The following is a 123,399-nucleotide window of genomic DNA, read 5'->3' on the forward strand; positions in this document are numbered from 1 at the left end:
AGGCTTTACTCGGCTTTATGAATAATTTGTGAACTTGAATTCTATATGCAAGTTATAAATATCACATGTCAATGAGAGAGAGGGAGCACCATGTGATCACCATATCTCTATTCTTAAACTGATAGGAGCAACACTGTCAATCCAGAAGAAAAAACATGGCTGCCATTATTCTCACACACTGAACTGATGATAGCCGGGGCCTACAGCGCTCTTATTTACGTGCCTTCTTTTCTGTGTGTTTCTTTTCCTTCAAAGTGTTTGTTATTCCTCTCCCACCTCCTGCTGCAGCACTTTGTTACTGTTGTCCACCACCACGCCTCCTCTCTCCACAATCCCCCTCCTCCTCCTCCTTCTTCTTCAGCAGTCTCGGGGTGTGTGGGTGAGACAAGCTGAGCATTGCAATGTAAGCTTGAGAAGAGGGGAGACAACTGGAACCCAGGGTGTACTGCACGGTGTGGCTCGGGTGACAGCGTTATAATGAAATAGTTAACAGTGTTGACGCTTTACTCTGATTTTGGAACATTTAAAGCTGGACAGAGATTATTCAGGATTTGAGCTAAAGGGGCTCAGGCTCAGACTCGGGGTGCTGGTAGTTTTCCACTGGAGGTTGCTGACTGAATACAGAGAAAGAAGGTGTTTGTGTCACCACCTCCTCCATCGTTTTTACCCCATTTACGAACACACTATCAAACCCAATCTCGGTTACATCCCCACATTTGTTGTTCGACTTTCGGCCCATTTCTGCAGCATTTTGTTCCCCACTCTGTCATCTCCCTCCCTCTCTCTTTCTTCTTCTCAATTCCTGAATAGCACAGCCAGAAATAATCGCAGACAAGCCAACAGCCCCCCACCCCCAAGTAACTGTGTCTACCAACCCGCCCCATCATGTGCACTTCATGCCAATGGTACCATGTCGACTGCTTAGGCTCTGCAAAAGCTCATACCCAACACACGCCAATCTCTCCCTCTGTGCCAGCATAAAGCAGCCTTTACATATTTATACTGTGAATTTAAAGAGTCTTCTTATTCTTTCTACAGAAAAATGTTTAGAGATATGTATGCATATGTTATAATGGCTAAAAATGGGTTCTTTTTTTATCATTTATTCAGGCTTACAACAGGATTGACAGTGACCTAGTTGCACACTTCCCACAAGCCCCCTCCTCTCGAGTCTTCCAGAGTCTGCAGCCAGCAGCATGAAGCACTGGGTGGAAGGTGGGGGTCTGTCTGTGCTGCAGGATCAAAGTGGGAGCTTGTGGGTTAGTATGCTTTCCTAGCATGTTAGAAATGGTCTCTAATATCCGTGTAGAAAAGCAGCTATTTGGTGCTGAAAAGTCAAAATATGGGGTTCCCTTAATTGTTGAAGGTTCTAAATTATTATTAATAATATTGTGCATTGAGAGAGCAATGTGTGTTTTATTCACAGATGCACACACATTTGTGGCACAGGGATAAAACCAGACTGAAGATAGCAAAAAGGCGACACATTTTATGATGAGTGAATTTTACAAGAGCTAAAACTAATGTTACTAATGTACTAACGATTGTCCCCATTATTTATTATAATAAATCCTTTGATCTATAAGATGTCCACAACATTTCCCAAGAAGAAAGAGTCTTATGATGATATAAAACAGAAATAAAGAGCAAATTTGCACAGTGGAGAAGCTGAAACCTTGATTTGAAGGATATTTTTGATAGCTAACATGGCTGAAAGGATCCTTCACGGTTAATTTTCTGCTGATCGAAATGTCAATTAATCGACTAATTGTTTTAGCTCTATATTGCATCATAAAGCATCAGAAATAACCAAAATGTGCACCAGAGAGGAGCCACATCATTGAGCAGCCACCATATCCAGCATCAGAGCTAAAAACAAGCACATTACACGAGGCCTCAAGGGGTGCAGAAAGGCGTTAAATGGCCACAATGTGATGCGACATAAAGCTTCATGTAGTCTCATATGATTTAACATCCTAGAGACTGTACACAGACACACACACCCACCCAACCCGAGCTCCTATCCTCACTGTCCCATCACTCTGCCCAGCTGGCTGGCAGCTGTAAATCCACAGCTTTATTCCTCTATCACTTCCTCCAAAGCCATGGAGCATTTCACTGTACAGTAACTGTGCCAAAGGTCACTGCCTGCTGCTGCTGCTGTTGCCGCCGCTGCTTTCTCTCCCCCCTCAGTTTGCAATTTGGCTGACCTGGATCGAGCAGAGATTGCCCATAATCCAGCAGATCTGTGCAGACCACAGGGCTTTCTCTCTCTCCATGGGTCCTCTCACTATTTACACAGTAAGCAGACAGATCTGGAGGCATGCACACAAACATGCAGACACACACAGTACAGATACACACAGGTACATGTACAGGCACATTTAAGCCCAAAAGCATTCAAAAGAACTTGTTTCTGTGATGGTGGGAAAAACTTTTCTGGTGTACATGTGGACTCTGACTCTGCGTTCTCAGAAAAGCAAAACTGCAACTGTCCCCACTGTCTGTCAAGGTTAACAAGTCACGTTTGTTTATATAGCCTCACCACAAACATGTCACCTCTGACGGCCAAACGAGGGTTTCTCACCAGAAGAGCACCGCACAGCCTTACGACAGAGCGCATGTGCACCGTCCACGAATAAATCAATGGTGAAAAAGCACCGTGATCAATATCTGATGTCACCTCCAAGGTCCTGCAGACACTCCCAATCTTTCCATGCTGAGACAGAAATGTGTTCTGGGTCATTCTAGGCGGAGGCCAGATACACAAAGCCTTTCCACTTAATTAATCACACATAAGTGTTTATTACAGGGGCTGCTGAGTCATCCTAAATGTCCATAATTAGCTAAATAAGTACGTGTAAAAGACGAGGAGCAGCGTTAGCATGAAACATCCACAGCCTCTGCCTTCCAAAGAGAGAAAACAGGTAGTCAATATGAGGAGGTTCAATTTACGCCAACAATTACTGGTTTGTAAAAGCTCTGAAAATTTTAAGCAGTGAAAACTGTAATAATGGGTCAAATACATTTTACCTCATTTCCTACTCCCAAACAAGAAAGTTGGTCTTTTTGTAGAATTACAAGAATGGATGAATACATTTAAATGCAGTATGTTCTATAAAACATGTGAAATAACATTAAGCTATTAAACTACAACTGATTATAGAAGTAGCACATGTTGGTTCACATCATACAAATTAAACAATCAGTTACCGCCTTTGTATTAGGGCCTGTGTCCATCCATCCATCATCTATATCGTTTATCCTGATCAGGGTCACGGGGGAGCCGGAGCCTATCCCAGCTGTCACTGGGCGAGAGGCGGGGTACACCCTGGACTGATCGCCAGTCAATCACAGGGCACATAGAGACAGACAACCTTTCACACTCACACCTACAGCAATTTAGAGTCACCAATTAATCTAACAGGCATGTATTTGGGACTGTGGGAGGAAGCCCGAGTACCCGGAGGGAACCCATGCATGCACGGTGAGAACATGCAAACTCCACACAGAAAGGCCCACTTCGTCCGAACCGGGGTTCGAACTAGGAACCTCCTAACTGTGAGGCAACAGCTAGAAGGTTCCTAGGTTAAAAATATCCTTTACTGTGGCGCAAAGTAAATGTCTTTATCCGTATGGACAAAGGATCCTTTTAGGATTCTGGAAATACTGCAGTAAATGTTATGTTAAAAAAGGTAAACAGGGATTTATCTTATAGAAAAACAGGTTTGTTTCTCAAATGTTATAATACATGAAAAGCCCAAACTGAGGCTATGTGCTTCAGTACATTGTGGGATTGTTCTTGAGGACATTAGAAAAAGAAAGGCTTGTTGATGGAACAAGCTGCAATGCTAACAAGGTAATTAAATTCAACACTTTTCTAATGAAACTTGAGTGTTAGTGAGATAAATATAAGAGCTGAAGGGTCTGGTCTGCGTTGCCGGTGGACGGTATGCACTCAGAACTGGACTGCACCAAATTCAAAGAGACACTAAGTCCATTTGGTATTTACTGTACCTACTTTACTTCATCTTTTCATCCCCGCAGGCCGTAGATGTGGACTAAGTCTCTGGAATCTGAGCAGCCTGCATCACAAGAACAGGTTGATCTTTTGAGAGGTCCTGATTCAAGTATGGGGCTAACACAATGGAGCAATTACATAACACAAAGAAACCCCTCTCTGTCTCTGTCCAGCCGCCCAAGACTGGACTCCTTTCATCCAACCAGGGAACATGGTGAGCGGAGAGAGAGAGACAGAGCGGGACGATGGAGTCTGCCCACCCCTTTCATAGACTCACAACAAACACTCACTATTGTCTCTCTTCATTTGTGTGCATATGTGTGTTTGTGTGCACATTTGTCTTACTGTGTGTTCCGATATGCGTTAGATCAATAAAGCCCAGGATTGACCCTCTGACAGGTTGACCCTCTGTTAAGGTCTGTGCATGTTGACAATACCCACAGCATTGCACTCTTAACTGATTTTGACCCTCATATGTTCACCCCAGCTGACCCTCACACAAGGACGGCTTAAGGGAACCTGACCCCTCCCCGCAAACACAGAACCCTATTTTCAGCCTGACCCCGTAACCTTTGACCCCTGGGACTCAGCAATATTGGGGGGGGAAACAACACGGCAAACATTCAAGCCCAGTTCTTTAACTGTGATCCCAGCTTGTCCTGCATATTCACAGGGTGTCTCGAAAAACAAGCATCGACTCAGATGGATAAAATGGCAAATGAGGCAGCTGTTGTGAACAAAAAAAGGGTGTGCGGCCTTTAGATGAGAGATGTTTCTGAATATCTGTTTTTATAATTTGTGAGTCGGAACTGATACAGGGTCTACAAAACGGGGGTGGGCATGGGTGCAGCAGGAAATACTGAAGTCCAGGCACTTGCCAAAACATATCAGACAGTTGTCTTAATGTAAAAGTTTGACATTTAAAGAGATTATTTGCTTTCTGGTTGATAATTAAATGAGCAGCCTGTTAGCTTAGCTTAGCACAAAGACTAGAAACAGGGAAAAAAAACACAGTAGCCTTGCTTAATCTGAATGAAACAAAAGTCAGATGTGAGGTGAATTTCCTGATGTCTTATTGTCAGTGTTTCCATGCACTTTAGGAAGTGACTGTTTCCGGGCAGGAAAGAGTCACACTCCTTAATGACCCTCTCCAGTGTTTAACCTTGTAAACATCTCTATGTGGTGTTTTTCATGTGCTCCAAGACATATCAGGGACAACATAAGCAGTCATCTCCATGGCTGGGCCTGTCTGCTTTCAAACTGCAGTGTACCCAGGACAGGCTGAACAACACGTTTTCAGATTGGCAGGTTTGAGACGTCACAAACCTAAGGAGCCAATCCCGTTAATGGACGGGGTGACGCTATGCATATCATTATGTGTAACCTATGGCAACCACTTCAGCGATGCGCGAGCCAGCTGTAACTGTCATCGTAATTTTTGCAAACTCACTACTGACTACTAACGTTAACGTTACGACTAATAGTGCCTAAATTTCAAGCTAGCTAGGTTTCAACAAGTTGCCACTAAACGATGGCAGAGATGTGTTTTGTTTTCAGCTGTAGTTTTACTAAAGGAGAAACGTAGCACATAGTGGGCGATGACTATGCAGATTGGGGAATTTCTTAATGACTTAGAAGGAGGAGATGCCTTGGGAGGATTTTTACAAGGTAATTAAACGTATTTTGCAGAAAAAATTGTATGTCTTAAAACAAGACTGGAGCTGCTCTTTAACCCCACCTAAAACCAGAATATGTGTTTCTTTTTCACTTTGTTTTTATGCAAATTAAATATTCATATATACTCATATATACATTCAGAGAAACCAGGCTAGCTCTCTTCAGTCTAGATGCTAAGCTAACTGGCTGCTGGCTGTATATGAGAGTGTTGTTGATCTTTTCATACTCTAACCACAAAAGGGCATAAGTGTAAGTTCCAAATTTGTCCAACTGCTTCCACAACAGCAGGCTGATACTAGCACATATTAATTAATACCTTTTTTTTTTAACGACTACATGAGCGCCCAGAATAAGATTTCTTTATGCCACAGCCTACCCACAGACGAGAGCATGCTCCTTCCTTTTTAGAAATGTACTTTGACAGATAAAATGACCAGAGTATACTGTTGATAGGCACACTGGGGCAACAAAGCAGCTGTAAATCGTTACAGGCTGAATGTTTACAAGCCGTGAGTGTATTAGGGGACATTATTCTCACAGAGCAGGAGGCGCTCCTCTTCTCGAGGAGAGGGGGTCGCCATGACGAGAGGACTGTCTGTGCTTTCAAAGATTTTGTCTTTAATCAGCGGATCTGCTGGAATTAGAGGACTGTCTGAGCCCGAGATCCCCTCCCTTACCCCCCCCCCCCCCTTTCCATCCCTGACAACACGAGAAAGGTGTGTAAGTGTGTGTTTCTGTGTGTGTGTTGGTCAGAGGATTCTCAGCCAGAGGACCAGAGCGACATGAGCTGCCACATCGGGCTCATAAATGCACCCTTTGGCGAGCCCTCGGCGAATGCAGCTTAGCATAATTCAAAAATACCAGACGGTGTGTGCTGTGGTGCACTGTTAAATCCACAAAGCAGCTTTCTCTCCCTCTCTCATCTCTCTCTCTCTCTGTGCCCCTCTCCTTCATCCTCCAAAAACACACTTCCACACAGACAGGAATTAAAGCCACTGCCAAACTAAATATTGCCTCAGGATAACAACATGTCAGACCATCAAAAGTTGCCGAGCTCAGTTTTGTTTATTATTAGAGGACTCATTAAGAGGAACAGACCACAAGTAACACCGCGCTAAAGATGGGAAATAGCCAATATTTTGTTCTCTGCGAGAAGATGGTGACAAATCTAACTGTAATAAATCCAAAATGCTGTAGCACCAACATTAACTAATACATTCATTTAAGTCCTGTATACTTCTTAAGGATATTACCAGTGCTAGGGATGAGAGAATAAGGCTGGTTCAAAGAGAACTGACATGCTGATTGTGTAAAATAAGCCACACTGGTATTTTTGGCTGCGATGATGGCGGGCTTTACTGAGTATTTTCAGTAAACATGCCTTGGCTCTCTGAGGATACCCACATAGGTGCAGTGTGGATAGATGGTTTTATTGGTATGACTCACTGAGTGGTTTTGAACACAATCCCTCGTGCAAAAAAAACAAAAATATATATAATAAAGTCATGATGTGCACTTCAGAGGCAAAGAAATCTTCAGTTTTTCGCAATTTGCGATGACTGTTCCAAATGTTCCTAATGTAACTATAATTATATGTTTGTGTATTGTATGAATACAGGTAGAGAATCACTTATGTTCGCTCCGGAATATAAGACGCAGCCTGTTTTTGTAGCTAGCGGTAGCTGGCAGCCTATGGTAGCGTTGATTGTTGTGAGGGTGGCAGCTGCAATGGCGATCATGGCAGTGCATGTCCGTGACAAAGCGCAAATGTATGAAAAGTGCGTCTTATACACCAAATTTTACGGTAAGTAATTTAGACATCTGTTAAAAATTTAAAAGTGGACATTAAAAGTGTTCAAATGTGAAATTTTATCATGTGACATTTTAGTGACCTTAGGTTTAATTAGCTTATATTTGATAATTAATCAAGTAACTACTCTGGAGGTTTATACTTAAATCATAATGGACTGTATATTCATAAGCTTGCAGGTTATTTCAGCCTAAATTGGCATAATAACACATTGGTAGCTGTTGTTTTTCTGACTGATTACTTTTTTCATTCACCTTTATTATTCCAAACTAGAAATAAAATCTGTGTGTTGTTGCATTTGTACAAATTAAATATGTATGATTCTGTATACCTGTAAAATTGTTTGCTATTGCCTTTCTCCATGTATGTCTGTATGCATGCATGAGGCTGAAGGGCTGCATTGGTAAATCCTTAGATCTTGTAGCGTTTAAGTGTTAATGGGTTCATGGTGTCTCATCGTGCCACTGAATGTAATCCACTTGACAAATCATGCATTGGGTCTCTGACGATTTTCCGACTCACCCACATTGTTTGCAATGCTTATGAGGAGGTGAAGAGAGGAGCAGATGGCAGCAGAACAATACCATAAGCACCAGTATTGGACGTCATGTAAAAACTGGTGCAGCTAAATGCAACAAAGGCTCTGGGATCTCATTAAAAGCTGCATGAATCTCCTACCTGGACGGCCTGAAGAAGCCGAATGCACCGCTCCCCGACGTCTTCAAAGGGACACCGTTTGGTGAGCATGAGAAGGTGAGCCAGGATGTCGTTCAGGTCGCTGTCGGGGGGGCTTCCTGATGCAGAGGGTGACAGCGCCGGTGATGGTATGGGCTTGATGGCCTCCACTTTCCTCATGACCTCCTGGCAGATGTTCTCCATGGCTTCATTCCTGGAGGTGGCATCCCGGCTGCCCAGCCCGTCCCATCTCCCCAGAGACTCCTGGTCCTGCACGTCCATCTTCTGATGTGGGGCGTATGTTTGTGTTGTCCTACAACAGGCTAACACATGAAATCAGACATTTTAAATTTTATTGAAAATCACATGTGAATGTGTTTATGGATAAAATAAGCAGACGGGAATGTCTGTTTCTTAATTATCTAGCAAATTAAATACAACATATCGAGATGTGCAATTACAATGCAGAAAGAATCATGTTAAAAACAAAAATACGTTGTTTTAATAGATTTGCAAGATTGCCCAGTATGGCCATACACACTAATTCAATCCAATGAGTTATCATAGGTGTAGCTACCACTGACAAAATGGTATGGAAAAATCTCTAACAGTGGACAGATTTATATCATTAGGCTACATGGTGTATTTCATCACGTGACCCTACTAGTGTTTTCTATTCTTTAAACCCCAAATTAAGGCATTTGTATCAAATATAATGCGTCTATGAAACACATTTAATTAAGTATTGTCCAATATATGCATCTGTTACTGTCAAATATAGACAGACATTGGCCTTAAAAAGCCAGCATCAGTGAGGCTCAGGCACTAATACAAGGATTTAAAACTAGATTCCGGGTTGCTGACAATAATATATACATTTACAAGTAATTTAACAATTGGAACATACTGATATCTGGTGTGTAACTGATATTTCAATACATCATAATCTATTTTTAGTCCGCAGTAATGACATATTGTGATTAAAAATGTCCAAATACGCAACTTCTCAGTCAACGTCAGTGGGGTCCATTCAATCTGTGGCTGTCTTTCTTTCGAGTAAGGCTTTCAAGCTGTCCGTTAACAAAGACGTCAGTTAAGACAAACACAGCCGCGGCGAAAACAACATTTCTACACACTAACCTTTAACTGTGCACCAAAAGCAAAGAGTGTCATTATCAAATACTCACTTTATCCACATTCTTTGGTGCAGGTCTTCTGCTACGGGATGTCTTGCCACAGCACTGACCAGTAACGCTAGTCCCTGGGTACAAGCAATAGGAGGTAACAACTTCAGGGTAAACATTTGATTGGCATAAAGAGCCGGCCAATAAGAGGAGGCTATGGACATTCTAGGGCGGTGCCTTATAGATTCTGGCACATGATTTGTCGGATGCCAGTTATCAAGCTCGCGGGGGAAGGTTTTATGGGAGTTGAGTTCTTCTCGTTAGGTGTGTGATTTGGATGGTAGGCCTTCAGAAATACATTTCCCATCATTCCTTTCGAGGGCAGACCCCCTCCTCTCTGTTGTTTATCAGAAATAACAGGCACAGGAGGGAGAAAGAGGTGTCTGTTGTACATTTCCATTTGATTTGTTTTCTGTTAAACCTTATATGAAGTAATATTTATATTTATTAAACTGTCCAAATAAACATTCAAACCGTTTAACAATTTTAGCACACAAATATCACTCCAAACATTGTCTGACAGGTTTAAATTATGTGCCGTGTAATGCAAGTCATGTGTTAGGGACAAAGGTGTATGAGAACACAAATATGTACATTTTCAAAAGATTCATAAATCTACAGAGGAAAAAACACAAATACAAAGAAAAGTTTTGTAGAATAAAATGTATTCTACGGAAGCACACCTGCCCACATTCAAACAAAGACATTTGTGTTTTGCTACAGCAGGTTATTTATATACGGCTGTGCAAATGTTTACAGGGTGCTTGATTGATTTACTGGCTGAAGACCAAGCAAAAACATTCCAGGTGATCAAAAGATGGGTTCAAAAAATGAGCTTCATTTAAGATAAAACTGGGTAATTAACCACATAATTTGATGCACTCCAACATCCCATATCACAGACCATGAGATGCTCTTTATTATATATTATACAAATAAATAATGATCACAAAGGTCATTGACCTTATGCTCTCTGAGTTTTGCACTGTATGTATGCAGTTAAAGGAAAATATTAATTTTTGACATGTTTCAGTGAAAGTTACCACAAAATTAACAATATGTGTCATCCTTGACATTGTTTAAAAAGGCTGTTTTCTTTACTTATATGTTTATTTAAAATAGGTCAATTTTTAAGCAACATTTCTGGAAATTATTAAACTACAATAAATGTTAACATTATACGTAGTCATTATACAAACCAAATCTGGCAAAAACAGCCAACAGCTTTGCAAGGTTCTAAATGTCAAAAACATATTACAGTGAGCATTCACAGTCCTTAATCTCAAACATATCCCTTTTGCAAAGCTCCTATCCTATTAAGATGTAGTAAGCTTGCCAACACAATACAAGTTTGTATTGAATGCCTTTGAACATATTATCCGCATATAATTAATGTTTAATCATGTTTACTTTTCTCTTGTGGGTTGGGTTGTTGTATATTATATTTTTGTGGGACGCAGAAAGTCAGATGCTAAAATCAGACTATTATTATGATGTAACTTTTTCCTTTTATCTAAAAAGTGTTTTAGATAAAGGACTCTGCGATATATATATTAATCTTCAATGAGAAATGAGGAACACAGCTGATTGGGGAGTCGGTGGAGGAAACAGTGCGCAGGCGGAACTACAGTGATGAGGCGGCAAAGAGGAGGGAAATTTAAAAAGTCCGGACTGCCTGTTCGTGACAGGATGAACTTAGTCGCTCGACGAAATAAGTTAGATTCATAGAAGTAATTTAAAACTGAAATTAAGAGTCTGAGAGTTTCACATAGACATATATGACTAGTTTCAAAACGAGTCTGGTCCTCTCAGTCACAGGATGGACACTCAATACGATCAGGTAACGTTCACTAATCAGCCGTTAGCTGCGAATGTGGCTAACACGTTAGCTCTGGCATTGTTTACTCTCTCCAAGTTGTCGTTGCTGCTAGGTTATTTAAATTAGGCTTTCTTTTATATTAGTTACTATAAGAGCCAAAATGTATAATCTTAAAATAATGTGAAGAAGTTGTTTATATATTTTGACAGATATGGGAATTGCAGTTTTGTTGCTTGTTTGGGTTGCTTACAGCTTATTTCTCAAACAACTAATTATCTTAACGTTATATGTAAAATGCATTTGTTTGCTTTTGCTTGAGTAGCGTTAGCAATTCTAAAAAAGCTTGTTGGGAAAACAGCACTGTGGCAAAGCTGGTGCACTGGGCATAATACTTTATATTTTATTTTAATCAGTTAGCAGTAATGTTGATCAGGCTGTCAAGTGTTTTTTAAAGGAAAAATACGTACTTCTCTTGTTGTCTTGTTGCAAATAAAGCCAGTTACAATGATAATGTTTCTTTGTTTTATAATCATAATCAGAAATACTTAATTAATCCCCGGGGGGAATATCATAATGGAATAATTTTAGTAGGCCTTTTTGGTATTGTGCTCTTCGTCAAACCAATATATTGTTTTATTTCTATTTCTAAATAATTAATTGTAAATGAAAATTATAATCAGTTTCCGATTACTTCTACACCTCTGTCCTGTAGTATTTAGACTCACCCTCCAAAAACAGCTACATTGGGAGCTATTACCAGCCTCCAGACAGGATACTACCAATACCAAGACGGCTTGAGCTCACTGCACAGTCATCCATCAGCATGGACCCACAGACCAGCCCTCGGATGTCTCAGGCCAAACCCAATGTTGACAGCAAAGGTATGGCACATTGATTATGTTAAGCTTCTTGTCTCATACAATGGTTTTGTGTGGCCTCCTTCAGTTACAATCACACATGTACACTTTTCTCTCAGCTGTTGTTGAAGCACTGAAAACTCTCCAGGAGAAAATCAGGCGACTGGAGCAGGAGAGGAAGCAAGCGGAGAGGAGCTACAGAGAGTTCTCCCACGATGCTGAGAAACATCAGCAGGCCATGTCATCTTACTCGGTGCTGAGCCAACCAGCAGCCAGCCGGCCTGACACAGATAACTCTGGAAAGAAAGGTACGTGATGGAGGATGCAAAGGAAAACAGAACTTCTCTTTTCTTCATTATTATGTCTTTTCCGTAGATGTTTTTTTAATAAATGTGTCCGTATATCTGATGACAGAGGTTGATGCAAAACTGCAGTCTGCAGAGGCTCGGTGTAAGGTTCTTGAGAAGCAGCTGGACTACATGAGGAAGATGGTTGCAAACGCTAAGAAGGAGAGGAATGTTCTCATGGAGAATCAGGTAATGCAAAAGGCCAAAAAATAACTATACTTACCCTTCATTTTGGATGTACTTTTAAGTGACACAAATGCATATTACTAAGCCACTGTAAATCTTCTTTTACATCCCCACTAGGCTACACTGCAGAACCAGCAGCCAAGCAGCTCAAACAGCCAATCTCAGCAGGAGAAGCTGGAAAAGCTCGAATCAGAGTATCTCAAATTCAGTAGGACCCAAACCCTAGCTGAGGTAATGCACACTTTTCCAGTGGATTGTTCTAAACACTGATAATCACAAGATGAACAATGAGACTGTTATTAATTGTAACATTGCTTTCAGACGAAGCTTGCAATTCTCGAGCAAAAACTGCTGAAAGAAGAGCATGCGCGTAAGCTTGTGCAGGAGAAAGCCGATGAGGTCTGTGCACACAAACTTACGCACCAGTCACAGTGAAACAAAAATATAATCTAAGAAGGAATAGACACAAAAAAGCCTTTTCAGAATGTAACCATGCTATTATTTCCATGACGACAGCTGCAGAGGGAGTTAGACATCAACCTTCGATTGTCTTTGCAAACTTCTGAAGAGATAAAGCCAAGGAAGAAAACAAAAAAGTCCATCAAGGTAATTTCTCACTGACAATGCCTTGTTTTTTGTTGATGAGAAAGACATTTGTTTGCACATGGGAGTGATAACAGCTGTTTTCTACCTCAGAAAACCCCCAGACAGAACGAGCTGGCATCACCAAGTGGCCCAAGGCACAAGAAAATGCCTTTTGTTGCAGGAACTGTAAGTCCGCTCTACACTTGTCTTGTACACAATAACTTTAATTCCTTTTGATTGATTCTGATTTCCTCTTCCTCACAGTCAACAAGCCCGAGCCATTCAGTCCACGCCAACGTGCAAAGCATACTTCACATGATGAAGCACCATCAGCCCCAGTTGTGTGAACGAGTGAGCTCTCTGCACAAGTCTGGTGCCGGAGTTAAGAAAAGCCTTCAAAAGCACTTTGCTCCATCTGCCACCACTTTTGACAAGCCGGACAGGGAGCCCCGACAAGCTGAGCAGCCACTGGGCTCTCTGTCTGACCTGCTGCTGGCTCTGCAGGATGAGCTGGGACAAATGAGCTTGTGAGAGAGCATTTTTTTCTTAATGTTTTGTTTAACTTTTACAAATTTAGTTAAAGTTAAAGGGCCAGCTCGCGAATTTTCAACCTCAGTCCTATCATGCTAATACGGGAAGCTAAGGCCATTACGCATCGCTCTGTGCCTTTGGAGGACGCTATCCGCTTCTCCAATGGGCCCTGGAAAACCTCTGCCAGACTACGTAAAATGCGTCATCTGGCGGAGGCCAGGGAGCTTGCTAAGCTACACTTCCTCAGTCTAGGACGCCCGCCTCTGATGTCATGTCTTGTGCAAAATCGTCAGTTTGAAATGTAGACTGCAGACCTGATATTCTCGTCATATTTCAGATTCTGTACCACTCTGAGCCATTGCCTGCAGGGAAACGGTAGTATTTCACTCCAGCGTCACTCGCTGGGCCGATCCTTTCAGAGGGAGGGGCACAATGCACGCTGGGTGTTGTAGGAGTGTAGAATGAGCGAAACTACGAGCTGTTTGTACAACTTTCTCCACAGCTATGGCGCCAATTTCAAATATTATTGCTTCTATCGATTACAGAGAACACCAGCTTTGACTGACAGTAGCTTTTTCCAGGGGTGAACTGCTCCTTTAAGTATTTTGTAATCTGTGTTTTTTTGTCAGTGAGCATCAGGAGTTGGTGGGTCAGATAGATGCTGCCCAACATCGCGAGCAGAGGCAAGATCTGCAGGGAGAACTGGAGAGGTTGGTGGCCAGGATGGAGGAGAAGGGAGCTCAGATCACTAAACTCCGCAAACATCAGCAGACGGTATGTGAACCATAACACTGTACAATTCAGGGGCATCTTTTAGAATATTGTCAACTGCCTTGTCAAACTTCTGAGCTAATGAAGCAACTTCTTAAATTTGTATGAAACATAAAATAAAATAAAAAGTGACAGTATCTGTTTGTCTTTATGTTTTTCTGTCTCCTGCACAGGTTAAAAAACTGAACCAGAGCCAGCAGTGCCCTGAAGAACACACAGCAAGGAAGTCTAGTGGAATCAAGCCACCCGCTCCGTCTCCCGTTAAGGCCAAGCAGAAAGGAAAAAAAGGCGGGACCACTCACAACAACCTGCAGCTCCTCAGAGAGACCCAGAAGTTCAGAAACAGCCTCAAACAAGACGACCTCTCCTGGGAAACATGAGGTTCTTCTCAGAACGAACTCTCTGCGTGCCGGCTTTGATACCACAGCTGGTTGAACAAAGACTCCCCTTGGTTTCTTGCAGCCTGCTTTCCTCTTTTATCACAATGGCCTCTGGGACGTTTTAGGTATGAAATGAAAAGAGGGAATAAAGTGTTGCTGTGTTTTACGGAGGACTTGATTATGTGTTGTATCATCCTTCTAATCAATGGGTGATATTAAATTAAATATTGCATATCCTAGATAGAGGGTGTGAAGTGTATGAACCATGATGTTATATTTCATCTCAAATGAAGCTGGAGTAATCTATTTTTAATTATTTAAATTTTAATAAAGCTTCTCTGTTCACATTTTACCTTTGCAAACACATTATTCCTCTTTTTCTGCTCCACTGTTTGAACTTCGAACTTAAAACCACTAGGTGGCAGTGCTCAGCCTTGTGAATGCTTCTACCCCTGGCACAGTTTCATGTATAATAACAATAATGGTAATAAGACATACGTTTGTAATGTTGCATGCAGAATTAAGGTCCTACTGTCTTGAACTGTTTATAATAGAGCTGTACCAAGTGCTATGTGAACTCTGCTCCAGCAGCTGGCCGGACAGCTGAGAAAATGTAGCCGTGACCACAGGACAAACGGATGTGGTTTGTAACGCTGTTTGCAAGAGGGAGGAACTGCTTTTTTCACACCGGATTTTCCCATTTCACACAGCCAAAAACAGCTCAATTCTCTGAAATTCAACTATGATAGCTGTTATCCATCTTCATTGTTGGCTGCTTGGATGACAGGACACATTTTTGTGGCATGGCTCAGGCTTTTATATTTGCTCTGTTAATTTGAGTCAGCCACCTTTTTATGAGATGAATAACCACATGTGCAGCTAACTCATAACATTCCTCCATTATCTCCTCATTATCAGGCCTGGGTCAACGTTTTTGTTATCTCATCGGGTCACATTTTTGATAACCAAAAAAGTATTTTTGACCTTTTCAGTCACTCCCTTTACCAACATAATTATAAACTGCTTAAACAAACTAGAATTATAGAAAACAGTGCCACATATCCAACTGCCCCGTCCGGGGTTCTCGGTCATGGGAACAGAAAACAGCTGATTGTTATTGTTACTTTCTGCGTGCAGCCCTGGCTTGCTAACATTGCTTGCTCCTGGTATTCTTGGCATGACTCTGAGTTTGCTGCGTGGCTAAATGGACTGAGCCTGTGTCATAAGAGAGAGACTAACCCTAATGCATTGTTTCTCTGTGCTCCCATATTAGATTACAGAGCATGACTGGACATGGCAATCTGGTTAGCAGAGATTTCTAACCCTTCCATGCCCACATGCAACATCTCCGTTGCCTCCTGTCCACTCTCCTGACCCTGCAGCTCTGTAACCCTTGTGACTGCACACCTCTCTTTTTGTCTGCTGTTGAATAGCAGTGGTGTGTGCAGAAGGCAGTGCACGTAGGAGGACTGGGTAGATGCGAGACATTTTGTTGTGGGGTTTTAAAAGGATTTCCTATAAAGAGCTAGCAGACCATCTTGTGGGTATAAAGAGATTTCTGTAAGATTTTCCCTTTCTTATTGACAGGCTCATAACAAATTTTCTTGATAGAGTAACACACTTTTCTATCTCTGTCCAGTCACAGCACACACTAAGTGCAGGGTTGCAGATTGTTTAAAACAGACACACAAGACTGTGGTGCAGTTGTCTGAAACACATTCTCTCCTGCAACTCTTCTTTGGTTCCTGGAAACCGTGCCAGCTGGGGACTCTGAGCCACTGAAAGAATAACAGTCTGTTCAGCACAAACACACAGCGTGCGCACACACCTCGTACAAGAATGTATTCAACTGTACAAACTGTTGTTCTTGAGTGTGCTCACTAACATTTCCTTTAGAGCGAACAGTTTTTGCTACATAAGCAGAAACTTGCTGTGACCTTAGAAGCGGATCATGTGTCCTGGCAGGAACACAACACAGTGGAAAACCAACGCTTGTTTGGACTTGAGTTGTGGTTTCTTTGGTTTTTGGCTGTCATTGATACTGATGGATATATCTGTGTTACATGACAGCAGATAGGGTGTTTTCTGACCTGCTTTGAACCTCTTATTTTGAGAAAACACGTTGATTACTACCATGTGCAGAAAGTCATCAAGAGAATGCTAAAGTGAGGTGCTCAATACTTATCATCACTAAGCTAGCTGAGTTCAATTGGTCAAGGAAAATGTATGTAGTACTAAGGAAAAGCTGTGCCCATACAGTGGGTTACTGTAGGGCTAGTAGTGTTTGTATGACCAAATGGGGGCACTAGTGTCGACCCCAAAAATAAACTATTATCTGATCAGAGTTTAGCAATCATTTCAGACTTCTCACCGCTTACGGGAAGTATACATCATTATTTGAAACACACACGCATTTTTACTGTCATATCCGTTCAATTACCTCGTGACTCCTCGGCTTCATCTTTCGATCGCTATGGAGGATCCCGGTCCCTTGGTTGGCACGCATTTGTCTATACAAATCTCATTATGCCTTTAAATGCTTTCCCCCGGTGGTATATTGGCTAATTCAGATAGACTAGCTGGTAAAATGACAGTTGGGTAAACCAAACTCTGTCAGCCAGATACTGTTAGTTTTCAATTTATCATTTATGGTTTCGCATTTTAGGTATGAGATATGACGCTAACGTACGTACCGGTAACATAACGGCAAATGTCAAGCTACGCAACAGGCCGGCTAGCTTAACCTAGCATCAAGTCTGTCTCTCCAAAGGTAACAAAATACCCGGATATGGCGATTTATTAGGGTAAGGGAGTAACTAAATGTCTAGATAACTTAAATATAATTCGAGTAAATGGTTTGTTCAGCACTGTTTAGCTGTTGTTTTCTTGTTTGCTTAGCTACTAGCTACAATTAAAGGGAAAGACGAGGCAAAGCTTTAAGGCAGTGAATCATTGTCCCACTTGTGATTTGTCATGTAAATGACCAGTTCAAAGACACTGATTTGTTTAACAATATTCAAACTTTATTGGTTTTACATTGTGAAACTAAAGGCAACACTAGAAAACAAGGCACAAAATAAAAGGGGTTGAGAGAAGAAAAACAAAACAGAAGGGCACAAAATAAGCAGAGAACATTTCAGGAGGCATTGTGGCACCTGCGAGTGTCTACATGGCTGTGTGTGAATAGTTGTCTGAGTCAAAGTGGTGTGGAAGCATTAGCAAAGCCAAAATTACTAAATCGTACCTGCAAAAAAAGATGGCCTCCAACACAAAAAAGGAAATTATATGGCACTGCAGTGTATGCTGTAGCAATAAAAGGCCGAAAGAAGGGAATGAAAAAGCTTCTTACTCTTGAAATGAAACACTGCAAGCCTGAAAACTGACAGGAGAGCCCTCCATGACCAAGCAAATTTGGATTTTTGAAATTAAAAAATCCTACTGGACAGAAAACAAGTCATTCAATGCAACAATTGAAAATTACAACCAATGTGGACCAAAGTGACTGTTTACAATATGGAGGAAATGTTGCATTTAAGAACACTAGAGGTCTGCGGCTGTGGTTACAACATTACAGGAAAGTTATTTTAATACAATGTGCTGGTGAGAAGTTTCCCAGGATACAACCAGGCTTCCTCCAGTTTAAACTATGCCATTCAGTGGCTGGTTACAGCCATTTCAGCAGCATTTAAACACCTTATATGTAATTGTGTGATTGGTCAAAATGTGGGCGCTTTAATGCTACTGAAATGGCAGCCATTAGCGCAAGAAACAAACTTCCCAAACAAACAAAAGCAGCCTGGTAATTGCCTAGACATCTTGTCGCCTAGCAAATGCTCGGTGAGTGTGAGAAGTTAAGGCTGAGCGTGACAAAACATGACGGACATTTCAGCAGAATACAACACAGATAACCACATCACAGGGGTCTGAAAGTGCTGAGTCCCATTGATATTTAATAGGTGTGGCATATCATTTAACAAACTGTATCTATATATATAGATATATATATCTATATATATGTATATTAACTGAATAAGGCACTTTTCCTTATTAATAGGTGCACGGACAGGGCTAGTAACTTGTAGGAGAAGCTGCAGAGAGGCAACACAATGGACATCTATAGGTAATCATGGATACCAGAGGTGTTTTTGACACACTGCGATGTCAACATGTGATGCTGCGTTCTTAAGGAATGCAGCTACCATGTCGAAAGCAAATCGTACGCTGTGACTGTATTAAGTGGTAACACAGCATACCAGCTGTGAAATAAACTCAGATATTTCTCTAAATTTGGGGTGAAGGCTCTCCAAATGCAACGAATGGTAATATGGGTGCAGCTAAGGCAAAAACTCTGTAGCCTTCTTGCCATATTTGGGTCTTTGGGCTGTAGCCTAATGCCACCAGGTGATAGGTTAAAAGGCGTGTTAATGGTGAGCAGCAGAAAACACGTACTCCTAAATGATGGAAGCCAAAACTAAAAGAACAAACACCTGCATTCATGTATTTCGTAACGTTTGTGGCCACACAAACAAGGTGATTTATCATCCATAATGTACTTTATATTCAAGACTGAGTATTAATACAAGCATCAGATCTTTTTTGGCAGAACCATGAAAACATTTACAAAGACGAAGTTACAAAACAAAGCTTGTCAGTGCAATGCTCAATTTCCATGCCAGAACTCAGGACTTTGGCTTGATGCACACTGTTTCAAGGCATTCTTTCAACTAGCATATGGGCTGATCACAAAATATCAAGTGGTTTTTCAGTGTGTCTAAATCCTAAAGAGCATTTGCAATGGGAGAAAAAAAAATCACAACTCCAAGCATCCAGCATGCAGAACAGAAAGAGAAGGCATTTAACAAAACATTCTTGAAACTGACAAGCCGCTACGAGCAAAAATGTATTAATAAAACACTCCTTCATTTAGCCTTTCCTCAAGTTGAAACCGAGAAGATAAACAAAAACAGGACATGGCTATGTACAGGAGGGGACACAATGGGGAGATCACACAGTTAGCAGCAAGCTAAGTAAGAGAGCTGAGCTGAGCAGAAATGAGCTCGAGCACGGCCTCCTTGTTGTTACGGTTCAATCACAATCCTCTCATTTACACGGCAAAGTTAGAAATCAAATACGCAATGCTCATTTAACCAAACCTGAAATCCAACATTTTTACCTCAATGCACTCCCTCCAATCTAATCAAATATTTGTGTTTCTCTTTAAAAGAAAAACATACACTCTGATTCTAGCACCTGACAGTGGTACAAAATCTCCCCCCAGCTCATTGTTCATGCCTTTCTAAATTACAACCCGACTTCTGAAACATAAATAATGAATAGGGAGGAGATTTGGGAGCAGTACTAGGCGCTACACAAGGGAGAACACCTTTAAAATTCTCCATTTATACAAGGTCACAAGAGAGAGAAGGCCATCATGCGCTGAATATAGTCCTCTCTTCGTAGCAAAAACTTCAATCTGACTGATCAAGGCCTTCAAGTGACTTCTATCTACTGTATTCTTCAACAATAAAAGGCTCTTCAGTCCAGCTGGGATACTACAGTTCTCACCAATATCAGCACCGCGATACCGTTTCTGTCTCAGAAACATAAACTAATGATAACACTCAGGCCTCAACCAGGGAAAAAAAAGAAGACTCATCCTCTGCTATTTCTCTCTTTAAGTCAGACCGGACATTAAAGGCACTTCACTGCTATCACTGTCCACATCCAGAAGGTGCATGCCACTTTATTTATATCCCCATTCTCTATATTATACATTATTAAAACAAATTAATTATTCATATTTCTGAGATATTCTACAATCTTTTGGCCCTTTTTTGACTTCTCCACACAAATGGGGTCAGCTCAACGCTCGCAACCCGAGTGGGTATGTTTAGATGTTAAAGATCGGGACAGTTGGGGAGGTTAAAGGATGGGAGATGAACTTGTTACATGATTTATTGCATTAAGCTGCTCTTTAGGCAGCTGTATGTTTTCAAATATTTTTTTAACAACTAGAATTGGGTGAAAGATTTCTCCAAAGAAAGAACATCCGTCCAAAATGCCACCCAAAATTAAACCAGAGGGATTGCTTGTTTTTTTTTTTTTTCCATTCTGACATCAGATGATTGGGTGTTGCTTTTATTCCCTCCTAAGTCACCCTGCTCTTTTACATCCCCTATGAACACATATACATGATACAACTGCATGGGGGAGAGGGAAGCTGCCCACGATTCAACAGGCTAAAAGCAATACTGAATCATCACAGTCGTCGCATTTAAGAATAGCTGTGAACTCAAACAGTGTTTCCAAATAACAAAAATATGCTAAAATAGTACCAGTTTGCAGCTGCACTACTCCCCAGCATCGACAGGAAAGCTACTTTGAATACATGACTAATGATTTTAACTCTCAAGTGTTGAATTTAATGGAATAATCATGAAGAGAGGGGCTGTAAATTATACAAACCCCTTCAATTCGCTGGAAAATGCTCTTTGCAGAATGACTAACGGTGTGATGGAGGTGGGAGTAGCTGTCAGATGATGTAATCCATATGCTCGGGGCTTAAATGCCAAATCACCGGAGATCTATTTAGCTGTACAAGTTAGTGCGACGTGATTTATCATACAGGCTTTATACAGACTACAACTGCAGCACAGTGGCACAAACATCAAAGATCTAGAAAACCTGCTTGAAAACACTGTTTGAGTCCGTCGTGCTGAGTGGGGACGTTTCTCTGGAGGGTTCTAGTTGTTGGTGATAGATGGAGACGATGTGGATCCGATCGTGTGGCTGCTTCAAAGGGTGTGGTAGTTGCGGTCCTTGGACTTGCAGAACTTGTAGAGGAAGAAGATGACGGCCTGCAGGCCCAGGACCAGCACTATTCCACCGATGAAGCTTGCAGCGTCGAAGGTGTTCTTGTGAGGCGCAGGAGAGGGGGCGACTGGTGTTGTAGTTGTCTTTCCAGCTGCTGTAAAAGATAATCAAAAGGAAATGGAAATATTGGAGTTATTCTTGTTTATGCACATTAAAACAGTTTTACAAACTTTATATCTATGACAGTTAGGGGTGCAACAATTAGTCGACTTTCAAAATTAGTTGCTAACGAATTTAATTGTCGATAATAGTTGGTCATGTCATCATGTGTATTTTTAATGCTCCGCACGGACAGAACATCGTTTTCCAGAGCTGAGTTTGCTGAGGGGTGAGCCATCTCACATCCTTACTATCTCTGAGAGTTGCACATGCAGAACAGCGACCAGGAAGCGACAGGTGAACAAAACATAGCGGCGGCCGATTCAACGCCATCGCATCCTAAAACTTCTAAAGTCTGGGAGCTCGTCACCCTCAACGCTGCAAAGAAAAGGATCGCCTGCTACATTTGCAAAGCTTATCACAGGAGCACGTCGGTAATGCGCCAGCATTTGAAGAGAAAGCACGTTTGACTTGTGGATGACGCAGACTCGCACAGATAAGATAATTAGCATCTCAGCTAGCTAACGTTAGCTATCTATAGACGGAGTTGTATTAGTTTTTAACATTAATATATCACTGTAGTGCTCTGGAAAGAATCTGTGTCATTTTACTTAACAGTCCAAACTTTCAGCCATGCTGTGTTACTGTTCTCTCATATACAATTTCAGTCTCTCACCTTAAAACCGTCATCTTTTTCTATTTCTCATCTCTTTTTCTTCCTCCTTTTATTTATGATTTTAAATCAGCCACAAAGTTTATTAAAATTCACATTTTGGAATGAAGAACTCATATTAATTGTCTTTATTGTTAGTTAGCACGTGCTTAAAAGAACCTCCAACTGAATTTTAAGTATAATAAGAGCCATTAAGTAATTGTGCAATTAATTATCCGACTAGTCGACTAATTGTATCAATAATCGATGACTAGTCGACGATCAAAATAGTCGTTAGTTGCAGCCCTAGTGACAGTGTCAGCCACTTACTTGTAGCGGGAGCAGCCGTGGGAATGGAGATGTTACTGCTGGGAGTGGGGGCAACAGTGGTAACAACGGTTCCATTTCCTGTATTACAGTAACAGTAAGAACACGTTTATTAGCCTTTACATTAGCACACAATATGACTTGTCTAAAGTTTTAATCATTGAGATTTCAGTCCTGGTTGATTTTCAAAGGCCTGTGATTATTTGTGGTATCACTAGGTGCAGTTTAATTCCAAAGAAATCTCTCCTTATGCAGCTTAATTGTTGGAAATACAACAAGTGTAGCTGTTTAAAGTACAGCCAAAAGAGTCTGTTACTATCACTGAAAACTACCATATAGAAAAGCAATAACAGCTGTTAATACACTAGGAAAGAAAATGTTTAATTGATTCCTTAAATTCTGAAGGATTATAATTTAAAAACAATTAACTGGTCCTCTTATGCCTTATAAACACAGTAAAGCAGGGCGTAGCAGAGAGTTGAAGGGACTGGTTACCTGTGGTGACGCTGCTGTTAGAGGAGGAGGAGGTGGTAGGGGAGGCTGTAGAGGGAGGGAGAGTAGGTGCAGGGGCAGCTGTAGTCGGGGCTATGGTAGATTGAGAAGCTGGACAGGGAACCAACACCAAGACAGGGTGAAAAGGGGAAAGCAAGAGATGTCACCCAAACAACAAGGTTACACAACAACAAAGCTCCCTCTTTATTTCTCTTTGCTGGCCAATTAGTCTTTTTGGACAGAAACAAAGAAGACAGACAAAAGACTCAAACTGCTGAGATTGATCTTTAACCAACACCTTAGTTAAAGGACATTTAGACCTGAAGAGAATCTGCAGAGAGTTTATACCCCTAGCTTGGGGAAGTTTGCCGATTCTCTCAAGGCCTAAAACATGTTAATATGAAACATATTTATAACCACTTTGCAGCTGGACTTACCTGCGCAGGTAGCATTGGTGCAGTTGTCGTTTGCCACAAGGGTCATGTTTTGACAGCCAACAACAAGTGCTGAAAGAGACAAAAGAAAAAAGGGACAAACATGAATTTGTGTGCCCAACGCATGAAAAAGTTCTTCATAATTTATGCTTAACTTAAACGTTCTCACTGCTGAATCTGTCTCATTTGTTCTGTGCAAACAAATAGTTAAACAACCTGATCTGCAGGGGGTCAACTCTCTTTTGTTATCTCCTCCACGGGAAGGTTGGAGCTGTTGTTCAAACAGGCCCACATCCTGTTGGGAGGACGCCGTTCCTTCCATCTTGCTGCCCTCATCAAAACGCTCGATTATTTGATGTCTAACATGTCTGAAACCTGTTGTGTCGGCTTTTTCTCCCCTACCACGTCAGCAATTTATGTGGCGATATAACATCATGCCTCCATGAACCATTTATTCAAAGCCCCTGTGACGAGTTTTTCTCTGGTTATGAAACAGACTGAAACTAATTCTGATTACTCTATATGACCTACAAAAGCAAACCAGACCATCGGGGACAAGATTTTATATTTCTATATAGTTATGTTTAATGTCTGAATCCGCTGGTGGGGGGGTAGGTGTCAGACGAAGCGATTAGCTGCACGCTGCCTTTGTTTACATTTAGGGCAAACATTTAAAGTGAGTGATACATATGACTGTTAAAGAAAGCAGGATGAGATTTTTTGTTAAAAACCACCACTTAAGCATGTACAGGACAAAATCAGCAAAGAGATAAGAGGTACGGCTTTGTCCACAGGGGGCGCCAAAATCAACACAAACCAAAAGTTCCTCACAGCAGCTTTAAAGCAAAAACACTTGATTTCAAGTAAAACATTATTAGCTAATGTCAGCCCCTGACAGTCATATTATTGCATTGTATTACTAGCAATTACTAATTTAAATGTAGCTAGTCAAGGTAAAGTTGTCACAATGCTAATAATATATTGTCAAAAAACACAATATTACAGGGGACATATTTTAGCTATGCAGTCAATGTTCTATTATTCTAATGTGTTTTTGAATCACGATGGTAAAGTTTGTTTCGTTTTAAAAATTGTACACACATTTTAATGTAATTATTTTTTGGAGCCTCTCCTTCCTCCTGACACAAACAGGCCGTTTTGCCATTTAAAGGTCAGACCTTAGCCACGATTGGATGACAGTATTTGGAGTGTCACTCCAAAGGTGTAGAAAACACTGCTGCTCAAGGATCGGTTATTCGCCCTTTAATGTACGAGCCGGAATCAGCAGGAGGTATCGGAATGGTAAGCTGAAATCTTTACGACTTGACTACAAGCTCGTGCGAGAAGGCAGCCTGAGGTGAACGACGGTGAATGACGATTGGTCGATTTCAGCAAAAGCAAGGTTCTATGTAGAAACCTGCAGCTGTGCTGAACGGCCTGTTTCAGAGGCGACCTTTTAAAACACGTGATTCTGGAAAAACACAAAATTATGCAGTTTTCAGTTTTTCACTGTGAACAATAAACACCCAAAAATGTGACACCCATGTAAAATATGAGAATATCCATTCAAAAGATTTGGACCCTTTCACTATGTCCAACGTTTATCTGAAAATAAATCTGAAGAAAAAATGACATTACTTCCCTCCAATATAATGGAGTAGAAGTTCTAGTTTGTTTAGCCTGTTCTGTCTGCTGACTCATAGTTTGATCATTTAGGTGTCTCTTTTATTGTGACCTCAGATTACTAATTAACCCACGACAGAAAGGGACTTTGCCCCGCCGTGACGTCTTGTCTGTCCCAAATATTTAACAAGAAGTCCAGAATCAGACATTCATTGACTAATTTACAAGATTAAAACCATAAGCTAAACAACCAACCGAGGTTTCTACTACCGTGTTCATTTCTTCAATGGAACAGCTCAGCCTGTGTCCGATGTGAGAAACCATGAGTCATGACTGAGCACCTTGTGACTACAGATTCTTTTCACACCAAGTTACACGCCGTTCAATTCACTGTTTGCGCTACACTGTCAACAGATTTTGCATGAGGCTTTAGCATCATGACAACATCTGATATTGTCCAGATAATGTATGTAAAAGAAATGTTTTGATAGCGTAAGATAATGTGTAAAGTTTTTATAATAAATCTAATAGAGCTGAAATGATTGGTGGATTTATAGATGCACAGAAGGTGACCTTACATCCAATTTGTTAAAAGTTTATAGCCATATTTCCTTAAAAGCTTTTGATTCCTGCTTCCTGAATGTGAGATATTTATGCTCCCCTCTTTATGATAGTAAATTTAATATGACTAATATTAAGTATATTCAGAAATCGCTTCTTTATCTAGCAGAGTCATCTTCAGGTGTAAAAAAGTATAGCCTGCCTTTTTCTTTTTTCCTACTCTAACACACATTATTAACTAAAAACACATTCAAAATCCATAATGTATAAGATTAATCTAATTTCATCTTCTTGGTAGACACTGACACACTAATGATAATTCTCGTAACTGTATACGAATATGCTGAATGGCCGCACTTTGCCTTGACATGTCTCAGGCCTCTCTGGAATGCTGCTTTACAGGACCTGAAAGTAAACTCCTCCAGTGATACGGAAGTGAAACATAGTTTTTCCCATAAAGCTTCGATGAGGGTTCAATATAAGGACAGGATGGGCCGTTAAAGCCCTTTGACCTCTTTGTGGTGATGAAACTTGTTTCTATGAGCATATAGGGTAGTTATCGTCCTGATGTACAGGAACATCATAAAGGGAACGACTCGAAGCACCTGGTGCTGTAAAGTGACATCCTTGCTTGTTTTGCTATAATCCACAGCTATCAAACCCGATGACTTCCAGCAGATGGCCGCCCGTAAATTACAGAAACACCAACTTTAACAACAAGGCTGCAGCCATTGTTGAAAGAGTCTTTTGGCTTTCTCCTAATAGGGTCAAAAATAGCTCTACGGCCTATGTTACACTTTCCACAGCTCACAGGGCTGTACTTACTTTGTAGTCGGCCCTTGTAGCAGATTATAAATCATTGTGCACTGGCCTTAGATACGTGGAACAAGCTGTATTAAGAAAATAATTATTAGTTGTGGAGCCAATGGTTAAACTTGGCTTCTGTTTAATTATGTGGTTGGTATCCATCATCTTTGTACCTGTTCTCTCAGGTGTTTATCGAGTACACTGGGCATGAACTTGCCAGTCACCATTTGAAGGCTGTTTATCGTGTTACATTACAAGGTTGACAAGGGAGGATAAAGGCACAAAAAATAAGCTGCCTAATATATTTTTAACCCAAGAAGTAAAACTTTTTAAAGCTAGAAACTTAATGACTCACTGCCTTCCAAACTGTAATTTAGTAACATCAAAGATCAACTCATTTCCAAAGTGTTGGCGGCATTATTTTTCACACTCTTTGTGTGATCTGACACTGCGATCTCTGCAAGTCGAACCACGTGGGAGGAGGAGGGGGTTTTTTTTCACTCTCCAGTAGGTCAGGGGGATGTTATCTCACAGGCAGCTGTGAAAGGTAGGACTGGCTCTCACCCTGCTTCGAGATGGTGACGTCATCACCACCACGAGGTGCTGGTGGAGCAACGGCCGATCTCACCACAGGAAAACAGCCTCCGACCGGGCTTTGTCACAGGCCTGTAGTTAAAGGCGCTGCAGAGCGTTTGTGTACACGTGTAAAGTTTTTGCAACACTGGGCTGCAGGGAAATGTCGCTCATGACGCCAAAAGCTTGTTTACACTAACCCCCTAAACCAAAGATAAATCTGGTAATGACAGCGTTGTAGGCGTTAGCTTGCTGCAGCAGTGTGGTTATGATCCAGTTAGCTTAACTGGATCTGCAACCAGCCAGAGCTGACCTTTCTGGTTTCTGAGTTCATATCAAATAGGTGATCCATTTTAGAGTTTAAGGAAGGATTTAAGCTCTTGGCTTACTTGGTGTGTTTGTGTGTGGTAAGCCTGTGGTAAGCACTTTTTTTCCCCCACCCTTTTTTTGTATCCACTTGTATCCTGTTTTGTAGGCTGGTGTGGGATACATGTTCCGGTGTGTAACAGCTCTGAGGTGAGACTTTGAGAAGATAGTTTCAAATGAGAATAAGACAAAAACAGGCAAAAATCTCCTTAACTTGTTTACTATAAACATCACGTAATCACGGGGGGATTAAAACTGCAAATTAAACCCTCAAGGGCTCCAAATAACTTTTATTTTCGCTCATGATGATGATTTATCTGTTGTTTGTTTTTATCGACTAGAAATTTAGTCTATAAAATGCTGTAAAGTCATGATCAGTGTTTCCCAAAGCCCAAGATGACATCCTCAAATGTCTTGTGATAACTATAACCCGAGGATGTTCAGTTTACTGTCAAAGAGGAGGAAAGAAAATGTTCACATTTTAAAAGCTGGAATATGAGAAATGTTTTACCTCCTTTCCTTGAGAAATTACTAATAGCTAACAACAGCTAATAGTAGCTGACAACAAATAGGTTAACAGATCAATCATAGCAGCTGCGCAGATTAAAACAAATATAAATTACTGGAAAGGTAATAATAGAAAAAACCTTCATGTATGTTTGTTTTTAGTGTGTCTGTGTGGGTGGTGGTTTATTTCCTCATGTGCTTTCAATGTAACCGTAAACCTGTGCCGGTTTCTCCCTCAGGACACTTCCTGTCTCCCTTTGGGTCCAAGGAGAGGCACTCAATTGTCATCTCACCTGTCCTGTTCAACCGCTCAACAGCTCATTAAGTAGTGCATCATTATGCAGCTGTTTAACATGCAGACAGAAAGGAGGGTGTGGGGGGTCACCGAATCTCATACCCAGGAGAGAATCAAAGCTTTTCAATGGTGAAGTTGTCAAACAGGTCAGCTCCCATGAGAGGTAAACTATCTGTGCCTGTCCTTCCAAAGTACACACTTATTTACCGCAGTTAAGATTACACACAAGTTCACGTATCTTCTCTTGCGCTGAACTTCACCCGAGGCACAAATCACAAGAACAACAACATGAATATTCTCCTGTCTGCACACCCGTTCCTCTCGCTCGTGCCGTTATCCTCTCCTTCCTTCTGTCCCCCTGCGTGAGGATATTGCAGGCTTCCTGCCACACATTCCCTCGCTTCCTCTCCTGTTCATCTTATTCACAAGCTCTAGAGAGTATACACAGTGAATGAACTCGGCCAACATCGGAGGAAGGCCCTCTAGGGCGATACGGTCGATAATCACAAAACTCGCGAGGACTACAATGTTCAAGTTTTGGCAAATTCAAGCCTCTGCCTCTCCAAACACCAATAATCACAAGCATTTATCGCACATATTTATTCATATTTTCTCACTCAAATTGTGCAAAAAAAACGTGCAATTTTAAAGATGCAATATTTGACTGATCTCTGAGTTACCCATTTAGCTTGTCAACTTATTTCCAGACACTGATAACAACATGAAAACAACCAACTCCTCTCCTGACCTGCTGAAATCACAAACCATAAGGGGAAGCTACCCGTAAAAGGAAAGCCGTTGGCCAACCAGGAAGCAATTAGTCATGCAGTTTCTGTTATGGCAACTTCTTTTTACTGAATGAGGCACATTTCTTAATCACAAATAGCAAGACATCCAAACTACCACCGCAGCAAATTTCTCCACTTCCCCTCTGTGCTGCAGAAGTCAGAGAGATTTCTCACGTTTAGACGCAGATTTCCATTAACATAATGAAAAATGCAATACACAGATGAAGGCTACAATCAGAGCTAAACATCTAGGTTTTTAGAGCATTGCCTCTTCAGCACAATCAATGCTCTACTATGGATTTACTGTGGTAACAGTAATCCAGTTCATATAATGAGGTAGAATTAAGCCCAATCGGCCCATGTGCTAGTAATTTACCTCCATATCAGTCTGTCCAGATCAACAGCGCTACCTAGGATGCCTGGACCTGTTACGATACAGCTCGTGGTTTAAAGGAAATTGCGATGACATCACCTAAAAGTCAGTCATCCACTGCCATACATTCTCTCCGTGCCCAGGAATCATGTGTCCAATCAGTCCAGCTGTCTGGACAATTTAGGACAGACAAAGACTGACCTGTGCCTCTCTCGCTCCTCAACCTGCCACAGACAAACACACGCACACATTTAGGACAGATACTCACATGTTGTGCAGTTAACCCACTGGCAGTCAATGGTGCCTCCACATGAATCACACGACAGAGTAGCACATCCATCTGCAAAGAAGTAACACATACGAGTTAGTTATATGTTATATTAATGCAACTTCCTACATAGGGCTGGGCAATATGACAATATTTATTGTTAAAATGTGTTGTATGTGCTTTCTATATTTTCTCTATCATGTTCAATTTTTAAGTCATTTTGACGCTTTACGTTGTAATCCTTGCACGTCGGAGTAAACCTCGAGCGAACCATAGAGGGAGGCGCAGTTTATTAAAAGGATAACAAAAACTTTTGGAATCGGTCCAGTAGATGGCCTCCACCGGCAACCGGTTCACCCTCCTCTGCCCCTCTCTCTCTCCTCGTTCTCGGTTCAATTTCTATGAGCTCTTCATCCATATACTTTGGCTCAAATAAATATCATCTTCATCGTCAGCTCAGGTAAATATTCAGCCATGGCTTTTGAAATATATTCTTGCTGGCAGTGCTCTACGTTTCCACCGTCCTGTTACGGTAGCACCTCACCAGCCGCGAGATTTCAGAGCGAGACTTCTCCTTGAGCGAGACTTCTGTTTCTGGTTACACAAAAAGGATCTTACTCTTTAAACAAAAAAAGGACAATCTTTATAGGGATCATTTCTATAATGTAGCCGGACACCTGGAGTAACAATCTCGGGCGCAATTGCCCCATGGGATTATGTTGGCCGTGTCCCTTGGCCATAGCGCGGCTGCCAGCGGAGGTCATCTACTGGACCGATTCCAAAAGTTTTTGTTCATTTCAACCCCCAAATCTGTAAAAATAGGGCCCAGGTTTAAAAATACTGAACTTCTCATTTACACAGGATTATCAAGAAAAAAGCTTTACCATGTGGTTATTTCATATAGACTAATTAATTGATAAATGACCAGAAAACCAGGAAATGCTACATCATGATATCGCTATCGAGATATGAAAAATCCTATATTTGTGATATCGCCCAGCCCTATTCCGACATGATATAATGAAACTGAAGCTCTACAGATGTTGATGATCTAACATAATATTAAAAATAAAGCACATCAGAACATAACAAAATAATACATTTTAATGTGACTCAACAAAGAATAATGTAATGTAAGGCTGTTACATAACAGGCTGATCTGATCCCTGTTGGTACCTGATTAACTGGATCTGACAACCAGGGTTACACCAGTCTTGTTCCTGTTGTGCCCTCTCATTGCCACATTATAAGAACATTACTGCAGTTATACAGTGTAAATGTTAGCATATGTTGCTAGCAGGCTAAAGCTAAAGTTAGCAGGGTCCTGACAACTTGAGTCCCACTGGCCAACGTGGACAAAAAGCTGACAAGTTGCCAAAAGATATGATTATTTTGTGTAAACCAAAACAGAGAAGAGTGACAGCTGTCAAAGTAAGAGGTTGAGGAAGTTATGAGTCGAAGCGGTGACAAAAAAAATGGAGGAATACATGGAGATTAAATAAAGCTAACTGGGGATGTCTTAACCGAGCGAAGGAGGCGGTCGTTAGCCGCTAGCAATGAGAGGTCGCAAACTTACCTGCGTCCGTCGCGGCTGATGCCCCGATAAGAGCCACAAGTAAGGTGAAAAACACCACCTTCAAGTACATGACTGCGGCCGACTTAGTGCTCTGTCTGCTCCAAAGGGAAATAGTTATCTTCTTAGAGACGTCGAGAGTAAGAATGAGGAGGTTTCACGGCTTTCTCTCGTCTTACGTTTCTGGTCGCTGCTGCTTCTCGCTAGCTCACCACTTCCTATTTGACAGGTCATGTGGCACTTTTTACTGGGAGGGGTGAGAAGAGAAGCAGAGTGTACGTGAGCTGCTGGCACGTTAAACACACAGAGAGGGGTTTCTTATTTGTCAGAAACTAGAACGGATGGGTTTCATTTCTGCTTTGCTGAGACACCCGAGACTCAAAAACACCTGACAAGAAACGCACTCGGGTATTTAATACTCTATAAATAACCTTTCGGATCCACGGCCTGAATTGCGAGCTGGAGGGCCCAGGGGTGCAAACACAGTATGGCCCCCCCTGCCCACCCCATTTGAGAAGCAGAATAATATTTGATTGTTAAAGCTTCACTATTTTAAAGGATACAATTTTTACTTCATGAAAAATAAATGGAAAGAAAGCTACAAGTTTATGAGTTGTGATTGGGGTCAGGTGCGCTGGAAGTCAGTCATAGCTGGGGGTGCTGGGAGAAAGTCAGTCTGTATGATGACATAATACGTATGCTGTGCAATTATTATTATTTTTTGCATCAATTAAAGTATTAAAGATTATTTATATCTTATACAAATCAACAGCATAATATACCGAGTTTTCAAACGTTTTTTACTCATCAAAGCACTCGCACAAAAAACAATAAAAAACAGAAGAAGGAATTCTGCACAGAGAAGATCAGGGAGTGATACAAAGTGTTCACACAGATGTGGCCTGTTCCTCATTCAGTAACATATAATAGTAGGCTACAGTGCAGTGAAGTGAGGATAATGTCATTTCATACAGGAGACGAGTGATACGTAGATGCAAATTCAGACCACCTTGGAGCCGTTCTTATGAGACTGTGTCCTTCTGTCACTGGAAGACAGAAGTCTTCAGTGAAGTTACACACGTCCCTGATAAAGTGACTAATATTAAGGCAAGATGAATTCCACTCCTGTGCATAATCGCATGCTCCCTCTCTTTAGCTCCTTATGACACCTCTCTCTCCATCACTCTGCAGAGTCAATTGTTTTAAGATATTAAATGAATTACCAAACGTCAACATATAAAGTAACATTTTGTAACTCTCCTTTACTGTGTAATTCACAGCCATAACCACATCACACAGTGTCCCTGTAAAGCTGCAGTAAGTGAACTCACTGCAGCTCTGAGGTCTTTTCTTATTTTCATTTAACATGCAGTAATTTTGGGTTGTATGGAGTGTTTCTTCATATTTAAAAATAAGTACTTAAGGGAAAGATTATAACCCAACAGCCTCATCTTTCTTCCTCTGTATTTCTTTGTATAACGGCCTCCAAGCAGCGGTGTTCTCAAAATGCCAAGCATACAACATGTACACTTAATTGACTTCCCATGTGGAAACAAGGAAACAGGTTAAACTGGATGGCAACAGATTTAAGACCTGTAGGTCTTCTCTAATATGTTCATTTTAAAATAAAGAGAAAAAATTGCAGTCTAATAAACAGGCTATCTCTATGTGACTTAAAAAACAGACACAGGTGCTCTTCCACATGGTTTGCCCCATAACTAGGCCCCAATTTTATTTAAAATGTATTAATACAATTCTGAGTGAAATCTTAAGCATAATACCATTTGTCACATTAGAAATAAATACAAAGGTTTAGCAGTAAATCGTACATGTATTGCTCTTGTATTTTGTGTTCATTTTACCTTATGAATAACATTGAAATATTTAAAAAGACATCAATGATTAACACGTAGATACTAAGACTTATATACTCCACAATCTGTAACTTTACATTCATACTTTGGTCTTTCATTGCAGGTCAGAGCTCCTTCTAATCTCCTGAGGACGTCAGCACCCTCAACCACCTGACTAGAAAGAAAAATAAAGATATTAGACTGCTGAAAAACTGTATTAGAGATCTGAGATTTTGTAGAATTTTGACATTTTATACAAACCCAAAGGCAACGTAGGTCCTGTCCATCCAGGGTGTCGGCTGCAGGGTGATGTAGAACTGGGATCCATTGCTGTGAGGACCCTTATTGGCCATTCCTAGAGTGCCCTGCTTAGAGTGGGACACAGCAAAGCTCTCATCTAAAAGGAGAAAGGACACATGCTCAGGTGAACTTACAGATTGTATAAGTAAATCCACTAATATACTTTACTCTCATGTACAGTGTGTTCTCATGCTAACATTGTAGATGTCTTGGACTGTGTTTATGATTTTTACCTTCAAAGGTTGGGCCATAGATTGACTCCCCTCCATTACCTTTCCTTTCTGGGGAAATATCTGCAAAATTGAAAGATACTTTTATATTATTTAATATATAATTCGTATAATGTGTTTTTCTATTCTAACTGTATTTATACCATACCTCCTCCTTGTACCCAGCCGTTAGGCACCACACGATGTAACACAGAGCCCTTGTAGCAGAGTGGGACGCCGCTCTGTGACAGACCTCGCTCTCCTGTGCACAGAGCCTCGAAGTTCTTTGATGTCTTTGGACAAACATCTGAGAACAGCTGAGGAGAGGTGGGACAATGTGCCTTATTAACATGCTGCTATTCTGACACAGTCATCTAGTCTCTTATATTAGATATTAAAACATCATCTACGAATTTCAGTTAAATTTGTGTATATGTGCTTATAAAAGATTAGAATTTCCTCACCTCAAACAATAACCTCCCCACTGCCTCTCCTGCTATCTCAATGTCCATAAAGACAAATTGGTGCTATAATGAAAGGACAAAGACTTATATATAATAAATATATTCAGCGAGAGATTCCATTGATGATGACTGTAGCTATAACTGGGGCCGGATGGTTTGCAATACTTACAATATATGAATCTAAAAAGGCCACAAGTTGCATGAAAAGAAGTTAAATACATTCTGCTTTTCCAACACAAATTAGATTTATTATTCATAAGACTGTGGTGTTGACTTGCCCCAGTTTTCTGGAGGTGTTTGGCGTAGTGGTCTTGGGCCAGAGCCACATAGAAACTCTGCGGCCGAGTGGAAGTGAAACTCCAGCGATCCTTGGCCCAGTTAGCGAGATCCTTCTCATCACCGAGGAGGAGGCCGTTGAGAAGGCACATCAGGCTGCTGGAGTACTGCCACACTTCACCACGCAGCTCCTTGAATCACAAGTGATGAGCAGCAAATGTGTTGTGATTCATTCAGCATGTCACAATAACCATAACGTCAAACTACAGCAGGATCTTGCTGTGTGGGTGTGACTAGCTGCTCATATATTTGCCTCGATTATTTATAACAGCATTGTCATTACTCATTTCAGATGACGTATTCAATGTTGAAAAATGGCAGATTTTTACTAAAGTACTGTGCAATGGATGTATGATGTATTCAATGTAATGATACCTTACACTTCTATTCTATTGTTTTTTAGATATAAGTATAGTACCTTTAACTCCACGGTTACACACAGAGATTATACAAAAGCTATGATAATTTATGAAATACAATAACCTGCTGCATACACATGAATGAAAGAAGCCCTCTTCAACCAGTTACAACATTTAAATGCTGTCGTCAAAATGCCTCTCTAATAATAATGTAATTTTTCATAAATAAAAAATGAAAACAATAACCATGTCAACACTGACATGGCTATACTGCTTCCTCATCAGTACTTTAACTTGATAGTTTAAACCTATTTTACAATTTCTTCTCTTCTTTACCTACATAAAGAGTAGAAACATCATGTGTTTCACAGCATGGCTCAGAATCAGCTTCACTGGCTAAGTATCTGTACATATACAAAGAAAATTGACAATGGACTTAGTCCTAAATGAACATACACTGAAATAGACAATCAGGTAGATAGAAATATTACGGCAGTTTGTAAAGATTAAGGTGAAGATATTAAAAAAGCAACATTTATAACAACATAAAATGTCAACATACAATTAAAAATCTCTAAATTGTGGGAAAGTGCAGTGATATAATGAGCAAGATTAATTAAAAACGTGTGTACATGCAAAGGGGCCTTCAGGTAGTTAGTTTATCTGTAATAGTAGCTTAACTAGCATAGCCACTTTCACTTGAGTAAAAGTAAATAAGTAAAATAAATAGTAAAAAATATAAAAAATATATAATTAGTATAAGTAAAATATCTAAAAGGTGCTTCCACCAACAATGTAGAGAAAACACTGTGCAGAGCATCAGCAATAATCACAAGTCTACATTTTTGAACAAACAGTAGTTCCGTACATTTGCTGAACAAGTGAATAGTGAGGTGACTTACCCTTTTCTTGTTGCACAGATATGAGTGCCAATCAAATTCAAGTAGTGGTTGAATCTTTGGATCCAGAAATACCTCTTGGAACTTCTTTTTGAGTCCCTGATGAACGAAGTCGAAAGATAAATTGATGAAAATATGTCATTATATACACCTCTAGATATGAGAAACTGAAGAAATTAACGGTTTACCTCGGCAATACTTTTGGCAACATGGAAATTATGGTCTTTAATTAAACCGACAATTTCTATTTGCATTTTTGACTCCATAACAGAAATAAAAATCTGTCAAAAAATAGAAAAAGGACGAAAAACTCCTCAGCCTGTAAACGAGAGCCTCGTATCCATAGCAACAAACATTTGCAGGCGCTTTAATATGACGTTTGAGTTAAAATGTTCGGCTTCGTACAAATTCGTTCGTGCTCCCTTTCTATCCACTTTGTTTTGCTACAGTTATAGTAATTGAAAGTTTAAGTGCCACAATTACACACAGTCTGTCTATTTATATCCTTTATATAAAATATAAACGTCGAATTGACTTTATTTTTAACGTTCTCACTATTAATACAAAAATAAGGCCGCGTAGTTCAGAGATGTCCAACGATTTGGAACGCGGCCCAACGGCGCCAATGTTTGAATACTCTTGGTCGTTGTTCCGTTGTGTAGAGAAGACTTCGCATTTTGTTCACATTCCCTCTTGTTAAATCAGGTAAAACCCATTTAGGGTAGTCATGGGTGTCCATGATTTGTGGTCTATCATCGAGCCGGTCCGTGAGTCGGTGCCGCTGTACAGTTTGAGCGGAAAGACGCTGGCTGTGGACCTGAGTTTATGGGTGTGCGAGGCCCAGCATGTCCAAGCAATGATGGGGAGAGTTACCAAACCCCACCTGAGGTAATATTTCCTTAATTAATTCCTACTTATGTTTGCTTCTATTCTAATATCTCTTTTTATGTTGGCTTGTTGTCAACCACAAATGGCTCTTTTGTGTCCAGGAATTTATTTTTCAGGGTGTCATCCCTCACGCTCATGGGTGTAAAGCTCGTCTTTGTGATGGAAGGAGAACCCCCTAAACTTAAAGCGGAAACAATGAGCAAGAGGACAGAAGCAAGATATGGAGCATTCAAAAAGGCTCCTGCCCCTAAGTCTACAAAAAACACCAGCAGAGGGCGCTTTAATGCTGTGCTGAGAGAGGTTAGTAGCTCCTCCACTTTTGCATCTTGTATTATAGTCAATCATAATAAATGTATGTTGTTAGTTAGCAGTTTTTCCCTCATCTTGCCGCTGTAGTGTGCAGAGATGTTGGACTATCTGGGCGTGCCATGGGTGACAGCTGCTGGGGAGGCTGAGGCCATGTGTGCCTACTTGGACTCTCAGGGTCTGGTGGACGGCTGCATCACAAATGATGGAGATGCATTCTTGTATGGAGCCCAAACCGTGTACAGGAACTTCAATATGAACAGTAAAGTATGTTTGTGAGAGTCCTTTGTAATTGTCCCCTGTGTGCAAAATTTTGAGAAAGAAGGACTGAGTATGCTGTATGCTCACCCGAAAGACTCCAGTTCAGACTGATCGGGTGATACTGATACTTAAATTACTTTATTTATTTTAGAAAGTACAAACGGAATAATTAAATTTAACTTGTAAAGGTAGACTTATAATGTATTATAATTAAAGGGCAAAATCAAGAGTCTAGTAGTAATTGCAAAATTTTAGTATTTTGTTACAGTAGGTTTCAGGTAATAAATACAAAGCAAACCTAGATAGACAGTTGATTTACTCTCTTCCATATGATTGTGGCTGCTGTAAAAAAACACTGAAGACATTTATTTTGTCAATGACACGACAAATCATACATTACATTATAAAAGATATTTAGTCCTTCACCTCTAATTTTAAATGTATTTATTTATTTATTCTGCTGATTCCTTTATTTGAAAAAAAAAAAAGTCTCAAATCATCATGGTGTTGTTCTTTCTGTCTCCTCCAGGACCCTCAGGTGGAGTGTTACAAGACCTCCAAGGTACAGACAGAGCTGCAGCTCTCCAGAGAAAATCTTGTCGGTCTGGCCATCCTCCTCGGCTGTGATTATATTCCTAAAGTACGGAAGGATGCTTAATATAAAATATGCAACAGTAAAGATAACAGACATGACTCATGTAAACTGAACTTTTATTCTTCCATAAGGGCATATCAGGTGTTGGTAGAGAGCAAGCTCTGAGGCTTATTCAGATGCTGAAAGGACAAACACTTCTGCAGAGGTCGGAAACACACACACTCACTCTCAATGTTTTCCCTTTACGTACATGTTATGAGTAAACTTTCTCCGATCACCTCAGGTTCAACCAGTGGAAAGAGGAAAATGCAGGAGTGTTAGAGGAAGCTGTAAAGAAGGTCACTCACTGCCACGTATGTCGACATCCTGGTGAGTTGTGCCCTGCTTTGAACTCTGACCCCTGTTCCTAAAAGGTGGAAAGCAAAAGGAGGGGGTCTGAGAGGACACGTTTCACACATGGCTGATTTAAAGCCATTCAACCTGTCATGTCAAAACATACACGTATGTGAGAGACAAGTCAGAATAAGCCTTTTGCCTTTTGTTTTAAATTTTAAAGCTGTTTTCATAAAATATTTATTCTGATCCGTTTCCTTCCTTTTTCAGGCTCAGCAAAAGCACACGAACGTGGCGGCTGCAGGCTTTGTAATAGTAAACATTTCTGTGAACCTCAGGACTTTGACTACCAGTGTCCCTGTGACTGGCACCGCTACGAACAGACCCGCCAGGCCCGGTCCTTTGAGGCAAATATCAGGAAGTAAGTGACTTTCTGTAAAGAAACTGTAGTTTAATTAAATGTAATTGCAGAAAATGAAAAATTGCAAAAGTATGTTCCTTTGTAGTAAAGGACCGTCAAGACTAGAAGACTAGAATCTTTTATCACCGTAAACCTGATTTAGTTTCGTTTTGGCCAATGATTCTCATAAAAACACTTGAAGACATCAACATGAGTTTTGATATCTTCAATGGGTGTAATGACTTAAATGGATGGTTTGCTTTCATGTGTATCTTTTCTTTGTTTGATTCCTTTTTTAGGAAAACACTGGCTAACGAGCAGTTCCCTTTTACAGAGGTAAAGCTGATTTTATCTACTTATTGGTTCATAACTCGTGTGATGTTCTCCTGTGGTTTTAAAAACTTAAATTGCATTTTGCAGATCATTCGTGAGTTCCTGATTTCCAAGGATAAGCCTGTGTCACATTTCAAGAGGAGGCAGCCGAATATGCTGCTAATGCAGGTAATGGGTTTATTTCATAGAACTTGTCCAGGTTGCCTTTTTTTAGCGATTTAAGAGTAAACGTTTTTTGTGTTTTGCAGAAATTTGCCTTTCAGAAGATGGAGTGGCCGAAGCACTACACCAGTGAGAAGGTTTTAGTGTTGATGACGTATGCAGAGTTAATGAACAGGAAACATGGGAGAGAATCCTCCTCCCAAATCAAGCCTCTCAGGTAAGTTAAATTTCAATTCAGAACAACAAAGAAAATCTCTCTTTAGTGCTGTTGTGATAAAATTATATTTCAATACATTTTTTATTGACACAACTTTTATCCTTCAAAAGAATATTGAAACCAAGAGTGAGGAGTGCCATTGCCTGCTTCGAAATCATCTGGAGCACACCAGGTCAGTTTTTATCATTCATGTAAGGTTGATCCAACTTTATCACTTTTTCCTCTGATGTGAGGAGAAGATCATTATTTAGAAAACACATCCCCTGGTCTGATTGACACGACTGCTGCAGTAAGGGGAGGTTGGGGTGCGGGGTGCTCGTCACCGGGTTGTCTGTTAGTGACTTGCTGTGAGGTGGGGTTCAGAGGTGACAGATCACTCACAACAGCCACGAGGTGCTAAACTGGCTTCCTCTCCGGGCTGGGAAATCTGTCATATGAAGTCCGCTTCACTAACAAGCCTGCCTGACGAGAGCGGCCTGAGAAAGTCTCAATCAACTCATTCAGAACGTGGATCCATGTTTTATATTATACCATGACCAAGAAGTATTTTTTATCTTACCTACATTATTACACATAGTTACACACACATTCATTTATAAATAACATAAAATACTGAATTTACTACAGTTACTGTACCTCCAATCATTCATTACAAATGGATTCATATGGATCATTTAGTATTGCTGAACTGGATAGAAATTGAGAAATTAAATAAAAAAATAAACACGACTGCATTTCAAAATCCATGTATCAAGACCTAATTGAAATTTAAAAACATTTATGCTTTAAAGCTCCTGTGAGGAGTTTTTAGCTGGTTAAGAAACAGACTGAAAATAATTCTGATGTCTCTATATGACCTACAAAAGCAAACCAGACCATCAGCGACAAGATAGATTATTTCTATGTCGTTATATTTAATGCCTGAAACCGATGGGTAGGTGTCAGACAAAGTGATTAACTGCTAGCTGCCTTTGTTTACATTTTCCAGGGTAAAAATTTTAAGTGAGTGATACATATGACTTTTTATTAAAAAACACCACTTAAGCATGTACAGGACAAAATCAGCAAAGAGATAAGAGGTACGGCTTTGTCCACAGGGGGCGCCAAAATCAACACAAAACTAAAATTCCTCACAGGAGCTTTAAAATGGTTAAATATTTGCATTTTGTATGAAACATGCACTTTAGTTCTAGTACTTCATATAAATTCAAGGCTGCTACTACTGAAGCATCTACTGGTCATGCCAAATGGAAAGTAAAGCTGCTGTGATTATGTGGTACACCATGGTAAATAGATTTCTTTTGGTTCTTTTAGGGTTTTGAGTTTTTGTGTCATTGATATAACAATAATAACTATTTGATTACCAAAGGCACTCCCAGATACACCAACATGTGGTCTCTCTAAGATTTAGGAATAATTTTTTTTTCAGCTTTTAAACGTTTTAGACCAAATGATGAATCAAAAATATAATTAACCCCATTTTAACACCTTAACTTTGTCCAACTTCATATATTTTTTATGTTATCAGTAAAGATAGTAATAGGATAACAATCTTTCTTCCTATATAAACTAAATGAAAGACTTATTAAGACCAATGTGGACCTGACCTTGACATTTTCCCTGCAGAACATTACGCGTTTCCAGAGGATCGGCCTGCAGACAATCAACACGAGGTGAGGACGGTGGAGGAAGAGTCTCTCTTCCATGTGGCCTTCCCAGAGGTGGTGGAAACTTACCTGAGGGACAAAGCTCTGGCAGAGGAGAACAAGACAAAAAGTAAGAAATGCACATAAGCACAGATTGGTGGTAAAATTAACTTTGTATGACAGTCGCTACTTGGGAAAAATGGGAGCCCCCCCACAGACTCAACAAAGCTCCCAGACTTCCCACGCTGCTGACAAGACGTGTTGATCAAAGGCACCTGGAGCTTTGACTTGTTTTTTCGAGGCTGTCTATTACAGCAGCTCTGACACCTGAAAATGTAGAGCAGAGTTTGGAAGCTCGACTAGTTCACACCAAAGGCTTTGATGCAGCCGAGAGGCGTCTGGCTCTCAGGCTTTGCTGTCACTTTATGCAGGTTGTGCTTTACTCCCCACCTCCCTCGTCATAACTGCTGTAGGGCTCCACTTCCTATTGTGTCAGAAAGTCTAAATAATAAAGAGAGTTAAAAATGTGTCAGGTTTTGAACACTGACATCCAAACTTATTCTTTTTTACAGAGAAAAAGCCGAAGAGTAAGAAGGAGAAGCCGTCTGATGTCTCCGATGGTATCTCGGACCTCTTGGCTCAGATGACCCTCCAGAGTTCCTCCAACACTCAACCACAAACTCTGCTACCTGTCATTTCAAAGGCAGAGGAGCCAGAAGTGCTGGTTTTAGACACTCCAGTGAAGCATGAACACCAAGGAAAGTCAAAAGAAGAGCAAAGCACTCTGGGTGATTGCCCTAAAACTCCTCTGTCTCATGCAGAGTCCGATGCTGTTGCTTCCCCTTCATTCTCTGCCGTTATTGACTCTCTTCACCTGAGCGATATAAACTGGGATGCTTCGTCCTTCACGTCCTCCCCGACTCCACAATCCGCTCCAGATCACACCACTGAGCACGAGCTGAGTAAAACCAAAGACAGGGATGTGAAGGAAGCAGAGGGCAAAAACTCAACAAGTGATGTCAAAGAAACACAGCCAAAATCTGCTCCAGAGTTTTGCCTCACAGAGTGTCCTCTGCGCGAGAGGGTGCTAATGAAGAACACAGCTACAGAGTTAGCTCCTCTAAAACACATCTCTTCTTATAACTCACAACTAAATGGACTGATCTGTAGTAAAGGAAGCAATGGCACTAAGGAGTCTGATCACAAAAAGGAACCACACAGCAACAGAAAACAGAGTGGAACAAATAAGGCCGAATCAGAAACTCTCAGGGCAAAACAGCCGCTGAAGTCTGCAGTACAAACTCAAAGTAAGACAAAGAACACATGTAACGTCTCCAAAAAGCCTCCTCAGAAATATAAATTTGTCAAAAAAGCTATTCCATCATCAGCTGCTCTACCGCAGAGGTGCCAGTCCGACCCAGGTCAATGTGACAAAGACAGGAACACGGCTGAAACCAACAAGAAGAGCGTGTGTATGAGCGTGTGTTCATCCAGCGAGGAGAGCGACGCGGAGAACCAGCAGCTCGGAGCGCAAAGGAAAGCTAAGATCAAGACTGTAAACAAGATGAAGAGCAAGAGCGGCTTCCTCTCAGACTTCCCCCTAAAACCTATTTCAAAAGAGAAAAACACTCCCAGCATTCAGTTATTATTAGTACCAAAGCTTAAGAGCCACAGTGCAGATAGAGAGACAAACAGCATTAGCACCAAGTGTCAGGATGTTCCACCTGCTAATGTGGATGCTGAAGTTTTCTCTCTGACTCCAGCTTCACCCGTCACAGTGTTGGACAGTGACGACTCAGTTATTTGTGGCGAGAGTCCGCTGCCACTCGCTGAGAGGCTGAGACTGAAGTTTTTGAAGTGAGCAGCACAAATAAAAAATGATGGACAAAAACATGTAAGCAGATGTTGATGTTGAATGTTAAGCTTTTTACAGTAGAGCTGCAAAAATCCAAAAACTGTTCACACATTTTTCAAGCAAGTTAGATCATTTTTAAATGGTTTTTGCTTCTTAAATAGGAGATTTGTTGTTTTTTCTTGCCTTAACTTAACAATAAATTGAATATATTTGTGCTTTGGACTATTGATCAGTCATTTATAGGGTCTCAGGCAATTGTGACAGGCTGTTAAAATATATAATGCTATTTATGAGTGAACTGTGGATTGAAAGCTCTAGAAGAGCTTCTAAATTGACCTTGAGTCTTTTTTTAATGAGATAAATTGAAAGAAACAATAAGGAACAGTTTTATTTAAGATGTGTCAGAGGATGAGAGACATTTTAGAGGTTTGTTGCAACACGTTTTGAGAGATTAGAATCTTTAATGATGCTCAAAATGTGAAATTGTCTAAAGAAATCATATGTAAAAAATGTTCACTTAGCCTCGCCAAAACTTATAGCTGTGATCATGAAAGGATTACGTTTTGTAAATCTGGGAAAAGAGTTGTGGATTAGCACCATTTTCACTATTAATGCCATTTAAAAGCACCACATGTGCTTATTTTCTCCCACTGCTGTTTGACAAGCTACATGTCACTTAGCATAGCTACACAGTGAGAGAAGACACTGTAGCTCAACAGGACACACAGAGAGGACGCTGAGCCGTTGGTTTTACAACCTGCCAGTGTTGGTCCCCTTGATCATGAGTGAGGCCTTACACACCTTTTCAGACATGAAAGGTCTGGCAGGAGCTTGGTGACAGCTGCATCCTCTGCCCAAATAACAACCCAGTCCTATACTGCTCGGTCTTAAATCTTTTTTTAAATCTCACAGTTTGTGAGGAGAATTCAACTGGGGTTTTTTTCCGGTGCAAATATTTTTTCTATGAAAATTTGTTCAGCCATTATGTTTACTTTTTGTTAAGGATACAGATGGAATACTCTTCAGAAAAAACTAAATTGTAAACACATAAAAAATAGGAAAGTTTGTGTGCTTTTGAATTCTAAAATAAGGTATTTAAGATTCAGTGCATGCAGTGATATTTGATCATTTTGGCCTTAGACAGTTTTGTTGCTCTGATATGCATGAAAACAGATCTGACTCTAATAATAATGAGTTAAAAATAGGTTTTACTTGTGTTTTTTTTTTACTCTATGACTTCCAGACTGAAGACACACTTAGGCCTGACTTGCCGGAGAGGTGTGAATGTGTCAGGTGAAACAGCATCCTCTCAATCCTTCATTAGACACATCACATCAAACTGATAATTGTCGTCGTGCAGACTTTAAAGAGTAATTCCCCACAAAAGGAATCTAATTATTTTTCTTTCTATCACATTATCCGTCTATTTAGCCTTATTCACACCCCAGTGATAACGAACGACGTCCTTCGGGAAGGTCGCATTTTGGCACTTGAGATTTTCTTTGAACTTTTTTTCGCCTGAGCTGTGAACCCATAAACCTCCGGAGATCTGCTTCTGTATAAAAACGCTTTGCCAAAATCGCCTCCACACAATCTGGCCCGTCTTCATGCCATCCTCGCCTCGTGAGAGTCTGGAAGTCTCGGGATATTTCTAACATGGACTGTGTTACAGCTAATATACTCTCTGAGTGGAAGGTCCATGAGAGCGCTTTTGGAGAAGATCAGGACTCGCTTCAGTCCGCATCACCGGAGTCGTCCATGGACTCCATGTGCTCCTCGCCGGAGATGTGCTTCTCCAGCGGGCATCAGGATATCAACGACTTCTCCTTCGGTTTCTCTGGACGCAGGGCGGCTCCGACAGCGCAGAGGCTGAGCAAACCCAAGATGTCCACCAAAAGACGCATGAAGGCCAGCGAGAGGGAGAAGATGCGAATGAGGAGTCTTGCGGAGGCTCTGCACCAGCTCCGGGACTACCTGCCGCCGGACTACAGCAAGAGAGGTCAACCACTGACCAAGATACAAACCCTCAAATACACAATTGAATATATCAACCAGCTCTCAGATATCCTGAACCGCGCGTAACGGACGCTCAAGGACCTCTTTTACGCATCAGGTTCACTCTCACCTGGACATTTGATGGAGTTAGTAATTATAGGCTATCTCTGATGAGTTGTACAACATCTATAAGATAACTTAATCATTCAGTCTTTTTCTTGCCCCTTTCCCGCTGTAAATATTGTTTTGTGGGCACTTGGCATTTATTTTTGTATATGAGGCTGCCTTTGTTGGAAATATGAATTAAATGTTTGGAAATATAATTTGCTTGTTTGTTTGTTTGTGGTTGTTTCGGCCATGGGATCTTGATGTGTATGAAATACAGCTTTTCTGATGAAGAATCACGCCAATATTCCTATATTTGTTAACAGAGAACTTAGACAAACCTGACTATACTCATTGTTTTCAATCTCTTGTTCCTTGTTTCTGATTAATTTTAGAACTTAAGTAGCTGCTTGACAATGTAAAGGTTTGTTGTGAAAGCTATTAAATAATTAGTCCTTTGTTTTATTTAAATGAGTTATCCGGGTTTTTTTTCGATTTATTTTTATTCCAATTCAATATCAGGCTTGTTTGACATGTTTACATTTTGCCATGACATTCACCGTGTGGCAGATTCAGGCTATATTCACAAAATATGCTTTAATTTCCACGGTTAATTAGCGTTATTATGCATTGAACTTGTGGCCTAGTTAACTAATGAACCGTCCTCAAGATGAGCAGTACCACTACAACAGCGCGTCAACCGATTTGTCCAATCAGAATACCAGAATATTGAACGTAGACTGAAAGAATGCAACAAGTAGCCAATCAGACACCAGTATTCTTTCCGGTGGGCGTGACTTCCACATGGTGTTTTTCTCACAAAGAAATCCCAACCTGGGTTGAGTCTATCCTGAAGAAGCCGCCATTTAGAAACGCGAAGGAGCTTGATAAGCTTGTCGGAAATTTTGTACATTTTTTATTTTTCTAACACAATTTTTTATTTTTGTTAGCAAATAGGAGAATTCTATTACTTTTTGAAACTACCTCGCCTGCATCACCAGCTGAAGTAAGTCTGCCCTTCGCAACATTTCAAAGCGTTTGAACACAACACAGGAACGCCCCTTTTATACATGACCAACATTTAAATTCCCTCTCGTGTATAAGCTAATTTACTTCGTCGTTTTATCTAGAAAAGCTTCGATATAAACGTTGAATGCCTTTTTTAATGCTATGTATGTAAAGCAACTGTATTGGACACAACTCAAACTCTGTCAGGACTGCTCTGCGATATTAAATCCGGGAATTAGACGGGGCCTTTCCAGCATAATAAGTCAGCCTTGCTAAACACTAGCTCCCTTGTGCTTCACAGCTTTAAAAAGTATTATGAGTGACCTGAAGCGTATTTGTTACATGGGGCGTTTCTGGTGGTCCTGGGTTAAGGTTTAAGAGTTCACACAGCTCCAAATGCCTCTAAGGATCAGGATAAAAATGTTTCCATGACGCTCGACGTGCCTTTGGCTCTGCAGGCTTTATTTACTTTAACACAACAATGTGCTAATGTGAATGTAGCTACATCATGACATGGTTACAGTCATTAAACTCTGTACAGTCTAAAATGATATTCAATTAGGGCAGCCTACTTATCAATCAAGCTAGTTATCGGTGTAAATACAGTAGATAGAAAAATACACATTCAGATAAACACATGAAGTTCAGGAACACCATGTATTAAATCCTTAAAAACGAGCATAAGGAAAACTAAACTACTGAGTACTTCATAGAATATATAATATATAAAGGTGCTGAAACTCACAGTTCATCAGATAACAAATTACCCAAAAACATTAAAATTAAGTGATTTTAGACTTTGGTGTTTATTGAAAGGCCATTATGTGAAGGTACATTTTGATTATTAGAATTGCTTATAAAGAAATATTGTATTTCTACAGAGACTTAACTGGAAGGCTGTATGTTTAATTTATATTTCAAAGGGTATTTGGCCAGTGTGTGGACCTCTTTAGTCCATGCCTAGTCTTTGATTTTCCTAGTCTTTAAAGTGTAAATATATGAAACTGTGTAAAAAAAAAAAAAAGCTATGGAATGGTGTCCCCTTCGGGACAACTTTTGAAAGTCTTTTTTAAAAAATGCCAATTCCTCCCATATGTCAAACAGCAGCTTCTTGCTTTTTGGCCTCCCCCCACTTCCCTTACTTCTCTTATAATACAAAATATAGAAATACTTCCACTCACTAGCAGTGTCGTAGATGCTGAATTTTACAGTACTGGTCTGGGCTTTGGGACTATTAATAATTTTCCTTCTATCAGGTGTGACTTGCAGTTGTCCGTGCTTTGGTTGCAAACTTGTCACCTGCTACAGTATAAGGCATGGACACAGTCTTTTCACACCCAGTGATTGAGCAATGCAGGGAATGCAAGGAAGAGGTTTCATGTTTCTGAGACCTGCTGAGTGATCGTTTTAACAGCCACGTCTCACATTGTGGAAACACAAACATGTGTTTCATCTGTGAGTTTTATAACAAAAAAAAAGATCTCAATCAAATTCGAAGAAGTTCTGCCTGTGAAATGTTTAGATTTCTATCGCTTAAAGTTATTGTACATGAGAAGGAGATTTACCAGGGGGAATACTTAAAATGATAAATGAACAGAGGCAGTAATCTCAGTGTTATGAAGATAACACCATTGCAAACCATGTAAAATGAGGTTTAATAGGATCTACTTGTGAATGTATTTTTCTGCATATTAGATAAGTCTTTAGGAAAGAGGTTACCATTTGTTTCCATCATGCTTGATTACCTTTTAGCTGCAGGGAACTTGCAGCTTATTTCTGCATGAACATATTTTTAATCTGACTAAGCGCCTGATTCTCTTCTCTCTCTACAGAGTTTAAAAGATACATGTTGTACACATTTTGCACGTAGAAATCTTCTAAATGTGTTGCATTTTTTCTTTTAGGTTTCATGTGTAGAGAGTATTAAACTGCTATATTTTTATTTGATACTAATATCAAAAGAGGTTGCCATGGTGACAGAGTACTGTATAAATATTGACCTGCATGCTTGCAGATGGATGCAGATACAGAAGAAAAGACGACGGAAACTTCAAAAACCTCCAAGGAAGAATCTGAGAGACCAGTGATGGACAACAAAGCTAGGTTGGTATTATGGGTCCTTACAGCCTAAAACTGTAGTTATAGATACACAATGGTTTTTAAGCTGTATGTTAGTGGAAGACAGACTTTCAATGAACATGTACATGTACTTTTTATATGAGGAAGTAATGGAGAGGTTGGATAGTTTAACAGAAGGATGCTCCTTACAGTTCACTGTTGCATTGCACATGTTCTAGGTATTGAAGTCAATCTAACCTCAGCCTAGAGCTTGACGTGATTTGACGTGGATTTGTGACTTACTTTTCGTCGCATCTTTTTGTCTGCTTAGGGGTCGTGGGTTTAAAGGCCGAGGTCAAGGGGGTCGGATGAGTCGAGGCGGCATGCGTGGTGGGCGGGGCATGATGAAGGGGTTTGGTCCCCCTGGACATGGAAGGGGTCGACCAAGAGATGGACCCATGAATGGATTTGCCCCAATGAGGTACTGATATTTGAAAATGAATGACCAAATCTTATACACACGTATAAGATACTTTTAAAGATGTTTTTCTTTTTTTGTAGGACACCTAAAGTTAAAAACTCCTTATCATATGTGTTGTATTTTGAAATAATATGCTTAACTTTTCTGGGTAAATTTCACTTCCTGCCTTGCAGAGGAATGAGGAGGATGCGACCTTACCCAGACCTAAGAGGTCATCGAGGTAGGGTTGGACCAATGGGCATGGGCCCTCCTCCTCCTCCTCCCCGGCTACCTCCCATGCACATGAGAAGCCCCTTCCCACCCATGCCCAGGTAACCACCTCATAACTCATATGTCTAAAAGTTTTCCCTTGTCCTAAAAAGGAGTTTGCTCTTAACACACATTAGGGGGTAGATATGTGCCGTCACTTTACTGATCTTACATTTGCTTCAACAGTGGCTCATGTGTTTTACCACAAAAGACTTCCTTTGACTTCAAATGTACATTAAAGCGTTCTGTATTGCTGTTACGCTGTAGGCACGGACCCCCTCCACCCCCTCCACCCCCTCCTCCGGGCCATCCTGGTTTCAGAGGGCGTCCGCCACACCCTCGAGGCCGAGGCATGCCGCCCCCTGGACCTCCACGCCACTTCCACCCCCGCGGCCCGAGAGGGTAAGAGATGTTTGAATATAAAATCACGCTTAAGCTTTGCATGTCACAAGTCTCGGCACTTTCCTCGCACGATTCTTAGGTCCTTAGATCCTTAATATATTTTAGATTCTTACACCAGTTGTATCACTTTAAACTGTGATGCACATATGCAGTAAACTGCGAGCCAAAACACAGAGGGTTGGGTATCATCGTACCTGCTGTCCCTGTTTTCTCCTAAGCCTCTTTATAGCTTAACTTCCTTCACTTTAACGTGTCCTCTAATGATCACATTTCTTTCTCCGTTTTTCTATCAAAAAGAAGAAATAATTTAGTGTTTTGCCAAAATAGTTTGTCTTAGCACAACAAATGTTACCTTTATAAATAAATATAAAATATACCTAATGCTCACTATTTGGCAGATTCTTCAATAGTGCATGGAATAATGAAAGAGCGGAAGACATTACTGTATTTTGCCATTCAAAGATAGAGGGGATAACACCCCTCACCAGAATACTTGAGCTGGCTGCTCTTATCAGAGTGCGCCCCCTATTGGCCAATGCCGAGGATCCAATGTGTGATTTTATCCTTTTACACAGCTACCACAATGGACCGGTCTCTCCTCCGCCTCACCACCCACCTGGCAGAGGCCAGAGGTGGCCAGGGCCCCCTGGTGGCCGACGCTTTTAACACAGCCTGCCCTAAAAACCATAACAAAGCACTTGTAAATGCAGAAGGGGCCCAAAAGTGGTGCAGTCATGAAATGCCCCTAAATAATGTGTTCTACAAAGTCTCTTAGTATCTTCATGACATAATCTGTGGCCAAATGTCTGGTTATTGATATTGTCTACTGGCAGAGAAATAATGTGAAACAAGGACGAGCCTTTTAATGTGAAGGCATCCTCTCATTCTGTTATCCATGTTACAGAAATACTGTTGGTACTGTAGGAAATCTTTTGACATTATTGAGAAAAAGTTGTCCTTAAAAGGGGAAATTCTTGTTACATGTTCTGTGGTTCTTGTTAAAGTCACCCTGTGAGCCTTAAGAAATGTTCCTGATTCTTTTTAAAGAATAAAAAAAAAACGGGTGACACTATATATTTTCTGGGGGACAATTAATGTGAGAGTGCACAGCAGCCCTCAAGCACCACTGTTACAGTTTAATACACCTTGGACCTCCCTAACCTTTCCTTTTGTTACATGGAGATAGTTATGTATTCTAACCTCACCAAGCAGTGCAGCATATATTGTTAAACACTTACATATTTTCTAATAGAAAAGACAATATTCCACTTGTCAAGTATTCATGAGTATTTAATTTCATATTATATATATCATTAATGTGCAGCTATTTTAAGTTATAAGTATTGCTGTTTGGAATATTCATGTTTGTCTTCACTTTTGTGTAATGACAAAAAGGAAAAAGGCATTATAAATGGATATTATACCTAAATATATATCTATTATCTTTTATAAAAGAAAGCAAATTCCATTAGTATTTGCTTCAGTTAAGGATAAGAGATTTCTCTTCACTGTGTTACGTTTGTTTGAAGTGTTATAAACAGTTAATTCACTGTAATTAACATAACTTTTGTGAACCTGTGAATGTGTTTTATGAAAACCGTCAAGTCATTTGACGTAGTCGTGGAGAAAAAAAAATAAACTAAAAAATAAATAACTCAACTTCTCTTTTTTTTGTTTATTCACAAACAAGTCTGAGAGTTGTCATTACAATTTACAACAGATCTGTAATATATGAAAGAGACTGAATATCAGTGTCTAAATGAGTAACGTACACAGTGGCACAGTAATGATCAGATGATCCATGTGAAGATCACTGCAAACATGCACATCATTATGAAGGCAAGTCTGGATGAGAGTGGAGGACCAAGAGCCCTTTAATGACTATAATACTCAGTGGATCTTGATGAATCGTGTTTATAGTCTGAGGGCTAAAACGATAAGTAAAGGCTTTGAAAGGTTATCTGTGATTTGAATTTTTAGTAGCAGAGACCAGAGAGAGGAATTCCACTTGATCACATGCAATACCATTTATCTTAGTGTCTTTACTTGAATGGAGGAGTCTACAAACAGCTCTACTTAAGAGCTGTTGAAAAGTCATGTCACAGTTCAAATTCAGTGGTAGCATGTCTAAAAGGAGGACATCATCTGCAAAGGATAAACACTCTGAAATGACCATGGACTTTCTTTTTGTCTTGCACTTATAAACAAATATTTATATTTATTTTTGTGATTGTTATAATTATCATACTTTGATAGTCATTTACTGTAATAAAAGTTTGTTGCATATAAAGTTGCTGTAACTTGCAGCAAAGAGTACAAACAGATGATTAAATTCATGATTTTGCAAAAAGAATTGATTTAAAGTATCGACTACATTTTAAGGGACATCAACTTAAGTTGCCACCAGTTAAAAAATATATTGGCTCTTCAGGTTTCAAACTTTGTGAATGCATTTAGTTCTGCTTTGTGGGGATCAGTGCAACCCTACGTTTTTCCATAGCGTAATGCTAATTTAGGGCATAAGAACCTTTCTGTAATGCAAAAGCATGGTCACATAAAGAGGCATTTAATATTAATACTGTTTTATGTATTGCTTGCACAAACAGGGATTTAGCATTTCAACTGATGTTCTGCAGAATACTCAAACATGGCTGCAGACCTCACAGTTTGCCTCTTCTATAAATAAGCCACAGACAGGTGTTGCCCTCTGCCTCTCCTCTGCCTGTCTCTCTCCATCTCTTCCGCTCTTTCAGTACATTTTGCTGCCTTTTCAGTCTCTGCAGTCCCTTCGTGTTTCTCCCTGTGGTTGATTATAACAGACTGACTGTTGTTGTCTCCTGAAGGGGGGCACACAGTACAGTTAACCTCCCGGGCCCCAGGAACCCAGGCCCTCCCTCACATCTCTCCCCTCCTTCACCAGCGGCGTGACACCTGAGGTCCGGCACTTCACTTGGAAAGGTGAGCCCCCTCTTGTGTCTTAAATCCCTAAACCCCTCCCTCACTGATGCCTGGAGATTCTCTCTTTCAGGATGGAAGTCGCAGATACACAGAGGACCACAGGTTATGGTACTTTATCTTTTATTAATGGCTCTGAACATGAGAATATGGTTCTAAAGATTATTAAGAACAGACAGTAAGGCGCATGCTGGGATACGCAGGAAAAGACAGGTCTATTTACCAGTATTATTGCACTTATAACTGACATGAATACATCTTAACATGTCAGACATTAGTCTAACACTGTCATGGCTTTCTCGAACACTTGACTATAATAGAGACATTATTAATGTCAGCTCTCTCAGGCTAGAGCTGAAGCACTATACTCTACATTATTTCAGTGTCATGTCCAATAAAAATCTAAGAAGCTCGAGTGCTTTTATAAGTTGGCAATTCTTATGTTCAGAAGTGTTGCATTAAACATAGAACATTTTGTTAGAGTATAAACATTAATAAATTAACTGTCTAAAAAGCCTTAATATAAAATATTGAAATCTTCTCTTCTTGTCCAATGTTTGTGCTAATCACATACTTGAGCTGCAAAACTGTTACACTGAATGAAATCTTTCTGAAGCTTCTGCAACTTTTGAAGACTCAAAACTGAAACACGATGTACTGAAACAGTGAGCTTCACAGGAATAAAACAAGCTTCTATTCTTCAGTATCATGGGTCCATCTAAAAAATCATCCAATGGCAAGCAGATTTTATTTAATGTCACACTCAGACTCTGCACTGTTGTTTGTTTAAGATGGTGAAAATAAATCTTAGAGTGTTTCTCAACAGTTGTAATAGTTTCCAAACTATTATCATGCTGTGTTTATAAGTGAAAGCATGGTTAATAAACTCTCATGAATACAGTCAAGATAACATCATGGATGAAATGGGGCTAATAAGAAAATACACAGATACTCATTTTCTGTGGTAGAGTATTGATATTCCCGTGGTATTCTTTTGTGCAATTAATAAAAATAACAGATTCAAAACTGTTGCAAAACCTTTATCTAGAAATGACAGTAGTATCTTAAGTTAATGTACATTGAACTGTGCTGCAGCCCGTCTTGGCCAGGACACTCTTGTAAAAGAGATTTTTAACCTCAATGAGGCTTTTCCTGGTGAAATAAAATTTAAATAATAAAATAAATTACTTTGAAGACGACAAGCTTTATAATGGCTCTGTCCAGTGGACAGAACATTTTTAGGATGTAGATTTTACTATCCTGTAACAAAAGGAAGGTACGTTTCTGTGCATGTTGAAGAGCTGAATTTTTTTTAACCTGCAGCATCAAAACGAAACAAGAAGGAAATGTAATATATTCAGATGTAACATTATAGTGAGGTTATTTCTGTCACAGCAAGGTGTTTAAGTAAGTAAAGTTTATTTATATAATGCTTTTCGCAGACATAGGCCAAGTTAGCATAGAGTTTGTGATTATAACAGAAGAAATAAATGCTGCCATATGATTTATGTCTGAGATTCACCTCTGTAAGACAGCTGATTGAATACAGGAAGAGGGGGGCAGTCCTCTGTCTTTAAATACAGCAACGGAGGAAAGTGTCTTTTATGATAAACAGACTTTTAGCAGGTAAGTATTTGCTTCACAGAGGGTAAGAGAGCCATGTTGATTTTAATGTTAAGCAGGAGATTGTTAAATGTTGTTTTCTTTCTCTAACTATTAAATAAATACAATAAGAAAAATCCTGTGTGTTGGTCTTGTGTCCTACAGAATATACACATTCCTACAGAGTACCAAGCCAATATTACTGTAAATAGTTGAACAAAAACATTGTAATATTTAGTAGAAGAACCCTCAAAATCACAATTAAGACTTAATCACAGCACAAAAAGATTGATTAAAATGTCACTACATGCAGAACTTATTTATTGCAAAAACAAAGTACAACATACAGTAGGTCAGACTCTGTACACAATGAAAACACACCTGCCAGTAAATGAAGACAGTAACGCACCATTAAGTGCTTTAGCTGGCCCTTTTTGTGGTGTTCAGCTGTGTATTGATGATGATGTTGAAATGTATATCTTAAGCAGTTAATGACTGCATGAAAACCATAATTTAATATTGCATTTTTCTCCATTTACTAAACAATATCAACATTATCACGGGCTGGGCTTGTCGTCAGCGGGGTCGTCCTTCCACATGGGTTTAAGGATGTGATCTGGAATCGTCTCCATGGCGGTCTGGTAACATGGACAAATGGAAAGAAAAAAAAATCAATTAGTCATTCAGACCTTTTAAAAGCATAATAAATCTGAGCAGGTTGGACTGTCACTGGTGTAGGACTTTCTCTACCTTTTTCACTGACATGGCTACACCTTCAGGGAGGTTCCTCTGGACGTATTCAAGGTACACCTGTGCTGTGGAGCCCGTTAGATGGGCCAGCTACAAAACAAGAGAAAACAACTTAGACTCAGGGTCTAACATCACACACCTAGTGAGGCGTTTCAAACAAATATAGGTTGTTCTTTGTAAATCAGATTAAGTTTCCATTTTTTAGGTTTAAATCTTTTGTACAGTATTTGCTATTTAAGACCAAACATTTTTCATTTTTCATTTTGGCTGAGTTTGAAAATTGCATTTACATTTTTTGCACCCTGAAAAAGCATAGTAGAGAAGCCATTTTTGGGTTTAATATCTATAGACATTTAACTCCTTGAGTCATGAAATTTGGGAGGGGCACAGAAAAAATAGTGTACAAAAGATCCAAATAAATGACAGGCACAAGCGGATGGCATATTTGTCATTCCTGGCCCTTAAAAGGAGAAAAAGTCCAAAGAGAGTCCCTAAATTTTTACCTACAGATGTTTCCAAACTTCCTTCTAAAAACACTTTATAAGTGATGTAACAAATTTCATAGCATCCAACATAAACAGTATCAAATATATGGCAAGAATGATGAGCAACAGTTGCAAGTTGTTGCCTTTTTGAGATGACAAAATGGCAATGTGATTTACGAGATTGGGACTGATTACCTCAATGCATCTGTAGTGTGTCCTCATCTCATACTGGACTCTGTGTTTCTTGAAGATGTGAACTGACTTCAGGACTGTGAGCCTGTCCATGTCCTTGGGAGGTTCATAACTGTAGCAGAGGAAGAAAGGAAAAACATCAGAATACTGTCAGTGATGAATGATGGACTAAATGGCTCACATTTCTCAGTCATGTGTGGCAGCTTGTACTCACACTTTGTTGATGTTGATTCCCAGTTCTTTCGCTGCCATTGTGGCAAAGAGCTCATAACTGTCCAACACGGCCCTGTCATGACTTTTGACCAGCAGTGACACCTTCTGAAACAGTTTGTCCGGCTCCTCTGTGACAGTGATCTGCAAGGAAACAAATGTAAGCACATACATGGACATTTGTTAGAGTTTGTATTATTTTAATATCAGCTGTTAAATACGCAGTCTGAGAAGAATAAAGAAACTGATAACTCACTGATGAAGGTGTGGATGAGAGCACTGTTGCTGTGTGGAAGGATGTGCTGGATGTCAATGGGAGATGGGACCTGCAGAGACAGAGCGGTTAATCATTTCTTACTTGTTATCAATATGCCAAGTTTAACACAAATGATTCTGTGACTTAATTCTGGACAAAGCAAGCAGTTTGCAGACGTCACTTTAGACCCTTGAAAATTGCAACGAACTGATAAGGAAAACAATTGTTAGCTGCAGGCCTACAGATACCTACGTTGCACCCTTGTGCACTTCATCCTTCTGCGGTGGTTGCTTCATTAATTACAGTTCTTATCTGTACAATTAGATTTTTTTCTACTTCACAAATAACCCCTATAGATCTTATTGTGTTTCTTTTTTCCCCATGTTCTTTTGCCCCTGTTTTAAAACACACCACATTGCATTATTTAATACAAGTTTAAAAACATGATTTATCCTCTACACAAACACATTTACTAATTTGATTATTTAAAGCATGTGCAACGCTCTATACACAATATGTGACAACTTCATTGAGTCCATTTGCAGATGTAATTTCACAAAGTTTTGGTGATAGCTGCTGTAGTAAAAGTTTAACACTGACGTACACTGGTATTTACTGCGGTTATCAATCGAAGGACATGAAAACTGATGCCAACCTGATTATATTACACCTCTGGTGAGCTGAACAAGCGCCCACAGCTCTCGGTCCCTGTGAATAAATGTACATTAAAAACATTTAACATCACATTTACTGTACAACCAGCATGCTACAATTGCCTTCAGTTATCGAATAGTGAGATTTTTTGACCACTGCTTTGAACGTCTCCTAGGTTAAACTGTTACGTTGGTCAATCGTTTGTAGATGTTGTACAAAACAAAAAATATGTTAGATACTGTACCAAATGTGAGACTTTTGTAAATATCCTTGCCAAGGAACATAATTCTCGTCTGAGAGCCATGGAGGCAGCCATGTTTGTGAGACGAGCGACAACAGGAAAAATGATATTCCAGTGCTTCCCCCGTGTGTACTGGAGGTTGAACTACAACTGAAGTTAATCCTCAGCTGTGAGAACTGTGTGAGCTGGAAGACCTACTGGTACCGAAGAGGACCATTCTAAAAAAAACCCAGACTATTTAGTACTTAAATATATTTTTTACCTTAAATATTTAATGTTTAAATGCTTGTACATAGAGAGCAGAGTTAAACCGAACATTTCATCGTTGAAATTTGTTATTTTCTGGTGTCAACTTAGTACAATGTCAGGACTATACCGTCCAATGTACTTTGAAGTAACTTTTAATTCAGGACCTCTACTTACATTGATGTATTGATATTTTTGTTGAAATCTGGATATTTTTCCAACCATTGCCTGCAAGTAGGGCTGGGCAACATGACAGTATATATCGTTAAAACAATATGAAAATGTGTATCGTATGTGTTTTTCTATATAGTCTCTATCATGATGTCACAAAACCAGCAGCTGAAGTGCTTTAAGGCTATTTTTACTCATTTTGACAATGCTTTACGGTCTAATCCTTGCACGTGGGAGTGAACCTGGATTGAGTCATTGAGGGAGGCGTTGTTTATTAACATGGACATTAATATGCAGAAAAGGATTCAGGCTCAGCCCAAGTGAAAACGGAAACTCAGTACTTTTTATTTATGAAGTATTTAATTCACACAGGATTATCCAAAAATAGGCTTTACCATGTGGTTATTTCATATAGACTATTTATTTGTTCAATTACCAGAAAACATGATATATCTAGATATATATCGTTAGCGAGATATGAAAAATCCTATATTGTGATATAGGATTTTGGCCATATCGCCAAGCCCTCCATGCAAGGATATTTTTAGGGCTGACCAGTGTCAAACAAACCTAAAATTTGTAGTTTGACACTGAAGAGCATGTCGTTTGATCCTCATCTGAAAGAAGATTAGATTAAAGATAAAAATTCTCAGTTTATTGATGTGGACTGAAGTAATTTAATTGGTCTGAATCACGTGCCTGTCACGTGACACAGCTGTCGGGCCCTGCCAGTGAACAGAAGCAGGCTGCAGGCGGAGGAAGCAGCAGCAGTACAGAACCGCGGTAGGCACTTCACTGGTCATTGATGTTTCTCCGGCTTTGTTGACGACAGGTCTGATATTATTCTGCCTATTTCAGCGCCACCCCATCGACATGGGGTTATTTTAAAGAGCTACATGCTAATATTTAAACAAAAAGGTTAGGATAAACAGTCGGCTAACCTGCTAGCCGTAGCCTTAGCGACGAGTGCCAGCGGCGGATGGACTGAGCCAGTATCCGTTGATGGTGGTTCGGGTTCAGCTAGTTAGCTGGTCGGTTAGCCGGTTAGCTAACACGGGCTGTTCTTTGTGGTTGCGACAACATAGGCAGAAAGCGTTAGGTGCGTTCATTAGTGTCTCGGTTTAGCGTTACAGCACAAAGAAGAAAAAAAGGAGGAAAGCTTAATCCCACTGCTGACATGTTTTGATCTATGGAGCCCACATAGCTCTGTATCCTGATCCAACACCCAGGATCTAGCTAACTGTAGCTAGCAGGCAGCTCACGGTGATGGACTTTTTGCATCATTTCACGGGCTTCGGCAGTATTTGAGTGTCAGTTAGAGCCGTTAGTGTCTCGTGCTCCTTCTTTGCGTCAACAGACATGTTTTAACGTTAACATGACTGTTCCTTTTGCTGGAGGTAGATATATATGTGATGCTCTTCTACCGTCTTTAATTTGGTCTTATTTGAGCTGATGTAGATACTGTTTTTTAATGACAGTTACTTTAATCACAATTATTTTCCTACAGACCTGTTGTTCATCTCGTGTCATTTTATTATCAGTTGACAGTCAGCCGCATCACGAACCTTAATGTCCGTTAGTGTCCGTCAGCGCCCGCTGGTCTGTCGGTTTTAGCGGATCTCGTTGGATTTCGTTAAACATCGTCTATTTTTTTTCTTTATTGTGTCGTTATCTTGTTTACCTCTCATCAATTTTCCTCCATCGGGGTTTATTTAACGCTTAGCCGCGAGTGGCCGCCTTGGTAACTCAGTTTAGTGTATAAAATGATTCTAAAGTGATACATGGTTCGTTTAATAATTCAACAATTAGTTAAATATCCTTCCGCTGTGCTGGATAGTCCTCAAGTGATTGCTCAGTGAGACATAAGTAGCGGTAAGTGAGGGGTAATTTTAGGCTAGCGTATTAATATTTAAATTAACGGCTGTGGGTGGCAGGTGAGTGCTTTTAGCACTTTTACATGCTTGTAGCGCGGCACCGACTGTCCGCTTTATAAAACGTTTTTTATAACACACGTTTGTATAGTTGGTAGCGACCGTTTCTGCGTGATACTGACATCCTTTTCTTGTTTTTCTTGTACAGCAGTCCTCCATGGGATCCCCGCAGCAGGTTGAAAAGGCAGACTGGCTGACGTGATGACGTTACCGGGAGAAGCAGCTCTCCTGCTGGCTGACAGCTGATGGAGAGGAGTCCCTGCTCCTCCTCTCACACAGACGGCCGAGGTCGTATGAGGAGGACGCTGAGCCCAGAAATGATACACTGAACTGGACAGAAACGTTACTAACATCATCTGGAAGCACTGGGACCTGTTGTATGGAATGGATGCCTTGCCTGTTGATGAGTTTACAAGATAAAGCTTTTTTGTTTTGTGGATGTTTGTTTTTCATCAGCTGACACGAGTCTTGAATCTGCCACAGAGGATTTCTAAGTATTTTTCCGGTACTCTTCATCTGTTGCCTTGTCATTAAATACAGCATCAACGAGGTAGCTCACTGATCAAAAGCATCAATATGACTTGAATGAGTGCCTTTAGTTCAATCCAGCAATGTTAAAGTCCACAGTTTTGTGACCTCAAGTTTTTCACCTTTTTTCAGTCTTGCAAATAACCGAGATAGCCGAGAGGAAAGCGCAAGTACTATGCACCGTTGTCGCTGTCTCACATCCGACACAGAACCAGTAACCTCAGTGGAGGAGAGGCGCTCTTAACGGTACCGACCCCTCTGAAAAACATCCAACCTCCCTCTTGTGGATCTTCTTTTTGTTTCATATCCACTGTGGGTGTAGAGAGCTGCAGGGATGTTCGCCGCCGTGGAGCATGGCCCTGTCCTGTGTAGCGACTCCAACATCCTGTGCCTGTCCTGGAAGGGCCGGGTGCCCAAAAGCGAGAAGGAGAAGCCGGTGTGCAGGAAGCGCTACTATGAGGAGGGCTGGCTCGCTACCGGGAACGGGCGAGGAGTTGTCGGGGTCACATTCACGTCCAGTCACTGTAGACGGGACCGACCCACCCCACAGAGAGTAAACTTCAATCTCAGAGGACACAACAGCGAGGTAAGAGGAGTTTCATGTAGAAATGACTGTTAATGTTGCATTGTTGGATTCTGACAATATTTACTTGAATATACATTTTTGATACATATGTCACTTTAGAGTGGTAATCATATTTTGATTTCAAGAAACCTTGTCAAAATAATTTAATTCAATTATTATTTACTTTCCAATAGTAGATTAGAAGTAATAATTAAGCAAAAGCAGACTTTCTGAAGTTTAATCTATTTAAGACATAAGATAATACATTAAAAATCTTCATAATAATAATACAGCATTAGAGCACTTGTTGCGTTACATTTCCTTTTTTCTAATAATTATTGTCTTCTACACCATAATATATCATCAGTTTCTATGAATGTATTCTTTTGATGATACATAATTGACCTCCTTAACCCTTTACACCCAGGATGCAGTGAACTGCAAATTAAAATCTTATTATTACTGGTTGCATTGTTGTTAAACAAAGTTGTAATTGAAGAGTACAGCCTTTGCAGGGTTCCTGTTACTTCTTCCTTCTCCCACCTGCTGGGTCAGGTTAAAAAAAATGTCCTTGCAGCTTTCAGGCATCTTTGTACTTCTACTGTATTTAGGGCGGGTTTGTGCCAACAAGTGTCTTATGTAGCACAAAGATGTTTCATTTTAGTTGGTCTTTATTTACAGATTCTATGTAGAAATGTATAATCTGTACTGTAGGCATGGACGTGGATTTTAGGATGGCAAGTGTTCTGGTTTCTGTTTGTAGTACTTTTGTAGTCCGAGTAATATTGACCAATCACGTATCGGCAGGCTGCGGCGTATGCAGGAAAAGCAGTCTGTGTGGAGAGCAAAAGCAGGCGGAACTTAATGCGCCATAAAGACATCCCGGATCCCATCAGCGGTCATTTGACAACGATTTAGCCAATAATTAATCTCTATAAACAGACATCTGCAGCAAGTTCAGCCAACAATCCGTTCCAGATCTAAAATTCAACTTTAGATAAATTCCCTTGACACGGTGTCACGAAAGTCGTTCAGCGTTCAGATTTCCCGACTTCTTCAAATGCATCAAAAATGATCGATCGGACCCCGTTCAACAAATGAGCATTTTAAAAGTAGTTTTCTTCTCCTCTTGAGGACAGACCTGACAAAGCTTCATTTTTACTTTTTATAAATCTGCATCATGATGTTTAAATTTCAGCAAAGGTAAGACCCATTAATTAAAGTAAATCACAAGAAAAACGGTTTCTTTTTCTGTGAACGATGCAGCCCATGGAAAAGTCTTGACTGGAAGACGTTTATCGCTAACCGCCGACGACACGCCCGGCATGTTTACTGTTGTCCCCAGTCTATATTGTCGTCAGACTGTAGCCGTTGGGATCCAAGATTGCAGTTTAGTTAAAGGGTGTAAGACCCTGTCCTTTCCTTGACAGGCTGATGGTTTTGAGTCTTTTTACAGCAGGTGATTTAATCATCGTAACCGGAAGTAAACCTATATACTTCCTGTTGCTCTTGTTTCGACACCTTGTGCGGTAGATCTCTCTGCGTTTTCTAGTCGAATCATTTCAGTACCCCTATCTCTCACCATGGTTATATCCTCCAAAGTTTTCCACCTCTTGTACACTGCCATCTTTTTTAATGGAAAAATCATGCTGGGGTCTTTTGCCCACCATGTATATGAATATTCCACTCAGTATGTAGCAGTGCTGGCACCAGTGGAGATTGCACACAGGTTGCGTTTTCTCCTTTAGTGGGTGTAGCTGTTGGTCAGATGGAGCAAGGTGCAGTGTCAGCATTCCATAAGGCAGCTGAGGGGAGAGTGGATGAATCCCTACAGAGAGTGACTGAAGCGCAGCAGAAATGTCATTTAACTCTGCCCACTTGAATGTGGTCCAAGTACTGAAATTTCCCCCATAGTTATCATGCATGCGGTGTGGAGGAGGTTAAAGCCTCATAACTCTAATGAACCCAGACGTGTGAATTTGAGTTAATCGCCCATCTATTAAAATTGACATGTTTTGTATAATCAAGTTCCAAATTTTACTTTAAGTATTGAATTAAAATTTGTTGCATTTCTTTCTTTTCGGATCCTCATTAGGTGTTGCTGAATGATTTAAACAAACATTTCCTTAAACTATAATAATTTTTACTCTCTTGCCTTCATTAAATCATCATTTTTTAGTGGTTTTATTCTCAATAATTTACCCAATCCAGCATTGTGTTTTTAACTTTACTATAATGCTTTTAGATAAATATTTGTGGGGGGACGCAACCGGGTGAAAAATCCCAGCATCAGTAATGAAAATAATAACCGTCGTCTCCGCTTTCATTTTAGATTTCATACAAAGCAGTAAATAAAAACTTCAGGAAATGCAAATCCATCACTCGTCCTCCCTGTGCATAATTTGGGGCTACTGACAGTGGTGGATATCACACCAACTAATGAATTCTGTCAAGTTCTGACAGATCTGTTCACTCACTCACGCCATTTTCCATCCCAGTTCTGTTCAGGAGAGGAGAGAAAACTGTTTGCATTATACACTCCAACTCCCAAACCTCCAACACCAACAGAAATTACTGCCCAAGAGATTGATACTTTACTTCTTCCAGTCCTCTCTTGGTACTATTGAGTTTTGGAACAGGCAAATATTCTCCTCATCCCAACATTAATTGATTTATAAAATGTATTTTTGTAAGAGCTCTGTCAATACATTTTGGTAACCTTTCCGTGTCTTCAAAGCTGCACGCTCAGCAGTAAAAGCAGTCGTGTCCCTCGACAGTTCTGCCCTTTAAACGTCAGCTCTGTCATTGAGTACTTGTCGTCTTTGGTGACGAGTGTCCTTTCACGTAAATTAGCTCCACTCACGTTATGAAAGAGCACACACAAGAAATGCAACATGAAGCATCGTGTAGGAGTCAGGCTCTGCCAAGATCAATACTCATGCCAGCATCCTTAAGTTTGGCCATTATTCCTGGTGATGTATAGACCCGAGTGTCCTGTGATCATTCTAATGTAAGGCAGCATCTGAACTGATGCGCCTTTTGGACTTGGCCCAAATATGGGCAATGTAGTAAAGGATGGATCTTAAGCTGTCGGATGTCTGTTAAGAAGAGGGGAGATGAGTAGGAGACTATATTCCAGAGTTGCTCTGCAAGGGGATGGCTATGTTGGCACTCATGGCACTACAGGTTACTACTGGATAAAAGCATCTTGTGTTGAAGCTCAGCTCTGGTCCTGCTCTAGCACCTATTCTGAAGGCTCTCAGGGTCCTCTTCAGTTAATTAAAAGGTTTTGTAGGTCCAAGGTCTGTAGTACATCTCTGATGAAGCTCTGTCCTCCTCCCTGTGTCTAATTCTCTGTCAGCCAGGGTAAGAGATAATTACAAGGTAACAGCTTCAAAGGGAGCAAGGTGTATGTGTGTGGTGCCATGCTCCTTTTGTTCTATCTCCAACAACCATCCTTTCACAGAGGGGAGCGAAGTACTTTGTATTCTGGGCTTTGTGTTTTTCATGGAGCGTGGTTGCTTTGCAGAAATCCTCAGACCCATAACACACCGCCATGACAGCATGATATTGTTATCAATATCCATAAAATGTTTTTTTTGTGTGTGTGCATGTATTTTTAACTGGGTCAACCATTACTCATTTAACTTTATTATTATACATTTTGGTCTGTTGGGTTGCTATAAATATTGCAGTGAGGTTTGTCTGAAGTTTTTTGTCTTTCTAGGGCTCCAACATTGATTATTTTTATTCATCAATTGGCCCTTCGCTAAGTCCTGCCCCCCTTGGTTACTGTTGTTACGCCCGTCAAGCTCTCGCATCAGCATGTAAATATTATGGCGTTTTCAACTATAACAGTGAGAGATGTTCCAAGGGAAATAATAGCAAATTTCTGAAAAAATAGCCCCCAAATATTAGAGAAGTAGATAGAAATGATTACAATACGCATTTGAAAACTACATCCAGAATATAATTTGTCAGTCGAGTTTTCAGAATGAAGAAGACATAAACATTTAGGCAAAGCTCACTGGTCCCAATGCAAGCGTCAGGCACCCCACAGCTTGACAATTCATGTTAAGGACAATCATACAGGAACAACAATGTTCTTGCACAGCAGGGTAAGTCAATATATTGTTTTATTTTAAGCTAATGTTTAGGTATGACTCCCTATAGCTTTCATTATCTAATATGTTTGTAGCCCATTGCTAGGAGAACTAAGTGATCCCACTTTTTCATTTTGTTTAAAGCGCGTCAGGTTGTTGCTCACAAATCGTTGGCTTGATTCACACACTGGATCTGGATTGACTTTTAATTAATAGGCTATTTAATTGTCTTTGTTTGTTAACAAGCTAACCTAGCCAAGTTAGTTAGCATCTTACCTTGGAGCAAACAAAGGAGTTTTTTTCAGATCTGCGATAGATTAAGCTGCAAATCAGGTCTTCCATGATTTGAATCCATGTCCGACATCTCTCGTCTTGAGTTTTTGGCTTCGGGAAAAGCGAAAAATATGACCCCCCCCCCCCCGCAAACTTTGAGGATATCTGACTTGCATATTCACTATGCACACCGTTTCGGCACCTGTCCCTGTTCTGTCTTGTCCTCCCGTGCCTAGTTACGGTTGATAACATAGGACTGGACAGTGGCCATTTAAGGGAGGGGCTTAGCGAAGGGTCAATTTACCTGTGATCAGGGCTGTCGCACCTGTGTTTTTTTCTAATCAAAAGTTATTTAAACGGAATTTTTAATTTCAATCATCAAAATCAAACGCAAAATCGAGGATCCTCAATGTTTTTACCTCTCCGCCCTTGCCTCTTTTGTGCACGTCCGAAGCAAAAAAGTAATACTTCAAAGACAAATGAGCTCACTGGTAACCAGTGTTGGAAATACCTTATTTCAGTAATGTTTTGTAATATGCACAAAAATATAGTGGAAAATCTGTATGCATGTAAATGTATTAACTGGATAAGCCATAAATTCTTTAAGAATGTTTTAATTGAAAATTGAATTGTGGATTTTGATTAAGTTGTTGAGTCATTGAAATGTGTGCTGTCTTCAAACAGCCTTGTTTGTCGACCAGCCATCCAGAATGTACAGATATTCAGTTTATAGTGGTACAAACACAAGAACAACAGTGTTCATCAAGATATCTGGAAAAACATGACTTCTTTGTTGGTATCTGTTTAAAATAGAATAAAAGACACTGATCATTGGATTGATGGGATTGATATTAACTCTATTTTGTTCTAACATTTTTTTCCCAAATTGTCTGTTTGCTTGAGTAACATTTTTCAGACTAAAAATAAAATCAGACAAGTAAAAATAGTTGTATTGAAAGAAATTTGGCCCCAAAAGTCCTGATACTATTTTTATAGTCTTATCTAAACAGAGCTGCTGACCTGGTGTGTCAGTTGCACCTCACTCTAATAATATTATAAATAGATAAAAGCAAGTTTTTCTTTACCTGTACATGTGATGCTGCAGAGAAGTCCCTGTGGGACGTGCATCAGAATAGATCAACGCTTCTTTTGACAACCCAATGCTGAACAGACTGAGCAGCTAGTCACTAGGAGTCCACTCATTCTCTGTGAGAGCTGAACATCCGAGACAGGCTTGACAATATCTGTCAGCATGCTGACATGAAATGTTGGCTGCTACAAAGGTTTTGGGCAAATTGTCTGTCAGAATCCCGTCAACTGATAGCTGTGCTATTTGTCTTGCAATAAAATCATACATATATGCTTTACTATGTGATGGAAGTGCTCTTGTTTCCAGTGTAAAGACGGCATCATACGGCTATTTTTAATATTTTGTCGGCAGCAAAGCAAATCTTATCCACACTGAAGGCTATGTGTTGGGATTCTGGCATATGCCTCTTTAATTGATGCAACATAATTGGCCAGCAGGTGTATTTTGCTACAGTGAGTAGTAGTTTCTTGCAGTCAGAAAGTACAAAGTGTCTCCTTATTCTTGAGCTTGGGTGCTGTGAGACAAAGTAAAACATTATGTGACAATCTTAAAGAAGGATGTTTATCATTTGGTTACTAAAGATCTTCAACATAAAGTCTTTATAAAGTCATCAACACAAAGTCACTGTGTTAATGAATGAAACTCCTTTTAAGTGAGCCTTTTGTGTGACAGCTTTTCATACAGACCTGACTATGATTCCCATGAGTCTTATTGGTGGTTTATTGGCAAAAGGCAGGATTCTCTTCTGTTGGTTTTTCCCTCTTGAGGCCAGATCCAGGCTCTTCGTTGAGCTAGAGAAGGGACAAATGTTTCAGGCTTTGATCCAGCAGAGAGCCCGGGGCACCAGCTCCTGTGTATTGATTCACCATGTGGTTTGAACTGACAGAGCAGCTTTATGTGGCATACATGAGGCACAAACTGATCTTGTAACTGATCACATAATCCTTGCTTTAATGTCATTTTATTCCATACATAAATACAGAATAGAGGAGTATTCACATTTTAGGTTTTCTCTAGAGAAGCTTTAATTGAGTAAATAAGTGTGGCAGAAGCTTCAAATTTTCGTTTTAGTACTCTTTCACGAGCACTTGACTTGTGGTTTAGTTTTTTCAGCCTCTTGTTTCAGGCCCCTGAAACTGTTAGACTTTCCAACTTCTCCTTTAATCTAGCTGATCAGAGGGAATTAATCACTCTCTAAGATGAACCCAACACTTCCCTCTCTCATTTTTAATTCGCACTCCATGACGTTTTCATGCGTTTTAAGTTGGTTCTTGGCGAAGCATCATAAATAAATTAGTTAGTATTCCTGGTAGAGGGCCTGTGAAAGAACCAGCACTGATCTGGGACCTCTCTTTTAAATTGGCAGAGAGAAGGAAGAGGATACTGGATGACTTCTGTGGTGCAGTGAAACTAAAATGTCTGTTCAGACTTAATGGAGAGCATAATAATGGATTACAAGACATTCAGAATGCAGCACTTTTTCCTGCAATGCAAGAGCTGAGGACAAGTTGGAGTACAGGCGTGACTTTTAGTGGGCTTTGTTGCATTCTGGCCTCAGTTTTCTTCAGTGTCATTCACCTCAACTTCCATCACCACCTTGTCTAGACACTTACAGTGTTTCCTGGTCTTGTTACGTTGTCTCTGCACTTCCTTCCCCTGCCTCTCCATCCTCCTATCATGTTCCTCTCCACTGTGCTTGTCACTACCTCCACACGTTCTTGTCACGAGTATCCTCTTCTGCTTTCTCCTTGTCTGACCTCTTGACATAAGAAGCCCTGCTCAGGATTGAGCGCACACGACCCATTCACTGAGTTAAAGTGTTCTCACCAAATGTGCTTAGGGGAAATGGCTTTGGTGTGCTAATCCATCCTTGGAGAGGACATGTTGCATAACACTCAGGTCTGCTGCTTCCTCAGATCCAGGCGTACCCGTCTGCTCGTGTAGACTCCAATACTCTGCAGGTTATATTCTTAGACTTCTCTGCACTCTTGGTTTCTATTTGTTTTAGAGTTGTGCTATTTGCAGGATAAAAGCTCCTCAATCCAGCAAATGTCTGTCAAGACAAAAAAACACATGTAAGCACCAGACGGTTTTTGTTTGTCTTTTTGTATAATGTATGCCCATTTATATATGCTTTTTGTTTACACAGTTTACATAGATGTAGTATTTGCATAGAACATTTCCATATGACACATTTAGTAGTTTGATTCAACTCAGACTATTCCATTGATAGCTTGTTTAATACAGACTAGAAACACATTTGAAGAATGGCAATAACTACAAGTATAACATAGTAAACTGTAGACAAGTTATAGATGAATTTGTGCATTTCATGATTCTTTCCCAGAATGTCCTTTTACAATTTAAGAAGGGCAGCCTGGACAATCATATCACTGTTTTTATACCTTTGGTATAAAGAGGTAATTCAGTAACATCCTCACTGCATTATTGTAGGTGACTGTAAGTCTCTGTGTACTGTTGTTTTACTGCATGCACCAAGAAGGCTGTGTACATTGGCATACACTAAAAGCCTGATAATCTAGACATAAATATCATTAGACTATAAAACTTAAAGGAAAAATCTTGAAGATATTCATGTAAATAAATGAGGAAAATCAAGAGTTAGAGCCATGACAAAGGGAGCTCCCATAATTACCAATTATCGCCACAAAACTGGAATCTTTGAGATTATATCTTCTATCTTGTCACTAGAATTCAGAAAATATAAATATTTTACCTTTCTACGCATAAATTTCCATTTTATTCTGACACTGAATCTGATGTGTAGTCAATAAAATATCAGCCATGTGCCCAACTATTGTTGCGGAAACTCCCCTTAAAAAATACCAACTTAAATCATGATTTTCCGACACCCAGAGTACACAGTGTGCTTGCAGCTGCTTTCTTCTAGCCTTGCATCACACCCAGTAATAACGAGTATTGAAGCTATTATCAGATATCGATATTGGTTTTATCCCTTGCTTGCTTTACTCATAAGCATTTTAGATTGTACCTCCCCTGAAGGTCCTGTCCCATTGCCCTTTCAGTCACACTGCAAATCACTCTGGAAATACTCTGTTCATTTTGGCTTCCATGCTTTTGTATCAGCACAACGCAGCGCTTTTCTTTAATTGAGTTCTGCTTCTGATTTAATATCTTGTCAGACCCAGAATCTGAGGAGAGGGTAGAGGACACTGCTGAGCTAAAGGGCAGAGAGTTTCTCTGTCTCACTTGCTTTTATCTGATTTTATTGTGACCTTGACCTTTCAGTGATACTCTAAACATTTTTTGTAGTTGAAGTTATGACTTTTCCTAAACATAAACCCTTTCTTTACTTAAAGCAAGTGCATGTGTGTTTCAGTTTCATCTCATCTTGCATGCAGTGTGTAGTGTCAAAAGTGACAAGTTGTGTTTCTTCAGCTCTACTTTTGAAACACTGAGCACCTGCTCTACCCGTGCCGCTCCATCTCGCCAAAAGTCCTTCATGCCAGGGACCAGTGATGCCAAGGATCCATGTGCTCACGACTGCACCACCGTGACTGTGCACTGTCACAGTGTCCTCTCACTTCTGCTGACTCCAGTGCAACCCAAAGCTGTCCCCTGATTTGATTTGGTCTTCTCAGTTAAGTTGCTAGGGTCAGCTCAGCTCCCAGACTCGAAGTCCCCAGCAAGAGGCCAGGGCTGCAATGACAACAGCACGGCACCGCAGGAGCGGAGACGGTGCCAATTTCCTGGGCAGAAGTTGTCAATGGCCTTGTATCAGCCAAAGGGCAGAATTAAAGGGATCAGGAGCATGTAGTTTTCTTTTCTCTTTCTAGGTATTGATTAGGATGCGATGAAAACATGTAGCTTCAGGCTTTTGTATTCATGCTGCAGCTGTCTGCTCTATTCCCGTGTAATTAAAAAAAGATCTAATTCTGTTAGATTTCATTCTACCGTGCTTTGAATAGATCTTTTAACAAGAATCACTGATCACAGGTTCGGCTCCCGGTCTGCCGATCATTTGGTGCATGTCTCTACTCCCCACATTTCCTGTCTCTCTTCACTTGATCAGAACTAATTGTTGTATAATATTGAACACCCAGCCTGTATGTGTTTGCACATGTGCACGTGCCTGTGATCCCTCTGGTCCCTCGCTGTGCTGTGGCTTCTCACTCTTATCCTATCTGTCTCCCTCCATGTGACGTCTGATCTCTCAGATTGCTGCGTCACAGAGAGGTGCTCAGCTGTCCCCTCGTGGGATGCCTGACCGGTCTGCACTAATCTCCACGCTGAGCTAAATTTACGCATACAAACACAGATTATTCTCACCTTTTATGAGGCTTCTGATAAGTGCGCACACGTGCAAACCAATGTCCAATTTCTTTTGTGTTTTTTTCTTTGTTGCAGTGTTTAAATTATGTTAAACCTCCTAACAAATCCAAGGCCTTGTGTCTACACTGGCTGGAACTGTTATGGCTTGTATGATATAATCTGGAAAATCCATTTTGCTCCCCAGAGGTTGCAGACGGGGCAATGAGTGGTGTACCAACATGGTTTTACTTTCCCCTGATGAGATCTTTCAACATGAAAATGTGTTATCTTTGACAATACCTCTGCAGAAGCTTGTCAGCTTGAGCACTGCTGCATCAGGTGACCACTGTGGCTGAATGATAGATAGCAGGCCATTTTTAATGCTCTATGAATATGGTCAACTCAGTCAGTATGAAATAGAGACCTTAGTCGCAATCCAGCATCAGGTCAGGTCTCTTTCAGGTCAGGTCTCTGTCCTCTTTCCTGCGGCTTGCCAACTGAGACACACCGCAACATTAGGATTTATACCACTGGGAGTGGGAGAGGAAGCACGGTAAATCTGGCTCACAAGACACCTTATTGCTGAGGGAACAGGGCCAAGAGAGCGATGAATCCTACTGTAGACTCATTACCCTGCAGAGCTGCACACGGTGTATTCATATAAACATGTTTGTGCGAGATAGATCACTGCAGGTTCACTTAGGGTGATGCTGTCTTTTATCACTTTAGACAGCCAACAATGCACAAGGCAGTGACAAATAGGGAAGCCCTGAAGAGTCAATTGGGTTTGTAACTGGAGTTTTCTCAGTATTGCTACTTTGATTCCCTAAAAACATCTTCATGGAAAATTCAAGGGATATCCTTTACCCATTTGGACTTTATTTATAGGAGCATTACTCATGCACGGTGCACTAAAAATAAATAAAAAGATAGAATTGTTGTATAAACCAACGATAAATGACACCTGTTCCATTAGATCCTTGGTAGATTGATCTGTGTGATCGTTGCAACGGGTGAAAAGGGGATAATGTTTGGGTGAAACGAGCAACCCTGGCTGGCTTATCCAACTCTCAGCCACTGATCTGTTCGACTTTCCCTCAGAGAGCGTAAGCCTCGCTAAACCAGCCCTGTGCTGTGTGTTTGAGCGTGTTCAGCCCACGTGCTGAGCCCAGCGAGAGCAGAGCTGCACCCTGCTTAGGATTATTTTCCTCTGGGAATAGGCTGAGTCACGCTACAGAAGACCAGACAGATAGAGACACAGACATGGGAGGGGGCTGGATGGAGATTGTAATGGGTGACTTTAAGATGGGTGACACTAACAAAGAGGGAGCTTATGAATAGTCTGATCTATTCTCCTCTCTGCCTGTGATCAACACCTTCCTCCTCTGCAACTCTTATCTTTCGCTAATAATGTGCTATCTCTTTATTCACCGACCTCTGGGCAACTAGAGAAACCCAAGCATTTGTGAGTCATGGTGTTAGAGGCAGTACAGCTAAGTGTATCTCTTTTATTTAGACAAAGTTAATGCTTTTCCAAGGGAATCATAACATGGGCACTGAGACACAAGATCAGCTATTTATCGTCTACAATTCAAGTTCCCAAAAAGCAGGAACACTCACAGTGGTACATGTTTGGTTAGACAACTCCCTGACTATGATTTCATCTCATTGTCTGTAATATTCAGGATATTCTCAGCTCCTTTGCGACTTTTTCAAAATGAGGTTAACCCACTTTGTGATATTTTCATCTTGTTTGATGCTAAATTTAGCCCGTTGAAATCTGGGAACTTGGATTCTTACTTTCTGCATTTGAGGCATTTCAGCTGACGCTCCAATTTAGAGCGACTCGCAGTGAAATGTGCAGGCAAGGGTGCAGAGTCGTGATCAAGGGCGCTCCGACAAGGGACTGTGATCATCTTACATTATCTGTTGTAGTAGAGGGAGGGAGCTGTGTCACAGAAAGGCCACTGCTGAATTCTTTGACTTCCTTATTACACACAACACAATCTGGAGTGAGTTTGTTTGTATATCTCTCTGAAAATACTAGAGAACACTGTCAGGGGCACAGGACAATCTTTCTAATCATTACATTTCTTTCTGTGTGTTCTCTTTAAGGTGGTCTTGGTGCGGTGGAATGAGCCCTTCCAGAAACTGGCCACCTGTGATACAGATGGAGGGATCTTTGTTTGGATCCAGTATGAGGGCCGCTGGTCTGTGGAGCTGGTCAATGACAGAGGAGCGCAGGTAAAATACAATACACAGGAACAGTACAGTATTAATGAAAATGTAATGTATGTATGTGTATATTAACAGCTATTACAATAGCAGTATAGAACAGTATTTAATAAAATAATGTCCATGATGCTGTGTCCTCTTGATGTAACCAGCGCAACATATTTGCGTTGTCCTACAAGCAAGCCGTTTGTAAATGAGGCGATAGATGGACCGGTACCGTGGGAACATTTCAGGATCTTCCTATTTTTCATACATTTGTGCCGAGTAGCCAGGCCAGTGATGGTAACTATAGTAACAGCATGAGAAGACGCACTGCATTGTAGTTTGCTGGTTCAGTTTGTCATTTGGTATTGCTAAACGATCTTTAGAACGTTACATAGCCTACATACATAAAAACAAAAATCCCTTTCGTCTGGAGGCGTCCCAGGGAATATATCTGTTTGTCCCAAACACATTTTCTGTCGTTGACGGGACGCCGTTAGTCTCGAGCCCTGTTCCCATCATAATTTTGAATGCCCGAGTGATTTTGCCTCTAGCCTTACCCAACATGGAAATAATATAAAAAATTAAAATGTTGATAAAAATAACTGCCAAGCAAAGATGTGATGGATAAACTCGATCCATCAATCACTGTCAGCTGCTGAGCTGAGTCTCACACATCCTGACGCCATCTCATCTTTTGTGATCAATTTAGTTAGTAGATGATAATCAGTTTGCTCTCACATATGAAGAACACAAGCAGCAAATCTTTACATTTAAGATCAGAGAATGTTCTGCTCTTTCTTAACTAATGTGCCTGCTGTAGGTGAGTGACTTCACCTGGTCCCATGATGGCACCCAGGCTCTCATCTCGTACCGTGATGGCTTCGTCCTGGTTGGATCAGTGAGCGGACAGAGACACTGGTCCTCCGAGATCAACCTGGAAAGCCAGATTACCTGTGGTATCTGGACCCCCGATGACCAGCAGGTAACACACACACTCATGTAAACACACACATACACACACGAATATGACTTTCCCACCTAGCACCATGTCAGCCTTTGAATGCTAATAGATGTAGAAGGTTTCCTTTGCCACCTTCAGTATGTTAACTTGTCATTCAGAAGGCAGAAACAGGCCCTGAGGGGGATCATCTGTGAGTGACAGCAGGCATCCTTTGTTTTGAATGTGTTGTGGTTTTGTTTGGCTATATTTTTGCTTGCGTGCTATTAAATTGTCAGCTCAGGTTGGACATCATCAAACTCAGTATGCATATTTGTCTCTTTTCATCGCCTTCATCCCATTTATGTCTATTTCTCCCAGTCCCTACTTACATTTCTCTTTGGTTGTTTGCTCTCTATCTGTCATCTCCTTTTCTATTTCCAAGAGTGCATTCCGTCCTTGCCATCTTTCTTCTTCTGTCTTTGTATCCAAGTTAAATGTGTCTCTCTTGTTCTTCTCCCTAATAACCCTTTATTATTTCTCTCCAGGTGTTGTTTGGTACGGCCGATGGACAGGTGATCGTGATGGATTGCCACGGGCGCATGCTGGCCCACATTCTGCTGCATGAGTCGGATGGCATCGTCAGCATGTCTTGGAACTATCCCAGCTTCCTGGTGGAGGACAGCAGTGAGAGCGACACCGACTCTGACGACTACTCCCCACCGCAAGGTAAGCTGCTCAGGGCTCTTAGTGGCTTCTTCAGGCACAACACTGAAACATTAGCCAGTATAGATGTAACAGTATTATCCGGTGTTGAATTGAAGGGCAACAAAGGTTGGCTTGGTGATGAGTTGTGTCTCTAGGGAGAGAAGTCCAGCTGTTTCATATGTAGGTTTGTGCAGAAGCAGGACAGTTTGGGACAGTCTGTGAGCATCTAACTCTTCCCCCCTTTTACATCCATTTTTACTGCTCCTACTACACTTTCTCGTGCTCTTACTCCTGTGGGAAGGGAAAAGATTTCCCACTGGGGGCACAAGTTATGCCTGGTGGGTGTGCCCTATATTATCATATGCATCTGCAGTTCCCCCCCTGTATTCTTATGAATATTTTAGACCCAGGGACAGGTTAACATACAAGTGAAGATAAACTGCCTGATTGAGTATAAAGATCATACCAGCTATTATTCAGATCTAAAAGTGGGACATAACTGATGAATTTAAAAATGATGAGAAGTAACAGATCAGAAAGCATGTTCAGTACTGTTTCTGATCTACAAAGGAGCTAACCATTAACACGAACAATCTTTGTCATGATTAAATGTCTATCTTGAGATCACTGCTTTGCCCTCGTTATTATCACATGGCCTAGGGTGCTTTTAAATAAAGGTCTTTTCAGAAGGGGGGCGTCACACCGCCTGCGTACCCGCTTGCATCTCGGGGTCTCACTGCGCCCCTCGTGTGAATGGACAGGCACACAAGCGCTCCGCGAGTAAACGCCAAGCGCTCTACATGTGGTAACCATGGAAACTGCTTCTGTGCACTGCTGTATCCCTGCCGGTACAACTGTATTTTCTCTATATGCTATAACAAATAGCTAAATTAGCATAGCTGTAACTAAACCGTTACCAACTAACGTAGCGTATAGCCTGGCTTAAGTTAAAACTTGCGTTACATTACCTAATAGATCCTGTCTTGTGCTGATGCTCTGCCATGCAAAGGCCCTCCTGTTTATGTCCCGGTAACTGTTTACAAAGTACATACTGCACGTCGTGTAGAAAAAAAGTTCAAGAACTTTCAACTATGGCAGCGGGGGCGGGGGGTGTGTGCGTGAGATAAGCACTGCCGCGACATTTTCACGGGATTGCACCCGCTTGTTGCTCTGCCTGTCAGATTGCCCATGCCTCCCTAACTGTCTGCTCGCCTCCCATTGAAAATGAATGATTCGGCGCTTTGTCGGTGCATTTGAGATCTTGAATAAGGCACCAGATACCTGTATAATCCCTGCAACCACAGGATTGTTCCTGATCAAGCAGCTTGTAAATAACGTCCAAAGTTTCTAAATTGTAAAAAAAAATTAAGTTAACTTACATTCTACACTGACTTGAAACACAGATTTGACAAGCTGCTTGCAGTGGTGTTACAACTATGGCAAGTTGCCGTAGTCAGACTGGGAATGCGTTTGTTTTTTTATTCAACTTTATTGTGTTTGGAGTGTAAAGTTATTAGTTTATTATTTGAGGCTTGAAGCTAAAAAGATAGGTCATTTGTGTTCTCTAGATCTCACTGACAACACCAGCTATTTAAGGAGGTGGGAAGGTGACTATTTTCCCCTTCCCTAACCATTGTGAGGACGGGAGGGAGAGGTGCATTAAAACAAAAGAGTGTGACCAAATGGAAGGTAGGTGGGAGGACTGCGGTGAAAGACAGAGGGCAGGAAGTAAAGACGAAACGGAGTGAAAAAAAGCTCTCCTCCTGACGTTAATGTCGGACCTCTTAACAGTGTGGTAGCTGTTGTCATAACAGTAGCAGCAGTCATTGTGTCAGGGTGTGCGTCACTCGGCTCCTCATGTGCATCGCACTTACAGTCAAGTGCACCGTCAGAGCCTCTAAATGGGAAATTAATTGCATTGTGTTAAATGAAGATGCAATTAGCAACAATGGCTGTTTTGTATTTTCAGACGTGCTCTCTTTGACAAAATTGGCAAGAACTCTCGGAACTAGTTTACCTGCGAGGTTAAGGATGGCCTTGAGTGATATCACAGTTGACTGCATGCTATTATTAGCTTTAGGGTCCTGTTTTTATCCCCTGCAGCCAGTCTTGGAGAAACTGTACAAAAATGGCTGGATCAGTTGGAAGATGAAGACTCCCTGGTAGAAGATTTCCCTCCACCTGAACTTAATTCAAGATCGTCATGATTCATATATTTTTGTTTATCCTCTAATGATGCAAGCCATATCAGCTTTTCTAGAGTTGTAGCCTACATGTATATATACAATGCTAAACAAAAAAAGTTAACTGTAAGCCTGAGTGGTGAGTTCAATGCCACTACAAAGATGGCCAGCGTGTATCTGGGGCACTAGGACGTAACCAGTCACTAAAAGGAAGATTTGCGTGTGGTTAGCTCTCCCAACCCTCCTGCTGCTTCTCTGTGTACACCAGCCCACATAACCTCATTTTATTGGTTCCTGTTTTGTCTTTTTGCCTCCTTTTTCCCTCCAGCTTAGTTAGTCCCTGTTGCTAAGGCTGTATTTGTGAGGGTCTGTCCTCCTCCTGCTGTGCAACCCCCCTCCCCACCTCACATAGGGCCAAGTGGTTAAGCTGAAAAGTGCTTGCCTTAGCTGGAACACTGATTATGCTCGAACTCACTAATTAAACCAGTCAATAGTAATTGATTGGCCCACGATAGAAATTATCTCTCAAGTCGACAACCTGACTGAGACACCAGGCCTTCCTCTTCCTCCGGCTGCCAGATCACTCTGTCATGATATATGATGATGACCCATTATCACTGCACTGCACAGCACAACACTGCATTTACAGCAGTGTCGTATATCGGATTCAATGCAACACCCATTGTAAACTGATTACTATAGAGACGAGGTAACTGTGTTGTGCTTAACGTTAAAAGCATAGGTGGATACTTAATTTGCATTGCTATTTGGGTCATTGAGGATGTTTTAATTGAGAGGGTATCTGTGGTTGTCAGAAGGTGTTTATTTATAACAGTTTTTCAGAGAATGCAACTTGTAAACAGCTACAAATGCAGCAGGTGGATGTGTTCTGTGTGTATTATTATGTATGGGACAGAAGGGAAACTCACTAAGAGAGAAATCCAGTTACTGCAGTGTTAATTTCATTAACGAAAATTATGATGAAGATGAGACGTTGACGAGCCTAAAAAAGATCGTTGATATTAAAAACACGTTTTGTTTTTTTTTCGTTAACGAGACAGGACTAATATGTGCTCACAGAAAAGGGGAGTGTTACGCGTCATTTGAAGCTTCTTCCGCACAAAAAGGAGCGATCACCGGCTGTCTGCTTCAGTCAGACTGTTAACATAAGAAGCAATGATGTACCACTGCTGCTGTAAATAAGGCCAGAGAGGAATGTACTAACTAACTAGACTAAAACTAGGGTATGGGTAAAAATGAGGGTGGTGTTAATTACTTGCGTATATCAATGATTTCTGTGAGAAGCACATCACATGGAGACTTCCACACTCTAATTGTACTCTTTTCTTCACTATATTAAGTTTTAATTCACAATGTACTTCAATCTGATCACTTTGCTTTGCTTCAGTCCCCCAACACACCTGCACCTCTGCTCTCTGCACAGCTGCTGGCCCCGCCCCCCTCTTTCTGTCAAAACCGCACGTGAGCTGCGTGTGCACTAGGGGCATTATTAATGACGTAGTGATCAAAACGATAGATCGATCATTACCAATGACATCGGCGAACAATTTGTTTATTTGAAGCGGACATCTCCGTCGTTTAATTGCAACTTCAGGACACGTTATAGAAATCTGAAGCAGCGGCGGCAATAATTCTGTAGCAGAAACACTGAAGTGTGACTAAAACTAATGAGCATTTTCGTCTTAAGACTAAGACTAAATCTAGAAAAAGCTGCCAAGATTAACACAGAGTTGTTGAGGGAGCAACAGCCCCCAACTCCAGGTATTGTAAACACACACACACTTTTATGGCCCACGCTGGAATTGCATATCAATAATGTCATCCTATGTAGGTTACCTTTAATGAAACCTCGTTTACAGCTGAAACAAACATTATTTTTATAATGGATGAATCTGCAGATTTTTTTCTCTGTTAATGGCATGGTTTGTAAAATGTGGAGACCACCATGAGGCCATCTTGTTGATTGTTTTGTTCAATCAATACCACAAAGCCAATAGATTTTTAGTTTACTATCACATAATGAAAAAGAAAGAATTGAGAAGCTGGAAGTCTGCCATGTTCGTCATTTTTACTTAAAATAGAATCTGTTGTCAGAATATCTGCCGTCTTATTTTTTTGTTGATTGACTAAACAACCCATAATGCAGTACTCATTAGTTAACATCCACTATCAGTACTACATTACTTTAATCTAAAAATGGGCAAGTTATAGTTTGTTCATAGGTGTTTTAGTTAAAAGAGTTAGTTTTCAGTTGATGCCATATACTGTAAACAGTCTCTGAGCCCATAATGTTGCCTTCACACTGCCTGTCTAAGATGTGCGTGTTGTCCTGTGTCTCTCCTCAGTGCACAGCCAGAAACCACTGCTGACAGTCAGCTTCACCTCTGGAGACATCAGCCTGATGAACAACTACGACGACCTCTCTCCCACCCTCATCCGCACCGGTCTGAAAGGTATGTGGGTGTCTTCTCATGAATGCATGCTAAAGTGTTCAGGCAACTCTGTCTTTGTGTCATTTCTCTCTATCACTTGTTTATACCCATTTCTAAGATATGTCTTAAGAAATTGTATGTTTTCTCTCTTGTTAAAATTGGCCGCAAACATATGTTAGCCTGCATATCATCATGGGCACCTTTTCTCCTGTGGCTTCTGCTGTAGATGTGGTGGTCCAGTGGTGCTCACAGGGGGACCTCCTTGCAGTGGCAGGGATGGAGAGGACCCTCCTCTCCTCTGACCCCACCTGTCCTCCCCCCACCAGGAACGCTATAGTCAAGTTCTACAATGTTAGGGGTGAACACATCTACACACTGGACACACCAGCACAGGTGATTACTTCCCTTATGAAATGTGATTCAAGGTATTTGCCAGTGTACAGCTTCAATTTTAGGCAGATTACTTAATTAGTAACCAGTAATAAACACATTGAAATTACTTAAATGTTTATTAAAGTTTGAACAACTATCTAACATTAACCTTTAGAAAGGATGAAGGGGAGTATGTTGTAAATGTGACAAAGCAGTGTTATCTTCTCCACCCCCCTGCAGCGCCCCATCACTACGCTGTGCTGGGGTCACAGGGACTCACGTCTGTTCTTGGCATGTGGCCCGGCGCTTTACGTCGTGCGAGTGGAGCACCGCGTCGCCAACCTGCAGCTCCTCTGCCAGCAGGGCATCGCCACAGCAGTGAAGGAGGAAAAAGACGTTGCCAAGCTCACTATGCCTTCCCGCCTCTGTTCTTACGTCACTACTGCTTTCGTCCCCACCATCAAGGTAACATAAAACAGGAGGTGATGCATCCATTAAAATCATAAAAATAAATGTGAAGAGCTTCCTGTGGATGTCCTTGATGCATACCAGAGCAGTCATTGATGTCACCTACTCACACAGCAAGACAGAATTTGCCTGGGATGAACCGAGGCAAAGTGTGGCTTAGCATGACAAACTTTAATAGCAATACTACAAATAAAATTGTTGTAGTATCAGTGAAATAAGCCCATGTTTTCCTTTTCAGCCCCCCATCCCGGATCCGAACAACATGCGTGATTTTGTGAGCTACCCAACAGCAGGAAACGAGCGTCTGCACTGTACCATGAAGCGTACGGAGGATAACCCTGAGGTGGGGGGACCCTGCTACACTCTGTACCTGGAGTACCTCGGAGGTCTGGTGCCCATCCTCAAAGGTCGACGAATAAGTAAACTGCGTCCAGAGTTTGTCATTATGGACCCCAAGACAGATGGGAAAACAGGTAAACCTGAAATTAATATTTGCAACTTAAAAGAACAAAATTACTACATTTCAAGCTAGCTAAGTTTCTACAAGTTGCCACTAAACAATGGCAGAGACATGTTTTGTTTTTCGGCTGTAATTATAGAGAAGGAGAAACAATGAGCCTTCATTTGTTACCGAGGGATATTAAAATCAGAGAGAAATGGGTGTCTTAAAACATGACTGGAGCTGGTTCTTAACTCCAATATTTCAACTTCAGTAGCAAAGCAGAGTTATATTTGTATGTTACTCCCATGTGCTTGTTCGATGAGCTGCTATTTTTTTTTATTTGTATGGATGACAATGTATCAAAATGCCTTTTCTTTGTTTTTGGTAAAACCTATTTTACTGTGTTTTAATTAGGGCTGTCAAAGTTAATGCGTTAATAGCGCGTTGACGCACATTCCCTTTAATGCCACTAATTATTTTAATGCGCGATTAACGCACGCACGTTCTATTATTATGACCCTCTGACCACCCCGTAGTTTGAGAAATCAGGAAGCGGTGCAGCCGCAATGTTGTGGATACCAGGCAGAAACAAACTTTTAAATGGCAAATTCAACCTCAAAGGCCTGCTAGATGGTTCTCTGGACAAGACAAATGTTAGTTACCAGTGGCAGTGTTTTTGCCACACATTTTCAGAAGCTATGCAGAGAGCAGAGGTACAGGTGTGTTGGGGGGACTGAAGCAAAGCAAAGTGATCAGATTAAAGTAGTTTGTGAATTAAAACGTGACTTAAGGTGAGGGATGAAAGAGGGTAATCCCGACTGAGTAAGTCTACATGTGAAGTGCTTCTCACAGAAATCATTGATATATGCGATGATTGCCATGTTATGCTTTCAGCATATTTTTTTAGCATGCAGTACCCTTGAGGTTATTCTGTAGAATATTCTGGACAGTATTTGTCATTGTTTTGGAATGTTGCAATGATAATAAACATACATTTGCATAAAGGAAGCATATTTGTCCATTCCCATGTTGATAAGAGTATTAAAAACTTAAAAAAATATCTCTTTAAGGTACATTTACAACAGGTAAAAAATGTGCGATTAATTTGCGACTATGGACAACCATGCGATTAATCGCGATTAAATATTTTAATCGATTGACAGCCCTAGTTTTAATCATAAAATACATAAATGTTTTAGTGTGTGAAAGGACTCAAATAGGACTTCTAAATGTATTCCTCTGAGACATAATTGCCTGCTCCAGTACTTTTCCGGTTATTTGAGTTTCTTGACTTGGCACTCAGAGAGTGAGTGTGTTTTAGTCACATAGAGCAGACCCGGCCCATGTTAATTAAAAGCTGCTTAATGGGGGCTCTGATGGCCCCTGGGTTCCTCATAAATCAACCTGCACCCTCCCCACACAGTGATAAATGAAGCCAGCCATGAAATGGTTCCAGCCCATCCACACTTAAATGTCCATCAAATAAATTAGCTTGACCTAAACTGGAGCAGCGGTGGTCCACAGACTCTGTATGAATGAGGAAATTGGAAAATTGACGACAATGAAGCTATGTTTTGGACCAACTGGACTGGGTCTAAATGGTTATCTGTAGAAATGCTGCCAATGTGTTTTTCTTTCTTAATTTTTTGGTTCAAGTCTCCAGATTGTTAAAGTACATTTCCTCTAATTCCAACTGTATCCTTATAATTTCTTGCCATTATGTGAGGCATCTCATAGGGAAGGAAAGGGCGAAAGGAAAGTACAACCCTATTTCCTCCCTGTTATAGTCCACATGGTTATACCAATTTAAACAGCATGAATATGAACATTTAAGCATCAAGATAGTAGTGGTTTTCCTGCATCATTGTTAATGAGGTGTGAATAACACCACATATTAAATGTGTTTATTAAAATGTATCTTGTAAACTACTAATAAGAATCTTCTATTCACTCCAAATTGACTTGTTTTCATCCTCAGACGAGATATACGGCAACAGCCTGATATCTGCCATGATTGACAGCTGTAACTGTTCAGACTCCAGTGACATCGAGCTGAGTGATGACTGGGTTGGCAAGAAATCTCCAAAGATATCCAGAGGCAGCAAATCCCCCAAACTACCCAGGTAACCAGACACTAATGCTTTGTGTACTGCTGCCGTCTTTTACTGATACTTCTTTTTTCTGTTTGACACTTTTTCATCAACAGTCAGTGGTCCATGTGAAATGGACACGACACATATTATTGAATAAATCCAGTGAAGGCAGATTGGTTTGAAAAGTGCATTATTAGGTTTTTGAATTAGAACCTGATTTATAATTAAACATTTATTTTACCACGCAATCCAAGTTCAGCATGAATTAATATGCTTCTGTGACAGCAGAGAAACAAAGAGTGCCTTACATTAGTCACTCACTCCTCCAACAGCATCAAACATAAAATAGAACATTCAAATAAATGCGTCCTCAGGATGAATTTTGTTATTGGTGTGCTGTTCCAGCAGCTACTGAAATCTTCCCCCTCCTTCCTGTATTAACCCTTTTACATACACTTCTAATAAAATGTTCTTGTCTTTTTGCTTCAGTGCATGCCTAAACCTTCTTTTTTTATTCGCTACCTTCTCTGTAGAGACTTAGTTTGTCCCTTTACCAACAGGATCAATATTGATCCCAGAAAGTCGCCCAAACTGTCTCGTGCTACACAAGAGATCTCCAGGTCGCCACGGTTACCTATAAGGAAACCCTCGATCGGGTCGCCCAGTCTGACACGGAGGGAATTTCCTCTGGACGACATCGCTCAGGTAAAATTATTTGAGCCAAATTAATAATTTTTCTCTGGGTCATTGATCTTTCTTTCACTCACTGACTTGTCAGGTTGCTTGTGTGGGGGCATTATTTAGTTTGATGATTACTTTACACATTTCACTTTTATAAAGGTTTTATATTATGTTTTGTTTTGTTTCATGAAAAATAAAATTATTTTCTTTGTTCATGTCATGCAGCAAAATTACCTTGCTCAGGTCACATCCAATATTTGGGGAACAAAATTCAAGATAGTGGGGCTGGCCACATTCTTGCCAACCAATCTTGGTGCAGGTAATTAATGAATAACTTTGCCTCTAAAAAACACTTTCTAAATGTAAAAGTAAAATTAATTTAAGTTGCTATTTTATATTGTATATTTTGATCATTATTACTGCGCCCTTCTCTCCTTAGTCATCTATAAGACCAGCCTCCTCCATCTGCAGCCCAGACAGATGACCATCTACCTGCCGGAGGTGCGCAAGATCTCCATGGACTACATCAATCTGCCTGTCTTCAGCCCAAATGTCTTCAGTGAGGATGAAGATGATCTGCCTGTCACAGGCCCTGCTGGTGGAGCCGACGACAACCCGCCCTGCACCGTCAACATCCCTATTGCACCCATCCATAGTCCTGCCCAGGCTATGTCACCCGCCCAAAGCATCGGTCTCGTCCAGTCCCTCCTAGCCAATCAAAATGTTCAGCTGGATGTCCTAACCAATCCCACGGTGACCCCTTCTGGGGCGGCGGCCAGTGGGTCAGACCAAAGCCAGGACTCCATCCTGACAGCCCAGTACACAGTGCCCACCCGGTACTCCAGTCCTGGTCAGGTCATCTTTGGGGGACTAGAAATGGGTCGCCTAATGGTGGGACCTCCACCTTCTCATCATCCTTCACAACAACAGCAACAACAACAAAATCACCATCAACAACAGCATCACCACCAACAGCAACAACAACTACAACACCACCAACAACAAATTCAGCACCACCAACAACAAATTCAGCAACAACAGCAACTCCAACAGCAGCAGCAGCAACTCCATCAACAACAGCAGCAGCAGCAGCAACTCCATCAACAACAGCAGCAACAGATGCTCCAGCACCAACACTTACAGCAGCAGCAGCAGCTTCAGCAACAGCACATACAGCAGCAGCTCCAACACCTACAACAGCAGCAGCAGCACCAACATCAACTCCAGCAGCACATCCAGCAACAGCAACAACTACAACAGCAGCATCAACAAATTCAGCAGCACCTCCAGCAACAGCAACAAATGCATCATCAACAGCAATCACAGCATCAGATGCAACAGCAGCAGCACCACCATCAACTTCAGCAGCAGCAGCAGCAGCAGCTCCAAATTCAAATTCCTGTTCCCTCCATGTCATCAGGGCAGCCTTCAGGTGCAGCTGTGCTTCAGCCGGGGGCGCTGCAGATTCAAATCTCTCATCCACCCCCTGATTTAGTGGTGGAGAGAGCAGCAGGGGGTGAACATGAGCACCTACTGAAGATCAAAGCCACCCGGCCAACTCCACAGCTGGCTGAGGGAGATACTGTGGTGTTCAGTTCTCCTCTAGAGCTCAGCAAGATGAACCCCCCGCCCCCCTACCCCGGGACTGTTGCTGCTGCTGTAGCTGCTGCAGCTGCTGCTGCTGCTGCCTCGGCATCGGCCTCTAACGCGGCCTCCAACGCTGTATCTGGAACAGGAGGGGGCACCAGTGGGACTCCTCCCCCCGGTGACCTTTGTATGAAGAAGGGAGACTTTCCGCTTTATCCTTCAGGTCAGCAACAAGCGCAGTATCCCACACCATTGGGATATGAGAGGATAACGACATTTGACAGCAGTGGGAATGTCGAGGAAGTGTGTCGTCCTCGAACACGCCTCGTCTGCAATCAGAATGTCTACACACTCCAGGGACCTGGCAGCTCCGCCACTCTCAGGGTCACCTCCTCATCCTCCTCCTCCTCAGCGGACAAGAAGATCCAGCTACCCTATGCCTCTGCCACCCTCAACAGACTCACTGCCCCTCGCTATTCTATACCCAGTGGAGACCCGCCCCCGTACCCTGACCCAGCCAATCAGAACAATACTGTAGGCAGGAACCCTGGACAGAGGCTGGACAGCAGTCTTATCCACGCCACACTCAGGAGGAACAGCCGAGAGGCCGCTCTCAAAGTTTCACAGATGCTGGAACCGCCCAGACCACTGCCTCCTAAGGCCAAAAATAGTAGTGCACTAGCAGCCTCATTCCAGCAGAGGGTGCCAACAGCCTTATACACCTGCAGCCAGTGTAGCACTGGATCCAGTGTTGGAGGCACTGCCCCAGGGAGTGCTAACGGAATAGCAGGAGGAACTATTATCAGACAGGATTTTCCTCCAGGGAGCGGAGCACCACACAGCACAGTTATTGTTCACTCTAACAGTGCTACTCCTCTGGCCTCCCAGTCCTCTTACAGCCTGCTGAGCTCTCTTGAAGGATCTGGGAGTGCAACAGGAGGAGCAAGTAACAGAGACAGGGCTGATTATGTGAATTCAGCATTTACGGAGGATGAAACACTAAACCAGTCACTGAGGCATCTGGCGCTGGGAGGAGGTGATGCATCAGGGCTGGTTGTCAAACGCCCACCTCCCTATCAGTGGGACCCAGCTGCCACTGAGGAGGTGTGGGTTCCTCAGGAAAGGACAGCAACGCTTAATCCCACTGGCCCCCCCGGACCCCACAAACCACCCCCACTCATTCTTAGCCCAGCTCAGCACTTGGATGTGTCCAGACTGCCTTTTGTCCTCTCTCCAAAGTCACCCACCAGCCCTAGTGCTGCATCATTTCAAGCTGCTGCAGCAGCTGCAGGCTACCAAATCTCTCTCCAGTACCCTCCAGGGACCGCCTATTCTGGAGCCCAGCTCCAGCCCATCCCAGGGTCCCCACGCCCCTGCTCCTCCCCAAAGGAGGTGGTTGCACCACTACCCTTCTCACAGCAGGATGCCACCCTTGTCTTACCGCCGGGATACCCTGCAAACCTGGCAAACCTCGCCTGCTGCCCTCTCCCACCTCTGTATCCAGGAGGAGGTGCTTGTGCTGGGCTTCCCATTCCCCCCATCGCCCTTCACACTCCTTGGGGTACCTATAACTCCTGCCCACCTATGCCCAGTCCTGCAGTGCCACTACCACCCAAAGCCTCCCACATGGCAGCAGACAAAAAAGTTATCTCGCCTCCTCCCCCTCCTCCCCCACCTCCTCCGCCACCACCAGCAGAGCTGCAGAGTCATGGGGGATTACAGGAGGCCATGGCAGACGCTGGGGAAGGTTATCAGGAGGTGCTCTCTCTGACTGAGAGTCCCGTTCCACAGCGGTCTGAGAAGTTCAGCAAGAAGAACCGTAAGCGAGCGGACGGGCGCACGGAGGAGGCTAACGTGCCACCACTGGCAGAAGGGAGCAAGTCGAAGAAGGAGGGTAGAGCTTTAGGTGATTTCAACTCTCTCATCTCCAGTCCGCGCCTGGGAGGACGAGACAAGAAGAAGCTGAAGGGACAGAAAGAGCAGCAGTTGAAGGCAAAGAAGCTGAATAAAGCCACTGCCAACAGTGAGTTCCAAGACAGTTCAGAAAGTGAGCCGGAGCTGTTCATCAGCGGGGATGAGCTGCTCAATCAGTGCCAGAGCGGCAAGAAGGGCTGGAAGAGTAAGAGGAGCTTGAGGGCCGCCAGCGAACTGGACGAGATTAAATGTCGAAAGGCCAACGAGAAGGAGGACAGAGGGCTGGGCAGTCAGGGGTTTGTGTACGTCATGGCCAACAAGCAGCCGCTCTGGAATGAAGCCACGCAGGTGTACCAGTTGGACTTTGGTGGGCGGGTCACACAAGAGTCTGCCAAGAACTTTCAAATTGAACTGGAAGGCAGACAGGTAAGAACTGTCACTCACCGCTTGTGCTTCTCTCTTCTCTTCTTTGCCTACAGTGCTTATGAACTTTTCTTGTTTGTTTTTCCTCACAGGTGATGCAGTTTGGCAGGATTGACGGTAATGCCTACATCCTGGACTTCCAGTATCCCTTCTCTGCTGTGCAGGCCTTTGCCGTGGCTTTAGCCAATGTTACACAACGCCTCAAATGAGATGTCCTCTCCCTACTTACGCTGAGTTATATCTGGGATTTAAATGCAATCCTTTGAAGGGGCACAGTTGTTTGTTTTGAGATTAATAAACTTTGATTTTTGGAGAGATAACTAAAATCAGCCCTGGTCAGAGAGAGCGAGAGAGAGATACAATCACGCTGCACTGCACAATGCTGCCACTAGAGTTGGTGCAATAAGCATTGGCTGCATTTGCCAAGGATGCCCTCAGATTTGCTCCGTTCGGCAGTCGGTGGCACCTTGCGATGCATGTAGGGCCAAAGAGCTAAGCTTTGGTAATCATCATGCAAATAAATGCTGCTTTAGCTAGAAGAAGCTCATAGTTACCTGGTAACCGATGGGTTTACTGAGAGAGAGGAAATGTCGAGGTGCAGTTTTAAAACGAAGCAGCAGTAATACTTGAAAACAACACTCTGGAGATCAAAGTTTTTTCCCCAGAGTGCACAGGTACTACTGGGCACTGAAATCCATTGCTGTACAAAAGTTCAGTGAAACAGTTACCACTTTATTATACTGCTTTTGCTTTTAGGATTTTATTACATGACTAAACATGGTGGAGGGTGGGAGGGTCTTTTTGTTTTTGCTCTCTGCCATTCCTTTTGTTACGATCTCAATCTATCTCAGCTGGAAACGAGGCTTAGATATATGCATCATTTTGGAGCACTACTAAGAGTTCACACTTGACTGTTGTGAAAGGTGTGTCACTGATGAAAACATGGGATAAGATAGATGAGGTGAACTGCAGTCTTTTCCACACGGTTTCCTGGGACTTTGAAGGAAGAAAAAATGTTACTCTGATACATGGATTAATTTATATGTAAATTTAGTTGTTTATCTATTCAGATATGAATTTTAACATTATTGTCATTGTTTGTGATATACAATCTTCATACCCTGTCGACATGGTTTTCAACTTACCTGCTTTATTTGGGAGACTGTTGGCTGAATTTGAATATTGCTGTGTTGTCTGGAGTAATTCAGGTGTGAGGGGCTTAGAGAAAAGCTTTGACTGACATATCCTGTACTTAGTGAAAAATCTACATATGGTGACACGGGCACATAAGAAGTCGCCAAGGCCTGGATTGACTAACTGGCATGAAGTGATGTGTCACCTGCTGTCACTTCTGTGAAGTGAGTGTAGTAGTTTGGAAGGGGGAGGGGAGCTGTCCCTGCTCTTAAAGCCCACACTATAAAAACATATAAGCAAGGTACAGGAAATATTTTTGTATATTTCTCCTATGCCATTTCATACTCTCTCCAGAAGTCATGTAAATACATATCAGTCATATGTAAATGTTGTAAAGAGACTTGGGTGACTTTGACAGATGTCTGTTTACACCTGTCTCCACTGTGTTTAAAGTGTAACTTCAGGTGTGGAGCGATGCTGTAGTACTGTTTAACTCTACAGTTAGACCACAAAAAGAGTAAACAAGCTGAAATCATTGTCACTGAATCTTTGAAGTCAGAACTCCAATGAAGGATGAAGCTATTGACATATTTTCATTTATTAAGCTGACACTGAAATCTTTTATTTTCTGTCAGGCAGTCAAGCTTGTGTTCATGTTGAACTGAGGACATTGAGCAGGGCCAGCTGATAGGAGGGCGGGTGTTAAGTATTAGGCACATTGCATAAATCTGCAGTAAGTTTAATTTGAATAAGATAGTCGCCAAATTTAGTGAAAAGGGCAGTTATATTTGGGCTTAATAACATTAAGTAGGTGTGATTAGATTGACCTCTAACATTTGTGCCAAAATATGCATTTGCTAAAATTTGAAGTGGAAAGAAATGGGACAAGAAGGAAGTTCTTATTGTTGATAATAAAAAAAAAAAGAAAGCTGCCACTTTGGACCAGCTCTGTTTTGGTCTCTGAATCAATGAGATTATTTCATTCTTTAGTGTGATCTTTCTATATCACAGCGTGAAGCATGTCTGTCAAAGGGGATCGAAGGGGATTGAAAAAGAATTTTTTTAAAAGTCTCTACTGATGGTAAAAAATGAAAAGAACATTAGCATGTCATAAAGAAAATATCCATCTTTTTGTGTTAGTTGTGCAATATTTTCTTAGGGAAAGATCTTTTTTTTTTCATCGCTTTTGACCACAGTTTGCTCCGTTCTTTTAGTTCAGCATCTCAGTTGCTGTCTGTACATTTTATTTATGAGATTATTTCCTAAAGGAGATAAAGTATCTATACATACTGTATATTGTGGAGTTTTTCCTGAACATTTCTTTGTGTTGATGAGAAAATTTGTTACAAGTGTAGCCCAAATTGTGAGATGGGAAGGTGGGTTTGTGTCAGGAGGGTGGGGGAACGGGCAAATTTTCAGTTTTTTGTGAAGTTTGCATTGGATGGAAAAGATGTGAATGAGTAAGTGCCCGGTTTAGTGTAGTTGGTAGACTAGTTATGTCGAGTGTAACTGTCAAGTCAAGGTGTGTCTGTATTCAACTGTGCAGTCTACCAATCCCATCAGTGTTAAATCTATTATCTTTAAACATGTGTGGTCATGGCTTCTTACACAAAAACACACAAACACACATCGTTCACATACGTTCACAAGTGTAAGCCACTGAGTTCATGTTCAGAACTGCCTATGGACTTAGGTTAGGGATTCACTTTAAACTGATTTCATGAGATGACCTGTTGTAGATATTGTAGGATCTGGCTTTTCTTTAGAAAAGATATGTGCTTTGTATTTGTAGACGTAGACCTAAAAGACAAAAACACTTGAAAAGAATCTGAGTCTGATTTGGTGACTGAACGTTTATAGTGAATGGATAGTAAGGCATGCCATGTAAATTATTTTATAATTGTATATGTCACGCATCTTTTGAATAAAACGTCATTGTTTCAGAAAATTTGTTGTCTTTGTCTAAATATTTATCAGGCATTATTGTTAAATTCAGGGGCTGCATTGTTCAAACATAGCCAGCAATTTAGAGTTTACACAAGGTGGCTCCATTGTCACAGCAGACATTTTGACTTGTCATAGCAAGAAAAGTGCAGGTGGAACTAATACTACTTAAACAGTGGCTCAGTTCCATTCAAATGTCCAATTAAAAGTGAACATGCACAAAACCAGGACCCTGAAACTCAAGAGTGAATTTGTATCGAAGTCATTGTTATAAGATTTATCATGTTATTAACTCAATACCTCACAAGTTTCACTCATTTCACTTTTATATGCCAGAAGAAATAACCTAATTTTGTCTTTGGTTTTCATAATTATGATAACAAATCGAATTCCAAAATTCCTTGTAAGACGTTTTATCATGTCTGTAACTCAGATCAAAGGGACATCATTGCTTTCAGTTGTTGATATGCAAGGTTTATTAATGATTTTCAACATCCCCACAAGAAAACACAATATATAATGTGTTAAAAATGTATAATATGTAAGGCAAAATCACACACACACACACACCCACTCTGATGTTTATGAAACACCACTGTGGGTTCCCTGTTGTCATTAGCTGCAGCTGTCTCTCTCTGTCCGTGGTGCTGAACTCTGATCACGTGACCCTCCTCCCGTGTGTTGCCTGTGTGCTTCCGCCGCCTCTTCTTTTTTTACGGCGTTTTTTTCTTTCTTTGAACCTACACAAACAAAACAGCTTCGGCTGCATTTTCAATTAAACGGGCTAACAATACAGACGGATCATTGTTCTGTTCTCTGAGGGACGCGGATCGTTTCCACATCGCCATTTTCAGCCGCCAAACGGCTCCATGTAATCATGGACAACGACTACTCGTCCGGCTTGGAAAACCCTCTGTACAGCGAGCTGAAATACTTCTGTCGGAAGATACAGGAGGCCTACAACGAGCTGAAGGAGGATCTGACACCTTACCGAGATGATCGCTTTTACAGGTGGGTCTCCCTTATTATCTACAAACACAAAGGCGAGTCCATTCCCCGCTGCATTACACATCATTTGTATCTTTGCGCTGTATGCTGGTGATTATAAATTAACAATTTGCACCATCATATGCAGACCACATGTTATGTATTATGGATGTTATTGTGACAGGCAAACGAGAGGTGTTCATTGCTGAGATTTTCTCTTATTATATTTCAGATGATTCCATTTTAAGGCATAGAGCGTCCCTGAAATAGAGGAAAATAGTGCAACCAAATCTATCTTGTTTGTTCTTCTTTTGCAGATCTTCCTGTTTCTTATAAAGGGAGAGGCCTATATTCCTTTCGAGGCAACAAGTGTTGTCTAACCATGTTAACCTACATGGGCTATATCTGCATTAATTGTAATGAAACATTTGTGTCTCCTTTAAAATCTAATGGTCGTTAAGATTCTAAGAAATTATTTAAGATCGCTTAAATTGTTCATTAGAAATGTTTAGCTCATTAGAAATTAAGAACCAACGTTGCCTTGCGGCGTAATCGTGCTACGCATGCGCAAAGCGTCATCTCAGCCGTATAATAGCAAATACATTCATGTTTACTAATGATAATGAAACAAAATACATCGAGCAAATGTCTAACATTGAAGCGTTAATGACACGTTCATACATCGAAAAGCATCTACATTAAAAAAAAGGAGCAGATAGGATGAAGCGAATTCTGCGTGAAGGACCCTTTCCCTTTCATATTCACTTCCTCCCTCTGAATAAAAAAAAACAAAACAAATGATAAGGGCCTCTAAGGTCGAGGTAGACAACAATCTAAATATAAAAAGAATCTAAATATAGAAAATAAAATAAAATAAAAAGACAGTACAAATCAAATTAATTACAAAAGGTTCTGGTTTTAATAGCTTCAGAGTTTGTGCAGTATTTAAGTGTGTCCAGGAACGATTGGGTTTTTGTTTTAAAAATGTACAAGTGTGTATATGAAATTAATGATTAAAGTTTAACGGCATACAATTTCTTGAGAGGTAATTTACCATAAGAAAAAAGGAAGACAAATTCAATTTTGAGTTGAATTTGAACATCTAAAGTTTCTGTTTAAAAAAAGATTGCATAATGTCTGACAAAATGTACAGTAGCCCTACCAAAAAAGTTGAGTTATCGTTTCACCTGAGTTGTGACAGAAGGAGCCATGTTTAGCCTGTATTTTAAGATAACTGAATATACTTGATAACATTTAACACTTACCTTATTGGATACAAAATATTTCCTAGGCAGTAACCGAGTTTTCTTCCAGACTATACCAGTATACAAATTATTTTAAACAAATAAAGTAGCAGTTGAGGAACACGTGTCCACTCCTTAAAACATATATCCTCTTTATTTCAAATATAGTATGAATTGGGTATGTTCATTGTTTAGCAACGAAATAGGACGCAGTTTATCTAAATTGAGGGCATGTTTTCAGGGATGAGAGTAATTAAACCTTTGCATAGCGAGGGAAGGAAAGGGCACATGATGCAAGAAGGGACTTCCCCCCTTTGGAATCACGTGACCACTCAATCGATGACGTAGCATTCAGGTTGTCGCAGAGTGATGTTGATAACACGGATGTGGATTCACTGCGAAATTTTAACGCTTTTTCTCGGCACAGAGACTGCGAACCGCAAGAAATGGAGCTGTAAGTGTATTATGTAATTAGCGGATACGACTGAGACATGTCACGTATATTTAAATGTGTGAGAACATGTGCTGAAACACTGTGTATCTGTTTTTTTGCCATCTGTTACTGCTAGCATATGTTAGCATGGACGCTAGCAGTTTTGCACATCCGTAACTGAGGCACTGGCTATAGGCTGACAAAATTAACCTCAAAGCAAATATTACCCATGTCAGTTTGTCTTTCGCGCACTCTGTAATTAGTTCAGGTGTTTAGCTTGTATGTGTTCGCTTTAATTCGTGTCTCTCTGTGACAGACTGGCCCCCATGCGGCTCTACACCCTGTCTAAAAGACATTTCGTCTTGGTGTTTGTCTTGTTCCTGATCTGCTTTGGCGTCACAGTCTTCATTGGGATTGCAGGTATGATTGATAATCATTTCTGTAACTCTGATCAAACGTAAATGATGGTCAAAAAGTAATTTTGCTTGCTTTCAATTCAAAGAGCTTTATTGACATCAGAAACATAGATTAACATTGCCAGAGCAAGTATCCAAAAAATACACAATAGCTCCTAAAGGTCATACAAGAAGATAAAAATAAAACGTGTAAACAGAGCTGTATAAAACTGCTGCATTATAATCACTTGGGAAATATTTAACTTCAAATATAAACTGAAAATGCTGAATTTTAAAATGTTGACACCAGTTAAGTACATAAAAAGTGACAACTGTGTAAACAACAGAACCTTTTTTTATTAGTTTAGTTTAGAAATTTATTTATTTGTTCATTGTGTGTACAGTTTGTCTATATACAAAGATGAGCAGGGCAGACGGTCAGTGAAGTGCATTTCATCACCTACTGTTATCAAAGTCTGATATCGTATAATTTAAGAACATTGCTCTCTCGACTTCTATGCAGTGTTTCACAAAACTCTGTAACCTTTCTGTAACCTTTACATGTGTTACTGCTGCGTACATAAAGATTTCAAGTTGTAAATATTTAACCTCAGCACTAATGCCAAATGTCTCCTTGTGTATACGCAATCCTCTTTAATGCCAATTCAGAGTTTTAGAAGCACTCATACAGTGTTATTTAAGTCTGCTGCAATAGTTTTTTTTAACACAGTCATATAGCTGGTGTTTCATGAGAAAAAATGCAGCACAAGAGCAGAGTTATAAGCAAATTCCTTTATCCGAGCTATAGTTTTATTCTTCAAACACAGTTACTCAGTTTAGCAGAATCTGCCGTCTAAATGCATTTATTATTTTGTCATCCAGGTAGATTAGTCCACTCGTTTGCACATACAACTTGTCCTCATTAGTCTTATAGACTGGGACATTTTGAGGTCAGTAAGGGTTTTACTCTTCTTTACAATATTGCTTTCTGAAAAAGGTGTTTATTTGTGTTTTCTTAATTTCACAGGTCCTAAGATTATTTCTGAGCAAGAGAACAATGGTGATCAGTTACTTGTCAAAAATGGCTCACTTAAGGTAAGATCAAAATGTGTGTGTTGCTGTGTAAAGCGGGGTACACACTACAAGATAACCAGGCCGATTTTGGGCAAGATTTTCAGTTTTGAGAGTCACGATGGTGGCTTTTTGTGAATGGGATCTGTTAGTGTGTGGTGTGCTGTTGTGGCGTAATCATTGCTCTCCACACACTATAGGAGCAAAACTGTTAAATGTATGATATATATTGTATGTGTGGGGTCTCTCACATTTTCAACATCAATTAAGATTTGAAAAATCTTTCATTGTGGGCCAAGCATTAGCCAGCAGTATACATCAGTGCTACTTCCTATTCATGTCAGGGATTCTCGTGTAACAGAAGCCCATTATTGTTTATGTATTTACCACTGTCTATGAAAGTTTTTTGCTGACTTTATTTAAGTTACTGCGAGGGATAGTATCTTTTCTGAACAGCAGACAGCTTTGTCAGAGTTTTTCTGCTTCCTGGCAATTCTGTCTGTTGTCAGGTTTTGACTGTCTTACACTTGATTGAGTGTGTCGGATGCTGTCTCCTCATTTACACGTTGCTTCATGTCATTTTTTATTAGTCGATAAAATCTGTTAAAGTGCTGCATTTTTGTTATAAGCAATCAACTGATTGAAAAAGTGTTTTGCCATTTCAAAGCTATATGTTTATGTGAGGTTGCAGATATAGTGATACATGTGAAGGATAGGATTGTTTTGCTTTACATTGCAGGGAGGGTGGTTGAATGCACGTCACATGTAGGTGCAGAGTAATCAAAACGGCTGCAGCAACGAAATTAAGGCCACTAACACTTTAGAATCAAAACACTGGGTCTTTGTAAGATGATACATTTCTATACATGGCTGACCAAGATGTGCAGGAAAATGTAATTTAATTGTTATGTTACCTTGCAATTCCTGCCTTAACCCCTCCACTCTGAATTCAATGTTTCATCTCCTATTTAGAGAGAATCTTTGGGTTTTATGCCTTAACATCTTCTGTGTTGCCATTGACAATTATTCCTTATAATGGAAACTAATGATATCATTCATTGTATGTTTTTTAGACGGGGCCCTTCCATCTGCTTTCCACTCCCCTCACCACCTACAACCAGCAGCTATGGCTCACCTGTTTGATGCAGGCTGAACACAGCAACAGTAAGACCATAACAGCAGTTAACCATGACTGATGACAAGCTTTCTCTTTTGTCATTTCTGAGTTAACAACCTGTTTTTACTGCTTCCTGTATCAGTGGGAGACTTCCAGCAGCCGTTCGAGATCTTCGTTGAGCTAAAGGGAGTGATGCCGGACGCCAGCCTGAAGCACATCAACGATGTGCACCAGAAATCACGAACACTGCACTGTGGGGATGTAAGTGTCAATCAGCAACCCAGCTGCACGTCTCTCTCACAGTCATTAGTCATTTAGTCAGACAGCGGCAACCAGCTCAGCAGTGTGAGTTTATGGAATGGCATTTATAATGTGAAATGAGGTTGCTGTAGGGCTTGATTTTGTCTTCTCTTTTTTTGTCTCTCTTTACAGAAATGTGATGAGATCATTGTGCTCCATTTAGGCTACATGAACTACACTCAGTACCAGGTCATAGTCAGCTTCAAAGGGCTTGAAAATATCACGTATGAAATCAAGGTCAAGTTTTTGGTAAGTGACAAACACCTGCAGGGTTTTTCTGTTTTGTTTTTTTTGTTTGTCAGTCACAGCTTTTTTCATTTCTCTTCTTCAGTGGAAAACGTACAACCCCACCTTTTCACAAGTGGAGATCTGGTTCCGGTTTGTCTTTGTGGTCTTGACCTTTATGGTGACGGTAAGAGCACAGATGACTTTTTAGGTCTTAATGTTTCCAATCAACAAAGATGATAAAACGAGACTCAGGACTGACTCCTTCTCTCCTCATGTCTCAGTGTATGTTTGCACACTCACTGAGGAAGTTCTCTATGAGGGACTGGGGCATAGAGCAGAAGTGGATGTCGATCCTGCTCCCTTTGCTGCTACTCTACAATGGTGAGTTTGATGCCCCTTTCATTTCCACAGCCCAAAAACTGTGCTTTTATGTGTCAACTGCAAATGTAAAATGTGTCTCGTCAGGTGCGTCACTTATTCTGTTTTGTTGCTTTTGCTGTTCAGATCCATTCTTCCCGCTGTCCTTCCTGGTGAACAGCTGGTTTCCTGGGACGTTAGATGCTTTCTTCCAGGCTCTGTTCCTGTGTGCGCTGCTGCTCTTCTGGCTCTGCGTTTATCATGGCATCAGAGTTCAGGTTGGTCTAGTAACCTTTTTTTGTTTTACAGGCAAATAAGTACAGGTTAATAAACTAAAGAAATACATAAATGACAATGACAATATAGCCGTACAAGAAAGTGTAAAATTACAAATTGACAAACAGAAAACAAAAAAGGGAGTAAATTATAGACAAAATATAATTATTGGTACGCTTCAGTAATTCAAATAGATTCAAGACCAGCTCCAGTCATGTTTTAAGACATAAAAGGCTCTGCTTGAAATAATAAATTCTGTCTGACATGTTTTTTCTGCAAAATATGTTTAATTACCTCGTAAAAATCCTCCCAAAACATCTCCTCCTTCTCCCTCATTAAAAATTCCCCAATCTGCATAGTCCCCGCCCACTATGTACGACGTTTCTCCTTTGGTAAAATTACAGCCGTAAACAGAACACGTCTCTGCCATCATTTAGTGACAACTTGTTGAAACGTAGCTAGCTTGAAATGTAGTAATTAGTAGTAGTAAAGTTAATGTTGGTAGTCACCGTCACCCCGTCCATTAACAGGATTGGCTCCATAGGTTTGTGACGTCTCAAACCTGCCAATCTGAAAACGTGTTGTTCAGCCTGTCCTTGGTACACTGCAGTTTAAAAGCAGACAGGCCCAGCCATGGAGATGACTGCTTATGTTGTCCCTGATATGTCTTGTAGCACATGAGAAACACCACATGGAGATGTTTACAAGGTTAAAACCAGTTCAGTAACTGAATTAAACATATGATTGGTATAGCAAGGGTTTTATGTAATCTTGTCTGCACTTCCATTTCAGTCATTTTGTAGAATGTCTTCAGCTGAAGGATTCTGGAGTAGTAATCGATATTTGTTTTGTATATTATTCTGAATTATTTTTTTCCAGGGCAGTAAAATATGAAATGTAGCTTCCCAAAAGAAAGACACTGTTGGCAGGAGAGCAGTTAAGCTGCTGCTCTGTAGAATGAATTTAAAAATAATTGTATTTGTCTTTGTTTTGGAAAGTAATTTTTAACTTCTTGATATAAATGCACAGACCTTCTGCCAGTTTTTTTAAATTTATGTATTTTCTGTTGTTCCCACAGGGTGAAAGGAAATGTCTGACGTTCTACCTGCCGAAGCTGATCATCGTAGGTCTTCTGTGGCTCTCAGCGGTTACACTGGGCATCTGGCAGACGTCAGTACATCCTCTGTGTTTTTTAACTGCCTGATTCAAAGTGTGAATTACAACGGAACTGAAAATATCAACTCTCTGTTTCTGAATTTGCAGGGTTAATGAACTCCAAGACCCAACATATCAGTATAAAGTGGACATAGTTAACTTTCAGGTGAGACTGTGACCTATAACAGACGTTTGAACAATGTCTTCTTTTCTCCTTTATCTTTATAAAGTCTCGTGTTTTTTCTCCAGGGCATGAAGGTCTTCTTCCTGATTGTCGTCGCCCTCTACATCCTTTACCTGATCTTCCTGATCGTCAGAGCTTGTTCTGAACTCAAGAACATGCCTTACTCAGGTATCACAGCACAACACACCTTTCTGTATTTGATTCAATCAGTTTCTTGTACTATGAAAACATGAATATGTTTTTGGTTCTCAGATCTCCGGCTAAGATTTTTGACAGCACTGACGTTCGTAGTCCTTGTTATAAGGTGGGTTTTAAGAAAAATAGAAAACCTGAAAGGTCACTTTTTGATTTTGATAAGGTGGCTTATTTGGTTGAATTTAATCCTGTGGTTGTTGTTTCTCCTCCAGCATGGTCATTCTCTACCTGAGGTTTGGTGCCAAGGCTCTCCAAAACAATTTTGTTGCCGAACTGTCTACTCATTACCAGAACTATATCCTTTCAAACTATCTTTTATTGCATTGTCACCTCAATATAAGCATGTGCAAGGGTATGTTGTGTGTCTTTAAATAGTGAGAAATCATTCCTTAACTCCGGACATACCAGCTGAATTTCTATCTTTTTACGGCCTTCTCAACTTTTACTTATACACGTTAGCATTTGTGTATTCCCCCTCCAAAAATGCCCTTTATGGTGAGTAATACAGCACAGTTTAAATGCAGTAGTTGATGAACTAATGTATTAAACTAATTGGTTTTGTTTGATGTCACAGACTCCCAGCTGAAGGATAATCCAGCTTTCTCCATGCTAAATGACTCGGATGATGAAGTAATATACGGGTAAGCATTTAACTTAACTGTAATTCCTGCTTCAAACAGCTGCAGGAAGTATTCAACGTGAATTTACATAACGTTTTCTTTATCTCTTTAAAGGAGCGATTATGAGGACATGCCTTTACAAAACGGACGCGCTATCAAAGCAACCTCCAAGTACCAGGATGAGAGTGACAGTGACTGATGGGAGCGATGTGATGTTCCTCTTTAGTGTCCCTACATTACTACACAATACTACAAACTACTGTATTGTGTGTGTGTATGTAAATAAGGAGTATTTGCATTGGTAAAGCAAAATGATAAAGTGTAAGTGTACATAAATATATTTTTAAAAAAAGGCTTCATGTCTACTGAATGTACTGTACTTTTACTGAAAGTTGAGGCAGGAAGCCACCTAAACCTATTTTTGCTTTGGTCGTCATAACAACAAGGGAAACAAACACTCATGTAAAACTATTTTTACCAGTATGTGAACTTTTTTTTCCTTCAAAACCAGCATTTCTTCACAACCTAAAGGTTTAAAATGATCGGGAAAAGTGCTAATATTAATTGTGGATTCTTTTTTTTTGTGTTAATCAGTTATTTTTAATGCTTTGCGTTTAATCACTGTTGTCTCTTTATTCTTGCACTGGATTTGTTTTACAATACTTTCCACTCTCTGACAGTCTCAGATGAATGAGACTGTATATATCTGGCCAAAGCTGAGGGACGCCACACTTTAGGTAGAAAGTAAGCAAAGCCTCTGCTGCATTGCACTCTTTAATGGTATGTTGAGACTCTTGAGCTCTGACATGATTGAACAGAGAATTAAAGTGCCATAGCATTGTTGGCTAAAACACTTTTAATTTCAGACACGCTGGTAAAAATACAGAGAGAGCCTTAACTTGAATAAATACCACTAATCTCTTGCCACTCCTCTTCCCTTTGAAAGCAGCTTTGCAATTGCACTTGTTAAATAATTGTAATTATTTTGCCAAAACCTGAAAACATTTGATACATTGTATTATCTGACTACCTTGAAGAATGGATTTTGATGCATTGTGTGAATTTTACACAACTTTATGTAAATGGACTTCTGATCTATCTTGTGAAACATTTCTTATTCCAACATATAAAGTGGTTGTACCATTTGCCAAACATGTTTTGCCTTATGTAGAATATGTTCTTTTATGTAATCATTTATTCTCCCTTATCTTTCCTCATATTGCCTACAATGCGAGACTTGATGCCCTCTCTGTTGTTTTATAAAAGTGGAGTTAATGGACAAAGACGGCCAAAACAAACGTGCTTCTGTTATTTACAAATATCTCAACATGTATTCTAATCAAGATGGTGCCTTGTCTTTACAACACGATGTTCTCTTCTAAATGGGCAGCAGTCTCAAATGTGTAAATGCTTTGACATAAATGTACATTTTAATTGTTTCAGTGTGAATGTAGCTGATCATGATTTAAGGTGGTTGAATGAGGTTGTTGTGGGTCTGGATGCGTTCAAAGTTTTGTTGCTTTATGACATAAAAGCTGTAAATGTAGCTCTCTGTATTGTCATATGTAAATAAAGCAAAGTATATAGAGGATTGTATTGTTTTAATAAATTGCACTTCATATAAAAGGTTTATTTCAACAAAGCCGACATGAACATACATAACACCCTGGTAAAAATACGCAAAATCCTTCACAATTCCAACACCTAATGTACTTGTAGTCTGTTCAGATGGCCAGCCCAAAAACGCTGACGATACAGTACATGGACTTGTTTTCCCATCTCACTGCACAGCTTCCTGTTGGGGTTTGAACACAATAAATTCAGTGAAATTATCATCTCCATATGAAATGCAAAAAATATATAGTTTCTGAAGCTGACCAGTCAAATGCTTGACTCAAGCATTTTTACATTACATATCAAATTCACATCTGTAATTGCTCTGTTTACCAATTTACACGATTTTCATGCAAATATCTTGTTTTTGTAGAGTTTCTTGAGAGAAACCACTGTTGCAGCACTTTCTAGATAATTTTAAAGCGGCATATACAGTATAAAGGATAAAAGAAAAACACAGGTGATTAACTTACCATCAGTAGAGTTGTCCCAGAAGCATGTACTGGCTGTTTGCAAACCTGCTCCATTTTTCTGCATGATGATACAGGTAGCTATGGGAAAACATATCCACACACACTCTTCAATTCCAACTACAGAGTACAAGAACCATCAGAATATTAATGTTTTACTGCATAATAATCCTTAACCAGCACAGGATATACCTATGTATTTGAAGGGTTTCCCCAGCTTGCTGAGTTGACTGAGGCACTGCTCAACAACACTGGTGGTCCACTGGTTCACTCTGCTGTGCTGGTAGGCATTTCCTCCTATGGCTGCTTCTACTGACTACAGACACAATTATAACAAATAGTGTTTCATTAAAAACTGATAGATACTCACAGTCACAGACCTATCAATAGATTTACTATAACACTGTCAAATAGCAAAACCATGATATCATGAAACTTAGCACACTGTATGAAGTTGTGCTAAAAAGAGGTATGTTTGGGTAGGTTTGTATTCTAGGACGCTTAGGATGGTGACTAGCAACCGTTACTGCGTCCTTAGCAACCATGAGATCGCCCAAAACCAAGTTTCTTACGAGCCGATAAAATCTAAATGTTTCATGAATAACCTGACGGCCACCGACACTATCTTCTTGCTTACCTCTTTAATTATTTTGCTCACTTCTTCAACGACGAATGAAGTCTGTTGAGAAAGAAACGTTTTTTTAGTTTTAGCTAGCCAGCAGACATTGCTGCTCGCCTTCAACGCTCTGGTCAAACGAGTTACAACCTTAAAAACATTTAAAAACACGGCATTTTTTTGGTAATATCTGACTGTTGTTTCTAGATGACAAAAACATGTAATTACTATTGTAAAGCACAAAACCCACCTCCTCTTCTGTCTGGTACTCATCCATGGCTAGCTCAGGCGATGTCAGTTCAATCAGGCAAACGGGATTAACACTTCCGGTTATATTTTTTCAGAATAAAGTGTCGTACATGTCTACGGGACCCGATCACCGACTTTAAACTAGCTAAATTCACACAATAAATATTCCAAAAGCTACTGAGCTAGTCAACAAAATACAAGAGCTACTTTGGCATTTTTAAATTTTCAATTTTTTGAACAACAGATCGTAGGGAAGGCGTTACAGGTCGTATCCAAATACAAATTCTTAGGAGTTATGATTGATTCCCAGCTTAATTTTAAAGCACAGGTGAAAAAGGTCTGTAATCAGGTCAAATTCAGTCTCTCAAATTTTAGGTTCACTCGCGATTACATGTCAACAGAGGCGGATATGATGTATGTATTCTATGGCCATTTTCCATATCACATACTGTTTAACAACGTGGTCAGGCTGGTACCACTACTCTAAAACAATTACAGTCTCTGTGTAAACGAACACTTAAAATATTGGACAATAAATCGGTACATTTTCATCATTGCCCAATATTTAAAAAAATAATAATCTTGAACTGGGAAAACGAAAAAATGTTTAAATGCTTATCTTGTCTTATTGTCTTATGACAAGATTATTTATGATTTGACTTGTCCTCCACAGTTTTTCAACATAAGAACCACCGCATATCAGGTTACAAGAGGGGATTGCATTATCCCACTTAGAAAAAGTACCTTCAGTTAGTCTGCCTTCTCCATTAAAGCTGCAGAATGGGATCCATCCTAGCAACAATAAGAGAACTTACATACACAGTTTATTTAAAACTCATTTAAAGAAATGGTTAATTAGTACTCAGTCCTGTCAGCACTAAAAGTCAATTAACTAAATCAATAAATATCACAGGTTAATACAAATAGGCAAATAGCGCCCCCTCCCCACCCCGACTTGAATTGTATGTTATGGACACAATTATCACGCTTGCTGGCCAGCTTCCGTAATCGCTAGCTAGGTTTTACAGTCTGGAGGAAGATTTTAGGTAAGTCTGCGCTTTTATACACCATTTAAAATACTTTCCTTTTTTGTTATTCATATCAGACGCTTGATGTGGTTCAATGTAACTTTATTGCGTTTACTTTTCATTAAAACCTCTGAAGGGAAGGTTTGTTAGCGTTGATGCTAGCTAACCAAGTCACTAATTTAGCTAGCATACCCCCAAGCGAAGAGCACATGTTTAACATTACAGTGAATACCTCATGGTTAAGTCGGACAAACATAAGTACAGTTGCTGACAATGACGTTAATAGTTGCCTTTCACCATTTACATGCCTAATGCTCATTTAATGTATAGCGCCGTGGTTCTTAAGTTTGATCGTCAGACTTGATGTTCGCATTAGTTCACATTGAAGGTCACGTTAGTCATCACCGTCGAAAAAAAACCAAATGCTGCCATTATTTTGAAAACAAAAATGCCGGAAGTTGAGGCAGCGTTGTTTCCGTATATTTACTTGTCGATTATTAAGTTGTACTGAGGATACTCAGCTGGGATATTTTGATTGATTTCACATATTTGCTCATAATCACACGGGATCTTAGTTGCCAATATCTGAATGTGTCTTTAGTGTATAGATATATAAAGGTATGAGCGGTTAGAGTTTCATACTGAATTCAGCCTCCTCTGTTACTTACCGTCACCAGAGGGAGACACAGCTCTACACGTTTGTGACAGCGTTGATTGTAAAACGAAAACAAATCTCATTGTATTCTGTTTATTTCATCCACACAATCCTGTCATAAGAATGGATTTACGAATATCAATAATATAGTTCAACCGGATAAGCAAACATTAAAATAAACATATGAAGCAATAGTTGTGGTTTTACGGTACTTTTCGTTCGGAGTCGCTTATTGGCCAGTAGCTTCCCACGTGACCAGAAATATGTTTAGTTCGAATTCACCAACATAACGTTCCGTAAATAAAGTGAGCAATCTGAAGTGTTTTTTTTGCTGCCGATCAGTCGTGAAACATGATACTACACGTTTACATGTTGTTGGTATTCTTTTGTAATTATTGCTAAATTATTCAACCATGACTGAGAGGGACAGTAAGAAGAATGACTCTCTTACTTTGCACTTTTCAAAGTATCGCTTCTCGGCCTTTTGGCTAAGATCAAGTGTAGTATCTGTTCTTATCAGTTTAATATCTGATACGTCCCCTACCCGGGGACCATATATTAAATTGATTTTTGGAACTGGGAGATGGAATAGGGGCTTGCTCCGTCCACTCCGCGCATCGACCTGGTATTGCAGTACTTCCAGGAACGGTGCACCCCCTATAACTGTTGAATAACAAACTTAATCGTCAAACTTTATAGTGAGATATAGAGTGTCATTACTGTAGATTAAGGGTGAGATAGTGATGTTCTTTACGAATATCAAAAAAGGCCACGAATGAGCCATAGGCACAGAAGGTCCAGACTGACGCGAATGGCAGGAGATAATTCGGTTTGAAAATGTTTATTTAAAAAGTTTAAATTACACTTTGTCACACGGTAGAAAAATTCTATGCTCCCAAGCGACGCAGCTCTCTTAACAACTCAACTGCGCTTGACGTCAATCACTATTCTTAAAGGAGCATTATTAAACATTTAAGATCAAATTATACATGCATTTTTTTCTTAGAAAATTACTTGTCATATAATAAACTAACTACTTAGATGAATTTACTTACATTAACACTATGGCTCTTAAAGCTGATATATACTTTTGCATGTCATCCTGCAAATTTGATAGGACTTGAGTTACATTCATGCCACCAGTAATTATTGAGTGAGACAGAACGAGATCGTTAAAGGAAATGTGCTGTGTTCACTGATCTTTCTACATAAGAGTACATTTTAAAAACATCGATTTATCTGATTCCTGCACTGACTGATTGGCTTTGTTCATCCCCGGTTGTGCTCATTTCCTGAAGCAGCCCAAGAAAGAACGCCTGTATGGGGCAATTCATTTGATATAAATCATTTTCCTTGCTGTTAACCGTATGCAGAAATAATTGGTCAGTTTGGGACTCGTATAACAGTCCTGCTATAAATCTTATCTTCATTAAAGTTATACTTTTCGTTAAAACTCTTTAATTAAGCCATTTTCCACCGCATCATTATTTTGAAGCCAGTAGTTTGTGACGCTGCACAACTATACAGCATCCTTATAACCTACAGTATTTTGCACAACAATCAGTGTTGTTCACACTCCAGACCTGTAGGTGGCAGTAGCAGGAATGTCAGTTGGCCACCGACAGTGCTCGAAGAAACAGGAAGTGGTTGTTAAGTGAGAACGAAAAAGGACAAATGCGTGTTTTTATTCTTTTTTTGCCAAATTAAATACGGATCAAACAACTTTAAATTGCATGATTTAGAGTTGGCTCATTTGCTGTTGGATTGTTACTCACTTGTTGAATATAAAATAGATACAACTGGTAATTTTAGGTTAGCTTTTGTGTGTATACAGCACTGCATGATGGGAAGTATACCAATATGTGATCAAATTAAACAAAAATGCATTTTATTGTCAGCCTTAGTACAAAGCTGTCTTCTGTATTGAAGATACATACACACCCCACCGCCTGTGGTTTTAATCACGTATGTTATCACCATAAGTCACTATGGTATGACTGTGGATGTGTACTCTGTCTCTGACGATTCCAAATCATACTTACCTGGCAGGGGAGATACCATGATCATGAAGGTGGTTCACCCATGGCGAGGCTCAACCATTGCACTACCGGTTGTGCTAACCCGTGCGAATTCCCCAAATGTGGGAATCTCGACTGCATGATTTGTGATAGTGGGGGACTGCGTTCGCGCTCTCCCCTGATGTACTGTTTAATGAAATTCAATATGATGAACATTTGATGAAGAAGTTGTGTCGGCGCAGTGCTGAAATCACGCTGGATAAATTCATTTAGATTATCTGCGTCATTAACATTGAGCTTTATCACGTGCGGCTCACGCGGATCAATGGAAATTGAATCGTGGACGAAATTATGATAAACGCGAGCTGAGTTTTGGGGGCGATATATAAAGCTGACTGCTGATTAATATAACATTTTTGAATAAAGGCTCCAAACGCCGGAGAATAAAGTACAACGTACCAGTACTATAATGAAATTAAAAAAAATACAAGTCTGCAAATTAGATTCCGAGCCTATATGAGCCTAAAAAACCCAACAGGAAATGTTTAAAAAATTCAGCCCACGAGTTTTCTTTTAAAAATCAGAGGGGAAATAAAGAAAACTTATTTTTCTAACTAAGGAAATCGAAATGATTGATTATCGAAAGAACATGGGGATTGATGGTGAGGAGAAATCGGACATGTCTAGGAAGCATTGGGGCACACTTTTTCAAAGGGAAAGGTATTGTTTATAGAATGATTAAAGCAAATGAATACAGACGGAAATAAGGCTCGAAAGGGACAAAGACATGAACATAGAAGAGCTACCCGCTGCTTTCGAAACTATGAAGGATAAAACAGAACCAGGCGTAGATTGACACACAAAAGAGTTCTGCTTGTCATTTTGGGATTTAGTAGAACAGCCCTTGTTGGAAATATATAATACAACATAGATGAGGCAAATTGAAGAGGCATATGCCAGGAAGTGGTAGCCTTCTTTTTTCATTACGAAAAAGACGATACAATGCTAAATGTCAGTTATGGGCCCTTGACAATGCTGTGCGTGGATGTCAAAATCCTAAATTTAAGTCACAACTAACCACTTATCCACTGTTATGTTGTTTATTGTTGATGTTGATTGAAAAAGTGTGCTTAAAGAAACAAAAGTTACATGGGGTATTCAGCCACAAAGAGTTTCACACAGAGTCTGACACATAGCTTTGGAATATATAATATGACAGCTCTAAATTAAACCAATGCAACACAAACAGGCCAAAACAGGGGGAATAAAACATTCTTTTTTTTTTGGCTTTAATTTTGCTTCTTTTATTTAACATAACAATGTGTAATAGCTTGTCACAGGTTGTAGTTAAAACACTGCAACCATGTTCATTTAAAGAGCAACTCTACAGCAGCAATAGTCCAAGACAAAAAAAAAGGTTATTTTGAAAAAGTTGTTATTTCTGCGTAATGGGAAATGAATTCTGGTCCATTAACTCGCCAACTCTCTCCTGGAGGGTGTGGACCACCTCTGCCAGGATGAACAGATGTGTATCATCAAGGTCCTTGAGAATAAACTTCTTTCCCAGGGCCATTTTTTCATCCAGGTAGAGGAGGAACTGTTTCATGGCAGGATCACTGGTCCAGTGAGAAGAGGGAAACAAGGGGGGAAACTTTATGTTACATTCTGCACAAATAATGTTTATAATGATGTATTTAAGAGGTACATTTCATCATGAGTTTTCTCTTTGTTTAGCATCATGATGTACACCGGTAGTAGCTCAATAACTTACAAATGTCTATGCATACTTAGTGTACAGCTTTTCTTACCATTCAACAAGGACTCCTTTGTGTACGTTGACCATGTTGACAAGTGCACAGAAATCAGCGTCGATTCAGACAAAAAATCTCAAACCCTGAAGCACAATAAACAAAGATATGACTTTACTAACTGTAAACATGACTAGCTGAAGTAGCAACAGATAAAACAGGACGATAAACACCAGTAAAGAAACCTTGTGTTGCACCTAAATGTTTTGTGCTCCTTGGGTTCGGACTTCTTTTTAACGAGACGATGTTCTTAACATAAGTTAAATATACATTACAAATAAAACCAGGCGCCCGCTTGTCTAACGTTGAAGAAGACAACTGTTAGCTTTAGTTTGGGTCTATTAGCTTGATAGCGCTAACGTTAGTTCAAAAGTAGAGAGCTACACAATTAAAACACTTATTATTTCCTAAGTACCATAGTTCTCAAACATTGAACAGGACATGCTGTGTATAAAGATTTATACGACTACACTTAAGCGAAATAGTTAGTTCAGACGGACTTTTACCGACCTGATAGCTGCTGATGCTTCCTAATATGCTAACTTTGTTTGCACTGCTATACTGGATAGACGTGGGATGAGGTACGGTGCGTAGTAAGGGACAATCTTCTTGGTTTCAAAACATGCGCTTTGCCATTAAGTACAGTATCATAAGTTAGTAATTCCCTTTTATGAAAAATACTACCATTCATTTCTATTGAAATATGTTTATCAATGAGGACACAGGTTAATACGGTGTTTGTTAAACGTTATTTTTCTATCGCTGTATTGTTAAATAAGTCGATACAGTAAAGGTACTATGAAAATGTAATGTGAAACTGTTGACAGATTATACATACAATATGTATTTTTTTCGTCTCAACATATGAACGCAGATTTTAATCTACAATATTACCATGTAGCAGTCATGTAGTACTTAATGATGAACCTTTCCCTCAATAGTCTAAAAAATAAGGAAAATAATTTTAAAAACCCTCTAATAAGATTAGCATTTGTTCTTACCCCAGCTTTGTAATGAAAACAATGCAGCACTTATAGAAGTCAAATAAATCATCTGCCTCATTCATTTATTCATTGTTATCTTTGCCAGCGGCAATTAAGACTACAGACACATGGCGATTAAAGTGAAATTGCTTAATTAGTCCCACACAAATAAATACAGCAAACTGAACTATGTTAATACGGTTCAGAATGGAATATGTTTGGCAGACATTATGACTGTCAAACTATAGTTAAAATAAAATACATAAATACAAAAATAAAATCTTAAACCATCACTCTGGTCAAAAATACTGAGGAGCATGAGTGGCAATGACATGTCAGTGCATCTTTAAGTAAATATAGTATCAGCATTATGTGCCATATGTTAAGCTTGTAAGTCTAAGATGACACAAAAATCGAAAATAGATATTCACGATCTGAACTTACTTGTATCTGTAATTATGGTCTTTACATTCCCAATCATTTTTAAAATTCATCTGACTTGTGATAGAACAAAATAAGCACCCAAGCTTCTTTTATCACAAGTGACAAATTCTCATAGAAATCAAAGTTTAAAACAAATTTAATTTCCCTAATTATACTATAGTCACATCAGTGGTTGTTTTTGTAAATGTACAACACATAGAGGCAGTTATGTTTCTGTTTGGTTTGGGGTTAGGGAGGTGACAGTGCTCTCCACCATTTCAAGTATACAGTAGGTCCTATTTGTGCTTTTGTGTTCATATATCTCAGTCAGTTGCTGATGTAGCTCTGCAGTGCTTCCAGGATGAACTGGAGGCTGCGCTTGTACAGAAATGAGTCCTTCTTCTCAGGCTTGCAGATGTTGAGATGATCTACGTCCACCTCGATGAGGTCCCCGATGCCAAGATCTGAAACCAAAACCAGAGCAGGGTAAGGTAAGAGTAAGAGTTTTAAGAACTGCGCTCTATTTGAATCCATATTTAAGCTGTACATCACAGAGTGTGCATTAGTGTTACATACTTGCTGACTGTGTCGGTACCACCAGTATCTTGATCATGGGGCCAATGTTTGTTGGCATCGTCTCGGCAAAGCTCAGCACCTTGATTTCCTTTTCTTTGGCCATGTTCAGGAAGTTCTCATTCAGGTTCCGCAGTGCTGGAGAGTCTGAATACACATGGATAATACTCATAGATATACAAACATTTCTGTGAAAGAAACACAGTCCTCAAAAATAAATACATTTATTTGCTTACCTTTACAAAGTTCTCTGACTTCTATAGAGGGAAAGAGAAGATATCTGACATTGACAGAGTATTCTGCCATGAAGGTGCCATGGTGAGGAACACTATAGAACAAAATGCCCTTGGTGTTCTTCAACAGTCCGTGCATTTCTGGGTCCTCTACGGCATCCAGCAGCATTTTCTTCACAAGCAGCCCTGATGGCAAACACAAGGGGATACAGACGCACTGTGAGGACAACTTTGAAAACTTTCAAAGGATTTGATTACATATCTGGAGTACTTGTGGAAGGAAAGTTATGACAAAATACCTCCCATACTGTGGGCCACCCAGACCACAGGCCTCTCCCCAACTCCTGCCAGCTTTAACTTCTTAAGCAGCTCTCGGCTTCTGTAGGCCAAGGACTTCCTGATGAGAGAAAAGCATAGAAATAATCAGCAGTTCACTCAGAGTGAGTCTGTTTGAGTTGTGCATAATTAGTATAAGAACATTTTGAATAATAAAACATTTTATTTCACTGAGAATGGAAGAATAATTAGCCTTAAAGGGTTTTGATGTTTGATAAGTTGCACTCTAAAAGTGTTAAGCAAAATTAATGTTATCTCTTTAATTACAGAATAAACATAACTTTCCCATGATTGCACAGCCCTACAATAATTTAGACCTTAAAACAAGCAGGCGAATAGAGTAACTACAATTCCTCACCTCTGATTCTCAGCGGGACACTTGGCCATCCAGTCACTGAGGTGACTGTCATACTCCACTGAAAGTACTCTCAGGTTTGGGCAATCAGCAGCCAACCATGCCTGCATTAAATAGCACATAAATTATTCATTTTCCTGAAGAGCGATCACAATCTGCATCGGACCTTATTTCTTTGAGCAAACCAAACACTATTGATTCTTCTATAAAGCAGAAGTATTTGACTTCATTGTGGGAGAAAAACATTTTAAGACACAAAATAGCGACTCATAATACTCAGCAGTAATGAGATAAACTAGATTTTGCACCTTTGGCCAACACTCTGTGTAGTCATCCTCACTTTCTGCCTCCTTCTCCTCCTCTAACATAATGCGGTCCTTCTGCCTCCACGTCTTAAAAGCTGCTCCTAGAATCCCATGGATGAAGAGCACGTCTGCTTTGATTGGCTGGCTAGAAATGAACATGTAAAAAAAAAAATACTGTAAGTGTTGTACATAAAAAGTAAATTAAAGAAATACATTGGACATTTAATGCTAAGTAGAAATATTAGTTTTCCTACTTGCCACGTGTGTGTGGGTGGAGGACATAGACACCATCTTGGTATTTCTCCTTCACTGCCTCCCTGTCCAGGTTGGCCAGAGCGCGGGCGGCATGAGACGCCTGCATGACATGAGGGGACTGCATCATCTCAGCCAGGACAGACACCCAGCCTGAAGGTGTTATGAAGGTAAGGAAAAAAGACGACAACAAGATCGGATCTATTATAATCTGTTGTTCACAGTTTACACAATTAAGACAACATGCAACATACACATGCGAGTAAATCCAGTCAAGATAATACATGATCCAAACCTCTTGGAATAATGGGATGAGTTGCAGACTTACCAGACTGAGCTATGTCCTTGTGAACACCCTCATTGAGGGCCAAATTTCCTATAATGCGAACAATGTTCCTCTGAATCTTCAGGGAGTCTCTACGGAGCTGATAAACCCTCTGGAGGAGCTGCAGACCCCCGTTGGACACTATGTGGTCACAGTGGCTCTGGACCTGCAGACACCATGTGTTTCAGTAAGTTCAGAACATTCACTCACCAAATCATGCACACGAGTTAGTCTAATTAGCTGTAGACCAAATGAACTATTGACATAATGAGGTAATACTTGTTTGTACTGTATGAAATTCAAACAGTGTTCAAAGTGTACACATGCTGTCATTACCTTTGAGTGCTGTACCAGTGCCTGTAGACAGAAGGATTCTACTTTCTCAGAGGGAACAGAGGTGAGGCTCTGGGCGTAAGGCAGCCCATTACCACCAAAACACCACAACCCACCCTGCAGCAGAGGAGGGGAAAGTGTGTTTTTTAAAGGATTTAAACATATGAATGATCAAATCCGAGTTGTTCTGCTTAGCCTTGTGTTTTTCAAAAGACTACATGCAGAAAAGCATGAGTCTGTTTTCTGTTTAAATTACCCGTTGTGCTGCCAAGGACTGGGTGCTCTCTCTGAGGGCAACTGAGGTGAAGTACTGAACACATGTGTCCACCTCAGACTGAGGCAGAGACCCCAGGAGCTGCCTCAGTCCATCCTCTGCCGACAAACCCTGCGGAAAAGTAAATACCTTAGTGATGTAAAGCTCAGGCAAGTTTCGATAAAGATTAATTACTGGCTTCCATTAGTGATTGACAGCTGTACATGTGATAGCTTTTTCCAACAATATCAGAAATCTAAATGTAGTGAAATAAAGAGGTGTTTTCCACTGAGATACTTACATCCTCCGGGTCAGGCAGTGCAGGTGAGCGCAGGAAGAATCGAAGGTCTACCTTAGGAGTCCGGGCCAGGCCCACTGCTGTTCGCTGGTCTATAACCTGGGCTGCTGTCTGGTACTGGTAGTCTGCATTATTAACGACATGTGTGAACTTAACCCAATTGGCTCCAATTGTTGTATATACTTTTAACCTTTAAAGGTGATGTGAGCATAATGTTGTGCATTTTACCATGCCAGTGGCGATTGTCTGCAAGCTCCTGTACGGCCTGTAGTCTGATGGCTTTATTGGCTGACTGTGTCCTCTTCAGTAGGACCCATAATGCCACCTCATGTGGGTCTGCATCCACGTGACTAAAGTGCTCTATGACACAAATAGAGACCAAACTGACTGGCTGAACATTTAAAGAACAAAGAGAATAAAGGGGTCTACAAATACTCCTTAAGGCATTCAAACTATACTAACCTGTACTACTAAGCATCTACAGTATCACTTTCAGCGCCCACAACAGCCAGGAAGTTACGAACCTTGTGGTTTCAAACCTTGTGTCATCAACTTGGCAGCTGATATTTTTTTTTTAAAGTCAAAAATGAAATTGTTAGATGTGTTTCTAGAATGTAATTTCTTGAAAAATATGAATAAAATAAAAGTCATGAGTGATTAAAACAAAGTTAAAATAAGAACAAAACAATCCAGAATGTGTTTTTCAGCCAATTGAACAATATACACTCAAACTATGTGACTATGTGTTCAAAACAGGATGTGCATGTAACAGGCAGGTGTTTCCTTGGTACACACTCAAAAATCTATTGTAGTTTTCTGAAGATAAACATTACTGCCTCTATTAGCAACAACTTCTGCTTTCCGATGTGAGAAACATGAAGGACAGTACCACAGTTTCCCCCTGTGAAATGTAAGTGAAAGTTTCAGTAGAACTCGTACAGCTCAGGAACGACTCTTATTTTCTTACCGTCCAGTGATTGCAGCAAAAGCCTTGATGACATTTCCAGAAACCTCCTTGCTGCTTTATGAAGTTCCCTCCTTGCTTTGTGTGTGAGCCCTGGAAATTACAGCTCGACAAAATTAAATCACTACAATTAACTAGAGATTTAATTGCTCTAAAAACACTACCAAGATGACAGAAGGTATTAAGTAATGGTTGCTAGTTGGTACCAATGGTATAGGTTTGTAGGTATTTATTAACATTAAATAAGTGAACCTTGACAAGTGGAAGTGAGATCAGTCAACAGACCGACCCAAATACGCAGGCAGGAAGGACAGTACAGAGGGGAAGGAAGGACGGACAGGAAGTGAGAATAGCAGATGTCACTGGGCACCTGGACATGACTAACATAATATGACTTTGTGCTCATATAGGAAATAAATTAAGACACTCAGCATAATTCTTTTTCCAGCTAGTATGGGATGTAGGGCAATATCAAAAACAATACATCTAAAACTAAATAGAAATGTAAAAATGTTATTAAAAGGGAAACATGATCATTTCTGAAAGTAGTGAATTTCTGTACCTGCAGTCAGGTTCTCCTTTTCATCTGAGGGAGTGGCTCTCAGATATATGTAAGACTTGTACTTCTCCTGAAGAATAGCACTGGTGTCAATGGTCACAGCCTTGTCCAAGGCCACCACTTCATAAGTGATAAACAGACAGCCCCTGTAGAAAGGTAATGAGTAAGCTGTTGCACAAACAGTGGTACTGTCTTCACACAGATTTGCAGCACTGGCCATTTAAGTTATGGATTACAATCTGTATGTGAATGCTTAAACTTACCCCAAGACAACTGCACCAGTTACTTTAGCAACCTTTCCTAAAATTACAGCAAAAAATAATGTATTTTAGACCAGGGAATTGAAGCTGCTGTGACAAAAGCATAAATGTTGCTGACAACAAAGTGTGTACACATTTTCCAATTATGTTTAATAACTTACTTAAATCTTTCCACTGAAGCACTTTCTTCACTCCAGACGGCCCAGCTGTGCTCAGTCTGCGACAGCGGATCAGACGTAGAGCTGCCACAGACATCCTCCTCCTGCATGTGAGTTAACGCAGTATGTTGCGGCTAAGTTAAACAGACCACCAAAGAAGACTACCGTGTTCACTCATTCCAACCTAGGTCTATCTTACACATGACTCTACATATCATAAAGTTACACGTGTAGCAAATGTCACTTTTCCCAGAGCTTATTCAATGTAATGCACGAAACGTTGTACGATTATCCTGGTGAGTTAAAAGGCTCTTACGACTAAATATGCTAAAATACTTACATTTACCAGCTTGTGACAAATGATAATGACAAATGCAAACCGTAGTCAAATAAATAATGTAGCTCAGGCATAAAATCACTCATTATAATGTAAGTTAGCTAACGCTAGCTAAAATAGCAGCAGTTAACTTAGACAAACTAAGCTAGCTGTGACTGTCACTTTAACTGTCAGTCGGACTAACACCATCCTTCAGCTTCATGTTACACTTTAGCAAGCCTTGTGACCCTAAAATGCTTACAGTAACGTAAACACACCAGTAGCATCGGCTAAACTAACCGTTAGCTAACACTAACTTACTGTAGATTTAGCCTTTACCAACGTTACACTTTTAAAGCTAACTGCCTGCTTACAAACTCTAACTGTAGGCTATTTAGTTGACTAATCGAGAAAACTTTTTCGTGGAGGTTTATTTATCACTGTGACGTTACCTTGTTAATCGGCTGACAACAGGACTACCGTGATGTTCTCCCCGGTTTGACACTGCGGTGTCCGGTGTCCACAAACACAACATACACTTGTCCCACAAATAGTACGTCAGCTACCGTCACTGACGTCATCAGTAAAAAGTAATACTAATAACTCAAAAAATTAAACAAATGTATAGTGCAAGGTGTGTGATAATTTGTTGGGTTTCCATTGGTTCACTTTTTATTTACTTTACATTTAGTAAAATATGATGCGTTTTTTTGCTGTTAGGAGGCGGGTCTTCCTTTGGTTCTGTGACGCTCAAGCCATCTGGAAGCACCTGTGTCCTTCACCACCAAAACCTATTCCTTCATTAGGAAACAGCTGTCAGAATGGAAAGATATGTCTGCTTAAAAGGGGTGCACGAAACAATACAAACAGTCTTATAATACAATCATGAAATATAGAGAAGCATTTCTTTAAAGCTCCTGTGAGTAACTTTCAGCTTGTTGGACAAAGCCTTACCTCTTATCTCTTTGCTTATTTTGTCCTGTACAAGCTTAAGTGGTGTTTTATAACAAAAAATGTCATTCTGCTTTCTTTAACTCTCATATGTATGACAGACTTTAAATTTTTGCCCTGGAAAATAGCAACAAAGGCAGCGTGCAGTTAATCGCTTCATCTGACTCCTAGCCCCGGGGTGGGGGTGGGGGCATTTGAGGCATTAAAAATAACTATATAATAATAATCAATCTTGTCGTTGATGGTCTGGTTTGCTTTTGTAGGTCATATAGAGTAATCAGAAAAAAATTCAGTCTGTTTCATAACCATCGAATATATACTACACATAAAACTTTTCTAAACTTCTCTGAAGTAGTAAATATTTGAATGACTACAGTATAGGGAGCTATATTTTACAGGTGTTCATCTTGTGTTGCCGTTGTTCAGATAGTGGCACTGCTTTGCATGTGCAAGACCAATAGCTTTGCATGAATCAACTCACCTGTCATGCTTTTGACCCTTGCTTTAATACATTAAGTTATGAGCAAAATTCAGTAAATTACATTAAAAAATACAATACAAAATCTTTTGACAACAAATGCCCAACTTTGTCTCTCTTTCTCTCGCTCTCACATACTGCACATGCAAAAACAGACATACTAAATGACTTTGAATGCTTCTCGCACTCACACACCACAGCCCTGTTAAAAAACATGTGTGAGGGAGGCAATTTAAACATCAAATGAGGTTACAGCCGTCTCCACCATAGATAAGTCAATGACACACACACACAAACACACGCACACACACACACACTCCCTTTTTTGCATAGTTATTTAAGATGAGCAGAGATAAAGAACAAATCTTGCCTGGCAGCATAGGTGCCAAGTCACTGGTATGTATTTGTAGATTTTAACTTCAACAAAGACGCTGTGCAAGCATACGTGAGTGCCAATCACCACTAAATACAGACTGACAATAAGATTCCCAGCAGCTAAGATTGTGAAATTAATGTTTTGGAATATTTGTATTGAATGGTGAAAGGCAAATATGCTTCTGTCAACACTAGATATATATTAAAAAACCTAAAGACATATCGAACTGCTTGCTTTTTTCTTAGTGTTATTGTTTTGAGCAGGTCACACAATTGACCTTGTTGTACTCTTTTCGCTCCACACAGCTCCTTCTGCCTGTATGAATCAACACAGATTAAGTCCAATATCATTTGTAAGTCCATTTAGTCAGGCAGTCTCTCCTCTCAGGTGCACGTTTCCTGATAAGCTCTAATAATGCTCTCATAAGCTGGAGGTGGGGTCTGTGTGGCATTGGAACCCCTCAGGCCGTTGTTCCCCCAAAATGACTCCGGTCTGGGTGGAGTCGCAGCTGGCTGTGCTGCTGTTTGAGCTGATCCGGTCGACGTGGTCAGAGTGGGCGTACGAGGCAGCGTGGTCTGGCTGCCCTCCTCTGCTTCCCTCGCGATTTGGCTGCACTGGAGCAGAGGGTGGAAGGTGGAGGCCCTGAAGCTGGATTTGTGCCCCAGCGGGTCGAGGTGATCTGGGGACGAAGTCTGACGGTGGAAGCTGAACGCGGCGCTGACCAAGCTGTTGTTGCTGCGCCGGTCGTAGCTGCTGTTGCGGTTGAAGCCGGGGCGGTTGCGGGAAGATGCGCGCGAGTGGCGGGGAGGGCGACGGGTGATGCTGGCAGAGCCTGCTCTGCGTCGGGACATCCAGGTCAAGATCACGTAAACCAGGGCCCCCAAGACCAAGCCCACCGCCATGGACACACAGAATGCTATGATCAGAGGCACTGTGAAGAGGGAAAAGGATATTTTATGATCAATAGTAAGTTCCCCCTATGATTAGTTTTAAACTTCTTCAGGTAAACTGTGAGGGAAAGAGGTTTAATAATAATTATGCTCATGCTTAACTTCTAAACCTCACTTTATCCTCAATAACTTTTTGTCTTTTTGCCATCCCCTGGGAATGGAAGGAATTTTAATTAGAATCTATGCCCCAAGCAAGATTACCAAAACCATCTGTTTGTACCAAATGGAGGATTGCCAACAGTATCTTGCAAGATGGTGCCCGTTGACAAAATAATAACAGGCTTTCCTCCTTTGTGTTTACCCGAGCAAGTTTTTTTTTGGAGACAACAAACTGATAACATTTCATTGCCTACAAAAAGAGCAATGACTCTTTACTCATTGCTTCTTCGCCTCGGAGGAAATAGTGCCAACATAAGCGTGCTTGAGAGCGGAGAGAGAATGCAGCGGCTAAGACAAATCCTGTTGGACTGCTGCCAGGGAAAACAAATCAATTTCCTTTCAATACAGTTGAGCATTAAAAAGACTACTTTGCTACTAGCCCATTATTTCCACTGCTGTTTTTTTTTTCTCTAACTTTGGGGGAAAGGAAAGGAGACACTGGTCAAATGTCATCTGGAAATGGCATTTGGGAAAACTGGGGGAAAAACACTAAGAAAACATGTCAGTGCCTTATAGATTTGGACGGAGGATTCTCAAAAAATCGCCAAAGATATCTTTTAAATATTCAGAGTTGTAGGATAAGTAATCTTCAAAAGGGAACCAGGACCACATTTTGTGTCTGTACCAGAGAGGATTAAAGCTTGAATTCCTTAGAGAACGACTCTGCCAATCAGAGAGACCACATGAAAAAGAGCAGCTAGTTGAGCAGGGAAATTAGAAAAAACTCACCAGCATCAAAAGACTGAAGTATTTCCAGGAAGAGATTTGTGTTGTTCTCGGCCATCTCTGTTTCTTTTAGAGGAGGAGAAGAGAGACTGTTACTTAAACCAGTCTATCTTTTACTCTCTCCCTTTCTCCTGTCAACTCTTGCCGTCTCTCTTTTCTTCTGATGGATTTTCCTGTCTCTCTGCCTTCCCTCTTTCCTGTTCTCTTACTCTCTCCCTCTCTCGTCCCTTTTGCTTCACTTTCTCTGTCAGTATACGTCTGTCTCCCTCAGAGGGAGACTCAGAGGCACACAGGACTGGCGGCTAACTCTGGCAGTCGTCTTGTTTATGGAAGCGGAAAACTACACTGTCACATTTCCTGCTTTTCTGCTTGAAATTAGCAACAGGAGGGGCTTATCTATCCAGGACAGAGATCCTGGAGGTTGGGAGACGGGGTGTTGCTATAATCACTTCCTCTCCCATCATTTCCTTCAGGTTGATTAATGTGAAGCAGTGTCACCGCAGCGTCGAAAAGAGTTAATACTCGAGCTTCCACCGTAGGAAAGTCCACCACACTCACCAATCATTTTCTCCCTTTCAGAAATGATAAATACTTCTTATTTTTCCCTTCCACCACAGAGACCGACGGGTGACAGTGTTGCCATAAGTTAAACCAGCAGTTACAGTCCAGGGTTTGAAATGGGTGTTGAAGGCAAAACCACAGCTGGAATTGATGGTGGCAGTCCTGTAAGTCCTCTTAATACTCATTTGAAATGATGCAAAAAATTCTACTACTCTGGTGGATTTTTAAGCTGCGATCTGCCTGTTCTGATTTGCAGTGCTGTTGTTAGTAAGCTCAGTCTTTCCACAGCGTCTGCCAGTTCAGAGGTGGCTGCATTGTACGTCTGCTCCTGTCTCAGTTAGAGGGAACCAGGAAAAACAATGTAGTATGATAAGATAGAAAAGCAGCACAGCTACTCTGTCGATGCCCCCACATGTTTAACTTTTAGTTTTTACTCTTAAAAACATGATTTAGTGGATGAAAATCTGTTACTCATTCTGGATCCTGCAGTCAGCATTGTTTTAATCCACACTGAGCCGAATCTGCAAGGTCATCAATAACGTCTGAGGAAGGATACGAGTAGTCATATTGGTATGCATCTAATGTAGACCAGTCCCTGAACCCCATCAGAGTTTGGATTTTACTTCCCAGACTTTAAACTTTCTTCAAACTTAAATTTCAAGCTCAACATCAATAAAATTAACCTATTTATTCCTGTCCACTAAAACAACTACTAGATTTTCACAGAAAATCTTCATAGCAGGTAGTTTACAACCTTCACAGCCTTCTCACTTGCACAGAATAGAGCAAGAGAGAGAATAGCTCCACCAAAGCTTGAACTTCCTTTAATTGTCGGCCCTGCAGTAAAACCTGTCTAAAATAACCAGCAAACACCCATAACGCTCAGTGCAACAGTATGTGTGGCCATTGTGTTCTGCTGTGGAGTCATTGAAGTGTTATGCGGCCATTCAGCTCCACAGTGAGGGTGGAAGTCCATGGCTTTGTCAAGTTATTGGACAGAGGAAATTAGAGTGTGCAGTGCTTAAAGTGATAATCTTGAAGATTTTCATGTAAATAAATGTCTGTTAAGTCACTGTCTATAGCTGAATGAGGTATGGTGATTGAGCCTATGGCCCACTGATGAAAGCCTTTGCATTTGCAGTATATAGTATTGGGTGTCTATGGCGACATTCACGGAAAAAATCACAATCAGCGCCCATTTAGTGACGCGTTTTCCATCACCCAGCAGTGGCTGGTCTGCCAGAGAGGGTAGGCGGAGCTAAGCGGCTGCTTTTCCAGTCAAACAGAAATCTACTATGGCTGAACAAACAAAGAAAAGATGGATGACTACAGATACAACTTCAAAAATAAGTGAAAATCCAAAGAAAAAGAAACAAACTCGACGCTCAGATGAAGGCAAACAGTCTAAAAAGGAAAGCGACCGTCAGCGAGGAAAATCAAGAGTTACAACCGGAGCCAACCGTGGACGTCTGGTTGAATTGGGAAATTTACTTCCACAATTACTGTTTATCGCCATTAGGTGCCGCCAAAGAGAATAAAACTGAAATCTTCAAGATTACATCTTTAATGTCTTAATAACAGAACGAGCATTCTGTAAGGACTTTAATCAGATTTTTACCCTGTTTTAAAAACATTCACACCATAAAGTGTTAATTTATAGATTTAATTAATTAACATCTCATTAATGCCCCTGACAGTAGCTTTTAAGATTTGCATTTTGGGGCAGCATTTATGTATAAACTAGGATATTATAGAATGGAAAAGAGATAATTGATGGTTTGGTATTTATAGTTTTTCTTCTGTATATAAATAAAAACCTTCTTGTCAGTAATGATTGGATGTAAGAGAGGCTGGATTGGTTAGGACAAAAGTGAAACCGTCCACATGTTCCCTCTATTCCCTCCCTAACCAGTAGATGGAGTAATACTCCAGGATAAATTCACAATAAGCCTCATGCCTCAGAGAGCAGAACCACTTCCAACCTGTCCTTTAAATTTGCAGACTCGCCAGTTACTATGAAAAACATCCAGGTTCAAAAATCGACCTGCATTTAACACAGAAATAATTTGGCACCTACAGCTCATATTTAACATTCAAGCTGCTCTGCTTAATGTGCAATACCCTGTTTTTTGATTAACTGCACTCTACATACTGAGACATTAAATTGCATACATGAACTCCATCATCCTCCACATATTATTTAGCAGAGAAGGCATCCTACTGTTTTAATATCACACACACTGTGCAGCTGACTGCAGTATAAAGTGCTATAGCATAAGGCAGCGATTTGTCATGCAATAATTGGAAAGCAATAAGAGGTTGAAAACATAATCAAAATCTTGTTTAGGTCTTATATTCTTGGTGTTCATGATTCCACATAATTGAACTTATTTAGCATCTATTGTAACTATTGTAAACTGTGATTTTTCACTGTTAAAGAGGCACAAATCTGACTCAGTACTCGACCAGATGGTTTATTTTGACTGATAGTTCTGCAGTATCTCAAACATTTGCTGAACAGTCTTTCTCTCTTTAGTTGATTTTGACATGCAGGTTGACAACAAACTTTCTAATGAGATTTTGGAAAACTGCTGACGGTGTATGAAAGAGATTACCACACTGGCGGTCTCGGTCCCAGCAGCTCTCTGCCTGTGCAATGATTAGATAAGAACACGGATCTTAGCGGGGGGGGGAGGAGGGTTCGGTTACTATAGAAAGATTTCCTATTGACCCCCGTGCTTTGTCTCTCTGCTGCCTGCTTCCCTCTGCTGCAGCAGTGCCTGCTCTCTCTTCTGCTGAATGTGTTTGGTCCTGCAGGGCTCTGAACGATAGAGGTCACCCCGAGCCGAGCTGCGTAAAAAAAAAAAAAATGTAGGAATCAGCAGTCCGTCCCTGCTGCAGAGGAGGCGGCCAATCCAACTAAATCCCTCAATGTATCACACGGGGGGGAAAGTCTAACAGCTGATTCTGACAAGGTAAATAGAAAATGATTTGGTTCATATGCACAGAATGAATGCTGATTTAGTGGCTTGTGAGTGGGTTGAGGTTAAACTACAAAGGTAATTGATTTGCCCCTGGCTTTGCTATGACAGTCAGGTAGGCATGTAATTTATATTAGTCCTGTAGGCAGCATATTTTGGCCACAACCTCATTGATAATATGGCAAAACATGAGTATGATGAGTATTTTTCCCCTATGAACATCATGTTTATGTAACTGTAGACTCACAGTACCACACAGGGCTTCCAAAGGAGTCTGTACAGTGCAGAGATGTAGAAATCTTGTCTATCAAACAGAATGTGGAGGAGTGATCAGTTGTCCTGTCTATTCACACCCATAAAATCACCGTCATTCACCTGCTCCCAATGTCAAGCTTATTAACATAAAGCCATTCCATAAAGCAATCTCTGAGGCAGATTGCACATGCTTGACTTCAACATGCATCACATCTACAAACTTATTCGATGTCATTTGTGCACCAAAATAGAGCAGAGTGTTTGTAATCAAAGAACATTTTTCATGCCCGCTCTTGTGTCTCTCACTTTATTGAATGAGGCTGTGGCCGGAGCAGCGCAGCTCTCCCTTCTGCTCTTCTAAGAGCTCTCCTGAGATGATGATGAAAGGACTTGTCTAATGGGATTACACATCGCGATAAGTGCTCAGAGGCCTAGTGGTTCATCACACCTCCCTCCTGCATTTCAAAGAGGGCCATTGATCTGCTGTGCAGTAACATATGTAGGATGTAGAGATTTGGAGACATGTTTTATTTATTCATCGGCAGGGATGTATTTTGATGCATTGTTTCCTTTTATCACTGGTTGTCTTTGCACCTGCTACATGTGCTTGTGTCTTATCTTTTTATTTTTTCTTCACAAAAAAAACCCCATTTCTTTTTTGATTTGTGAATTTGAACTAATCCCGCTGTAATCCGGGCAGAATGAGACAGAATGACATCATGATTGCAGTCAGTAGAGTAGACTGAGAGGATGATGTCATATGTTTATCCTGGACTTGCTCAATAAGCCGGGAATATTGGAGATCTTAATTCCCTCAAAGGCACAACCATAAAGCCCAGCTTGTTTCAAAGCATTCGTAACTGACATGATTGTTTTTGTTTATTTCCAGTTTGTCTATACCTAAACTTTCCTTTACCATTATTTCTTAGCAGTCAAAGATATTCTAAGTACATATAAAAAGTACATTTTGTTCCTTAAAGCTCCTGTGAGGAGTTATTCGCTGGTTATGAAACAGACTGAAATTAATTCTGATGACTCTATATGAGCTACAAAAGCTAAAAAGACCATCAGCGACAAGATTGATTATTTCTATATACGTTTTCTTAATGCCTGAAACTGCTGGTAGGGGGTAGGTGTCAGACGAAGCGATTAACTGCACGCTTAAAGTGAGTGATGCATATGACGATGAGATGTTTTGTTAAACACCACTTAAGCATGTACAGGACAAAATCAGCAGAGAGATAAGAGGTGCTGCTTTGGCCACAGGGGGCGCCAAAATCAACACTAACTGAAAGTTCCTCACAGGAGCTTTAAAGGTTTTTTTTAAAGATTTTCATGTAAATAAATGCCTGTTAAGTCACTATTTATCGTCAAATGAGGTAACACAATGGTGATTGAGCCTACGGCCCACTGATGAAAGCCTTTGCGTTTGCAGTATACAGTATTATTACAGACTGGGTGTCTGTGGCGACTTTCGGAAAAAATCACAAGCAGTTAGTGACGCGTTTTCCATCACCCAGCAGTGGTTGGTCTGCCAGAGAGGGTAGGCGGAGCTAAGCGGCTGCTTTTCTGGTCTCTGCAAGTGTTGCGAGTAAACAGTAATCTACTATGGCTGAACAAACAGAGAAAAGATCGATGACTACAGATACAACTTCAACAATAAGTGAAAATCCAAAGAAAAAGAAACAAATTCGACACTCAGATGAAGGCAAACCAGGAGCCAGCCATAGACGTCTGGTTAAATGAGTAGTATTGGGTTAAATTGGGAAGTGTCTTTCCCGCAATTACCGTTTGTCTCCATTAGGGGGCACCCCAGAGAACGAAACTAAAGTCTTCAAGATTGTTAAAACTCTATTGAGGTTGTCAGTTTAAGAAAAAAAATCTGTTTTCCAGGTTTTGATTTGTGAATTTTGAACTAATCCCACAATAATCCGGGCAGAGTGAAACAGAATGACATCATGACTGCAGTCAGTAGAGTAGACTGAAATGATGATGTCATGTGTTAATCCTGGATTTGTGCAATAAACAGTGAATGTTGGAGCATAGTCAACTATATGAGAAAACGTGCTGATTTCTATAAATTATCATTATTATATAATAATAATTATTATACCTAAATGTAACTATTCCCTCAAATGCACAGACATAAAGCCCATCTTGTTTCAAAGCATTCATCACTGACCTGATTTTTATGTTGTTGTTTCTTCAATTTATCTACACCTAAACTTTCCTTTTGGCTTTATTTCATCTTGACATTTCAAGGAGTAATAAATATTCGTAGTACATGTAAGAAAAGTACATTTTGTTCCGTAATGTCCTTTATTTCAGGAGGCATTACAGCCTAATAATCTAAAGAGACCATTCTCGTCCCACAGAGATTTTCATGTTTTGGTTCAATCATCCTGTTCGACTTTTAAATGCCACCTAATTTTCAAATGTGTGCAAATGTTGGAGTACTAATCCCTTAACGGCATATTTCTAATATCGTTGTTGTTTTAGGTGGATTTTATATAAGGTCTGCTATTTCTAAATTCACATCAAGTAAGAAATGTGTGGCTGTCATAGGTGACGTTTGCTGCAGCTAATTCTGCTCTCTCTTTATCACTTTCTCTCTCGCTGACAAACACTTTCTCTCCCACACAAAAATAACACGCACACATCTCTTACAGTAGATTCAGTTGGCACGAGAAGATACCTGGCACTCTATTGGTCCTGGTGTCTCAGTGAGGAAGGAAGAACCATCC

At 40.5% G+C, this 123,399-nt stretch overlaps 13 protein-coding genes and 2 non-coding genes across 21 annotated transcripts; 8 read left to right on the top strand and 7 right to left on the bottom strand.

Moving 5' to 3' along the window:
* Positions 1-11,050: 11,050 nt before the first annotated feature.
* cep57l1 (centrosomal protein 57, like 1) lies at positions 11,051-15,195 on the top strand. The gene is made up of 11 exons (XM_069657517.1): positions 11,051-11,207; positions 11,899-12,067; positions 12,163-12,351; positions 12,458-12,579; positions 12,694-12,807; positions 12,898-12,975; positions 13,093-13,182; positions 13,273-13,347; positions 13,426-13,688; positions 14,322-14,466; positions 14,637-15,195. Exons 1-11 carry the CDS (start codon positions 11,187-11,189, stop codon positions 14,841-14,843), a joined length of 1,473 nt encoding a protein of 490 aa, XP_069513618.1. The 5' UTR covers positions 11,051-11,186; the 3' UTR covers positions 14,844-15,195.
* Positions 15,196-17,844: 2,649 nt separating this feature from the next.
* On the bottom strand, positions 17,845-31,662 carry cd164 (CD164 molecule, sialomucin). 2 transcript variants are annotated; one of them, XM_069657480.1, is made up of 6 exons: positions 31,458-31,662; positions 29,882-29,953; positions 23,724-23,792; positions 23,290-23,397; positions 22,798-22,875; positions 17,845-21,810 (listed from the first exon to the last, which is right to left on the bottom strand). In XM_069657480.1, exons 1-6 carry the CDS (start codon positions 31,525-31,527, stop codon positions 21,638-21,640), a joined length of 570 nt encoding a protein of 189 aa, XP_069513581.1. In that variant the 5' UTR covers positions 31,528-31,662; the 3' UTR covers positions 17,845-21,637. The 2 variants fall into 2 exon arrangements, with proteins under 2 accessions (XP_069513581.1, XP_069513582.1); XM_069657481.1 differs by lacking the exon at positions 23,290-23,397.
* Positions 31,663-33,370: 1,708 nt separating this feature from the next.
* On the bottom strand, positions 33,371-36,140 carry ppil6 (peptidylprolyl isomerase (cyclophilin)-like 6). The gene is made up of 8 exons (XM_069657574.1): positions 36,063-36,140; positions 35,878-35,973; positions 34,559-34,747; positions 34,281-34,343; positions 33,986-34,133; positions 33,841-33,900; positions 33,569-33,704; positions 33,371-33,482 (listed from the first exon to the last, which is right to left on the bottom strand). The coding sequence occupies exons 1-8, from the start codon at positions 36,138-36,140 to the stop codon at positions 33,371-33,373; spliced, it is 882 nt and encodes a 293-aa protein (XP_069513675.1).
* A 455-nt stretch (positions 36,141-36,595) lies between these two features.
* On the top strand, positions 36,596-42,959 carry LOC138585350 (flap endonuclease GEN homolog 1). Its single transcript, XM_069657656.1, has 13 exons — positions 36,596-36,762; positions 36,864-37,062; positions 37,159-37,335; positions 37,859-37,969; positions 38,056-38,129; positions 38,208-38,293; positions 38,528-38,678; positions 38,957-38,993; positions 39,078-39,158; positions 39,239-39,369; positions 39,480-39,541; positions 40,996-41,145; positions 41,588-42,959. Exons 1-13 carry the CDS (start codon positions 36,602-36,604, stop codon positions 42,874-42,876), a joined length of 2,709 nt encoding a protein of 902 aa, XP_069513757.1. The 5' UTR covers positions 36,596-36,601; the 3' UTR covers positions 42,877-42,959.
* Positions 42,960-44,526: 1,567 nt separating this feature from the next.
* On the top strand, positions 44,527-45,441 carry msgn1 (mesogenin 1). The gene has a single exon (XM_069657575.1). The coding sequence runs from the start codon at positions 44,527-44,529 to the stop codon at positions 44,950-44,952; it is 426 nt and encodes a 141-aa protein (XP_069513676.1). The 3' UTR covers positions 44,953-45,441.
* A 378-nt stretch (positions 45,442-45,819) lies between these two features.
* On the top strand, positions 45,820-53,906 carry LOC138612266 (splicing factor 3B subunit 4). Of its 2 annotated transcripts, none has more exons than XM_069685594.1 (6): positions 45,820-45,976; positions 47,993-48,081; positions 48,368-48,517; positions 48,691-48,828; positions 49,034-49,168; positions 52,012-53,906. In XM_069685594.1, the coding sequence occupies exons 2-6, from the start codon at positions 47,993-47,995 to the stop codon at positions 52,094-52,096; spliced, it is 597 nt and encodes a 198-aa protein (XP_069541695.1). In that variant the 5' UTR covers positions 45,820-45,976; the 3' UTR covers positions 52,097-53,906. The 2 variants fall into 2 exon arrangements, with proteins under 2 accessions (XP_069541695.1, XP_069541693.1); XM_069685592.1 differs by lacking the exon at positions 52,012-53,906 and adding an exon at positions 49,744-50,796.
* An 18-nt stretch (positions 53,907-53,924) lies between these two features.
* mrps10 (mitochondrial ribosomal protein S10) lies at positions 53,925-56,598 on the bottom strand. Its single transcript, XM_069685578.1, has 7 exons — positions 56,517-56,598; positions 56,274-56,326; positions 55,619-55,688; positions 55,367-55,506; positions 55,156-55,264; positions 54,476-54,565; positions 53,925-54,363 (listed from the first exon to the last, which is right to left on the bottom strand). Exons 1-7 carry the CDS (start codon positions 56,586-56,588, stop codon positions 54,283-54,285), a joined length of 615 nt encoding a protein of 204 aa, XP_069541679.1. The 5' UTR covers positions 56,589-56,598; the 3' UTR covers positions 53,925-54,282.
* Positions 56,599-57,685: 1,087 nt separating this feature from the next.
* Positions 57,686-89,276, top strand: tulp4a (TUB like protein 4a). Of its 3 annotated transcripts, none has more exons than XM_069685554.1 (14): positions 57,686-57,713; positions 59,010-59,975; positions 71,829-71,957; positions 72,754-72,915; positions 73,419-73,599; positions 78,128-78,235; positions 78,441-78,607; positions 78,827-79,051; positions 79,293-79,527; positions 81,475-81,619; positions 82,123-82,294; positions 82,496-82,589; positions 82,710-86,197; positions 86,287-89,276. In XM_069685554.1, exons 2-14 carry the CDS (start codon positions 59,724-59,726, stop codon positions 86,401-86,403), a joined length of 5,475 nt encoding a protein of 1,824 aa, XP_069541655.1. In that variant the 5' UTR covers positions 57,686-57,713; positions 59,010-59,723; the 3' UTR covers positions 86,404-89,276. The 3 variants fall into 3 exon arrangements, with proteins under 3 accessions (XP_069541655.1, XP_069541668.1, XP_069541663.1); XM_069685567.1 differs by having other exon boundaries at positions 82,150-82,294; XM_069685562.1 differs by lacking the exon at positions 57,686-57,713 and adding an exon at positions 58,128-58,193.
* Positions 89,277-89,985: 709 nt separating this feature from the next.
* tmem181 (transmembrane protein 181) lies at positions 89,986-99,460 on the top strand. Of its 2 annotated transcripts, none has more exons than XM_069657138.1 (17): positions 89,986-90,283; positions 92,253-92,356; positions 93,359-93,426; positions 94,476-94,566; positions 94,662-94,780; positions 94,952-95,068; positions 95,151-95,231; positions 95,329-95,428; positions 95,552-95,682; positions 96,759-96,850; positions 96,944-97,001; positions 97,085-97,187; positions 97,272-97,323; positions 97,427-97,509; positions 97,620-97,709; positions 97,789-97,855; positions 97,949-99,460. In XM_069657138.1, exons 1-17 carry the CDS (start codon positions 90,150-90,152, stop codon positions 98,031-98,033), a joined length of 1,575 nt encoding a protein of 524 aa, XP_069513239.1. In that variant the 5' UTR covers positions 89,986-90,149; the 3' UTR covers positions 98,034-99,460. The 2 variants fall into 2 exon arrangements, with proteins under 2 accessions (XP_069513239.1, XP_069513237.1); XM_069657136.1 differs by lacking the exon at positions 89,986-90,283 and adding an exon at positions 90,376-91,957.
* Positions 99,429-100,834, bottom strand: dynlt1b (dynein light chain Tctex-type 1b). Of its 2 annotated transcripts, XM_069657139.1 has the most exons (5): positions 100,785-100,834; positions 100,556-100,597; positions 100,111-100,234; positions 99,922-99,999; positions 99,429-99,629 (listed from the first exon to the last, which is right to left on the bottom strand). In XM_069657139.1, the coding sequence occupies exons 1-5, from the start codon at positions 100,809-100,811 to the stop codon at positions 99,559-99,561; spliced, it is 342 nt and encodes a 113-aa protein (XP_069513240.1). In that variant the 5' UTR covers positions 100,812-100,834; the 3' UTR covers positions 99,429-99,558. The 2 variants fall into 2 exon arrangements, with proteins under 2 accessions (XP_069513240.1, XP_069513241.1); XM_069657140.1 differs by lacking the exon at positions 99,429-99,629 and having other exon boundaries at positions 99,924-99,979.
* Positions 100,835-102,934: 2,100 nt separating this feature from the next.
* LOC138587367 (U2 spliceosomal RNA) lies at positions 102,935-103,125 on the top strand. Its single transcript, XR_011307372.1, has one exon. It is a non-coding gene; the product is annotated as a U2 spliceosomal RNA (small nuclear RNA).
* A 1,375-nt stretch (positions 103,126-104,500) lies between these two features.
* Positions 104,501-104,665, top strand: LOC138587366 (U1 spliceosomal RNA). The gene has a single exon (XR_011307371.1). It is a non-coding gene; the product is annotated as a U1 spliceosomal RNA (small nuclear RNA).
* A 672-nt stretch (positions 104,666-105,337) lies between these two features.
* gtf2h5 (general transcription factor IIH, polypeptide 5) lies at positions 105,338-106,864 on the bottom strand. The gene is made up of 3 exons (XM_069657497.1): positions 106,803-106,864; positions 106,293-106,378; positions 105,338-106,100 (listed from the first exon to the last, which is right to left on the bottom strand). The coding sequence occupies exons 2-3, from the start codon at positions 106,325-106,327 to the stop codon at positions 105,920-105,922; spliced, it is 216 nt and encodes a 71-aa protein (XP_069513598.1). The 5' UTR covers positions 106,328-106,378; positions 106,803-106,864; the 3' UTR covers positions 105,338-105,919.
* A 468-nt stretch (positions 106,865-107,332) lies between these two features.
* serac1 (serine active site containing 1) lies at positions 107,333-113,736 on the bottom strand. Its single transcript, XM_069656561.1, has 17 exons — positions 113,671-113,736; positions 112,906-113,006; positions 112,748-112,784; positions 112,488-112,630; positions 111,929-112,018; positions 111,190-111,321; positions 110,965-111,086; positions 110,667-110,795; positions 110,414-110,527; positions 110,081-110,243; positions 109,755-109,905; positions 109,504-109,645; positions 109,199-109,299; positions 108,804-108,901; positions 108,508-108,690; positions 108,275-108,418; positions 107,333-108,162 (listed from the first exon to the last, which is right to left on the bottom strand). The coding sequence occupies exons 2-17, from the start codon at positions 112,997-112,999 to the stop codon at positions 108,026-108,028; spliced, it is 1,980 nt and encodes a 659-aa protein (XP_069512662.1). The 5' UTR covers positions 113,000-113,006; positions 113,671-113,736; the 3' UTR covers positions 107,333-108,025.
* A 920-nt stretch (positions 113,737-114,656) lies between these two features.
* On the bottom strand, positions 114,657-117,185 carry myct1a (myc target 1a). The gene is made up of 2 exons (XM_069657268.1): positions 116,862-117,185; positions 114,657-115,954 (listed from the first exon to the last, which is right to left on the bottom strand). The coding sequence occupies exons 1-2, from the start codon at positions 116,914-116,916 to the stop codon at positions 115,407-115,409; spliced, it is 603 nt and encodes a 200-aa protein (XP_069513369.1). The 5' UTR covers positions 116,917-117,185; the 3' UTR covers positions 114,657-115,406.
* Between the last annotated feature and the right edge of the window lie 6,214 nt (positions 117,186-123,399).

The sequence above is a fragment of the Semicossyphus pulcher genome, unplaced genomic scaffold, assembly GCF_022749685.1.
Source record: "Semicossyphus pulcher isolate SPU_LCO1_2020_fin unplaced genomic scaffold, fSemPul1.0.p SCAF_11, whole genome shotgun sequence".
Classification (NCBI taxonomy): Eukaryota; Metazoa; Chordata; class Actinopteri; order Labriformes; family Labridae; genus Semicossyphus; species Semicossyphus pulcher.

Excerpts from the sequence above, each read along its gene's own strand:
- cep57l1 (XM_069657517.1), top strand. The coding sequence starts at position 11,187 with ATGGACACTCAATACGATCAG. Across the intron at positions 12,808-12,897 it reads GGACCCAAACCCTAGCTGAG|ACGAAGCTTGCAATTCTCGA; the intron begins GTAATGCACACT and ends CATTGCTTTCAG. Across the intron at positions 13,348-13,425 it reads TGCCTTTTGTTGCAGGAACT|TCAACAAGCCCGAGCCATTC; the intron begins GTAAGTCCGCTC and ends TCTTCCTCACAG.
- cd164 (XM_069657480.1), bottom strand. The coding sequence starts at position 31,527 with ATGTACTTGAAGGTGGTGTTTTTCACCTTACTTGTGGCTCTTATCGGG. Across the intron at positions 22,876-23,289 it reads TAACAGCAGCGTCACCACAG|GAAATGGAACCGTTGTTACC; the intron begins GTAACCAGTCCC and ends ACTGTAATACAG. Across the intron at positions 21,811-22,797 it reads CACGGCTGCTCCCGCTACAA|CAGCTGGAAAGACAACTACA; the intron begins GTAAGTGGCTGA and ends TATCTTTTACAG.
- ppil6 (XM_069657574.1), bottom strand. The coding sequence starts at position 36,140 with ATGGAGTCAAAAATGCAAATAGAAATTGTCGGTTTAATTAAAGACCAT. Across the intron at positions 35,974-36,062 it reads TTGCCAAAAGTATTGCCGAG|GGACTCAAAAAGAAGTTCCA; the intron begins GTAAACCGTTAA and ends TTCGTTCATCAG. Across the intron at positions 34,748-35,877 it reads ATCTGTGCAACAAGAAAAGG|GAGCTGCGTGGTGAAGTGTG; the intron begins GTAAGTCACCTC and ends TTGTGATTCAAG.
- LOC138585350 (XM_069657656.1), top strand. The coding sequence starts at position 36,602 with ATGGGTGTCCATGATTTGTGGTCTATCATCGAGCCGGTCCGTGAGTCG. Across the intron at positions 38,294-38,527 it reads CCACGTATGTCGACATCCTG|GCTCAGCAAAAGCACACGAA; the intron begins GTGAGTTGTGCC and ends TTCCTTTTTCAG. Across the intron at positions 39,370-39,479 it reads TCCCAAATCAAGCCTCTCAG|AATATTGAAACCAAGAGTGA; the intron begins GTAAGTTAAATT and ends ATCCTTCAAAAG.
- msgn1 (XM_069657575.1), top strand. The coding sequence starts at position 44,527 with ATGGACTGTGTTACAGCTAATATACTCTCTGAGTGGAAGGTCCATGAG.
- LOC138612266 (XM_069685592.1), top strand. The coding sequence starts at position 47,993 with ATGGATGCAGATACAGAAGAAAAGACGACGGAAACTTCAAAAACCTCC. Across the intron at positions 48,082-48,367 it reads GTGATGGACAACAAAGCTAG|GGGTCGTGGGTTTAAAGGCC; the intron begins GTTGGTATTATG and ends TTGTCTGCTTAG. Across the intron at positions 48,829-49,033 it reads CCCTTCCCACCCATGCCCAG|GCACGGACCCCCTCCACCCC; the intron begins GTAACCACCTCA and ends GTTACGCTGTAG.
- mrps10 (XM_069685578.1), bottom strand. The coding sequence starts at position 56,588 with ATGGCTGCCTCCATGGCTCTCAGACGAGAATTATGTTCCTTGGCAAGG. Across the intron at positions 55,507-55,618 it reads TCTCATCCACACCTTCATCA|ATCACTGTCACAGAGGAGCC; the intron begins GTGAGTTATCAG and ends GTTTCCTTGCAG. Across the intron at positions 55,265-55,366 it reads GGAATCAACATCAACAAAGT|TTATGAACCTCCCAAGGACA; the intron begins GTGAGTACAAGC and ends CCTCTGCTACAG.
- tulp4a (XM_069685554.1), top strand. The coding sequence starts at position 59,724 with ATGTTCGCCGCCGTGGAGCATGGCCCTGTCCTGTGTAGCGACTCCAAC. Across the intron at positions 78,236-78,440 it reads CATCCGCACCGGTCTGAAAG|ATGTGGTGGTCCAGTGGTGC; the intron begins GTATGTGGGTGT and ends CTTCTGCTGTAG. Across the intron at positions 81,620-82,122 it reads AAATCCCCCAAACTACCCAG|AGACTTAGTTTGTCCCTTTA; the intron begins GTAACCAGACAC and ends CCTTCTCTGTAG.
- tmem181 (XM_069657138.1), top strand. The coding sequence starts at position 90,150 with ATGGACAACGACTACTCGTCCGGCTTGGAAAACCCTCTGTACAGCGAG. Across the intron at positions 95,069-95,150 it reads AAATCAAGGTCAAGTTTTTG|TGGAAAACGTACAACCCCAC; the intron begins GTAAGTGACAAA and ends TCTCTTCTTCAG. Across the intron at positions 97,324-97,426 it reads TTCGTAGTCCTTGTTATAAG|CATGGTCATTCTCTACCTGA; the intron begins GTGGGTTTTAAG and ends TTTCTCCTCCAG.
- dynlt1b (XM_069657139.1), bottom strand. The coding sequence starts at position 100,811 with ATGGATGAGTACCAGACAGAAGAGGAG. Across the intron at positions 100,598-100,784 it reads AGTACCAGACAGAAGAGGAG|ACTTCATTCGTCGTTGAAGA; the intron begins GTGGGTTTTGTG and ends CTTTCTCAACAG. Across the intron at positions 99,630-99,921 it reads CTGGGACAACTCTACTGATG|GAAGCTGTGCAGTGAGATGG; the intron begins GTAAGTTAATCA and ends AAACCCCAACAG.
- gtf2h5 (XM_069657497.1), bottom strand. The coding sequence starts at position 106,327 with ATGGTCAACGTACACAAAGGAGTCCTTGTTGAATG. Across the intron at positions 106,101-106,292 it reads AAAGGAGTCCTTGTTGAATG|TGATCCTGCCATGAAACAGT; the intron begins GTAAGAAAAGCT and ends TCACTGGACCAG.
- serac1 (XM_069656561.1), bottom strand. The coding sequence starts at position 112,999 with ATGTCTGTGGCAGCTCTACGTCTGATCCGCTGTCGCAGACTGAGCACA. Across the intron at positions 111,087-111,189 it reads AGACAATCGCCACTGGCATG|ACTACCAGTACCAGACAGCA; the intron begins GTAAAATGCACA and ends TTAATAATGCAG. Across the intron at positions 108,419-108,507 it reads AGTCAGAGAACTTTGTAAAG|ACTCTCCAGCACTGCGGAAC; the intron begins GTAAGCAAATAA and ends ATGTGTATTCAG.
- myct1a (XM_069657268.1), bottom strand. The coding sequence starts at position 116,916 with ATGGCCGAGAACAACACAAATCTCTTCCTGGAAATACTTCAGTCTTTT. Across the intron at positions 115,955-116,861 it reads ACTTCAGTCTTTTGATGCTG|TGCCTCTGATCATAGCATTC; the intron begins GTGAGTTTTTTC and ends CCCTCTTCACAG.